Source organism: Gallinula chloropus (assembly GCF_964237585.1).
Source record: "Gallinula chloropus genome assembly, chromosome: 9".
NCBI classification, from domain to species: Eukaryota; Metazoa; Chordata; class Aves; order Gruiformes; family Rallidae; genus Gallinula; species Gallinula chloropus.
In genome coordinates this window covers 8,777,596-8,888,966 of record NC_140094.1, presented here as the reverse complement: position 1 = coordinate 8,888,966, position 111,371 = coordinate 8,777,596, and the positions used below count along the sequence as shown (strand labels likewise).

Here is a 111,371-nt window from a genome sequence, read left to right as displayed (position 1 = left end):
TTTGTTGTCGTGACCTTCTGTACTACTTGAATTTGCTGCTTGCACTGAAAGTAAAAGATCTGTGAGAAAAGGTGCGTGAATAAGTCTTTGTACTCAATTACAAACATACAAAGTTACATTATGATACTGAAAAGCACTATACATAAATGTATGACATGCTAAGCTGATTTTTTTAGAAATGTGCAAATGTATATACAACAGAGATCTCTCTCACAACTTTTTACATAAGCAGACATTTAAACTGACTGTAAACATAGTTCTGTCTTCAGTTTTAAGTCCCTCCAAAAATCCCCTACTGATTCAGATGACTACTTTCTCATGCATGGTAAAATGCTGTTGATCACTTCATACATATATATTCACTATTAGTACAATCTATCAGATAGCTTTTCTTGTTAAAATTTCAAAACAGACCTCATAGTCTTAGGTCTGCATTTTCATTGCTACCCTTTTCAGTTTACTAATAGAAATAGTTTTCTTAATGCTGTTTTTTAGTACCTAGCATATATAAATGAAAACAAATGTTATTAGCTATTAGAAACTGTTGAATATTCTCATAAAGGACAGTTAACTTACTTGTTTCTGTTGATAAGAGCTGGATACCCAAGTATTCCATTTCTGTTGCCTGCTTTTTGCAACATGAGACACCCTACTGCAGCGACAAACTTTCTCAGCTCAGGAAGACTCCACCAGAATTATAATTGTTTCCATAAATCAACACGCTGGAGAGATGGTGTGTATGTGCTTATGCGTGCGCGTGCATGTGTGTCTTGAGCCTGTTGTTCAGTCCTTTTCGATAAATACCTTTGCTGACCTCACTTGGAAGCAATTAGAATTTAACCAGTCAGCTGTCAGTTGAATGCACGAACAAAAATAAAAGGAGACTTGCATTGTATCGTGTCCAATGGTCATCAGAGGGAGCTATGTACATAGTTTATACTTTAAATCTCCAAGAATCTACTTTCTAAAAACATACTCCATGGTGTGGGGATAGAATTGCTTCACATGCTAGCTGGTGTTTGTGCTTTGATTTAGGTCAATATTTTTCTGTCCTTAAATTCCTCCTCCTTCCTTTTGCACTCGCATCCTTATCTCAGTTTGCAGTTTGGTGGATTCATAGTCTGTTTTGTGCCTTTCTGATGGATATGTGAAACACGTGGGTCCATTATGTATTGTGGGGAAGGGTATGCTGTGGCCGTTACAGATCAAGCAGTATAGTTTTATCTCCTGGACTTGAAAAGAGAAACAACGGCACAGAAATACACTGAGATTATTTTTTTTTGATCTGCCACTAGGTGAAAATGAGAATGTGTATTTGGATGTTTCAAAGTCTGACACTCAAACACAACCTTTATCAGTATGAAGGAAAAACTACTAAAAAGGAACAGCCTTCCTTAGCATATGTAATTCTTAGTTCTTGAAACTCACAACATAAGAATGAAGTCTCAGCAATGCAAAAAACCCCAAACCCTTTATGCTGCATGCTAAGCAAAGGGTGACCAGCAGGCTTAAAATACAGAGAATCAAAATCTGGGCAGATGTGTCTGGTTTTCTGCTTCTGTATTTCCATCTTTGGCATCAGTCTGCTGTCTAAAGTCCATGTTCCATTTCACCCTTACATTCTGTTGAGTTTTGATGAATGTGTTTGTAAAAACATACTGAAACTAAGTTTATGATAGCTCCTTATTTGTCCTGTTTAATTTCGCACTGTTGAGGTGAATATACCTCAGACCTTTTAGTAAATCATACTAACAAGGAAAGTTTGGAATTAACCCACATATTAAAAATAGTTTACTTACCTTTAGTTGTCTATACTTGATAATATGATGCAGTTTATCATTCCCTGCTTTTATCCCATCCCCACTCCTTTCCGTAGAAATGGGTAACAGTTACTTCTTAATAATGCAGTGAAATGTGGAGGCAGCTGAAAATCCTAGGGAGTACATATGTGCCACCTTGTGGTGAGGGGGACACGAGTAAATTGGGGTTTTCCACGGCAGCGATCCAAAATGAACATAAAGGTGTGTAACAGCAGGCAACCTTGTATTACTCAGCCTTTCCTATGCACAAACACAGAGGATGAGTAATTTCCTTCCTTAAAATCCTCAACTTCCTTCTCAGTCTTCTCTTGGATTAATCTTGTTTGTCGCTTGCCTTGCATACTTTAAAAACTGTTTTTCATTTAAAGTCCAAAGCTGATCCATCTTTTTCATGTCATTATCTCAATTTTCAGCGTATTGGGCTGTTCCTCATATTCCCTGGCTCAGCCTAATTTTTGCAGTTCAGCTCAATATACACACCTTTACGATATGAGAAGTTCAGTGACTTTTCAATGACTGGATGCTTGCAGGACATACACAAAGAAGTGTCTTTCATTAAGTTAACGCTTGTAAACTGTGATTACAGCTATTTCCAGTTTGACTTGTGTCTTGTCAAACCATGACCACTGTTCTGACAAGAAAGGGGGACTGATGTGATCCCAGTTGTGGATTTTGCCAGTACATTTATAACAGTATGCTCTCTGATCCGTTCCATGGTCTGAATTCAGAATGATAGCAATGAAAAAAATTTGTGGTATTCAAAAGGCTTATCTGCTGTCTATAATAAAGAAAGCAATCAAGGATGAAATGTAATCTGTGTTTTACTCAGCAAAGTAGGATGCAACTAGAAATGTTTTTGTAAATATTCAGAATCTTTTATGTGCCATACCAACTTTCACTTTCAGATCCATACTGGTTTTAATTTTTCTTTTTCCTTGCTAACTTATTGTTTCTGACAGTTAGTAACAGGAGAAGAAATACATACCTGAGGTTTTAGTTCCAGAAAGCTGGAGCTAGTCATGGTCCAGGCATCAGCGTGTGTTTCTCTTGGCTCTGAAAAAATAAATCACTTGCTCTAAGTGTGTTTTTAAGTGGTGCTTCAGTTCAGATCTTTATGAAGTTTTGTATTTAGAATAAATGAAAGGCAGCTTAAATAAGGCACTAGCTGTAAGTTTAGTCAGTGAACAATGCAACTACTCTTTAATTACTGATGATAGCATCCATATCCTCGCGTTTTCTAATTGTAGAATAACTTTTTTCCCTCAATGCTTTAACTGGAGTTTTATATAATCACACAGTTTTATGTCTTGCTGTGCAACAAGTGCAACTTCGTATTTTTCAATGAAAAGATTCCATCTTGATCTGCATATGCAAGTCAGGATTACTTGCCTAAATCTTTGATCTATTGAATGATCCAGCCCACTTCTATCGAAACCATGCATAACTAATATATCTCCGAAATTGAACTGGTTTAGTTTTATGAAAGATTTAGCTTGACTGGTATTTCCTCCTTTATCTTCTTAGAAATATGTATGACTAGGGCTTTGCAAATCCTTTTGCAAGTTCTTAATGATACATAGAAATTGTTCACCTAAAATGAACAATTTTGCATTTCTTTGGCAGGATTGTATTTGAAGAAATGCAGTAAGGTGTCAGGAACCGCATGAAAATGTGTAAATACACATGCTGTAAGCCATCCTTTAGAATTTAAACCTGTCAGCTTCACCTTTACCATGCATTGGTTCTTGCTTCCTAGTTGATAGGTGGTTGTTCACAGCATTGCTACAGCGCACGTGCTGGAAAGAAAAAAAGTGGAAATTAATTGCAAGTGTTTTTCTTCCAATTATAAGGATTGTGCATAGGCCTTCAGTTCAAAGAGAAACAGCTTAATAAAGTCTATTCACTTTTCCCTCACATAGGAAATTACTTTTTGTCCTTTTAGATGAAAACATGACCATAGGGATCCTTGCTTTCCTCAACTCCAGGCTGGCTTGTTGTATTATGTACCGCCCAGGTTTGGCATTGGGTCATGAATGCAACTTTTTAAAAAAGCCCTCTGTTTGGTCCAGCTTGCCCTTAGGGCAGCACATACCTGCTAAGAAAGTATCATTCTGCTGCTCCTTGTTCCCTGGTCCATTTCAAATTTGCTCTAGGCACATCTTCCAGAACTTTCAGAATTTAAGATAGTAGAAATATAAAAATCTCTATCAAACTTTAAAATGGAAGATGTTGGATTTCAATGCCCTACAGGAACAGCTAAAATAGATCAAAAGGTCCTATGAAAAAAATTCTGCAGATGTGAAGGTGCTAAATGCTGTTGTGGTTAAATCCTTATCCTCAGAAAATGGGATCGGATCAAGGTGGACTTCTGCTGCGTGCAAAGGTACTGGTAAAGAGTGCTACTGTTGGTACAAACCTTCCATCAATATTGATGTTTGAAAAACACTACAATATGCATGCAAAATAAACTAGTTTGACAAGGCAGTAAAAACAAGAGAGATGAGGAATAAAAAACCATAATTATGAATCCTTTCTCTGCCTGACTATAAGAATGTCTTTTTGGAATTGGTAACTGGTATGGGTTATTAAAATCATATTGAAAAGATGACAATAAACCCTTCATGTAAGCCCATATGTAGCATAACTATTTGCTTGGTGGTTAGATGTTTTATGGACCATCTAAAAATAATTTGAATAACATCTAAAGCAAGAATAAAGCTTTGTTGTGATTATAATATATATTTATTATTATTATTACTATATATATATCTTATTACCCTGTCTATCTGCTGCTCTTTTAGTCTTAGAAAACAATTTTAGTTCCTTCTAATTGGAGCCCACTTGAAGATACATTTTGGAGGCCAGTTTTCAGCCTAGTTTTTCTTTGTAATAGTTTTGGACTTGTGGTTTCATTGATCTGCTAATACTACCTATATACCTCATTGAACAAAGGCTGATTGAGAATGGAAAATTATCATCTTATTCAAATACTTCTTTATATTTCTAATGAAAATGTAGTCATGAAAAGAATAGATTGTGCACAGTATACGGTTCTCTCTGATTTACACCACAAGTTGTGCTCCTTGATTAAACCACAAAAAAGCTGAGATTATTAGTAGACTTCCAGTAACTGCCTGTTGGCATCTAGATAGATAAGTGTGCTAAGCACTGCGTTTTCTGATGTAAAGATGCTACCAAAGTCATGAAGAAAAGACTTTTGAAAGGATTACTGAAAATGTACTGTAGGTATAATGGCACATGACTTAACATCTTGCTTATATACCTATATGTAATGAAACTTAGAGGTAACCCATATATGTGTAAACTAGTCATAACTCACCTGAAAGTGAGCTGGCTGGGAAAAGAGAAGAGGTAGTGATTGGTCAGAATTTGGGAAAAATGCTTTGGGTGGGAGAGTACTAGGATTTAATTAGAAGATTGGGATTGGGCACTCCCAGGAATGTGCAGGGGAGGAAAGGCCAGCACTGAAGAGGCAAAGTTCAGAAAGGGAACTGGGGAGGGACAGGGACCTAAGTAAGGAGGTTGTGAGTCAGTAGACAAGGAAAATAGGAACATTTCCAAAATCCTGAAGTTAAATGAAGCTTTACAGAGAAGCAATTTCTTCAGCTGCCTATGGGCCTACCCAAAATATTATGTGCTGCTCTGTCCTTACAACCATCTTCTACAGTTTTGAGTTTCTTCAATTAAATAGGCAGGATGAATCCAATACATACAAACTGTATCTATTGCATAGTGTAGACGTACAATTCTCCTGTGATGGAATTTTAAAAATAGGCTCACACGTGTACACACTGTGCATTGAAATATGATTAATACCATGAAGTAAAATACTTGAAAGGTGCAAAATGCTAGTTCCCAATCTCGTGCATTAAATCAGGAAGGGAACTTATGAAGAAAAGAATGATTGTAAAAATTAACGTCTGTATCTGTATTATAGCACATACCCCAAGATACAGCCAAACCAATGTTATCAAAGTAAGCTCTTGGCATCTCCATATACTTCAGCAAGTCCAGCATTTCACCAGAGGTTTAATGTGGATTCCTTCTTTATGGTTCTGTGTTATTTGTGTCTGAAGCCTAGAGATTTAACTGGATGTTTTTCAGTGGCTTACACTTCTCTATACAAAGTAGGCAATAAAGCATGTTGGTCTCAGTACAAATACAAAATAATAAAATGTGAGACTGTATATGGCAGAAATGCTAATGGATTACTACTGTGTATTTAATAGTTGATTTTGGGAAACAGCTGCAGTAAGACCTTTCCTAACCTTCAGCTAATTATATGGCCTAATATGGCATGTATACTAAAAGCAAAATAATGTAGGGGAAAGGTTCTGTGTTCCCCTGCAAAGTTGTCCTGCTTGCAGAGAGTTAAAAATTTACCAGCAGATTCAGAACAAGAGCAATTCTCTGTAATGATTGAATTATTTATTACCCGTTTGTCAGAGACAGGGACACCACTTAGTCACAAAAATGTAAGGTTTTCCAGCTGTTTACCATTTGAATGGTAGATAACCATGTGCTGAACTGAGGGAATCCAATAAAACAGTGTCTTTACTAGAGAATCTGTGTTAGTAATTGGTTTACAGAATGAGCTCCACCACATTTCCTCACTTTTTCCATTCCCTCACTTACTGATAATGAGGTCCGTGATATCCTACTAAATCTCTGCAATTCAGGCCAGAATAGTCATTTGATAATCCAGTAAGAGTGTGAAAGGAGGATGTAAAATGATAGGGATCTGAGTGCAATTCACCATATCAAGTGCAGGGCTGGAATGAGCATGTCAGTGTAATTCCTGAGGCATCTATTATGGGCATGGACTGGTGAGCCAGTTTTTCTAATTATAAAAAGAAGAAAAGTGTCAAAATACCCTTGTGTTCAAAGTAGCAGGGCAAATTGAGTCTGTCAAAACTTCAGAGTTTCTTTCAGAGCTGCTGCCAGAGAGTTAGGCAAGATGGGACACTATTGATTTCAAAGTGGCTGTAATTTAAAGGTGCCTAGATTGAGAACTAACAGATTAGTTTATACTGCAAGTAACTATCTGCGGATTGAAGGAGTGATCCCTTCTGTCTGTGAACAGCTGTACTTCCAAGAGTTTAAACATCTCCTGTTGCAGCTGTTGCTCTGTTAGATGGTTATTTGCCTGGCTTGTGGCATCAGCAAGGCTTGAATTTTGTCAGCAACTGATGAAGGTCAGGCTTTGAAACAGATCTTAATCAGAATTTATGTTGTTCTGATCTACTTCTTTACTCCTGGCTTACTTTGCTTATCATAACTGTCACATTATTAAAATGGTTTCTACTCTTGTAACATTAATTCCAGTTGCCACTTTTTCACACTTCTAACAAAGACTAAAATATTCTTCAACCAAACTTAAATGTTACTGTTATGTGAAGCTGGAATGCAGAACATTTAGGAGGTGACAGAGAGAGGGGAAAATAGCTAGGACTGAGGGATCTGTCTATTCCTTTCTCCCCTGTGGCAGACAACTTTTTAATCCTATAAAAGACAAAGGAAAAATTGATGCCCTGATAGGAAGCAGTGTAGTGGTAACTTCTCCCTACCAGCTTTTTATGATACTGGGTTGATTCCATCTGCAACATCTGTCTAGATTGTACCTCTTGCATTTCTGTTGGTTCCACTGTATTTGACTGCATTATTGCAACAAAACAACTTCTTTGACCTGGCTTATCAGACCATATGAACACAGCCATTTTCCTTCAAGGACTTAAATGGTATAGCATGTCGTGTCCTGTAAGTCATGGGTGAAAAAACCGTGGCAGTGAGTGTAAAACAAGATATCTAATAGCTGTTCCTAAGAGTACTCATTACTTAGGCAGTAGAAATAATGTGATTTTGGAGGCTATTTGCCACAAATATGAACCCCATAAACCAATTCATAGATAATCAATACCCTAAAAATTGCTTTTCGTATCTATTCCATAAATATATATATACATGAAATTGATTTTTCCAGATACTTTCTAAATTGAAAAACAAAACCCCAATCACCTTTTTTCACTGGAAACGAAAGGTTTTGTGAAAACTCTTCAAAGCGAGTAGGTGTATTGTCTCCACTGCTGAAGTTACTGTGCTGAATTTACAGAACATAGCAATGACATGGCAGTCAACTGAACAAGTTGGGTTTTTTCAATCTAGTTGACTGAAATCCACAGAATAGGAAGATATCAATGTAAGAAAAGTTACTAAAAAGTTTTTTTAATCAAGAATTTTGACAAGCAGTTTTTTACTAGTTAACCACATTTCAATGAAATTCCTCTCTGAAGATTATGCTGTTGTTTATTTATTTGCTTTGTAGCATTGTTAGACACGAACAATACATTGGCAGTGTCTGGTATGAATTCTTGGTCTCTAAGAAGTCTCTGGTGAATAGTTTATCAAATTTAACATGTATTCTATACTCCTGGGTTACAGATTAGTTTTTCTGCTTGAGTAAATGAGCTGTGTCCTTCCTGATTGTGTTGCTGTTGGTGACTAAAACTTTTTGTATCTTTTCTTTATTGAGAAGCCTGTGAAAGAAAAGGAAGCTGTCTTTTAAGTATCCTAAATCTGGGGTTTGTAATAATTCTTAGACTCTTCTATGAGTATTGTGGGGTTTTGTCTGTAATCCTGATACCAATGTGATTTTGATAGCTATTGCTTCAACAGCAATAGGAAGATATCTCTGGTGTACAACTGTGGGGAAAAAACATGTCATAATTCAAAGATGAACTCTGTAGACACTAAGGTTACATGAGCAACATTAATTCTGGTATTTCCCACATTCAGAGAGAATGACTTTGTGATCTTAGGTTTCTTCTGATATTGGTGTAGTTGATGGTTCTAACTGTTAATGTACACAGTTTGTAGCATGGGGACAAAGTGTAGGATCACAAAACTTTTACAAAAATCCCAAAGCCAGCATTTATTCCATTACAAATATGTTGCTCTGTGGAAATATTGTTTTGTATGTGTCCAGAGGGGTGTTTGCAATGACAGGTCAAGGTACTTTGCCCCTTGCATTGAAGAAAGAGGCAGACTAAGTTTACTTAATACACTTCTTACCATCTCTGTAATAGTTATAGGGACCAGTGTCTCAAACATAGCAGAAGATGTCTCAAAGAATGTAACTTTGGTCCAATACCAGTCTTTCAACATCCACAAATACTGTTTTCCATGCAGGCTGTTTTCTTAGTATACAAGCTCTGCAAACTTTTGCACAAGTGCAGTGATGGGTGTCCTCAAGCATCCAAAGGGTCGGGTCAGTGTACAAGCAGGTGCTGGAGTGTGGAAGGGAATGAAGTACCAGCTATGGGAAGAGAAAAATAGGAGCATTTAAAAACAGTGCAAGAGAAGAGGTAATGGAAGCGTTTGGGGAAGAGGAAGAGACATGAGGCCTGGGGAGAAGCAGGGGAAAGTAATGAGGTCCTAATGTGTAAAGTATGTCAGAAGAAATAGGAGCTGGAAAAGAGAGGACCTCCAGAGGTAAACTCTAGTATCCTGAGGCCTTTTTAAGAAGATGCAGGGAGGGATCAAGGAATTTCTCATTGAAGGAACTTCTTCTGTGTGATGTTTTTAAAAAAGCATATCTAAAAGAAATAACATCATTAGACAAATCAAATGTGCACCAAACTGTACTGCATAGAATCTTTCATTTCGAAATTTTATGTGGATAAACGTAATATTAAATTTGTTTTGGTAATCTGCAGTTCAAGGACTTCTAGGGATTGAGTAATTACTGTTCAACATGGTGAAAAAGCCATGCTCACACAAAAAATAAGATGCTGATGCCCAAAAGTGTGTGTGAAAACCAGAAATAACGTAGCTGTTCTGCCTTTATATAGTGTTCTTTTTCAAGCCAAGGTTTGCAAGTCTAATTGTGTGGCCTATGCTTTTCCCACTGAAAGTGACTCTCACCTACAGCAAAATAACTTGGTGCAACTGGAATGGTAGTCATTAGTTATTGCTGAGCCAAATAATATTTTTAAAAATTCTTATTAATTTTCCTACCTAAGTGAAGAAATTCATTCTTCTCCATGCTTGTGAAAGGAAACTGCCACCCTCTTCAGTGGCCTCTGGTTTCTAGCCTAGATGTAAAGGTGCAGGGAGAAAAAAATAGGGCCTTGGTAGGGGACACTGATATCTGCAGTAGAAGCGGTGGCTTCTGAGGATTGGTCCTGAAACTTCCTTTGTGATATGTGATCCCTGCTCCATTGTGAATGGAAATGTCACTCCTACATGAAATAACAGCTGGGCTACTCTGTTAAGTCATACTGAGTCTTCAAGATTACAGATACTGGCCTTCTCCTGCTAGGGTTGGCATGGAGGCTTCCACTTAGTGGCTCTCTGGAGTTGAAGATTGATACGAAGGTTTCTTACAGGCCAGTAAACTAAATGGTGCTATTGTAAAACAGTGACATCTAAATGCTAATTACTTTTGTTGGGGGTTTTGGCTTTTTTATCTTTGAGCTTTGTGTATTCTGGATTTATGAGCAAAACTGAAAATTCAAGTTTTTCTTTGCTTTGAGTTGGCTGGTGCACCCAATAATAAACAGTGGTGCATTGATGTGTAATCAAAATAGGTGTCTGAAGAATTAGGTTGTTTCATGTTTCTTAAGGAATTTTTTCTTTTTGTGGAAAAGGAGAGCTCTGGTTTTGAGTGTTTTCCAGTTCCTGCCCCACCCTTCTAAAAGATACATATGCTCTCCCTCTTCAGTTTTGAGAAACACCCCCAGGGCATCCTTTTTATTTGAATTGATTTTCTGGTTGTTTATCTTTTTCAATCTGGTCATGAAAAGCACATCTGGTTCCTATTTTAATCAGTATTCCAGTGGGAGCAACATCATATTATAGAAGGCTAACAATGCTAAAATAATAATCCATAATGATGCAACTTCTGGTAATTTAAAACTGTTTTATCCACTGTTTGTAGAAGTGTGTTAATGATGTAGGCCAACTGATCTCTATGTAGATTAAACTCACCCTGGGTCCTAAAAACAGAGAAATATCTGACAGCCACATAGCAAACGCTTCGAACTCTCAGGAGGTCCTGTTTTTCCTGAAGAGTTGGGAGCATTTTAGTACTTATGGAAAGTGCCAAACTGGCAGTTGTGGGAACTAAAGCAATCAGTTGACAAAGACATTGGGTAAAGCAGCCACAGTGCTACTATGTATGCAGACTTGTTCAGAATTTTATGTGATGCACTTCTGCATCTAGTGGTGACAAAGTTAGAGGTCTTGTTTTATTTCAGTTCATTTCTTGATTACTTGGCCTATATGGGAAGACTGCCAGAAAGTGACAGTGGTTATTATTTTGTTACAAAACTGCATACTAGCAGCTAAACTGAGACCTGTGTTTCAAATAGGTTGTCAAACAGCCTTCAAGTGGGAGGACTTGTTTTCTGTACTTCTTGTCTTGGTTTGAAGCAGCAACCAAGAGGAGAGACTGCTATCGTTTCTGTGACTAATGCATACACATGCACTTCAGCAACTTTGTAAAACTGAAACATGATATCTCTGCAATTTTTCACGTGAGTTTGCAATAGTCCAGCAAGGCAGCAGACTCCAGTATGTTCTGTAACAATGGGAGGCTTTGTTGAAGTGTGGACCTATCTCAGTTACATTAATATTTGCATTGCTGCTTACCTTAAAGTATATCCATTCTGATACCATCTCCTAGACTAGGCTTCCACAGTGTTGCAGAACAGTGTGAAGAAGCTGTTCTTTAGAAATAACTTTGGGAGGTGGGGAGAACGTAATCTTTACTGAGAAAGCTCTGGTAACAGAGTACTCTATCAAAACCTTTCATTCATCCTTCAAATAGTTTTTGGAACTGTCCCTTTAATATATACCTGCTTCTTCCTTGACTCCAGTTCAGCGAAGTTTCTCACTGAAGCAGGATGTGGCATATTTTAAATTGGAAGGTCAAATTTAATACCAGTATGATCAAATCAGGAATGATGTTCTTGGCAGAATGACAGTTATGCGTTAATTATTTTAGAGACTAAAACTCCACGTAAAAGTTTGAGTTCATGACCTGTACTTCTTTTATTCTAACCTGATTTTAGGGAAAACTAAAGTCTGAAATAAAAATGAGAAATTAAAATTTTGCAAATTCAGATTTTAGACAGAAATAGTTATGTTACAGAGTGCTGTAATTGCAGTCACCATTAGGGGAATTCTCCGAAAGGATAATGCTCTTAGTAAGAGAGCATGAAGGAGGTGGAGAAATCTAGTTCTCTAGGCACTGCTCTTAATCTGTTTTGTCAACTCTCTTTCCTATCTAGAGACCACTGATTAATGGCTGAATATTTTAGCACTTCCATGATTTCATTCTATGAAGCGGAAGAAACTCTTTTTCTCCCAGTTCTGAAAGAGTGAATTATTTCTATAAAATTGTCAGAGCAAAGCAATGCAAATTTTAGAGGAGCTAAGCTTTTGAAATGCTGTGTCTCAACTTCAGTAAATTATCTGTGCCTGAGGTCAGAATATCAGGTCAGGGATATCCAATGACTGAACATTAAAGCAGGGGAGCCACGATATCTCTCATCACTGAAGTCTTTGGTTTGCATTTTTAAATAAACCAGGAACAAGTGCAGGGTATATATAGTATTGGAGCCTTATGTTGGCAGAGGAAATGTCTTGAATAGCTTTAGTCCATCGTCTTGAAACACAGTGCTAGTTACACTGGCAAAATGTTATATTTTCAACTACCCATTTACAAAAGAGAATCTCCGTAGGATTGCCAAGTGCAAGGATTACTTGCTTTCATTTGAACTGATGCTACATTCCTGATAGACTTGGATGCATTTCAGTGGTAAATAAATGGCAGTATTACTACCTTCTACATGCTAAAGTACTTTGGAATGTGAACTGTATCATGGAGCTATTATATTTCTCTGCCAGATATGATAAAAACCTTTAAGAAATACTTAGATTAGGGGAGAATTATAGAGTTGAGCAGAATGGAAATATAGAAGATTCTCTTAAATGTTATTTTGGTGAGCTGGATCTTTTCGTTTGTTTGACTTTTAGTCCTATTATGACACTATATAATTTCAGAATTTCAGCTGTATTTTATAAACCATTCTCATCTTTACAGTGTTTCATTTTGAAAAGACTTTAATGAGTCAAAAATATTTTTGTTTCCACTGAAGAAGGGGGTATAGAATCACTCTTCTCTCTGTTTGACACCTTTAGAATTCCCTAGAAGCCAATTTCAAGCTGTGGGTACTGAAACAAGTTTCTAGCCTGAGATGTTGTTCTCATCATAGATGGTGTGCAGTGGCTGTTGATTCTGGTGTTGAAATTATACCCTGATTACAAACCAGATTTGTCTTTCAAGATCCTTGATTTAATTTCTTAGATCCTTGTGGTCTAAGTTCAAGTCCTTTCCTCTAGTATTTCCTTCATATGTATCAAAATTCAAATTCCATGTGAGTTGTATAAATCCTTTCAGGATACTTGGGCATAACCATGTAAATAAAAAATTAAAAGGAAAAAACCTTCCCAACAGGTGAATGTATGGTTTCTGAAACCTTGCTGTTTTCATCAGGAAAAAAGTTTATGAACTCCATACCAGACATGCAAGAAGCATTCATTTTGAAGAAATAACAGAGAAGGTCCTTGTAACTTGAGGTCATAGCTGGAGAAAGTAAGATATAAAGAAAAGATGTGTATTTTCCAAGTCTAGGAAGTGAGGTAGACATAGATCTTGGAGTTAAGCTGAGGTGGCCTCACTGCAGGAGCTTTCAGAATGAGCAGCCACTTAGGCTCTATCTTGAAGTTTGCATTTGCTATCTGGTTTTCCCCTCTTGTCATCATATTTCTCCTTTTTTTGCAATATTTAAAAAAGAGTGTACATGTTCACAGTTTTCTGTGTGCCTGTATTTAGGAACAGTATATTTATTGTCAAATAAAACACATTCCCAGAATGGGATAAAGGCTCAGCAATGACAAGTCACAAAATTTCCATGGCTTTTGACAACTACTTTTCCACTCCACCAATGCAACATATTACTCTGCTGTTTTCAGCTCGAGCATGTAGTTTTTCACAGCTCTCTCCTTGATTTCAGTTCCAGAACAGATATTTTCTTGCCAAATTGTGTCAGAACACTTCCTTCCCTCTCTCTCCACTAAGAATCATTAGCTCCACCTTCTATTTTGGAAGATGCTACTGTCTTGTTTACGGATGTTTTCCCTTTGGCTCAAGAAATGACTGGCTTGCTAAAATTGTCCTTTCTGTGTGTATATTTCTAGTTGGGAATTTTGCTGAATAAATGTGTAAATAAGATGCAGGGTGGGTAGGAAAGAAATCTTTGACATGAACTGTCTCCAAGTAGTTAGTCAAACAAGTTAATAATTTATAATCTATGATAGAATTGTTAATAAAGAAAAATTTAGATTTTTTTCAATGGGCAAACTTTTTATAAATTAGTGGCATAATGTAGCCTTTTCTGTTTCATTTTGTACAGTTATACATCATTAGTTTTCTTTTGCTTTCTCACCACAAGTAAGATGATACTGGATCATATCATTCCTCAGTTCTGGAACAAAAAACCCACCTGACTTCAATGATTTTGCTTTAAAACTGATGGCATGATAAAGTCACTCTATTTAACATCCAATATTATAAGATAAGAATATTAAGAGCAGCTTTATTGTACAAAATGAAAGCAGATAAATTATCTCTGCTTTATCAAAGCTTTACACATTCTAGAAACAGATGCCTTTTCAAACCAATACAAAATTCCTAGATATTAACTTTTCAAACAATAACAGCTGTCAGAAATCAATCCCTTTTGATTAACTACTCTTGAAGTAGGCCAGATTTGTTTTAAAATTAAACACTATCACAAAATGAGTTTCTAAAATTCAGTATATTGTTTTCATGCTTAGTCCAAGGAAATTCAAGTTAATTCAGAATTCATTGCATATTCCATCCCATATTTCATAATATGGGAAATCTTCTGTAACCTAAGTTAAAATGCTAGCTTTCTCTTTGCTCATAGTTAGAAGGCTATGTAATGCAGCTTTTCTATTTAATTTTTTATGTTTTTTTTTTTTTAATTTAGTCACAAGAGTGACAAATTAATTGGTGCTGGTATGGATTCAGTCAGTTGTAGTGCTTGCCAGGATAAATTATTTTGGCACCTTCTTGAGGAGATTAGTCAGTTTGGGAGTTTGACCTAGTCTCTCTCTCTCTCTCATTTTTGGTTTGTTTTTTTTTTTTTTTTAATTGCAAACAGATAAATGTGTAAATCTAAATATTTGGAGATATGATTTAAATTGTAGGAGAGTGCCTGATGTCATAGAGCTGAACTCCTGCTAGATCCTCTGCCACATGCCTGTGTTGGCATGCAGTTCCCTGCCCAACTGCACCTGTTCCAGCTTTCTGCTATTCTGAGAATACACTTGTGTGTAGCAACTAGTCTGCCTTTTAAATGGTGGTGCATTTCTAGTGCCTTCTGGGCAATATTAACTAGTGTATTCAGAGATTGGGATGGTGTGGTGCTTTCCCAGATGTGATTAAATTTGAGAAGAGAAAAGAAAAAAAAAATCACTCATTCTTTCCTTTGTTACTCTTACTGCAATGTTAAGCTAAAAAGGGCTTGGAATTCAGATCTTATAATCTATAAATTGAGTTTAGTGAGCAGTATTAGAGATAAGGAGCAAAGCTCAAATGACTTCTCTTTTATAATTCTCATTTTAGACAATTTTTTTGTTAACCAAAAGCAGTTTTCTGTACTTCAGGAGATTCAAAGCAAGGTGAAGAGGGTGATCTGTGGTTTATTGTCCATCTGTGGAAGGATTTCAGTTCTACCTCTACCCTTAACTAAGGAGCAACAACTGCATAGCTGCACTAATGAAGCTGCTAATTGTCACAGACAGAGGTACTACCATTTGCAGGAATGCAAATCGTTGCTATTAACTTTGTAACAATGCTTTCCCTTTGACACTGAAAACAAGTAAAATCAATATTTAACACCTAATACTGTTTTCAAGCATTAGACCAGTAATATAGGTACAGAAGTACATTATCTTTGCTCAAATGTTGATGTCAGTATTCAAAAATTAATGAAATATGAACTTAAGTGTGACACCCTCAAGATAAGGGGAATAAAGTTATAGTGTTCAACCCAGATGCATCCTAAGAGTGCATATTCTTAATAAACTCTTTCTCTGGTGATCTTTGAAAATCATAGATTGCTGTGTAAGTGATAATATGTATTTATTAAAGGATGAGGAATTATAAGCTGTCTTGTATTTGAGCAGACAGGGACAAAAAAAAAAAAAAAAAAAGCAGGCTTTCCATTCCTCTAAAGAAAGATGATATACAAGACCAAACTTTCCAGACTTACATAAACACCCTCAGGAAACAAACAGTTCTAGGTAGTTTCAGGTATCTACACTAAGAAAAATAGACCTCAGAAAGATCTGAGTTCCACCTCCAGCACCAGTTCTTCTGTGCTTCCATCTTTGAAAACCAGGGAATAGACTAAAGTGCTACCAGGTCCTCATCACTTGATAGTTGTTCATTCAAAATTACCGTAATAATTAGAACCAGAATATTCCTATTGCTAAGCCTCAAATAGCCTTGGAGAATAGCAATGCCTAGGACTGTTTCATCATTTATTGAAAAATAGAAGCAAGATGAATTCCTAAAATCGCTTGGAAGTTGCTCTTTCATTCCAATTTCAAGATAATGGGGAAGAGAAATTCTATACCTGCTGTTTGGGGTGGGGGTTTTGGCATGCATGCATGTTTGAATGACCGTGATATTTTTCAAGATTTGAGAGTAAAAAAATTCTGCTATCATTAAAAATGCTTTTTCTTGCCAATATGATTTCTCCTGCTGGTCACAGGGTTACATGGAATATTTAATCATAAAGACAGAATATACATATTTTCTCCTTCTCTTACACTTCTATCACACAAAATATGCAAAATATATAGATTAGTTGTTGGCCAGTAAGAAAAGAGAGCAAATTTATTGTCACTGTGCTCTGAGTCCACTTCTAGGTCCAGAAATCTGCTGCTCTTGATTGTTGAAATATTTTGCTAGTGTTTCCCTAGCTGAGAATAAAGAGAAAATTTTCCCTTCCAGCATGCAAACACTGCTCAGAAAGTTTCTGGAAGCGTTCATCCACCATGTAATCTCTCTGACAGTGCACAAACTACTAGGGGAATTTCCTAGATAAGTGTGCAACGGTCATTTGCCTCACCTCATAAAAGGGGGGGGAGGCAGACGGGACCCATCAAAATTTTGTCATGCTTTTCTGACTAAATAATTCTAAATAAAACCTCACTTTCAGTTGTTAATAATTCTTTATTTCTTACTTTCATTTGCAGCATTTCATGGTATGCTACAATAACTAATGGCAGTCTAGATACATTATTTTTTAAAATCAAAATAATAAAAAAACATTGCTAAGGAGTTAAATGCTTTTATTTAAGCTGGAAAAAACCCAGCAGAGTAAGAACTTATGTAGTACAATTTGTGCATGATGCTAGAGCTCAGAGTTCATTCTAAGTTTCTGCATGCTAAGCATCTACTGAAATCAATGGCAGCTGCACGTGAAGTATTGCAGAACCCGTTCACAGCTTAATTATTAAATAGGAGATGATCAGACTGTACTTCACTTTAACTGAGAAAATATGGATTTAGAGTTTGGGGGAAAAGCATGCCTAGACATCAATATGACTTTGTAAGGTGTTGGTTTACTTATGAGTATGTCCTGTATGACCTGATCAGTTACTTATCTTGAGCACTTTGCTCGTGTGTCCTTTTCTCTGCACACCTTCAATTTATAAATCTATTTTCTAAATCAGCTCTTCATAGAGATGAGATATTTTCAACAAATTCCTCTGAAAATTTATCGTAGTAAATGTGATATTGTTTCCAGCTGTTTCCACCCAGAACTGATATTAAATACTGGAAGATAGTGCAACCAGATCACTTTCTCTATCACACTTTGACACTAGGTCATGGGAATTAATAATGTTCAAAATGTATCTCAGATTGAAGCTGGAAAAGCCAGTCAGAGATCCCAACCAGCAGCAGATGTTAAAGCCAAACTCTGATCCAATTATTACCTTGCACTGCAAAAGAGGAAAAATATTCTTGAGGCCAGTCATGACATTTGGTCTTTCTGGGTGGCCTACTTGTCTTCTCTTCAACTGCTTTATTCTGAATATTACTCAAGACACTTTCAGGTCATTCAGCTAACACCACAATTTCATTCCTTACCACTGCACATTAAGATACTGGTGAGATAAGATGTGGGCGAGATAGCGAGTGAGATGGTATCTCAGCTAATGTAGTCAGTTTGGTGTTTTAAGTTCTTACAGTTACTGCTGTATGTTTGTAGGGCATGATGTAGCCACTTAGCAAGTTTCTGTAGGATTTCCTACTTGTGTGCGGGAAGGAACATGAAAGGTGATATAAAAGTAATAATATTGAAAGCACATGAATTCCCAATCACTTATTCCCCAGAAATGGCTGATTTAAAGTTCTGGATGGCAAATATGCAAGTATGCACTTCTAAGTATTGCTGATATTTCTGGTGTGATGAAAGGCCACTAACCTGGATACTTAGACATTAATTTATGAGGCAAGGAATATATATTGGTCATGTGATCTAATTTGCTTGTATACAGTGTGTATTTTGCAGTGGTCTCTGAAGATTTTAGACCTATAGAACCCTGTTCTGAAACCACCCTCCACTTGGGAGCAGTGCAGCAGGTGTGGCACTATGATGTGGGATGTCTGAAATAACCCGGTGTAAGAGATTTCCCATACTTATCGGGAGGCAGAATTTTTTCCAAGGATCAAGGTGATCACAATTCAAAATGTTTTTATGATTTCATTATCTCCTGTACAGTAAAATTTGGCTTCAAAGAAACAAAATAATTGACAGGTGGGGGGGGGGGGGGGGGGGGGGGAGGAGGGGGCAAGAAAAAAGGAATAAATCTTTTTAATGATAGCAACAATATTGGTTCTGTTGAAGCAGAAGTCTGGGCAGCGGTGCCAGCAGCCAGAAGATATTATATTGTGGTAGTTGGCTTGCACCAGAATATTCTGGCATTATTTGATTACTAGTTGATTGATCCTACCTGCATGCCAGGTGACACATTGATTACGTCAGTACACCTTAGGTAACAAACTAGTTTTGTGACTTGCTCCATCAAGTGGCCTTTGATTTCAGGATGACGCATTTCTGCAGAATTTATTCTCTAGTTTCCCTAGACAGAACTGGGAATATCCCAATGTTTTGTTGAAAGAACATCTGCATGAAGTGAACAAACCCAATAAGGGAAAGGTTATGCTAGAAACGGGTCTAGGTGAATCCTGAAAAATGGCTGTGGATCAGAGCTGCTCTGCTCTTTTGATCCAGTTTATTTGTTCTTTCTGCCTCTTTTCTTCCCATTAGGGCTAGTGAGAAGAGTAGATTTTAAGTTACTGTACACTGACAGTGCCTCAGAGTGAATCACTGGTGGGAACAGCTGTTTTCTTTAACCTCTAAGCTATTTGTTCTGAGAGTCAAGTGAGGTGTGATTGTTTTATTTAAGGAGTGAGATAAGTGCACTGTAACAATTGTGCATCTTGGTATCTTGGTCTGCAGACAAACTCATTTTTATGGAGATTTATAAAAAAGTTGGGAGAATGGCGGATCTTCATGTGCCTAAACTGTGGTAAAATCTCTTCAGAAATATAGTATAACATTAAAATATTCAACAAAACAACTATTTAAAGTTTTGGTTATAGTATAAGAACTTGAAAATATTGAATCCAGAAAATAGAAATTCTTATCCAGTAGCTGAGGAATATTAAATAAGCAGAATCGGGAAAGGGAGCCCCATTTCGTTCTGTCAAAGGGCATTTTTGGGGGAACAGCTTTTGGTTTGCAAGATGTCTTAATATACAAAAGTCTTAAGCTCTCTATTGTAAGATTGGTATACAAAGTGCTCTCATTATTTCCTAATTTTAAAGCAAATGAGACTAGCAGAATATCAAATTAAACTAAAATAGAAATGGCTCTTCATATAGTATTGCAAAGCACCAAAGGACATTGTAGGTACTAAATTTTAAAGTTTATATAATTTAAGTTTCCAAGATTACAGAACTAGTTAGAAAAAACTTGCATGGAGGAATTACATGGAGTGACTACCTCTGGTTCCTGAGCCACAAAATGCTTGTGGCCAAGAGAGATTTCTGTGGAAATACCGCTATGTGCTTGCCACGTTCTTAGCCATCCTTAGGCATCTGAAGTTGGTCAGAACTGGAAATCGGATACTGCCCTCTCTGTACCTCTGGTTTAACAGAGTACAGCTATTCTTGTATTCCTCTGTTATAGCAGGAAACAATCCAGAAATCTCTTTTTTTTTTTTTCTAATGAGGAAAGTGAAATTCTTAAGTATAGTACAGCAGATGCAGCATTTAGCGCTCTGGTGACTTTTAGTCATACAAGCGCTCAGTATGTTACTTTAGGGTTTGTAAAGTTCTCTCATCCAGTGATGAGCAGAAAACCTATAGATTCTATATTAAGTAACAGGAAACCAACAGAAAGTCTTGATTTTTTTAAATTCTCTAATTCCACTCTTACTCAGAGCCTGTGCAACTTCACTTCACAAGCTTGTTTAGAAAGTCATCTTTTCTCAATTTTCTTCTTCAAGATTTTGAGAAGATTCGGGGCTACTGAGTGGTATCTGGTGGTTGTCAGAGTTGTTCTTTTGCATTAGTGTTAGAATGAGGTCTTGGTCACAATTTGAAATGTCCTCTTCTTGAACATACAGTTGAATGTCCAGCCTCTGTCTGACATCTTTTGTGGTTTACTTATCCTGTACTTAATCTCTTCAGTATTGAATGTCTTTCTCTTTAATTTTCCTTGGGTCACTGATCCTTACTTCTTTTATCAAAGCCATTTTCCTCTGAGGCTCATAGTGCCCATGATGTAGATCATGTCACCTGCTTCTCCAGGATGGACCAGGATGGCAATAGCCCTCCTCCTATAAAAATCTCCTGTTTCTTTCCTCTTAAATTTGGGTCATGTTTTAAAAAGCATTTTCATAATTCTTTTATATCTCTAAAGGGAAAAAATGAGAAGTTGGAAGTTTCAGGACTTTAAACAGCAATGCTCAGATAATGAGGCAGTGTTTCTCGTTATAATCAAAGGCTGGTCTAGTTCTCCCCGTGCTGTCGTGGCCGTAAAGAACTCGCACAAGTGAGAGACACTAAATTTGATTTCTTTCAGACACTAACAGAATAGTTATTTTTAATTATGTATTTTAAAATTGTATTTCTAGAATATATTTAGTTAGACCAGTAATGCTACTGTTTTCAAGTTAGTTACTTTTATATGTGGAAAGCAAGGAGTGAAAAAAGGTGCATGTCCAAGCTTAGTCTGATGATATTAGAGTGTGGGTCACAAAAGCTGTCGCCAGTCGTGATCCAGAAAAACATATCGCAACTTAGTTCACAAGGCTGTTATGCAAAATAAACCAGTTGCTTTTGAACACCAAAAAAATACAGATGCATCTTCAAGGGGTGGCTGATCTCTTTGCTTAGCATTGTGCCTTTAGATAAGGGGCTGGCTGTATTGGGTATCTGAGGCTGATTGTTGCAGCCCACTTTTAAGCTGACCTGCTGTTATTTGTTGTTTCCTTTTTAGAATGGCTTTTGTCATCCTGAAGAGAATTTAGTAGCACACTTCTCTAAGGAAACCAACTTTTCTTTCTCCTTTCACTCCACTTCTTTTTCCTTGCTAGGAACTGAGTCCTGTTGGAGAGAAGGTACTAATTCCTTAGCAATAAGGGAGAAATCAGATCAAATGAAAGCCTGTGAGGCTCATCTCTGCAGTGTGACATGTAAAAATAGTACTGTATTCTGAAAAGGGACTGTAGAGATGGCATCTTGGGAGTGAGTGGGGGAAGGTTATGTTTATCATCTGTTAATGACTTCCAGATCAAGTTTGCTCAGTTTGTAAGTAAAAAACCTCCAATGCTTTTTTAACTGCCATCTCTGCAGACTCAATTTAGGATTTAAAAATCATGCTGTGCTAATTCTAATCCAAGTATTACTGTCAGCAGTAAAATGGTTCTTCGGGGTATATTGTGTCTTTAGCTAAACTGTCCATCAGTGGCCTGTAAATGAGTGTTAATGATGTTGATGAGAAACTTGTCAAAATCAGGATTTGTCTAGTCCTGTTTATTCTTGATTAAGCTTTCCTTAATTAATTCTTATTAACTCATAAACACTTATGTCTGTTTAAATGGTTTCTGGACTTACCTAGTGTGGAGGAATGTAGAGAAGAGGAGTAACCCTCAGAGCTAATATTTTTGCATTGCTCATAAGGATTGATGGGTGAGGTCATAGCCCTTATAAAAGTCCTGTTGACATCCTGACCATATTGTTAAGTTTAAATTTCTCAAGGATTTGAGTGTCTAGTGTTCATGTGTAACACAAATGAGAGACGTTTGTGGGAAGAAGCAGTATTTTAATTAAACCAAATGATGTAATTTGGAAAACATCAGCTTTCAGACATGCAGATGCTTTTTAGATCCAGTTGTGATCATAATGTTATCAGAGACAGAGCCAGTGACTCAGAAAATGTTGAGATGTGTTGAACTGTGGACTCTGACATTGCTGAGCTTGGAGGTTACAGTAAAGGGAAAGGGGTACCAGTGGTAACCCTGAACTCCTTCCTCTTTCTAACTGATATTCAGTGATTCAAGTTGTACTCAAATGTTATCAACAATGACCTTGTTATTGAGTTGTCAGACTGCAGAGCTCAGCCGTGTTCTGAGAGGTGACTTCTCCATAGCTGTTCTTACTAGACTGGCAAAGGGTGCTAGATCCTACCTCTCTCATCTTGCTCAGCCTGGGACACTGGGGTGCAAGGTAGGAGGAGAAAATATTCACGTTCTTTGGAATCCTTTTCACCTGGGTTTTTTTTTTTCTTTCTTTCTTTTTTTCTTTCTTTTTTTTTTTCCCCTCCTCTCTGATTATCTGGCATTGCCTTTGATGACAGCAGCTTTACTTTAGCCTCATCTTGTTAGTTATTGGTTCTGTTCCACTCTGTCCACTTCCTTCTTTCCAGGGAGCACTACTGCACAGCAGGAGAGCACTGCAAAGATTTGAGATCATTTTTGGTTTTAGTAAGCAGTGTAACTTCTGCCCTCAGTACCCCATCTGAGGAGCTCTCCATCTTCCCTGTTCCTGGTGTGAGGTGTTTTGTCCTCAGAGGTACCCTGTACCAGTGATGTCTAGACTTATTAGTCCTGTTGATCAGCCTTTTGGGCTCTTGTCCACCTGCTTGCTGCTGCACCTTTCCACTGAAGTGGATTTCTTTGTGCTTATTGCTTCTGTAAGCAGTGGGAGATCTTCATAGAGCACACAGATGTTATTCCCAGATAGCACGTCTCTGAACACCATGTTGTGAACTAAGTTAGATTATAATTCAGTTAAATTCAGGAACCATTTTCTTTCTTACACTCACTTCCTACTGCTGAAGAGTTTCTATGGTCACTGGTTTCAAAAAGTATCAGAAAAATCAAGCCTTTTCCATCACATCCTCATTTGGTTTTATTGCCAAGACATGCCACTGCGTACGTCTTGGCAGGGGGAATGATCACTGAAATGATGGGTGATGGAAAGAATTCCTCTGAGGCAATCAAGATTCTCTTTGTTGGTGATTAGACCTGTTTGTGGAAGAGTTTGCTACGATGCTTGATCAAAGAATTGTTCCACCTCACATCTCTGTAGTGCAGCTATCTGGAGCCTCATTTGTGATTTTCTGAAGCTCTGTGCTTGAAATACAGTTGCCTCATTCACACTCTCTGAAGCACTGCTTTGTTAAGAGAATGCTTGGACACACTTTGAAACTGTTATTTGGTTTCAGAAGGTAAGTACATGCTACCCAGTTACAGTGTAGGAAAGGACAAGAGAAAGGGAAGACTACTTTCCAGTAACTGGAGATTTTATATATGTTGCCCCAATATACCATCACTGTTGTAGATCTTTCTTTTTCTATGAGTTTTTTTTGAAATGCTTCTTAAACTGTGGAGAACAGAGTATCCCTGTGACTGAGCATGTTGCAGGGCTTGAAAAAGGTGGGTGACTCTCCATCATCTCTGTGTACTGCTAAAGGTAAAAAGAAATCATGTGAGATGAAGGGTCCATGGACCAGCTCGTCTCAGTATTAAGTAACGTTTCTTCCCATTTGTATCCTAACATCTTTCTAAGAATTGAAATTCACTGATCTGGAAGTGCTTGGTGCCTCCTTCCCCCTTTCGCTAATTTTCAGCAGCCTGGAACATTATTCTCACACGTATTCCTCTTGTGACTATATAAACTGTTTTGAAGCTCTATGGGATAATTGTCATTGCTGGAAAACTTTTTTTTTGAATGGTGTTTGTCTGCCAGCATCAGAACTTGAGGAGGCTATTTCATCTTGGCTTTCATTTCAGTTCTATTTTAGCAGTTCTTTGTCTTCAGCTCCATCATGGTCTCTGTGCACTGAGCTGCTGTGTTCAAAGACATTTTTTTCAAATAAAATTCTTCACTTTGTGGTTCTTATTCACTGATGTTATTTCTCATTTTAGGAGCTTTTGTATTTCTTTATGGCAAATGAGGCATGTTAGTGGTTATTTGTGATTCTTTTTTGTTCAGTGGATTTCCTGTTATGCAAAAATGTAAAGCTTTTCTCACTGTTCTTCCAAATTTTTGTTTTCCTGTCTTGATAGTTTTGTACATCTGTGTCTGCTTTATAACCTGTGGCTAAGATGTACTTGCCCAGTTAAGATCTGGCTTTGTCGTCGTGGCTGCCTGACAATGTACTGTAAAACTGCAAGTTAGAACTCTCCTGCTTGTTGTTTCAAGACTTTCAAAAAGTGAACAACTTTCTTGACAGCTTTTCTCAATGGGCATGTGAGTACCCAAGATCTGTCGAAAAAATTCAGCATGTCATGCTTCTGTACTCCATTTGTCCAGTAATAATTATACTCCTTTGTTACTGGAGCAAAAAATTACAGGAGGAGTTTTGTAGAACATGAGGCTTGCACTTGGACAACACGTGTGCATATGTGCGCGCCACACTAAGTGCAGAAGCTTCGCTTCTATATGGGGCACGGGCAGAACCCCATCAGCCTGCTTCCTGTTCACACCCCACAAAGCTGAGTACTCGCATCCCTGTGTGTTACAGCTTATTTTTCACTGCAGTAGGCAGGCAGGGATGGGCGGGCAGAAGGATGTTACTCTTGTGAAACTGGATATTTACACTCTCTTTTCTAGCACCCGTGGAATCTAGGATTATTAATAGTGTTTTAAAAACATCTGAGGTAGGCAGAGCTAAGGATCTGTGGTTTATTGCTATTACTAGTAAGATCTCTAGTTTCCAATGCATTGACAGATCAATATGTTCCCAATAACGTAGCTTAATCTTTTAAGGTACAGAAAATGGATTAAATAACCTCATTGGCACCATTTTTCATTAACTGATTCATTGTCAGTAGGGAAAACTCTTTACATAGAATTTGTCTGGAAAAGTTGTGGAAAATGTACTAAGGGGAGATTTGGTTTGCTAATGATTCACTGAAACTGTGATGTGTATCACACAGTACCAAGAAAATGCTACATGATTAAAAGGAATGTCAGACAAATAGGAAGACAGCAATATTTATGTATTGCCAGCAAATGAAACTGAGACCTTTGTATTTTTGTTAACAGAATGCATAATTTGCAAAGATCTGTTTGAACAGAGGAAATATATCACAGATGAAGAAATAAGTGAAGACTGTGAACATATAGGCAACATACCAAAGGAATCCAAAGCCATAACAGAAGTTTGCCTTATATGCTTCTGATATTAAATGGAGCATAGTATGGGTAGCTCACTAACAAAAGCCATGTTGGTCTTAATATTTCTAGACTATGCTATTAAAATACAGACCGAAGTTGTCCACATAGTGACAATATCAGAATATAGAGGATTCTGGAGAGAAAACAATACATGTAACTGGAGAAAATAAACTGAGAAACAAGGGGACTTTTCTCTAGTGATTCGGAGTTGCAGTAACTTTAGGTGTGATTTGTTCTTAAAGAAAAGTAGACAAAAATCCAATGTTTAACTTTGTACTAATTTTACTCACTGGTTTTGAATAGTGCTGTATTTATTGTTGGACTTCTTAGAACCTGTGTTTTTGGTGGGTTATTTTTACATGGTTTATGTGATTAATAGTTTTGAAAAAAAATGCTTTCAATGTTCATAAAAGGAAAACACTTGAACCTTAGGTAAAAATTAACTGGATTAAAGTAAGAGTGTGATTGTAATAAACTGCAGTTTAAAATGGTATTCACTAGATTTTTTCTTGATAAATTTCTAATTTATCATGCACCTTGATTTTTAAAAAAAATAATTACTGTGCATAAAATATTGCATTGATTTTTAAAGTAACTGATGTTTACTTGCAGGTGTTTATAATCTGTGCCAAGGACTTGCTCTTAAGTCTATTGTAGCCTGTAGTTTTCCTACTTGAAGTGCAGAAGGATGTCCCACAGCATTAGACCATTGCCAGCAGTCTTTGCCAGAAACTCTGGTCCCTTCTTATACTGATATCACCATTACGTAGTATAGGTAGTAGTACGTACCCTGTTTGGTGCTTTTTACTAAGGTGTTTTTCACCAAAACATTCTCGGCATAAATATTTGCTAATATGATCTGTAGAGGTTCCTATTCTGTAATTATTTTCAGACAGCTGTACATTTTAGACATTGGTGGCCAAAGCCCTTTGGTCTCCTATTGTCGTAAGACATGTGAAATAGATAATACTGTGTCATATTCCTTGACTTGCAGGACTAATTGCCCTGAAGTTTACAAACAACCGTGTCCTTTTTGACTCCCAACCTGTACTGCTTTTAAAAACCTTTCTTCAAAACTTTTTGCCTAGATGGTTTAAACCAGCTGGGGCAGGGAGGAGAAGAAGAATGCATTACTTAAGTCTCAACCATTTATTTTGTTTCCTTTTTCTGCTATGGTCCACAATAGCTGGGCCGGTTTTCTCTTTTCTAGACTGAGACAGACCACAGTAATGCAGACAATCTCAGCAAGTGGTTTGCCTAAAAGACAAAAACTTAGAAATACAGGAAAAAGATTTGATTTTCTCTTCATCTTGTTATCCTTTAACCTAACCTATGATTTAAAATGTCTTAAGTGCAACTGTACTTCAGCTTGGATACTGTATTTCTTTAGGTTTTGGGGACTAAGGCTGAGTGAGAAACGTAAATCAAACCTCACACAAAGTAATGAAACGCCTATCATATCCGGATTCTAGCTGTACATATTGACTTGGTTCTATTATGGCCCTGAACTATGCTCTTTGGATCCAAACATCTATAAATCTTTTCTGAATTTGGGCATAGTTCTGTCTGACATGTATCTTTCCAAAAGTAGAGAGGATTTTCTGTTGTGTAGTACAGATATTCAGAGCTCTTTCTGCTTATGTCTTAAACTGAAGGGTTTCAGAAAGCAGATTTATTAATCCTGTTCTTTTCCTGAGGTATATAAAATTGCTCTAATTAGACTGATTTTGGAGGATTTAAGGAAGGCTTACTTGAGTTCCCCTGAAACATTTTCAGATGGGGACACTTAGAATTTTAATCTTCTGTATACTGAAGTGTTTGCACATTAGAGAAAAACTAGTTTACTGTGGCTTTTCAGTGTATTCCAGACAGGGAATTCACAGCTCCTGATAAAGAATAGCGAATTCTCTGCAGCTTTTATTGCAACAGGGTAAGTCTTACTCAGTGTATTTAGGTGTCAGATTCTGTGTTATAGTACTTCAACTTCACTGGCTTCCACAAATTTTGCAACATCATATAGAAGTGTGGAAAACTTCCTTTCCCCCAGCCCCTACTTTCAATGTGGTATTTTTATATTTGTCATATTGCTTTTATGAAATGTGCAAGGAAAAACGGTAAAACTTGTTTTTATGTAGGCTAATGGGATAAAAAGAAAATTTTAGACTCTTTGTGAAACCAATTATGTTTTTCTTAGCAGATTTTAGGTGACTTGTTCACATTATGAGCAGATTTCTGTCTAAAAATAAGTTGTGTCCACTTCTTTATGGGTTTATTGAGAACAGAAATTTCCACACCATTGTCCCTTTAATGTGACCACAATGGGCACTTGTAATTTGTCCATTTATATAAAAAGAACAAATTAGCAAATTAGCCACCATAAACTGTTAGTATATCCACTTTCGCTGACATGTTTATTGTAATTTGCAGTATGCATGATGTTGATTTTCAAAAATGTTCCATTTTCTTTTTTGAGAGTATGAATTATAAATTCATGAATCACAGAAAGCTAGACTGCAATAAAACTTAAAAGTTGGAAACACTACATAGCACTCATCTATGTCATCCTCAAAAAAACAGGATGTTGAAATTTTTCATAGTTTGATTAAAAGCCTAACATGTTCTGTTCGCTTTTTACAGCTAAAACAGAGCAAGACTGCATTTGTTGTATGCGTTTATTTAATGAGCAAAAGGCAGCTAATGAATGCAGTGGGTGATGTCTAGAGAAAACCTAAAAATAATGGACAAAGATGTAAATTTCGGTGCACCATTCAGAACATCACACAGCACAGACTCTCATAAAATAAGCGCGTAACTTTGTCTAAGGGCTATTTTTAATGCCTTGTTTTACTGGTAAAAGGAGGTAAGAGGAAAGGCACTTTCCCTCAAAGAACACATCTAGGAGTTAAAGATAGGCCCTAATGAACAGGGAAGGGAAGTGAAAAAGGAGAAGCGTCTGTAGCCATAAAAGCAGAGTTCAAAATACCATCCCTCTTACAAAATGTTTTCTGAAAATAGGCGTGTGGAGCACAACAGTCAATTCTGGAAACTCTAGAACAATGAAAACAAGTCCGCTAGTCGGCACTTTCAAAATAAATAAAACCATCAGGCAACAACTGTATGCTAATTGCATTTAAGAAATTAAAGACCACCTACATAGAAGTAAAATAAATCTCAGTAGTGGAGCTCAAGCAGGTAGTTGGGATTCAGACTCTGTTAACCCAACCCCTTCAGCTGGCTTGGAAGAGCTGAGGAAGTTTCTGCCTTTTCCGTAGTGGTGGAACTGAAGTATTAAATGTGCCCCAACATCCTGAGGCCCTAACTCAAGCGTGCTGCCACAGTTGATGTGCATTTCTGGGCACAGTTGTGCCCTCGCTTTCCGAGGAACCATCTGATTTTTCTTGCTGTGAATGAGCACAGCTAAGACAGGAAGAAAGAAGGTCACCAAGAGCAGGTTGTGTGCAAGAGGCTGCTAGTTTAGTATAATACTAAGAAATCCCCCAAATCCATACATTTTTCTGTCAATAACTTTTTATTCATTTTACCATTTGATTTGTTATAGCAAAAATCAGCTTTGTGAAGGCAAACACTATAAATCTCATAATCAAGAAAGTTAAATATTTTCTGAATTTCAGACAATAAATTCTGCAGTTTTTCAACAACAACAGTGAGAGGCCTGTAAGCCCGTTTGCTGAAGCAGCTCACACTAGCCATCCTATTCCCTCTAGAGGAAGTATTGAAAATAATTTGCAACAGGGCCCCTGTCTCCCCGTTGGCCATCATCAGGTTATAGATCTTCAGCAACAAAAGCTGCCCAGGCCTCCTCTCACTCGTCTCAAATGGTCTTCTGGAAAGTAGGGCAAAAAATATTTAGAGTCGAACTTAATGGGAGCCGTATACAACTGTGCAGCTTTAACTTCATCCAACAGAAGTTCTGTAAATACTTGCTTGAGTCTTTTAGTTCTGATTTTAGCTCCTGTTTTCTGTTAAATATTTTAATTCCGCTATGAAAGTTAGAGTTTTATGTTTCTAACATAAAATTAGGTTCAGACCTTCATAAAAATTATTATGCATGCAGCTGCTCTTGCTGCTTAAAAGTGGCTCACTGAATTCTTTCTCAAGGATGGGGTCTGTGGTACAACTGTTGTCTTAATTCTTCTGTAAACAGAAGGAAGGGGTTGCAAGAAAGGATGTTCGCTGGGAGGAAGCCAATAGAAAGCTCTTCAGCTTCAGCATCTAATCAGAACAATTCAATTCTGTTGGTAATTGGTCACTAGAAACACAACTAAAACAATCTTGCTCAAAGTCAGAACAGCTTAGCCAACAAAAATAAATATGTGTATCTGTCACATGAGGGAGAGATAAGAAACCAGAAAACATAGAACAACATGAATATAGCCCTCTGTTATAAGCAGTCTGGCAAAAAAAAAGGGCATTTAATAATAATCTGTAAGCTGCTGTAAGAGTTTCATACAAACCTGCTACAGTGTCCCTTGAAAAATTAATTTGGATTTAAAAATAAAATATAAAATACCAGGCATCTGGCTTGATCATTGGCTAATAGAACATAGTTTTATTCCCACCCCAAATCACACACAGCTTGGCTGGAAAGAAGACAGCTGCTTGGGCACCAGTGTGTTTCAGTTCAAAGTACATCTAATCTTTATTGAGTTATTTGAGCCTCGTGTGCCAAGTGCGGAAAGGCATGCTTTTGTGGGGAGAGGGTTGGGTTTTTTTTCCTTTTAATATTAATGTGTAATTTTGGCCAACAAAGTAGTGCTTAGGAAACAATAGCAATCCTCAAAAGGCATTAGACTTAAAATCCAATAAATATACCAAATGCTTTTGTATATGTCCTCATCCAGCTGCTTGTTTCCACAGGAACCGCTGCTATTGGAAATCAATTTTAAATGTTTTCCTCTTCAATTACTTCTGAAAGCTCCTTAGTGTCTTCTCAGCTGATTAGCTTCAATGGTTTTTTTATTCTGCAGATTTTCCATTAGAAAGTCTTACACATATGATGAGTGTGGCACGAGTGCCTTAATTACATGTGAGGTTCCAAGCCTGTTGGTTTTATGTGCAAACTCACTGCATGTTGTCCTACTGAGTGAACTCTTAGCTTAACCCACTGACCCAATCTGCAGAAACTTCAGGGGCTCCAGAAAGTGTTCATCTACAGGTTTTCTTGGTAAAACAATTGTAGCTGACCTGCTGGAAAAAAATCTGCCCAGAAATCAGTGGTTCCAGATGCATCAGTTACAGCTTGGTCCCACTACCTGAGTACTGGAGCCCCACAGAGACATGGGAGAGGACAGAGAAGGTTAGGTACTGTCTGCCATCAGCACTGTGGTGGTCCATCTCCTAGTAAACACGGTCCTGTTATGATGTGGTGTCTTGCAGAATCTCTCAGTTCATCGCTTATGGCACAAGTCCAAAAGCAGAGGGTGGGATGTAAGAGATCAGTAACAGAATCGATCTTTTGTCTCCATTTTCTGGGATATTGAATCTCAGAAGTGTTCAATGAAAAAGATGGCTAAAGGAGAAGAGCCAAGGTAGGACAGAGGTGACAGTGACAGTTCTTGGCAGCTCTTTCTCTGCCAATCCTGTGTGTGCTAGGAAAATCTGTCAGACGAGGCTGTTTCCCAGGGAGCCGTGTTCCGTTACAGTTTTAATTCCCCATTATACTCCTTTCTGCCCTGTGAAGTAGTCTCATGCATACCTAGCCTTCCATCTCAAAATTAGCGTTTAAAATAGAATTTAATTCACTGCATGGTTCACAGGTTTTGGGACACGAAGCCTTACCAGCCTGGTTTTCATGCTGTTGTTACTTTGCAGTATAAGTCCTTTTATAGACTTCATTTTTCTTCATGAAGCATATAATGACAAGAATCAGGAAGCACTACTTCAGCCCGGGCCAAACCAGCTGTGATTTGCAAAGTACCTTTTTTAGAACAATATAGCTCTTGTGAACGTTGTTCTGGGTCTATCTTTGTTTAATTGTATCTGCTTGAGATTTAACACACAAATGAACTTTACAGTTAGCTGCAAGTCCGAATCTTAGACTGTAGCTCAGCAGTTGCTCCAGCATATCACACCCTTATGAAAGGGACACATGGACTGAGAGAGGAATTTCAGAAGGATTACACTGAGTAAGTACGCATCAACTACTAAAATAAAGGCTGGCATTCAGATCACACTAACTAGAAACCAGTATTCCCAAAGATGTTATGGAAGTAATTACTAATACAGGGTTGCCATCTATACCTGTCGGTGTGCGCACGTGTGCTGTGTCCGAGAGAGCAGGTGTCAAACCGGCAGCGACGATCCCCTCCCATCGAGCACACAGTAAATTTGCTCTCATTCTATTTTGGAGCATGAGCGTGTTCGTACACACAATATACACAAGTCAGCAAGTAGAGTGGTGAAGATGTACATGTCAGTGGGATTAAGGTAATGCAGAGTATTAATATGGCACCAGGCAGTGTTGCTGCACTGAGATGTCTAGCGCTGTCACCATTCCAAATCCCTTCTGGAAAGGCTCGGAACCCGCTTACTGCACAGTAACATTAAACTCATCATTGAATGAATTGCAGCCAGACATTATAATAAGGTAACATCACACTCCACTGATAATCATAGCTCCTGCTAACAGGATGCATCATCTCTGCATGTCCTGTGAGATTGGATTTTTTTTTAAGCTTTCCAAGTGTGTGTGTGTGTGTGTGTGTGTGTGTGTGTGTGTACTGGTTATCATTGTTTCAGCTACAAGAGATTTTAAAAGCAGTCAGAAAAAGCTATTAAAAATGCAGACCTGGAAAGACTTGCCAAGGAAATATGCTTAGGAGTTCCTGCTTTATACACGGAAATTTTCATCCAATTAAAAATCCTCTTGCTGTATTGTTAAAGTGCCAATTAACACCCTTGCTGCTTACTTTACCTGCTGTTGGTGTATCATTCTTGTGCTCTGATTACCAATTGTGCTCATTTTACCAATGTCTTCAAAGTTTTAAAAAGTAAATGCCTCCCCTCCCCCAATATAGATTCATTCCACTTTTTGTTGTTTAAAAAGAAACATTTACTTCCTATTGGTAGTTAGTTAAAAGAAAATGCCACTGTCATTTTTATGTATGTAGTTTGAACATGGGAGGTCTTTCAGTGAAACTTATGTTCCAATTTTATTTGCATATTTCAGCAAAAGTATGGGGAAGACACTGAGGCAGTAAAAAAGGAAAGAAATTAATCAGAAGTTTAGAACGTTTGGTTTTATTCTTTTATACAGGGCCAGTTTCCTGTTTTCCTTTTCTTTGTTTATGAGAATATAATTTATAAGATTCATTGACAGAGAGATTTTGAAATGTACTGCAGCCTGCATGTTTTTGGGAAGATTCCATGACTTTGTGTGTCATATTCAACTTAAGAAGAATAGAAGCCCCTGATACATCTTTATTTTGTTCCCTCCCTGATTAGTGCTTCCATGAATCCAGATGAACTTAAAAGTTCAATGCAAATATATTAATGAAAGGACTGGCTGTGGTGTTCTCCATATTTATCACAGGATACCAACCAGGAACTAGCTGAACTAAGCTGAGGCAGTTGGTAACAAACCATGACGTTATTTTCTATGCAATCCCTAAGGTTATCTTGGAGATTCTTACCTACAAGGTAAGAACATTCAAGGACAAGGGGGGTGGATTAAAGCTAAAGGAAGGAAGGTTTAAATTAGATATTAGGGGGAAGGTTTTTTTACAGAGTGCTGAGTTGCTGGAACAGGCTGCCCAGAGAGATGGTGGGTGCCCCATCCCTGGAAGTGTTCAAGGCCAGGTTGGATGGGGCCCTGAGCAACCTTGTGTAGATCCAGGCCTGGAGGTTGGTGGCCCTGCCTGTGGCAGGGGGGTTGGAACTCTATGATCCTTGAGGTCCCTTCCAACCCAGACCATTCTATTGTTTAATTGTTGGGGTCCTGTGTTTACAGGTATAGTTGAATGTACAACATACCTACTGTACATTGCAAATGGGTTACAAGATACTCAGTTTCCATAGATAGTGACTGTCTTGAGAGTAAACCTTTCTGTAACTCTAGCTCTTGTTATTAGCTGTCTCCTTTACTCCTTGCTTCCCCTTCTCAAATCTGTCCTCCCTCCAAATCCCATCTTTTCAACTCTCCACATCATGCCCAGCCCCATCCTTTTCCTCTCTGGAGCTCTTAATTTGCTTGATCTCTCTGTTCCCCCTTTCCTGGCTGTCAGGAAACAGAAATCTTCTCTAGTAATAGCATTACCGTTGTTGTAGGGGACCTCTCAGGTTCCTGAAAAGATCTGGCAGCTTGTGTTGGCCCTTGCTCATCCTGCTGTGTTGAGATTTGGCAGAGTCCTCTCACAGAGTTAGTAGCCTCTAAGAATTTGGTTTTGGCCTGAATTAGCATGGGTAATGTACAGAGGATGTCTCCTGAGAGATCTCTAATTTGATGCAGGCTTCTGGACCGTAACTTGCGCTGAGCATCACAAAAATGCGCTCTGGGACAAACCTTCCTACGTCTCAAGGCTCCAAGGGTTACAACACTAGAAAAACTTGCGTTTTCATGGTAGGTACCACAGAAGTGGAAGTTTGTCCACTGTGAGAGTGAGGGCAGGGGAACCTAAATCTCCACATGGAAACTGGGTTAGGACATCTTTGAGGTGTCTTGATGTAGAGTCCCCTCCTCCTGCTGAGGAGATGGGTAACGAACTGTGGATGCTCTACGTCCAGGGCTTTGCAGTTACAGCCTTGAGGCTGTCAGAGTGTAAAGTGGCAGTGAGTCAGGAGTTTATCAGTGACGTTTCTCTGGATCTTACCTGTTTGTTTTCATCAGCACAACTTAATCTTTTATCTTCTTAATTATCCCTCACAAATTTTAATTGCCCTTTACAAAGTCAATCCCTTGTCGCAGCTGAGGGTAGGACCCAACAATTAGAACATGGTGTTTGGATTCCTCAAAACCAAACCTTGCTTCATGCTTTGACCATTCACTTAGAGGAACACATATTGTACAGCACTCAGACAGCATTCAATTTTGTTGAGACTTTCGTAACAAGTCCCCTTGCACAAGGATACACAGGAGACGCAGCCTGAAGTAAAGTTTTCCCACTTAACACGTTCCTAATGTTTTACTTGGCCTGCAGGTGCTCCTCCAATGTTATCTTTAGCTACAGTGGTAATAATCCAATCTGAGGAGAGTATATAATGTTCATCAAGGTCCTTCCAATTCTTGAATGCTTCAGTTTAATCCTCCATTTTTATAGAGGACTCTAAAACCAAAGAGTATGCAACACCCGCAGAGAGGAAGTACCGTACACCCTGCAAACACCCTGAGGTTCCTGCCCTCCGTTGCAGTAGCCCATTGCCCCACCTGGCCTGGCTTTGGTGGCAGTGAAGGAACAGAAGAGAGATCCGCTGTAACCAAGTATCTGCTTTATTTCCCTTTTTTCCTAGTTTCCTTGTCAACAGGTTTTGTAAATTGAAGTTTATATGGAAAGATATTTTTAGTATGAAAAAAAGAACCTTTATAATCAAAGAGTTTTCTTTTAATTGCTTCTTCAGAAATGTATTTTGATAATAGCAACTGCTCGTTACAATAAAACCCAGGAAAGAAATTCATTTGCTGTGGCATGGGAAGTACTGCCAGTTCCAAATGCCCTACATAGTTTCTTTAAAATTTTTACGTTCTTCAAGCCTCAACAAAAACCAAAGCTCCTCTCCCAGGTTTGGTAGCAAACAGACTGTTCTCCAGTGCCAACCTTTGCATGTCTGTTTGGTAATAGGCTTTTTCTACGTTTTTTAGGAAAGTATTCAGCTTGTCAGTAGGCACCATTGACACAGTGCAGCCACCCCATCCAGCTCCAGTCAGGCGTGACCCGATGGCCCCAAATTGCCTGAAACAAAATAAGAGAAAAAAATCACGTCAGATAAACCAAAAAGGGGAAATTTGTCTCACACATTAAATGCCTATAGGAAATCAGTAATGCTTTGCTCAGAACACATCTACATCCTCTGATTTTTCTGAATTCATTTGGTTGTATGTGAGATTACAGCTATTACTGTGTATGTGATACACAGTTACCACTGTGGAGCAAAACCAACGAGCTGGTGCTTTAAACCGCAATATAGTCATTTCAGTCGATCCCCAAAGTCACCCTTTATTATAATGCTTCAGTATCAGCTGTTCAAGGATCACAGCACAGCTGAGATGAAGAAAGGAATTCATCAGACATCAGAAGTGAAAACAGAAATACATGACACAAATAACAAGAGAGGGTTCCTAAACTAACTGCCCAGGATGTAGGCATGCAAGTCTTTTTCTAACGTGGCAAAGACAAATAGCTGTATTCTGCCAGGACACATCTAAAACATGCTGAAGATTCACAGGCTTCTGCAGAGCTGCTGAGGGTGCCAGTCAAGAAAAAGGGAGTCCAGACACTCCTACAAAGTCATAGTCACTTCCCTCAAACATCCGGCTATGTTGAATGGACAGTGTTAGATGTATGTCTTTGGAGGAGCCTCGTGACCTTACCAGATTCACAGCAGCAGAGGTAAAATAAGAACCTAGCTCCCAAAGAAAAAAATGCTCTTAAGGGTGAAGAGAAAGAACAATGCCAAATAAATGACATCCAAAATGCAAACCATTCCCAGCCTCAAGACACAGGCCTGCTAGAAATGTCCTACAGCAAATCCCACGCCATTTCTCTGCACGGTTTGGATGCCATCTCATTAGCATTCAGTCAAATTATTTAATTACTTTGCTTACCTGTGTTCCTGATTTTTACTTAGATTCAGACAGTAGGAAAATTCCATTTAATAAATTTCTTTGGGGCTTTTTGTAACCTAGTCAGAACAGTGTGATTTAGAAAACTTTACTTGCAATCTTATTCTCACGAGAGATCTAATCTGATTTGCAAACAAATACTTGTGATGTGTTTCCAATTGCCATGCACGGAGAGATTTACTGGTCCTAGAATGTGTTTGAAGGAGAAATGGCGTCATGTGAGTAACGTATTGGAAAATGACAGCTCATTCTGAGTAGGCTGTGGAAATTTTTCATATGTGCATTTTATGTTAAATGAATCTGGTATACTGCTGGGTTAGTAGGGGTTTAGGTCATACTTCAAGCAAGTACTTGCATATGTGTTTGATTCTAAACGTGCTTACATCTCTTCTTGAACAGAAACACTTTCCTCAGTGTGTCTGTGTGGTGCCACACTTCGGACTGACTCGATTTTGTGTTCATTCTTTATTTCCTGTCGGTGGTTTGGGTTTTTTTACATATTCTTATTCCTGTAAGCCACTCATTCTCTGATGCAATTTTTGTCATTTCTGGTCCGTGGAGCAACCTTGTAAAAGGGGCAGGATCCAATCCAGTCTCAACTGCAATCAATAGGGAAATTCCCATAGACTTTATAAGGCCCAATCCAGTTTTCAGAGTTTGCTAAATCAACTGTCTGTACTCGTCTGGTTTGTTACCTCAGTCAGAACTTCGTATTTCAGATGGTGTCTGGCTTTTATTTTGGTAGGCAACTGAAATCCCTTCAGAATTGTTCTGAACCTTTTATTGATTTCAAAATTCTCTGTGGTCATGCTCATGTCTCATTTTTACTGAGTCATTTAAAAATACTTAAGTTGAAATAAAGCATCATGTAGACAGAAAATATGCTTGTTTCAGAGCTGAAGTCACTGTGTTTCAAAATACTGTGGCTAACAGTTCCAAATGTGGTGCTGATGATGTGGACTTAATGCTGAGGGACTTGGTATTTTGATGGGCAGTGCTGTAACACCTGGAAAGGAGGTACCTGGTACACAATTCGGAAGTGCCTAATTCTGCATCTGCTGGAGATGTGGTGTATGGGGGGTGTCTAGATCAAACACAGGAAGGCTTACTTTTGGAACAGGTCTGAAACTGTCATTTTTGAGTCTTCATCAGTTCAGTCCTACACTGGACTCCTGGTACAGCAGCTTTCAGAGCCAGACACTCTTGTGCATTTAGGAAAAGGGGGATGAGCAGACAGCAATCTTGAGGATGGAGTGCTCAGCCACATGTGGGCAGTGTGGATTTTAGGGGAGGGAAGGCACCCTACACCCTTGTTCCTGTATTCACTGGATAAAAAGAATTACTTATGAGGAAGGGGGTGTTTGCACATGAGAGTAAACCCATGAGTACTGCAGCAAAGGAAAGAAGAGTGCAAATGGAAGTCCTGTAGTTTGGTATATGGAAGAGACAGGTTCTGCAGTACCTCATTTTAAAAATAATTTTGCTGTAAGAGCAATGCTGTTTATTCCATATATTCAAAATTATGAACCAGCTATTCAGAAAGCATGAAGTGAACAAGATGAGATTTAAATGCATAAAATGGGGGGCGGTTTATTATGCTTAATCTGTTTTGTAGCTTAGTGTACAGAGCCTTTCTGGCTCTGAAAGAACTGCACTTCTCTTTTTGTAGGGTGGGGTTTTGTTGAAGTTTCAAATTTTGCCATGACTCCAGGCCTTGCAACTTTACGAAAATCACCAGTGATAAGAGTCTTGATAAAATGCAGATTTATCTTGGCCACTGCATCTCCACCTGGATGCAATGTAAAAACCGCATCTTTTAAGGGCGACCAGAGAGGATTCAGCTATCTTCAGCTCTCAGGAACATGGCTGGTAACACAGAAGTTATCAGGATTTATACCACCAAAGATGGAGAATACTGGAATGAATGTTATTTGCAACACTCAAGGATTCTGAGAGATTTCCAAAGGTGCCTAAGAAATTCAGAAGCTCAGATCCGAGTTTTGTTCCTTAATTGTTTAGTAAACCTTTTGTATTACACACTTGAAAAGACTAACAGGTAAAACAGCTCTTAACAGTGTGAGTGAGGCTATGGAAAGTGCAAGTCTTCTGTCTTTGCAAAAAGGGAAAAAACAACTGACCAAGTAGTGGTTACAGTTTTCAGCACTACAAACCACAGCGAGTATGGATCCCTTTCTTACTTGGCAGAGGTTGTACACTAAAACATAAAGATCTAGGCAAAACAGAAAACATCTGGATATGCAGATTATTCTTCACAGTTTAAACCTTGTAAGGAGAGAGCAGCAGTAGACTCGGGCAATGCTGTGGAATGTATTTTTGGAAAGGCGTTTTAAAGTTACAGGGCAGCTGTATATCATCCTAAGTAAAGAATGTAATTTCTGGAGGTCCTGGCCATTTCTATAATCACATCAGCCAAGTTTTCCTAGAGTGACTAGTGATTTTATATCTGCTAGTGTTTTCACGTACAACTTAAGAAAAGGTTTTTTACCAATAGTGTCCAAAAATTAGATTCTGGCTTAAGCTGTGTTCATCTAGAACACCTATGCCTCTAGAAACCTCATCACTGAATCGGGAACACTGAACATCAAACTTCTAGGAAATCTATTCTTCTTTAGGAAATACTCTTAATGGGACAAGACTGAAGAATAACGAACAAATAACATACTTGTTTCTGTGCTGTGAATATAATAACCCCCCCTCAGATAAAGTAATTGTAATAGAAAAGTTAGAAACCATTTCACATGGATGACACTTCCCTGTGGTGCTCAGCTACGCTCCACACTCATCATACTAGCTGCGGGCTCGTCTGCCAGTGAGTCATCTGATGTTACATGGGCACACACATCACTGTTTTCCTTCACTATTTATGTTTTGGTCCCTGGAACTGAAATGCTCTGATTAATTTTAATTTAATTCAGTAAAATCCTAACTGCATGCTCCTTTCCTTTGGGGCCTGTGGCTGTGTTTATGCTACTGCCGGTAAGTTGGTGTCACGATACCCAAGCCAGCTCGGAGAGCAGCAGCTGTCTAGCTGTGAAAGCACAGAGTTCAGTGTAAATGAGAACCAGAGACTTTCCATCCTGGTGCTGAGCATCCTGCTGCAATAGGCTGGTGCTAACATCCACACCAGCTTATTTAAACATAGCACAGGTAACAACACGATGCAGTGCAGGTCACAGTGGTTTATACCTGCTGGTTTCCTCCCAGCATTGCTGAGAAAATGCCCTGTGGGTATGCCTCAAGACACTGAAAATGGCTCAGCACTTTGGTGAAGTTCAGTCTTGATATGAGACAGCAACAGTGGGCAGTTAGTGCACCTAAGAATAGCGCAGATGTTCAGTTTCAAGGCTTTTCCTCTGTCAGTGGGGGTCACAGAACAGGCAGTGCTGATACCTTGTGCTGGTTCACACCTTTATAGCCCAAGGCTTTTGATAATTCTGTCAAACATAGTTTCTGCCTTCAGCTGACTCGAGACAGTTCTCTCCTCTCACACACAGAGCAGCAGCTCCCTTTGCGTAGCTGGGATAACCGTGGTGGAACCGCCCCGCTGGGTGACTGTCGCAGCTTGTTCTGTTATGTGATCGTTATGTGATACAATAAGCTAACACAGCCTGTGAGCTGCGTACCAGATTGGTTCCCAAGAGAAGGAACTAAGATTGTATTGCTAAATTACTATCAGACTGTCCAATGGCTAGCAGGGCTTCTCTGTGTTTTATCACAAAGCAGCATGTGTATCCCATATGCAAAATAATCTCTGAATGCCCAGAAGTCTTCTGTTCAGTTTTTAAATTTGTAGTTTTCTGGATCACAGGATGTTCCATCTTGTCTGCAAAAGGAATCAGACTAACCTAAATAATCTGTATCATACTCTAACCATTTACAAACCTGGTAAATGGGTATTACAACTTAGAAAATCTGCATGAGTATAGATGTCAGAAAACATATGGTAGGTTGCATGGCATAATGAAATTTCTTAATTAAAAAAAAATTTCTTAGTTAAAAAGCCAGTTGCAGGTAAAGAACTACTTTTGCGGTTTGGTAACTTTCACTTTCGGTGGTAAGGGAGTCACACTTTTTAGCTCCACATTGAAACAGTTTCTGTTTTCTTTAAGATACAGACAGGATGGGATACTTTTTATAGAGTATCTGCTTCTAAAAGACAGTGAAACAACATTTGACCTCAGGCCTGCAAATACTTAAAAGCCTGACATTTCCCTTCTGGCAGGGTAGTAACACTCTGGCTTAGGCCAGCTTCCCAAACTATGCACACCCTTCTCCAAAGAGAAGTAGGAACTATTATGGTTAGGCAGAAGTATGGTGGTGGCATCACCAGGAGCCAGAATGAAGTGAACGAAGGGAAGCAGCTGGGACAAGGTGGCTGGGGCAAGGCCAGAAAGGAGCAGTGGTGGGAAAGCTTAGGGGGCAGCTGTTTATTCCCCCAAGCCACTGTTGAAGTTATCCCCAACCACTGGGTTCTTTCTGTAGGCACTGAACTTTGATCTAAGTTCTGTCTGCCCCATGATCAGGTGTACCAGAAAAATTGAAATTAGGAGGGACTGAAACGTGTATGTCCTGTCATGCTGGTCCTGTGGGCGAAGTGCTGTGCAGAATGTGAGTGCTAAGAATTCATTTTTACTTTCTGGATCAGCACGTGGTTATACCAGCCTCATCACTGCAGCAGGGTTATGAAAGTGACAGGCTGCTGCACACAACAACCTCTGGTTTCCAAATCAGTCAGTGCCATTTCTCAAACCCTGTTTATTCTGGCTAGAGGACGTGAAACTAGGGAGGCACAGAGGGAGAGAAGAAGGGACACTGGCACTCAGCAGTGTGTTTGGGGGTTAAGAGGGCTTGTTTTATTGCAGACAAACAAAGTTAGGGAACCCAGCTAAAAGAAAGAGCTTGAAGCAGGGACGGAGACTAAGCAACATGGGGAGGGCTCAGAGACAAGGCACTGGGAGCAGCAGAGTGTTAGCCACTGTAACAGCGAACACACTCATCCTGTAAACTGTTCAACCTCTCTGATACCCTAGACAACATATTTTTTTAATTGAAAAAAAATGCAATAGCATTTCACAATATACCAGTATGATTCCAAGGCAACCTAAGAACGGAGAACAGCTTGGTTACACTCTGGAATTCTGGGGATAGCAGTTCTTGAAATGGTTAAGAAATACACAAAAAGTGACAGAGTTCAGAGAGAACCACTGAGAAAGTGGTTTAAGAAAAGCAGTTGTGACTTCTTCTAGAACTTAGAAAAAGAATAGCCAGCAGTCTAACGTAATGCTTGTGATGATGAGTCAGTCCAAAAGCTAAGTCTGTAATAAAGCCATAAACTGCAGCTTTCATCTAAAAGTATTACACAGATGTCAGGAGGGAAACAATTGACCATGTAATGTCCCTGCAGGAGATTAATTCTGTAATAAGAGACAAGAATACTTTCATTTTAAAACTGCAATAGCCAACGATGTCATATTTTCTCATCAATTCAAACAATATTCTCAACAGGCGATTACTCTTCCTTGTGGTCAAAACTTACAGGCAGATGTCTACCAGGCGATCCAGCTCAGGACAGCTGCATTCATACATTTCTTTGCAGCTGATATAGCTCTCGTTCATGAGCTCCCCCAGCAGCTGGAGTGCGTTGGCAGGTGCTTCATTGCATATCTTCTTGAATTCCAGCACTCTGGCAGCTTCACTGTACACGTGCTTCGCACGCTGGTATAACTTAAAGGTGGAAACTAAACAAAATGAAAATGTTAAGTACTGCAGTTATCCATTAATATTCACTACAAAAGGAACACACAGAAACATAATAGATTTGTATTGTTTTAGTAAATCATTTTATATAAGAACTTGCTAGGCTAAAAGTCTTCTGCAAAAGCTCACCTGCATGTTCTTTAAACCCCTAATAAAACAGCATTTAGCGTTCATCAAAACACAGCGTATGGATGTCGTAACATCCTGCACGTGCTCTGGTTATTTGCTCTGTCACTGAGCAGACGCAGCCTCTCTTTTGCTTTGCAGAGGCAAACCACAAGTTCAGGACTCAGGTTCAACATGCATTAGGGCTTTAATTTAAAGCTTCAGCTTTTCAAATACCAGCAAAACTGAGCCGTGGGCAGAGCAGAAAGGTGCCCAGTGCCCTGCAGGCAGCCGTTGGCTGGTGCCTGCTGGCCCAGGGCATTGTGTGACCACATTGTGTGACTGCTCCAGGCCAAACCTGCATCCAGGATGTAACTGTGTGGGTGGGCCTTTTCTGGGAAAAAATGCCACAAAACCCAACCAACCACTTTTCTCTCTCTTTCTTTCTAAGTTGAGATTAACAAAAATGCTGTTATCGCTGTTTCCTGGCATGCAGGTAAGGAAGCCCCTGAAAGACTTTCCCAGTGGTGGGTGTGGGCTCACCCTAACTGTAAGTAATACCAGGGTAGAGGTACAGTGAAGAGCACAGGTGCTGTCAGTTTGGTTTTTAGGGTTTATTTTTGGTGTGTGTTATCAGCCAGAGCGTGGTTCTGAAGAGATGTCAAGCCCACACAGGTACTGCCTAGAATTGACCTACTAGGATCAACAGTTGGTGCAAGATTTGGGATGATCGTTTTTCATTTGTTCCTTGAAAAAGCAGTTCCTCTGGCAAGGGAGGGTGTGGCCATCAGGGTAGAGACCTCCACCGAGCCTGACCAGTGGGGCGTAAAAAGGAATGGGATGGCTGTGGGTAAAGACTCCTCAAGCTACTCCTGTTTACAGGAAGAGTTTGCTTTGCAGCTAATATCTGAAAACTAGTATCTGCCTGTCCCAGGCTCGTGCTGTCATTCGTTGTTCTTCTCTCCCAATATAGCTGTTTGCTTTAATACCGTGGCTGCTGTTAGGGAATTACTGGTCACCCAAAGCAGGCATGGCATAAATTAAATCATGATTAAGTTTGTTTACTTGAGCTGTTTGGGTGATAAATATTAGATAAGTGGACTTTATTCTCAATGTGGAGCACCTACTGCAATGCTTCCTCATTTCATCACAACTCAAGCACACTCTTGTTAAAGCACCTCCAAACATCCCTCATTTTCTTTCCAGATATAAATTCTCCTTTAGAGACAGGTCTCTCCATTTCAGCTTCTAGTCTCTTTTTCTTCTCAAAATGGCTGATTTAACAAATAGAGGTGAAAAGAGAAGAGAGACAAGTCCTGTATTGAAAGCAGAACTTGCTCACTGACCCAGACACATGGAATTTCTACTTGGCTGTTCTGTGGAAACAGTGAGGTTCTAGAACCACTTCTCATGCTTTCAGCAATCTACCTCTGCAAGTATATGTAGAAATTTTCCCTGAAAATAAAGTCCCAGAAATAAAATTATGTTCAGTATTAAGTCTCTCGTACATACACACCAGATTGTAACCCTTACAGACTAAAATTTCATCAGTGCCTCTATAAGCCCTTTTTATTTCTCAAGAGTAAGTGTAAATCACAACTGTAAATACTGAAAATCCAGTGCTGAAACAGACACAAGTAGCCTCAAATGATAGCGAGATGATAGCAGTGTTCTGCTACTGGTGACATGGCTTCTGGTGGTATTTATTTTGTAATTCAATACAGCCTGCAGCTGAGAAGCCCTGCGTTGCTGTCTTTTGAACAGGCCTTCTGAACACATTTCAAACTGGGGCAGAAGTAAGAAAATTGAATGCCCCCCAGAAACATCCCCTTGGGAGTATCATACAGGAAGAGCATATTTGGGTTTCCCATTTATAGGTGTGTTTTACCCCACTGGATTTTGTTGCTGCCAGGGTTACTGTGTTTTGCAGAGAGATGCCTCAGTGTTTTTGAATGTTGAAGAAAGGCATCTTGGCCCATTTTTAAGGATGGTTTCTCTTTAAATGTTCTTTTCTTATAAGCCATTGTTTTAGAGCAAGGAGATTTCTAAATGTGCATTCGTTTAGGGAATATCTAAAGTTGCGTGAGAGATTGCCATAGCTCACACTCTCTTGTAAATCACCATTGAACAGTAGTAACCCAAAGAATGAACTGAAAACATGTCTGGTTTCAATTGTAAGGCATCAGCCTTGCCAAAGGCTGTGATTGATTTGGAGACCACCCTTTGGTAGAGCGATGCTCTACTGGCCAGATTACCTTAAAAATCGCTGGGGTTGTGTAGTGCTGCTCGTGTTATGGATTGGCAACCAGGATGGGTGCTCTGGCTACTGGCTGCCAGCCAAAAGATCTGAGCAGTGTCCTTGGCAGTGCTCGCTCCCAGTGCTCGCCTGTGCAGGGGAGAACTTGCTACCTTGACACTGGCTTTCCCTCCATGCCCAAGCAATCCTTTCAGCAGGAGGAAAGAGCGGCCACACGTTATTTTCAGGCTCCTCTGGGGACATTTGCCGAGTTAGCATCGGCTAGAGGCTGGTATCACCGCAGCTGTCGGTTGGTTTGGGGCAGCATTTTATTTCAGAAGTTACATCTACATTTAATTTTCTTTTTTCTAATAGTTTGCTTTTCCTCTCTGGCAGTGTAATGTTCAGGTACATTTATCCTCAGGACAGCAAACACCTCTGTACTCTCTATAAGTCTTACTCTACAATAATGAAATGAGTCACTCTCAGCTTTCAACACCAAATGCCTCTGGTAATAGAGAAACACTCTTGTGTCTCTTCTGTTTGGATGGGTAGTCCCACCTAACTATCTCTGTATTGTACAAGACAGCAGAGCACACGAGATATTTCCAAAAATTGCATCAATACTGGAATTCCCTTGCTGCATCACACCTTGTATATTAGCACCACATAAACAAAACCCGAATTAACAGGACATGGCATAGAGCCGTGGAGGCTGTGACTTTAGAAGAGTGCAGGAACTGATCAGAATTTGCATGCTTCGTGCAGGCACAGTTTTTACAATTAAAAAGGACTGATTTCCTAAGCCATATTCTGTCATGGTTAAAAGAAACAAAACCAAATTGTGCACAACTGATCCGTGTATCTGAGCTAAAGGTGGAGTGTTCTGAAACAGGAAAAACTGAAGGCCTAAAATGAAACCTTCCAGTGCTGCACAGGACTGGGTTATGTGGTGTTGCCTCTGTGGGGCTCCAAGGAAAGCAAAAAAGTGGTAGTTAGGGAACGAATACCAGGTTATAAAAAGCATGGGAACCGTGACATCTATGAGAGAGGATGGAAATTAGGTACTTGATCTGACTGAAAATGTAAACATTATTTCCTCATCCAGTAAACCATAAAGGTCCGAGTTCTCCCACTAAACTTTGCTTCTAAATTAGAGGTACAGGTACCCTCAGCTCTATGTTCTGTCAGTGAAAAGGGCTGGTTCAGGAACCATTTATCCCAGCCAAGACCCAGATTGCCCCGTCGTGACTAGAGAAAAACATAAAACCTCTGGTGCAATGAACTAGCTGGCTGCCATGCTGACTTGACAGCAATTGTTTAGGGCATGTCTAAAGTAATGTTTCTTCTGTAAGGGGATCTCTGCTATACCCAGTTCAGGTGCTTTGCTTGTTTAAAATGATGTAGTGCCATTTGCTGAGGATCTACTCTCTGAACAGAAACATGGTCTCAACATCTGTTCCTTGACAATCACTGTGGTTTCCTCTCTGCAGTGTTCTGTGTCACTCACTGTGGTGCCAGAATGAACAGTTTGATTTTAGTCTGAGACCCACTCACACAGTTGGAGTCACAGGGTCCCTTTTGTCACTTTCTGAAAAGACAGGGTGTGGGGATTGTCTTTTGGCTTGTATGGCATAAGCTGCACGCAGAAAAAGTTTCCTGGGGGTAAGTGATACCTTTTACAGGCAGGTCAGAAGGAATAAAAGTAAACCAGAAAAGTCAAAATGAGACCTAAGAAAACTTTAACAACAAGGGCTCTTATCTGCTCTTAGTGACATTTTGGCACTAAGTTTGTAACACATTTCACCCACATTCAGCCTGCTGTGGCAGCAGCTAACCCACCTTCAGGTCATAGCCTTGCTAACTGTGTTTCTATTGTTTTAAGAGGACACACTGTATCTTCTACAAGGAATCTGCTCCCTGTTAACCACTTTGTATTACTAGTCCTTAGCAATTTCTCAGAGAATGTTAGCAACTCCTGCCCACCCTTCGTAGATCCTCTGCACCAGGGCTTTGCTCCTCTGCAGAGGATTTTATAGTGTCATCTGCCAACAGGTAGATTCAATTCACTTACAAACCCCCAAAATGCCCTTGAAAGAAATGGTGGCGTTTTCCAGTGCACCAACAGCCTGCACTGCAGCAAGGACCTTCCAAGTTGTTAAGACACAGCAGACTAACAAGTTTGTCCAAAATCCATATAAAATCTCTTAAAAACAAACAGAAATCCTGGGATCTTAGTCCCAAACAACTGTGTGTTATTTAAATATAACGGAACAGTTTACTGTGGGGTTTCAAGTGCATGGTCATATTTTTAATTTTAGCTTTACAAAAATTGTGCAAACCCACCCCCTCCATTTACAGGGATTTTTTCTTTATAATTAAACATTGTGGCTTCTCAGCAACTCATATTATTTGCTATAACTTTAACTTCAGCAGATTCCTTTCTTTAGAGGCTTCCTGTACAATTCTATCTGACCTTTAGCTGAAGACCAACCTCTTCAGGCTATATATTTTTTTCTAGTTGCTTTGGCAGCTGCTTAAGATATGTTTCACTGTAGATTAATGAGCTACACATGGCTGATGGGACTGTTCAAAATTTACAACAGGAAAAACTCACCGACGCGAAATCATGTAGGGGACAGTTTCTACCACCATTACTCATGTGGAATAGTACCCTTCTCTGTTAGGCATCCTGCTGATTGAACATGATGAGGGTGAAGGTTTCTGGCTCATAATGTATATAAGAAAATGCTGCCAGATGGCCTTAATTTGAGCCAGATTGTGAACCCCCTACTCAAAGTGGGGAACAGTTACTCTACAGGGACTGCTCAAGTAACTGCAATCTGGTTTTCTGAAAATAAACCATGGGACGAGTCATCGCTAGATTCAGTGACCCATTTAGCAGACACCTGCTTTGAGATTATGGTATCTGCTGGCTTAAAGTGATTCTTCCTCCAGAGGAATGCTAGCTTTGAGAAGGCTTTTGCAGCTCACCTAGGCTGCTCAGTGCCCGTGCCTCAGCCTGTGGCACACCCCAAGGGCCTGCATCCGCCCAGCAGCTGTATGGGATCTGCCTGGAGCAGCCACCTCTCCGGGGATCACCCCAAGGAACCCATGTTTTTGTGGCACAGGTTGGTATGTTGCCAAATCTCTCTATGACACAGATCAGGCTGAGTCTGGAGCAGGCACATGGGCCCTCAAGCTGGGAAGCGCTCTGAGATCTACCGCTTTGGAGGTAGCTTGTAGGAGAAGGGCACTCTGCTAATGCCCACAGCAAAGCTTTGTGTGTCCCAGAGCAGCCTGACAGAACCTCTCAGAGTCCATCTTCACGTAGGCCGGTCAGTGCACAGAAGTTAGAGCTGTTCTTGTGCTGAGATCGCCCTTAACACGCGTTACTTGGCAGCAGGAATGAAAGGCTATTCAAGCACCACTCACTGAAGCTACAGCACGGATTTAGAATTCTCTTTCCAGGGGACAAACAGGAGGGCAGTTAAACAGCCAAATCCACATAGCAAATGGATGCTGGCTCCTCCCATGGTGACTTCATTCCCAGGTTTAAATGTCAAAATTGGATTACAATTTTATCCATGAAAACTGGATTTTAAAATACTTCATGTAAGAAGGAAAAAACCATTTTGTATTCAAAGGAATACACTGTTTTACAGGAGAATATCCTTTTGTGGTGAAGCTTATAAATACTTAATGTCCCACAATCACCACACACTAAATGTTCTGTGAAGCACTGAAGGCCAAGCCAAAATTATGGCATAGGGCACCTTAGAAAGTAATAAATATTATTTTTCTAGAGATGTTCAGAAGCCACAAGTGCAATCCATGTGTAAACATTTGCAAGGGGGATTTAAACTCAGGATTTTGAGTTGGCCAAGGAACAACTGCAAGAGGTTTAGAAAGGCACCATCTGTACTTCTCCAAACCTGGGAAAAGTGGGCTGTGCAGTGGGGACCTGCAAAAATACTTGAGTACCTTCCTACAAAAGGGGTACAAAGATGCTGTGTGCTTTCAGACCTGGCCTGGGACTTGCCCATACCATTTGTCTTTGGTTGTGAGGTTTTTCTGTGGTCAGCTTTATACACTTGTCAAACTTTACATAAGTATACAGTACCATCCCTGGAGGAGTAGAGGACAGGAAGCCAGACTTAAGGCTAGAATAATATTTACATAGCACTTTCAGATCCTTAAACACCAGATACAATGTCAGTACCAGACATTATTTGTAACTATCACTGGGATTTGAATAATAAAAAAATTAAAACTACTGACAATTTATATTCAGTCACAGAAAAAATCAAAATCGAGGAGATTAACTAGTAATTCTCATGCAAATAATTATCCCTTAACATTACAGTATTTTATCAGAAAAGTTGATAAAATGTGCACAAATGAAGAAAGATGTCCTAAATGTTATGGCCCTTTCTTTATGTTGAACAAAGAAGTAACGATCTGAAATTCTCTGCAGAGATTACTTATTTATCAGTATGTTTTCCCTCACGTGAAGAAGCCAGACATTGTCATTAAAGTACAGTGGGGAAAGCCCAGGGGAAAGAAGAAAAAAACAGCCTCTGGTTTTCCAAAGCCAACATAAAATGTAACTTGTTTAGTGTGTAACAAAAACAAACAGTGGACTTGGATTCCTCCTTTCTGTGTCTGTCTTGTTTCTACTTTGCATATAGTTTTACAGAAATCTGTTATTTAATTTTATACTGTACACGCAAAGAGGCCTTCAGCATAACCCACTTTAACTTGCCTTATCAAGGGAAATCGTGCTCATTTAGTTCAGCACACATCTGCAAACTCTATTCAGAGCCACAGTATAAAATCTCCTTTGAGTTTCTTCTGTAGCTTTTTTGTTTAATTTTTTTATCCAGACTTTGATTTTTGAAAAAGATCAACATAACCTGTAGTAACAGTTCTGTTCTAGCAAACTGTACAATTCTAAACCAGGTATACAGAGTACCAACACCTGTAATTTAGTAGCCTTGTATTGCTTTGGGAAGGGGAAAGTCAGGGGACAGTATCAAAGATTTACAACCCTCTAGTTTCTCATGAAAACGCTGCAGAGGGCAGGTACATGGTTCAGGATGCTTCTCATGTACCCACAGCACAGCATTATCAGAACCCTTTCTATGGAGATAAAGAGCTGGATTAAGATGCCATATTCTATGCTGGCACCTCTGGCAGCGTAATTAGACAATAAGAGAGTTTCATACTCTCTTCTCTGATGGCACCGGGCTGCAAAACAGGTTCTTGATTAGGGCCCTGGTCCTTGGTCAATATATAAAGTTTACAATCGTTCCAGATAGGCAGATTATCTAAATATAAGCATCAGCATACACAGACATGTCACTGATTATATACATCAAATATATACATGCCTGAAAGCAGTCTTGGGAGGCACTGGCAAGGGTAAAATTCATCTACAAAACAGTGGCAGTACTAAGGCCGCAGGATGGAAACAAGGAATTAAGGATTATTTTCAATTCTTAAAGGAAGATTCTGATCTCAATTGGAAACTTGTAATGCATGCAAATTAATTATTTCACAAATATTCTATTATTCAGTATTATTAGCAACTCTATGCATGCAGCATCCATTCCATGTCTGCCAATGCTTATGACTACACGGTATAATGAGCAATAACACATGGGAAACACTTTAAATGGTAAATGGTTCACCTACACCAACATTTTCCTAGAAGAAAAACAGTAAATCGACAGTAACAAACTTCTTTCTCACGGGAAACCTGCATGACTTGCTGCCCAGAGCATGTTTTAGGAAGTGATCACGTATTTATCCATTCAAAACAGAAGCACAAAGAACCATCTATGCTGGTCTTTAAGACCACTAAAGGGAGAGCAAAGAGGATTCATTTCAGTGATGCTACAACCATCCCAAATGTTTGGTTTCATTAGTGCTACTGCCAAAAAAGGAAGCCTAGTTTGGACTTTTCCCTACAATAAAAGCTGCGTTATTTAGAATTCTCAAACAGCACAGGTCAATCTAAAATAGCAAGTCATCAGGTACTTCTACCATTTTAGAAACACTTCAATCAAAATCAAAGTTTTGCTCCATTTTAAGTTAGAAGTTAAAATGAAAATTGTGGTATCACCTCTCTGACTTGCTACCCAAGATTCTGGGGAAGTATTCTGGCAAGACTTCCACTTGCACTACTTATTAAAACATAAATTTTTATGTAATAGAAACATTGTACACTAAACCCCACTGTTTGGTATATGCTTACCATCTTGCGTGTTTTGACTAAGGATCTGAGACTGCAGCTCCTCCAGGCTAATTCCCAGGCATTTACAAATTTCCTCTGTGCTGTAAGGCTCAGGATGTAATACCTCCTCAACAATGGTCAGCATTTCCGCCAGGCTAACTCCTAGCTTGGTTTGCACATCATGGAGTCTCAACATTTTTTTCCAGTCCAAACCTTTTGAGTTTGAGAGAAGCTGAAATTAAAAAAATAAAATATATTGTGTTTTCCTGGTTAAAACTATTTAATTGTCTATTTTAGGACAATTTTAAGATCCATTTACTCTTTTTTACTTAATTTGGAACCATCAGAAGCTACTTTTTATCATCACAAAGCAGATAATCATTATATTTATTCATTTACATATAAAAGGCCTGCAAAAGATAGATACTCTTCCTTTAAATCAGATACTAGCTGTAAAATCCCTACTGGCATTATTTCTGCGGTATCAAATCGGTGATTTATCCTTTTCCATGGAAGTTGTTAGTTCAAGCACTTACTAACCTTCACAATCACATCCAAACAATTGCTTATACAAATGTTACCATACTGTAACACCAGAAGTGCCTAAGAATTTGTTTTAACATTTAAAACTCAGTTTGACCTTTCCAGTATGCTCCTGGAGTCTTCTGAGGAATATTTGAGGTTGTCATTAAAACCCTTTCTTGTAATAGTTTAAAAAATATAAGAGTAGGCATAAGATTTGTGTGGGAGAATTAGCTGTGACCTTTCCAAATCTCTAAAGGAACTTTTAAGTATGTTATTTTAACATCCCACTTACAGGAACTTTTGTGCCTTACAGGAAGGTTGCAATGTGTTAGTCAGAATCTGCTCCCTTTCTACATGATTGCTATGAAGCTAATTAGTTATAGATATATCTGTTTTTCCAGCTCCAGACAATGACATCATGCTGTATATACCTTTTTGATATTTTGGCAATTGCTTCAAGGCACCAGAATCCTAAAAAGAAGTATGTCAAAGAGGCTTTTCTCTGGAAGGTTTCTAGGCCTGTAGCATGTGCCTGATAAAAATGGTTGAGTAAAACAGCTTTCCTTGTGAGGCAGAATATTTCTGGTATTATGAATTACAGAAGAATATTAAGTGGTCATTGTGGGACCCTACTGATGCACCACCTTTAATTTCAACAGATTACTGCAGAGTCAGACATACATCAGCAGGTACATGCCAGGATTGGTTTTACTGTATTTGTAAGCTCACAACATGCTTCCAATTCCACACTATTTAAATTGAGATTAAAGCTTCCACATAAACTTTACTCAGGCTGTATATTTGTGGAGTTTAAAGCGGTGCAGCAAGACCAAGGAATGAAAACCTTCTCCTACGTAGAACAGCGTTAAAGCTTCTCATCAACAGGACCAAGATTTGACCCAGTGTGTTTTATTGTTCTTTTCAATAAAGTCTGGTTTTGAGTGAGATAGGTTGAAATAACTTCCACCTCAATTCAGCAAGGCCATTTAATTTCCTGGGTTAAAAAAATTATCAGATTTTATATACATGTTTCAGAAGTGCTTCCTTTCTATTGTGCAGTTACAGCACGAAATTTAAGCAGATCTGCAGCCTGACTATCTGCTATAGATTCTCACTCTCCTGCCCTACTGCAACAGTACTTTTGCAGGGGGTCTTCCAGTTTTGCTTTACTACAGTATCTAAAAATTAACTACTTTTGGTGCCATCTAGTGACTTGTTAAGATTTATGAGAAGCTCAGTAGAGCAGAACAAACAAAATCCAATCAAAATCCTAATCATATGACTCTTGCCATCTAAAATGCAGTTTTGTGTGTTCAGTGGCAGAGAAAGAAGCAGCACTGTCTAGTGGCTAATCAGAAATCAGGGCTTTTCAAAGGCTCTGAGTACCTAGGACTCCACATCCTGGATGTAATTGTGTTTTAGCTTACTTATTAAAAAGTTAGAGTAACAATTATTGCTTCATTTGTTTTAATTAGTCAGTATCTCTTATGTTGGTGTTTATTTATAACCAATTTATGATCTTAAATCTGCTTGAAGGTGCTAAATGAATGGAAATTATTTTCCTCATACTTTAATCCTAATGTTCAGCATCCCCTAGACTCTACTACCAGAAGTTATACAGAACTAAGGATTGACAAAAAAATTATCTTCTGTAAAGCAACACATTTTTTTCTGCTTCCTTTTTAAATAAATAATTGCCTGTAGAAATATGTCATGTGTATTGTCACATCTGTTCCTGTTTCTACACTTCAAGGGAGAGATGCTGTATTTTAGATGACCTAACTACACTAGTGTTTTACAGGTCAAATGTTCCAAATGGAAACTGACCGGGTCAGGCCAGCGGGCAGGGCTTTGTTGGAAAGTTCCCTACTGCTTATAGCAAAGTCCCAATTCTAATAACAACAGGAAAATGTTATGGGCAAAGAGAAATGGGTTTTGAAAATAATCTAGCTGCAGCAGCTCAAACTGTAGTGGATGTGGAACAGAAATGGAGAAGAAAATCCCATCTATTAAATGTACAAAAGCAATCCCAATACTGATCCCACAGTTGGCTATTTTCTTGATGATATCTGACTAGATGGATTAAAGATGTGGACATCATCCAGCTGGCTCTTAACTGCCAGAATATAGCATCTGTAGCCTTTATGGTCCCTCATTGTTCAGTGCAGGCACACTGGAGAACTGTAAGTAACACACAGTAAATGATGGGACAAATACAATTAGTATAGGAACAATTCGCTCTTATACAGCAACACTGCTTTCTTACACTTTACATTTCTAGTGTCATCTGAGCATCTTTCCATGTTTAACAAGCCTGAGTTGATTAACTATATAGTATTCCAGCTGCAGACATTCTTGGCACTGCTGCATAGCTGACAGTGAAGCAAACCACACATGGTGAAGCAGGGGAGAACACAGGATTCACTAATGCTCGTATTCATCCTGCAGCACCTACTGTGTGAGTTTTCTGAAGTACAAAGTACAATTTAATTTCCTCTGGAATCACAAGCATTCTGCAGAACATACATGTCTTTAAACGTGCTGTTTAATGGAGTACAGGAAAGCACTCATAGGCTACAAGAAGAATAACACAAGAAAAAAAAAAAAGAGCAACAAGCAAAAGAATGACTGTCCAGAAGGAAAGGGAAAGGAGCAGAACCTCGGAAAGTTAATTTTGTGTGTATGGTCAAGAGCTCACTTGCTGTCGGACAGACTGACATCAGAATGTTCTACACTAACTCCAGCAGGGATATGTTGTGTTGGCACCTTTACTTAAATACTGCTTTCTGCAAACATGAAATTCTGGAATGACCTAAAGCAGATGGAGGGGGGGATGAAGCCTGTCCTAAGGAACTTACCAATGAGAATTTCTTTCAAAGCGTTATTGTGAGGCGCCGTGTGTTGTTTCATAGTTCCATTAGCTTAATGGTGCTTAAAAGACTTCCCTGCTTCCACTTACATACCTGCCCTCCTTCACCCCACTGTGACCTGTTCCTAAAGACAGTCTTTTCCTGGCTCAATGTATTTTTATAGCATGTGCAACTTTCCATCTGGGTAGCATATGTTTAAAAACAGACAGGTGTATGTTGTTAGTCTCCTTAAAATCAAGCATCTGCTAAAGGTACCTTTTTAGAAATTCCATCATAACTAACAGGAATGTTAAAAAAAATCATTTTTCCTGATGACCTTTTCAGTGTGCTGCACAGGACCCCAATCATTTCAAGTAATTTAGAAAACTGTGATTCATTTCACAAAATCTGCTTCCTAGCCAAACCCAGACAACACTTCAATGTATCTTAGGACTTAATGCACTCTTCTTAGTTTGCCTTTTAGATTGTTTGTGAAAGCTCTCTGTTTCTTATGCAAAAAAAAAATCCCAAAAGAAGCTCTTCCTAAAATACGTACTTAAATTAACTGTCATAAATTAGAGGTTTATCATTTATGCCAGAACCAAAGAATACAGAGGTCCTTACCTTGATTTTCTTAATGGTGTAAGAATCTTTTTATTAACTTCAGCGACAGCAGCTTCAGCTATGGTCACTGATGTTGTTATCTTAACCGTAACTTATCTAGACCTAGAAGGCAGCTATGCTCTTCATACGTGAGTTTAAAGCCCATTTTAAGTCATATGAATTTAAGCCTCCCTACTAGAAAAATATCTCAATACAGTATTTTATATTACATTATGTCAGTACCTGATCATCTTTTCAACTCTTTTTTTCTCTCTCTCATTAACTATGACAATTTCTCATAGAATTATGATACCAACAGATGCTCACAGTACTTTTGAGTATTGCTTAGATTTTAGCCAAGTGTTTTGTGGCAAGGAGTTCCACACTGCAGATTTTAAAACTTTCATCTAGACTTTGTGACCCAAATTCTATCTTTCTGAAAGCATTGGATATAATTGCAGTGACTCTTTATGCTTCCTCCTCCATCTAACGAAAGAAAAAGCCACTGTATTCTTATAACAATTTCAAGTCAAATCCTACATCTACATATTCCCAAACATATGGTCTACAAGATCCAGATTAAAGCAGAACTTGGATTTGTCATGTTTGAATTCCATACACTGTGGAGGTAATTGCAAGCTGTAAACTGGCCACACAACCTAAATGTTGGGTTTTGATTCAATCCTGGGTTTAAATATTATACTGACATAAATGCTGCTATTCAGCATTTCCAGTATTACTTCCAGGCCTCCAACTAGTAGCTTTGATGTCCTCTAAATCCTAGAAAATACACATCTATTGCCATATATACATATAAACATGTGACCACACTGGTTGCTTTCCATTATTTGTCATTATTCAGCTTTAATTAGAAACAGTCTTATTAACTGAGAATATTTTTTGCTGAAAATAAGACTTATTTTCTCTATTGGAATAAATTGACTAGAACTAAATCGCATAATCTTCTATATAAGGGCACAGTCCTTCCACTTCCATTAAACTCGACAGGAGTTCTGTATCTACTGAGATAGAGGTGTCTGGTTCTTGAAAGAAAAATGCTACTTAAAGTAGCACCTAGCCAGGTGTTAGAGACACGATTGGTCAGCAGTGGAAGAAAGCACATATTTAGATGAAGGTTTCATTAGAGTTTGACATAAGCCATACGTTACCTTTGTAGCCAGACGACACTCCATTACCCTAATATTGTAATGAGAAGTTGCTGCTTTATTCATTTCAACACAACTGTTAGCAATAACAAACACTGCTCCACTTGGAAGTCTAACATCAGTTGCCTTCAGAGGACTGAACTCTATCAACTTGGCCTATTGAAAGAAAAATGAATGGTTAGTTTTAATTTACTACTAGCTAACAGTGCACTTAGTTCTATAAATCAAATGCAAATTTGCATGTTTTTTCTCTTGAAAATCCAGGGACAGTTAAGGAAAGAAAACTGACATGAAACAGTGAGAAGAGAGGTTTAACCTCATTGGCCAAGTTACACATACATTTCAAACCTTTCCCTTGTAGCTTGATTTTAAAATGTTTCCATTAAGTCTTTGGGTTTTTTCAGCAGTTCACAGAACCCCACCCAACCTATTTTTCTTGCCTGTTTAAGCCAACAGTTTTTCTTTGATCTACAGAAAAGTAACAGGCCTGGCTGAAGCTAATGTGCGTGCCACTAGAAACAAGGGGCTTCACATTCCCTTCCCTTTCACCAATGTCCATCTCTCCTTTGATTTATTGGAAAAGTAGAAAACTAAGCTTAGTTCACTAAGGTACAGAATAGTACCAGAATTTTAGAACTGACTGGAGGCAGCGATCCTGTTACTTATGGACAATCAGAGAAATTAAATCAGACAGAGAAATGAAATAAAGCTATATATAAAATTGTAGTTACTGTGTCCTTCCTGCTAACATAAGAGACTGCCTTGCCTCACAGATGCCTTGCACAGGCTGTGTAAGATGTTCCCAAGATTTTGTGACCTTTTAATGGAATCAGCTAGGCATCCATTAATTAAATAATTCAGGATGTAATGTAATCAAGAGATTAAATTCACATCTGGTTTTTCACTGGAATAAGTTGTAAATCATGTGCCCTGCTTTGGCTTCTCAGAATAGACTGTAACTCTGCAAGCAGGGACGTCTTACTGGTTTTGGCATTGTTCACCCCAGAGAGTTCCTTGAGCAGCTAGAGTGCTAAATAAACAATGACAAATCTGCTTGTACATTATGTACAGCATGTGTGTTACTCACTGCCATTGAGATTCTGGACCACGTCACAAAATTACTATCAAGACAGACAAGCTTGCTTACATTTAAATATACCCTCTTAGAACCCCTACATTAGATCAGAATGTACCACTAAGCTGGTCCAGTGTCCTGTTGCTGAGAGAAGCCATAAATGGATATTTGAGGTGGGTATAAAAATAGGACATATACAAAGCAATCTCTTTTTGGGGAGTATTTTTCCAGCTTCCCAAAAGCAAAGATTACGGTGGTTATACTTCCACCGGAAGAAACATCAGACTGTTATGTTTAATAGCTGAAAGTAGGTTAATACTCTCTTGGTGTTTCCAAAAAGGTCTTCTTTGGAACCATTTTTAAACTTCTGCCTTCCACAATGTACGGTATTTCTCAATTTAACAATGAATGTTTTGGAAAAAAACCCAACAAACTTCCTTGTTTGTTTCTAACAAGCTGCTTGCTAATGTCATTGTGTTTCCATTAGTTCTTTGGTTATGAAAAACACTGAATTCTCAATTTACCTTCTCTTACCCGTTCAGAGGTTTTACAGGGCTTCAAAATATCCCTCTCAAAGATATTTGTTTTTCAAGCTGAAAAGTTTTATATTAGTCAATGTTCATACAAACACCTTTGAGCAACCTCAGTGCCCTTTACTGTACTGGTGTACTTTTTTTGAGATGAGAGGCCAGAACTGCATTCAGTTGCAAGTACACTGAATCAAGGATATCTTCTAGCTTTTTCATAATTTTTTTCCTAATCTTTTCTGTGATTTTCTTTTCCCTTTTGATCACCACCTCTATATATCAGAAAAGCCTCTGCTTATATGACCATCTGTGTGTATGCCAGGAAAAGATGGTGCTTCATTCAGCGTTCGTGTAGCTGTGCTTACACTACGAACAGTATAAAGTATGAAGGAAAGGTGCAGAGGAAGTATAGGTGAAGTGAAATTGAAAATACAGGTGTCTCATGATGGAATTAAAGTTTTGGTGTAATTCTAGGAAATAGCTGATTTTCTGTATAAGCTCATCCAAGATACAGCATTTAGGAACAAAAGCTGTAGAGATAGAATAGCACAATTATAAAGAAAGTAAAGGTTTTCCAAAAATGCTACATTAATTTCAGTAAAATGTATTTTGACAGGTTTTAGGTTTGAACTGTTGCAGTCCTGTGCACCTTCAGGTTAATGACCTCTGCTGTAAATTCCAGTGCAAGTACTCATGCATAACTTGGCAGGTTCTGTTCATCATTGCTAGTCTACCTTCTGTCACCACGTTTAAGACCGCTAAATGCCTTCTACATCAGAATCCAGCCACAGAATTGTTTGGAATTAGTAAAAATGGGGAAAAACGTCTCCATTGTCTTTGTAACTGGACCTGGCAAAGCTTCCTAGAACTGTTTGGTTATAAGAAGTTTCAAGAAAGCATTTTTGTGATTTTGCACTGAATACGAGGCATACCGACCATTCAGATTTCATTATATGGGAAGCATTCTAAGTTCATCGATGAATTAGCTAAGCAGTGTGGGACTGGGTGCTCTTCTAGGGTATATCTTTCCCCACATCTTTTCTTTCTTCCTTCTTGTCATTTCTCATTTTCATTATCTTATTCCTTCAAACTTGTCATATTCAATTGTACACAAGTTCATACATGTAATTTCTCTTTGCATACCAATGGTGCTTATAGGGCTTACTAAGGTATTCCAGTTTCTTGTCTTTCTGCTAGATACATATGAAGATATTATTTATTTACATGAATTAATATTACATTTTTAGTTTAGATTACAAAGATCCACATACAGTTCCTTCTTCTGCCAGAAAAGAGATCGACTGGTCCATCCCTCCACCCTCTGTGCCAACATAACGTTCGCTTTTTGTGCAAATTTCTGCAAGTTCTACCTGAAAAAAAATTAACATGTGAACATTCAGCCAAGGTGAAAGATGATACTTTTATACTGCTTATGTATGAACTAAGGAGAAAACAAAGGTGATAATGATAGAGTTCTGAAACCGTTGTCTCTCACACGCCAAGTACTGAAGGTTGGTATCTTCCAGGATACCACATGGCCCCTTTCTACTTTTGTTCTGAAGTGAGAGAGAATCAACTATTCAGCCTCCACTGCACCCACCATATCCAGACACTTTTCAGGGTAAACTTGTTTAGATGCTTAACTCTTGTAGCGGTCCTCCCCTCAGCTTCCTCGTTCACCTCAGACCCCTCCATCTCAACAGCCAATATTTTGTTGATTTATTAGTGAATCCATCTATATATGCATCCTGGTGGCTTACAGAAAAATGGCAAGCTGTTACTTTATACTATTTTAATGAACTGACTACATCATCAGAAATTACGTATTGAATCTAACCCAGAAACCCTTTCTTACTGTAAATACTCTAATCAGTAGTGCTTGTCATTTCTCCTGAGATATTGTACTATGCTTACGTTGTTTATCTGAACTAATTTGTAACTATATGTGATTTGCATTCTTTTGTGACATTCTAGGCATATCTTTGTGCGTTCTGATACCTGCAGGTCAGAGGATAATATGGGAGGGTGGAATATCACTATCGCTAACTGTCAAAAATAATAATCTACAGTAAAGCTTTCAGCCATCAGACCAAGTCAAAACAAAACATGAGCAGCCTTGGAGAATGGTCAAAGAATATAGACTAGCCAAAAAGAAGTAGGTCAGAAGGAAAGCATCTGTGTCCACCCACTATGATCCCTGCCAGTTTGTTTGTCTAAGCACAAGGTAACCACAGGGAAGATGGGAAAAGAAGTTTATAAAAGCCGCTGACTGTGCTGTCGGACTGAAAGAAAGTCAGATTCTGATTCACTGAGGATGGAGCATCGCAGGATTGAAAGTAGCTAACCAGCAAGGGAGGGACATTAGCCAGCACACAGCTGTAAAAGGCAGCAGACCGAGGCAGTAAATCACCACGCTAAGAGAGAGGTACGTGCAGGATGCCTGCCTGCTTCCTCGCTCAGTTTCTGTAATGGCACCACTGACAAAGTTGTAAAATTGGTGCTTAGATCAATGTAATCACACTGCGCTGTTTGCAAATGCACCAACAGCCAATTTACTCTGCTCACAATGCGGTTATGGCCAATAAGCTTTAGGTTGATAAGCAGAATTTATCAAAAGAATACTAACAAAATTACACTAAAACTATGCAGAGTGGATCTCTTTGAATCAAACATGGTACATGACCACTCACAAGAAAAAGGCAATTAGTACACAGCAAGTTAAATCAGCAAAAATGCTCTCAGTTTCGGCACTGCCCTTCCTTTGTGCAGTTTAAAGATGAGCTGAAATTGAGATAATGCTTCTTGTATTTTTCTTGAGCAAGTACAGGAAAATCACACGTTTCGGTGTTCTTTCTAACAAAAGACATCTTTTGGTGCCACCTCCCTTGTCCCACATCCACTCCAAGCAGTCCCATTTCCAGTTTAAGCCTTAGACCTCTTTATCCCATCAGTGAGAGTTTAACATCCAGTCACCATGTGTCCGTGCTCCACTATAAGTTGGAAATAATACTGAATGAAATGCTAATGAATGTTATAACACTTCTCCACCCACCCTTTAATGCTAAAATACTCAGTGACATCTCAACAAAAAAGAAAGGACAGAGCTCCACACACAGCAGTCCCTAGATGCTCGCTCCTTTCTACATGTGAAGGCGTGCCTATTTACAAACATCTGTTGCTGGGATGTGGAAATGCTGGCATGTTTCAGCCAGTTCTGCTGAACCTGCCTTTCACCCCTCTGAGAACAGAGCAATACCACATCCCTGATTTTTGTAGCCACTGGCAGGAGACATCAGACTGGATGGAGTTCATGAATGTTACTCACTGACAGCAACACAAACTTCTCCACACTGGCTGAAAAAGACCAGCACACTGGTCATGCACATGTAAATAGGAGCTCTGGCTGTGCAAACCTGGCCTCAGTACAGCTTCCGAGGTACTTGTATGTATGTTCCACTCTTGGGCACAGCTGCCTGAGGTATTACTTCATCTGCAATGCCAGATAAAGCTTTGCAAAGTCAAAAATTAAGCATTTCACCCTTCACTTAGTCTGGCTGCATGTTGTCTCCATATACACATCAGCTACCACTTGATTGCTTAAATCGTTTAGTCTTTATGAGCCTGGGCTTATTAAATAAATATCAGGAGAAGTCTTGCAGAGGAGGAATGTTAATAATTAAGACAGTGCCACTCCCCTGTCCCTTTACATGGTCTGGTGAATTGTGCTTGGTTAAGCATTGGGCCTTGCTCCGTCCCAGCTCACCAGCTGTCCAGCTGCGTATGCTGGGCTAACAGCGTTGCTCGAGCTTGAGCAACTTTTGTTTTGAAATTCAGCGAGGATTGGCAGGACCACCAAGTAGTAACTGGCAGGGGTTGAGAAGAACCCTCTCCACAAGACAGCCCAAGGCATCCCTGAAACATTATTTGGTTTCTAATTTAAACAGGCCCTTGCTGACACAGGCTGGCCTTCTAATACTAGGATGAGAAGCATGTGAATGGAGAGGAAATCGTCATGTGTATAGAAAACAGTTCCTACTTACTGTTGAGACAAATGGGCAAACATTTGCCTTTTTGCTAGAACGAGAGAAAGGCCAAAGTTCAGAGGAACTGCACTGTAGCATTGCAAGCTAATGTGAAGACTAAACCATAGAGCCTTGTGTACATATTTGATACTTGGAAAAGGATGGTCATATGACTGAAACAGAGAACCGAACATCAGGAGGTCTGGGCTCAATTTTTAGCTCCACATTTAAGTTTCATGTGATTCAGGGAAAGTCCCTCTAACTCATCATGGCTCTATTTCCTCAATAAAATGAAGAGTATCTTCCCTGTCTTCGACATTAGTAATTGCTACTTGGGATTCCTAGATGATAATGCTATAAATAGGTGTGACTTCATTACTAGAAATTGAAAAAACCACATTTTTTCTACAGAAGTTCTCAGACTTTAGGCTTCCACAGAAAATATCTCTAATGAAAAAGATTTCTAAAACCACATAATAAAAGGAATTCACTTTCGCTTATCTCAGAGTAATGCCTTGTTTCCATTCAACTTGTAAAAGTCAGAGGCTCTTTAGGGTGGGGAATCATCTGTTATTTATATCTTTCTGTGTATGTCTCACCTGTAAAAATATAGAGCTTCTCAGATCCCAGATTTCACTCCTCAATTTGGCAAGGTCTCAAATGTATGTCTGAATGATACACAGGCATGCCTCTCTCCCTCCTGGCTGCACTGCAGTTCCTGCTGAAAAGTGACTGAGAGCATTCTCACAGCCACTTTTAGGGGAAGTACACCCCACACTAGACCTGCTAGACAGGTAGGTCAGAGGGAACCAGCCACTCTTTGGTAGGGCTCAAAGTACAACTGTTATGCACATAAAATAGATGTTGTTGCCTCCTTCTGCAGGAGTGCTCAACAGGTGTTCCTGTAGACCTAGGTGAAAGCTGACATTTGTTCTTCATGAAGCACGGTGAGAAATACGCAGAAAGAATAAACCCCATCTGCAGCAGACTAGGCTTCCATCCCACGTATTCTGATCCCTACGAGAGATCACTTCAAGCCAACCACAAATCTAGTTCTATGCACCCAAGACTCATTAGCATGTTTTTTCCATCCCTAAAGCAGTATTTCAAAAACACTAGTAAATCATAATTTGAGTCTTCATAGAATTTTACATACTTTACTTTAAAAGCATTCCTATAAGGCTGCTGTTATCTTCAATTTAGAGACAGCACAGATATTTACATGATTTGTTCAAAGTCATGTGAATCAGTCACAAAGCTGAAATGCGAATTCAAAACCCTCATTTCCAGTCTTGTGGCTTCTTTCTCTAAAGAATATGGTCTCAGGGAAACCTTTGTAGGGTGGGGTTAAAATCTTTTGAAGACGGTGGTAATGAAAAGCGGAAAAAATAGATACTAAAAAGCAAAGTAAAAATGGGTCTGAACAGTAGCATTACGACTGTACAAAAAAATTACTTCATCATATCAATAAAAAATTTCCTTCTCCCAGCAGTTCTGTGAACACATATGCTATTGCTATTCTTCCAGGAAGTTGTTCCAACAGGAGTGGCTAGACCAGGTCATCAGGTCATAATTTGTCCGTAACAACTACCATGCAGACAGTAAGTTCTGAGGTGTTGTCTACACTATTAAACAAGCAAAGTGATACAGTTGACATAGTAATTAAAAAAAGTAAAGCTCAAACATCAGGAGATACTTCCTTTGACCTCCCTCTCCCCCCCAAAAACCCAACCAAAACCCAAGTGCCTATAATGCCCTGAGTAAGGGAGTGTTAGCTAGCTAAATTCCATTTAAAGACTTAGGTCAGAATAGAAGTACAGAATATATTAATATAAAAGCAGCCTTTGTGGGTCAAACCAATGCCACTTCTAGTTCTGAAAATGGACTCTTAGTATGGACCAAAGGCCAAGCATAGACACTATTTCCCCAGAATGTTATTTTTTGATAAGCTTTCCTGAGCTCAATGTGAACCAACAATTGATTTCTTATATATCTGAACTTTTTCAGACTCCCTTTTAACTTACTTGCGATTTTAGCACGAGGAACATAGAACATCCAGCAAAAAGGACTGTCACACATTGTCAGGGGAAGAACCATTTCCTTTGTTATTACCATGCACCTCACCAACTTCATTTAATACTTTCTGGCTCATATAATGTGAGGGGCAGTGAACAATTGATTCCTATCCTCTCCATCAATTAATTGTATTCATCATTTTATGACCCTCTATCATTTCCTCCTTTTTCCAAAGAATCCTACCTTAATTTTATGGAGGCAACTCTGTACCTTTGATCATCTAAGTGGCTTTCTCCTGAATTTTTTCCAGTGTAACTTGGTAAGTAAGGAAAGAGGTAGACTTACTGCTTTTCTTAGACTACTTTAGAGAAGAAATTACTGTATGTTTCGCTATTATTTGTGGCAAATGAGGCACAACAAATGTGTGTTTAATTAGCACTGACATAGCCATTTGGTAATGCGACCTCAACCAGTTCCAGCAGTACTACTCCACCACTTTCACTGAGGTTACCACCCTGGCACAATAATCAACAGGAGAGATGATGTGACCACATCAGCCACTCCTGTGCAAAGTCCTTTTGTTTAAACCTGCTTTGCAGTGGCATGGCTGAAGCAAACTGTTCCCTTCTGCTGACTGTGGTGAGGTCTGAAAGATGAGTGATAGTCAGCAGGGAAGCTGGAATGGAAACAGCTATCTAAAGTTAGTCCTGCAATACCCTGAGCTATTTCATACGATTGGTCTGTTCAGCCTCTGAAACAGGGGAGAGGGATGAGTGTAATGTGACAGTGGTATTAGTAGTTGGTAGGTGTAGTCCCCCTGGTCATCAGTCAGGAAACACCAAATATTGCAGCTTTTGAATGCCAGACCCCATATGCTACATACAAGCACAAACAGTGCTTTTACATTTGTTGGCAAGTACATGTGCCAGGTTGGCTGTGCTTCCATGAGAGATGTTTAGTATCAATGTGTTCTGTGATATATTAAGTTTAACATTTTTGTTGTTTATTCAACAAAAAAGATACAACACATTAAATGAGACTATCCATAACTAAAACAACGCAAACCAGCATCATTAGGAGTAGAATCTCAGTGCATAGAGTTCATTCACTTGCCTGATAAGCAATTAAGCATTAAGTAACATATGTGAAGTAATCACTCATTTAAGGAAACTGCTTTCTCTCAAGGATTTCAATACTGAACTCTTAGTTTTTAGACAACTTTAGTTGGAGCATTTGGAAAAATGAAAACAATGAATGTACAAAATGGTTTTTTTTTCAGGCTGTTCCTTTTCTGAAGCTTAATTCTGAAGTCTGCTCAGAATGTATTGCAGGAGGCCACACTTAACCAGTTTGTCCACCAGGCAACTGGCAGACCTAGGCTAGCCTTTGATCTAGGAGCTCTACTAACTACCTCTGGTTTTTGTTTGAAACAATTTAAGGTTCTCCCTGATAAGGAGTGAGTCAATCTTGGGTTACACAGAAAGAAATTACTACCACTTAAAACAGTTTTATCTTTGAGCCACAAGATTTCCTATCGGGCATGCAGAAAGTCTAATCTGGGAAATTGTATTAGTGGAGATAGAATTTAGTTTGACAAAGAAGGGTTGTGATTTTTTATTATTAGTTGTCTTATGTGTAGTTACTCTAGATGGGACAGATTTCTTGTAATGAGTACTCATCAATAGCTCTGGATCATGTTACCTTGTTTTTCATTTTTAATGGAAAAATGGGTTTTCAGTAAAATGATACTTTTCAACATTACGTATTTTTTCTCTGTTTGTTTACTTTTCAATATGAAACACCTAAAATTCAGGGGTTAATTTTCAATTGAGTATTTTTGGTCCTTCAAAAATGCTGAAGAACTGATTAAAGAATATTTTTCTGTTTCCAGGCACAGTCCAACATTGTATTACATTTGGCCATGTGTATATCCTGACACTTCAGTAGCATGATAAATTATGAACCACCCAATACAGATCGTTTGATTCTCTGTTGCTCATCATTTATTTTAGTTTCTCTCAGTTTGATGTTACTGATGACTGTGAAGGCCTAAATGTACAAAGGTGTTTAGGTATCTGGTGAATAATGAAAGTGAACAGATAATTACTTGCTTGTAAAAGAATTCCTAAAAATAGAAACCTAAAGAATTATCTGAGTGAGAAGAGATAAGGGAGCTTCACCTTTAATAGTCCCCTTGCTCACAAAGAGGCCAAGGGCTAACTGCTCTCATTTTCCCTCATGCAGTGGGTCTGGACAGTATGTAAACTGTGACAGAATTTGTCCCTATATAACTGTCACTGTCAATATGTTCTCTAGCAGTGATCAATCCCTTTCAATCTCACATAGACCTTTAAAGAAGTAAACTTCTGTAAGATTAAACCCCTTAAAAGAGTAAGACAATTAGCGAGTAGGAGACAGGCAAATATTTGTTAGTAAAACAGAGTTAGTGTTGCTTAGTATTTTTTTGGAACAGCTCACCCTACATTATGCAGAAACTTGATATATACAAATCCAGAATGACAGGAACCAAAATAAGGCAACCTTCTCTATAAAATGATAGTATTAAATTACATCTGCCTCAGTGGTTTTATGTAAGTCCATTTTAGCCAAAGTGAAACGTGCTAGGTTTACTGTATCTAACAATACAGGAGTAGTGATACCTAATCTTTAACATCCAAACCCAATTTTCTTCCTGTTAATATGAGTTATTTTTAGACTGACATTTTCAGTGCTTGAAATGTCTCTTCAGCATGCAAATTTAAGTAACTGGAGTAATTAAATGTTTATTGAGTCACAAGTCCTGTGCGTACATTTACTCTCTCTATTGCAATATAGTAATAGTTCCCCAGTGCACATTCATTAACATTTTAGCCAGCTTAATCTGCAAAGTCAGACTCAGTCTGCTGCTTCCCTTTACAACAAATAATGTTGGTCATTTTATGGCAAATTTAGTGTAGACTTTCTATGAAATTCTACAGGGTTTGGTTCAGAGCACAGAGGACTGGCAATGCAGAAGAAACATGTTAGATAAAGAGATTTTACAGCAAGAAGGAATCATTCTCCATCACTTAAGGCATATTTAAAGTCTGGCTAGATGGTGATTTTTTAATTCGCTGCATGTTTTATACATATGTATAAATGTATAAAAATAACTTATATTTCATAAGGCACTATGTTTCATTTATTAAGGTATAAAATGATGCTTGAATTTTGAGGTTATTTTTACCACTAGGAACGTTCTTATTTTTAATATCTGATCTTGACTAGGAATAGACTGCTGAAAGTTACCATCTGCTTCCAGTTTGCATACAAAATCCCAATTAGCTTAAACTTCGTATATGTTTTGCAAAGTAATTATGCTTACTTTTTTCTCAAGATGGGAAAATACTATTTGTCAGATAGTATCTGGATGTCCTCATGAGCACAGTAATCTTAGCTTGACTTCGTCTGCCCTCTAACATGCTCAAATAGAAGGTTATCAATTTGGTTGATGAGAGAGAGATTATGGCCTGTGATTACCACTGCTCTAAAGTACTCTGTTTCCCCTTGATTACTAACACACGTAGCCAAACTTAATAAGTTAAAGGACCCTGTTTTTTAATTCCACATGGAGAAAGAAACTTCATAATTTCTCAGTATTAACAGTACATTAAAATACACTATCTATGTACCATCTTTTGTGTAAGCAATTCGAGTTTCTGATATAATGTCATCTTATCAAACATTTTTGATGCTGCAATATTATAAAATAATCCTGATCAGTATTATCAGTACTCATTATTAATTTTGAAATCACACTATCAATATGAATGCTCACAGATTTCCTTGCCAGATGGCTAGATATCGAAGCGCTATTGCAAATCAGAAAAAATTATTAGGAAGTGTGAAGCATTCAATTACAGCCCTTTCCTTATTCTGTACAGGCTTCGGAAATCAACAGGATTCAGGTTGGCCTGTCTGTCCTCCCACTGAAATGAACAGCATGGCCAGGTATTGTAACTGTTTACATACAGGACCATGTTGAATGTTCTGAAAATCCCACACTCAAATTCATGGGAGCCATAGTTTGAGGAAATTGAAGGCAATGGACACCGTGCCATTACAGATTCAATTTAGGTCCTTATCATTCTGTCTGGCTTAGATTTTTGGCAGGTTAGATCCAAATATAATTCAACTTCCTATGCTCAAAAATTCACATTAAATTAAATAAACCCTATTCGCTTTTGATCTATTTTTCCCAGTGAGTATGTGCACAGCCACCCAGCCTTGAGCAAGAGAAAAAATGTTAGTGTGGCTGAACAGAACTTAGTACCACAAGATTTAACATTTGGACAGCAACACTATCATCACATCTTTCAAGTAAATCTAGTTATTCAAAAGTACTAAGTGATTTTCTGTACTCATTAATTCCTACCATGAAACACAAAGCTTGGACAATTTAGAGCATTATTCTATTTCCTTTACAAAAAGTATCTTCTCCCGATGAAAAGCTGTACAAAAGATTGATTTTGTAACAGTAAAATTAAAATCCCTTTAAAATCAAAAGCTAATACTGGGCATTGCTGTTCTTTGAGTGATGCCAGCACAGTCTTAGACTGGTATCCTCTTTGGTGAGAAAAATGGATTCTTTATAAATATCGCATTCTAAATTTTCCATCTTGTTATTTGAATGGTATTGCACTGCTGCAACTGGTTAGCACTGCACATCTGGCTGAATTGTCTTGGACTGGTATTTTCTCTAACTATTGTGTATGTGTGTGATGGGTTTTTAAAAAAAAATACTGTATGCACACTGAAACAATGCCCTTTTGCAGGCTGCTACACACAATAATTAGTGTGAGCGGGTTTGTTTTTTTTAATTTTGTTTTCAACGTCAAAAAATTCCTATTTTTAAAGTAAGCCACCATGAAATTCTGGCCATGCTTTTACAATATCTTTCATTTCAAGGGCTGTTTGGGTTTTTTTTGGCTCTTAATCTCATAGCCCCAAACTTCACACTGGAAGTATTATCTCATAAAAGCTCAATGACTTTTACTCTACAGCTACTATTTTAAACTTACATTTATCAGGGAAAAAGAACATATAACTCAAATATTCTCATTAAAATAGTTTCACAGAAACAAACCAGATAAATGTTCCATTCAGTAAAAGGTCAATTTTTCATAACTTTGGCTACAGAAGCCCTATAATTCAGCCAAATTTGATTCCAAAGCCAAAAGTTGCTATGTCCTGCTGCTACAGACCATCATATTAAGATTTTGCAAAGTCCATCAGACTGATGAGGGGCAAAAAGTCAATCTTTTCTAATAAAATCACCACCATGACCAAACATTGTTACTTATAAATACCACTATTTACAACTTTTGCAACTCTCAGGCTTTTGGAAAAAAAAAAAACAAACAGAAGAGAGGTAGTGTTTTTTCTTCCTTAAAAATAAATAAACAAATAAATACCCAGAGACCTAAAAGCGCAAGGTCCTGCTTTGCTTTCTAGTAGAAAGGATCTGGAAAGCCCCTATTTCTGGTCAGCTAAGAATTCCCTGCCAAGGGGGGAGCTCCCAGCTGACACACCGCCAGCATTACTGGATCCTGCACAGATAGCATTTGACACCAGCACAGGATGCATTAGGAGCTGCAAAGAAGTGGCCAGAGCACGTTTTATACTTCTAAGGGCTCACATGCCTAGATTGCTCTAATTTATACTCAGACTAGCTCTGCCTTATACAAGGCAGTTCTGCAAGGCCAAGCATAAATTCAGTGCAACAGAGAATCTGGATTTAGCTAAATATAAGAGGTCTCTAATGCTAAATCGTAAATTAGACAAGAACACTGAACTTGGTTTTACTGTACTGTAAGATCTGGGAAAACTTAGAGCCTGGACAAAAGCAATCAGTCTTCAGAGCTGTCATCTTCTGTCTTAACCACCACAACCAGGTGTCTTCGTCTATGTAAGCACACCAAACCTTGGATATGTTCTTAACTGCTCCTATGTTGGCTATTGGGAATTCTCATCTGTACATTAATTGTTCATTTTTCATCACAAGTACAAAATATTTGGCTGCAGGCAGCAGGATTTCCTGACAAAAATGTGCAATTGTGTCTCTTGTGTTTGTCCAACTGTATTTGAGACACAAGATTAACTTTCAGCACATTTTCCAAATAGTAAGCAGAGCAAATTTTGGGTTGATTGAACAGGACACATGAGGAGAAGGAAAGACATTTAGTGAAGTCTCTGTCTTCCTTCTGTTCCTCCACAAGTTTCTATGAAAATGCCAAAAAGAGTTTTGCACCTTTAAAATAGGTCTGGCGTAAGGCCGGCCAGCACTCCCAAGCCATGTGTAAATTCAGCTCAAGATACATACTGTATCATTTGTTCTCTGAAGAAAGCTATGTAGTATTTCTTGGAATAATGAGAATCTGGCTTCTTGTTTTCCAGATAGAGATTTCTACAAACTAGTAAAATTCGGGCTTTCTGACCTCTGTCAGTTTTATGGCACTGGGTATGGATACCCAATTTCTGAACACATGTACTCCAGTGATTTTGATCAGTAGTTCCCAAGCTGAGCTCATTTGGTTTCTACCTTCAGAGATGATGCTAACCTGTGAAAAGACCACCTATGTAAAATCAGAAGCTTCTTGCCAGGCCAGGGACATTGGGAAACTCAATTCCACGTTTTTACCTATCATTGCACTACATGTCTCACCTCCCAAACTAGAGCCTCAGTTAAGTGTCCCATGCTTTACCTACCTTTTGACCACACATCACACCAACACAAAGCAGGGTCAGTGACTGTAGCCACAACCTCCTATGCAAAAATGCTACCCTGCCTCACCAACCCTGCTTCCTTCTGCCCAAACATTCCTGATAGCTTCCTGAAGCAAGTACAGCAAGGTGTGTGTGCAACGTGTGATGGAGCACTTAGTGCTAAGTGGATGGTTGCAGCTGTGGCTACATAGAGAAGCAAGTCACAACTGATCAGCAAAAACCTTCCATAGCTCAGAGAAGTGCTTATATACAAGCACAGTTAGCAGCTGCCACCATGTACTGCTTTAAGTTGGCTTTGGACCTCAATTTGGGAATGTCTGCCTTAGACAATAGGCACAAATATGCAAAACAGTCACATTCAGATCTGTTCTTTTCCTGACAATGTTCTAATTTAAGATCCTAGTTTCACTTAACCAGACATTTTTACTGGAGAGAACTTTATTCCCATATGGCACCTTCAAGGACCATGACTCCTCCAGAAATTTGTATTACATGAGCCAAATTCTACTAACAGTTGTACTGCTAGCAGGTCACATACTTGGGGTTTGTTTTTAGACTATTGTTTGTTTAAAAAAGTGAGGAATACATTTTGGATTGTAAATATGTTAATTCCAAAAAAACTGTGAAGAGAATAAGGAGAGTCAGATGGAAGAATTTTACCTCTACTTTGTGCTGATTATATAATTTATCAAGAAATTGTTCCACAGGCCTCCAACAGATGCTCTGCTATTAAAGCCATGAAAAGTCATTCAGGGAGAGGGTAAAGGCCTTGGGGGTGTGGTCCACAAGCTTCAGCACATATATCCTCAGTCCTGGCTTGCGATAGCACATCTGGTCCAGGCATGGACCTGATGGTTGGCCAAAATACAGGCTTACAATAATGCTCCTTTTTTCAGCTTTAATGTAAGCCTGTTTTCTTGCCAAATTCAAATCCTGCCAAAATTTGGCCAAAGATGTTTGCTCAATTGTGCAATATCTTAAGTTTATATCCAACAACTCTTTGCAAAAACAATTGTATCGTGTTTTTAATGTTTACAGGCATTAACAATATTTAATTTTAAGTAGACTTTTACTGCTGACACTCTTGTGTTTTACAGTAAATTACCTTAGAGAGGGTTTTTCCATTAGCCCTTAGTGTCACGAGTCCTGCGCAGCACACCAAAGCACTGGAGCTAGAGAGACCAGAACTTGGAGGGATGGTTCCATCTAGCAGACAATTCATTCCAGTTGGGTTATTAAGACCAAAATGTTCCTAACAATGAAAAAATAAACAATCTCAGTTTCAAGTACAGACAGGCTCAGGCTTGCAATTATCTCATGCTTAGAAAGAGAATCTTTTTGCTGAATTGCTGGAACCAAAGACCTGCTTCTGGTATCTCCAAAATAAAGCAAAATTTTCATTCTATTCCTTAAGAACAAAGCCAATGGTAGGGCTTCAGCCAAAGGTATGTCTGCAATTCCTGTACACAAACGTATATGAGCTGACAGAACTGTACCCCAAGCAGAATTTATTATGGGCTAAATGCCTAAGAATTTACTAAGCTTCGTGGGTGGGTTTTGCAGCAACTGCCTCTGCTCTGAGCTGCTGTGGTGACAGTACCAGAGGTTACCAGTCCTTTTATACCCTACTTTTGTCCTTTGCTCCACAGCTCATCACTTACAGCATGAAGGTCCACTTTATGCTTCACTTCTAATGCTAGCGTGTTGTCTTAGGGATCCACATTGCGCTGAGGGGGAACCAGTAGCCATGCAGCTGTATTCAAAGCCAGACACTCCTGTCTCCTGAAGCACCCACAGGACTCACACTAAGAAAATCACAATGGTACTGGAAGGACACTATGCTTCAGGAGGCACAAAGACATGCCTACCAGTAGTGATGGTCTTGGTCATGCTTCTTTACATGATAATCACAGATATCCTCATGTACTCTTTCAAGTGCTCATTAGTTGCTCTGTCTTTTTATGTATAATCACTTTAATATAAATCTCTCCCTGTTGTTAGTTTAAAATAAACATGTAGTACTTATTAAAAAATCATTGCTTATATATGGGGGGGGATTTGAATAGCTACATTCTAATACGTATTTATCAATAAACTACATTCCAATATCAGTAAACAGACAAAACAGTAGTGTTTCCATAAAGAAATGCCCACCTTCAAATAATTTCTACTACTTTTCCTAAAGCAACTTCAACCATAAATACCAATGGTATAGATCAGCAAGCACAAAGAGTCGTCTCTAATGTCTTCTACTGTCACTTCAGATTATTTAAATTTTCCTATCTACAAATATAAGGGAATTCATACCTAAAATACTATTGCTGCCCATGTCCCTTCATGAAGAACACTAGACAGGCTTGTTCAAAACCATAAAATGCTTGAGTAACCAGAAACTGATCCACAGTTTCTGGATTGTCTTGAATGTGAATCAGGCTTGCAAACTTATCACGCGATGTTTAAATAGAAAACGTACTTGTTTCAAAAATGAAAATGGACTTTGCCAAGCTCTGCAATAGTTCTGTCCCAAAAGGATAGCATGTTCAACTCAATATAAACAGACTATCCCGCTGGACCCTCTGAATACTTGTATTTCAGTATTTCTTAAGTCTGTAACATTTATGCTTATTTTCTGCCAGTGCTAGAGTCTGCAAACCTGCTTTGCAAATTAACCTTCAAGTATGAAAGCTTGTCCTTAGGAAACAAATCTCAGTAGCAGACTGCAAAATAAATAAAGTCAATTGGTCATGCCAGCTGTAATATAAGAAAGGATACATTGTAAAGAAACCTAATCTATATCTCTACAGTCAATGCAATTTAAATGCCTGTGTTACTGAGCAATACAAAACTGAAAATACTCATGTTACTGCAAACACAAGTAATTTATTGGGTTCTAAACATAGGGGTGGTAGTCTGCTCAGGAACTGGAGATTGTAATAAAGTGATTTGTGGCACTGATTGTTCCAAATACTGTATTTTGAAGACTCGGGTGGGAGGTTTGAGTCAGGCCCTGTCGGCTGCCTGCAGTCCTTATCTATTGGATTGTCCTGTGGGCTAATCTAGATGGCCTATCCTGAGGCAAACTTCAGGTGCTTTAAAAAGCACACTTACCCGTAATTGAGGATGGCTGTGGTGACCTCTTCCTGACCTAGACGTCATTGTTTATGCCATCTACCCTTCTAGAAATATCACTGAAGCTGAGTAGTCACTACCTTTTTCCTCAAAGGGCCATTAATCACCTGCAAACAGCAGGTGAGATTTATAGGAAGCTTCAATTTTAAGTTCAGGCTGCCTCTCAGGACAACACCAATGATCCGCATTTGGTTTCAGGAGCAGTTCAGTCCTCAAGTCTGTCTGGGGACAGGTTAGCTCACAAAGGAGAAGATAAAGCTCAAATGAGCAGACAGGAAAAGGTCTGTCTGTTTAGTGTTCCTGCCTTTACCGTAAGTGTGCTGTTTCCTGTATAGCTGCACTCAGGAAATTTTGAAAATCCCGTTCAAATTCCACACACTGAAAAATGTGGAGAAGTGATGTTTTTTACTGGAATATTTCTTTTGTATGCTGTTTACTTACTTTTCACATTTTGTTTTGCCTGCTGCGTGAGTCAGCTTCACCCAGTTGCTGCACACAAGTCTTAAGTTTCCAATATTAAAGGAAATTAGTATTTTTTTAAAAACGTATCCATAAGAAGAAAAGGTCTAGAATACAATCTTTGTGTTCTGACAGACAAGCCTTTGAACCTTCTTAAAAGCAAGTTTTAATTACATTATTCATTTGGAAAGCATTAACTTTGAAATACAGAAATGTCATCGTGATAATGAGTTTGAATATGACTTTTATGCAATACATAATTATTTGCTAATGTAATTTATGTAATAAAACTGCCATAGTGCTTTTCAAACCACTGTCTCTCCTCTCCAAATTTTAACATATTTAACTGTATGTCAAGAAAAGCTATGGAATGCAGGGAGAAAGAATACATAGGACTGTCAGGTTTCATTTAATTTTGTAGGTTAAATGTGTTTGGCTTACCTGAATGCCCTTCAGTCCACACAGGAAGTAGTTATGCCATTGAGGGTTGGTTTTGTTAATCTGAATGTTATTAACACTAGTACTGAAATCCCTGCAAAAACAGAAAAACCTCGAATCTTTAACTTGTCAGTAAATTTAGTTTGGAAAAGCGTGGCTTATTACTGCCACCTGCTGATGAACAAAAACATTTTGATGTTAACTTTTTCAGTGCAATGTTTTTCATGTTTGTACGTATCTCCTTTATTAATAAATTTTTTGCTTAGGTTATAGAATGTATTAAATACAAGCAGAAATTAAACTGCTTTTGGCATGCTTAATTAAGGCAGCATGCCTTCCACCCATAAGCATGAATGTTCTATTCACCTCTTAGAGAAGTGAAAAATCTAAATAATCATGTCTGTCAAACCAAGAATAGAGATAAATACACTTCAGGCTCTCTGGCAATCCCTTGAGTTGTGCAAACCCTAAACCTAACAAGCAGTGTAAATACAGACCCACGATTCTGCCTTCTCTTCATACTGCTCTAATGCTAGCTACGCTGTAGTGAGTTACTCCACTTGTATTACCAGTCTACAACTTGTTCCTACCTCAGTGTTACATGTCAGCTCTTGCACTGTAATTATCAATATAGAACTAGGATTTTGTCAGTTACACGTTCAATACACAGAAATATCAGAGACTGATGTATAGTTTAATATACACTTTGTAGAGTACAAAAGATCTGAAAGGAATTATTGATATTATAATACAAGGAAAATACCTGTAAATTTTTCCAATTTGAGATTCATGTGTATTTAGAACAATTTCCCAGACAATAAAACAAATTTTGATTATAGCTTTTCAATGTAATAAAAAAGAGAAGTACTCAGAAAATAGAAAATGCTTGTCAAGAGTCATAGAGTAAAAAAAAAAAACAAACCTTGTGATTGCTTATGCTTGTTTTCTACAATAATCCCAAATTGTTATTGTAAAAAAGGTTGACTGAAATCAATGCTAAAAGTGATTAAGAGAAAACAAATTTAAAGTCCTCTTTCCACGAAAAAAGAGTTCTAAGATATTTTATCTCCATGATTCTTTTTATACAATCAAAGTAAAACTTCAATAAAGGAGAAGACATATACTATGTATGATTATACATAAATTAAAGCAATGACTTCTGAAAACACATCTTGGTCATTTCTGTAATATTCTTGCACAGAAAATGAAGGGAAATTGATTTTGGCAGGTTTCATATGGACATAATTCACACAAACACAGAATGTGGGACTGTCAGGATCCCTAGAGCCTTAAGTCTATTTTTTTGTTACTTGGTTCAGTTTATTATAAAATCCAATTCCTAAATGCCCAAGATGTATTTTAAATTAGTAAATCTTGGGCCTGGTTTGATCCTCCTACTGGAAGGTAGGCAGTTCGATATAAGAATTTCAGAACTTTTTTAAAGGGGGAAAAGCACATCCATAGAGTAATAATATTCTGGTATTGTCTGTTCCAGCCTTTCTCTTTTAAAGGATTCTGTGGATGAGGTGGTTTTTACTGCTTGAATAGTAATTAATTCTTATTTTTGGAAGACCAGTATTGCTCTTTCTTACAGACCTCATTGTTTTATCAATTTGTTAGCTTATCTGTTTGAGTCTTCTGGGGGAAAAAAAAAAAGCCTGTGTTTGTTTTTTTTAAAAAAAAAAGATTTCCAGGTTTTTCCGTGAGATGGAAATGGGTAGCTATCATCTTCTGGAAGTTCTGATGGCATTTTGAGAAGTATCATGTCAGATATTCTCTGTAAACATACTTCTCAATTACAAAGATGTTATGTGAAGGGTTGGAGGTGTCAGGAACTTCAAAAGACTTTAACTTTTGAATACTGTTTTTAGTCCAAATAACACAAAAGGCATCTGATCAGTTGGGATGATTTATGATGAACATACAGGTGGTTTTTTCTTGCCTGTTTTTATTAAAAGTTACCATGAACTTACAGGGTGGAAAAGGGCTACAGAAGTGTTACACATTTTACCAATTCACAGAACAAGAATGAAATAGGAAATAGTGATTCTACAGAGGCTTATGGTTAGTCCTTGTTCGCCAAAGGCCTATACATATGCATTCACCACAGGCATAAATCTACCAATGTAACAGGCTGGGAAAAAAAGATATACTGTCAACAGCTTTGCTATGTGGTGTAACATTCAAAGTGTTGAAAAATATTTCTTTGTTATGAAATTATGGGCATGTTTTAGCTTTGTTTTTAAGCAACAGTGTCTCAACAAAACAGAGATGCTTAATGCTGTATTCTGAGATGTCTTCTTAGTTTATGGTTTAAAACATATGATTTCAAACTGAAACCAGGGCAGATACAAAAATATAAGGACTGTGTATGCAATTTGAATTAAAAGGGTGTAATTCTAGGTTTGGTAGGAACTGAATGTACCTTTGGAGAAGACAGTGTAATGTGCCAAAGCTTACAGACCAATGTTTACCTTTTGGTTACCACTTTATTTAGTATCCATTGTAACTTCTCCTAATCAAAGCTATTACAACTCTGGAACTATTGCCTCTTGCAGAAGGGTTGTAAAATACAGCTTAAGCCTTGCTAGAGGCTGCTATTTGAGAAAGGAAGGGTCCCACTCATGTCTTCATTTCCTTTCCCCATGCTCCCCACTGCATGTTCCCACTGTTTACCTCAAGTCAGCTTTAGTGCCAAGTGTGTGCCAGTTCAGTTCACTAAAATGACTGAAAATTCACCAGGGAACAAAACGGCAGAACAGCACACTTTACCAGGTGTAGTACTTGTTTAAAGGTGAAAGGCAGAAGGCGGATCAATGTTAGAAGACTAGGGGGAAAAGAAGCAAGTCATCACCTTTTGGTGGTGGCAACTCTTAATTCAGCACAACTGTAATGTGAAAACATACTCCACAAAGTGAGTGAAAAATTTTTGAGTATTTATACTTACCACAGAAGTAAAAATCCTTTCAATTGCCTTAGTTGCAGGTAGCAGCTCAGAACATATTTTTATAACAAACAGTTTCAAGCAGGAGTATGTGCTTAAATAGTTCCTGCTTTTGGCAATATGTGCCTGTCCCTGTACTGCCATACACTGTACTTTCAGGGAGCAATTTGCCATTGGCTTAAACCAAAGGCTTAATAAAAATAGTTTAAAGTAAGCCTGTGCTATTCTGATTTTTGCAAAATGCCCACAGAAGTTCATGTGGATGAGTGACCTGATCTCAACTGCTATGAAACCATACAAATATTGGTGTGTTACAAAGAAGGAGGCAGAAAAATGTGGCTGAAGTTGAAAAGAATAGCAGGATTATTTCCCTGTGTCTATTACTTATGAGACCATAGCTGGAATACTCTGTCCCGTTTTGGGGGTTCCCAGTACAAGACAGGCACTGGCAAACTGCAGGAGTCCAGCAGAAGGCCATCAAGATGGTTACAGGGGATCTCTAAAGATCCCTTCAAACCTAAATTAATTGATGATTCTGCAAACAAGCAGCTGTGGAGGAAGTGAAAGAGAGGGAAGACAGATTCTCTGAGCCAGGATTGTTGCTAAAGCCATTGTGTTGTGAAAATACAGCCCCAGGTTCTCCAGAGCAAAGGAGTGTTAGCTTACACATGCAGTCATTGATTACAAAACATTTCACTCTCTTCCACAGGAGAAATTGAGCTGTTGCCAATTATGGGGATTACATCAAGAAAGATGAGCTAAAAGAAGGGAAGGCAGGATTGCATTTTTGCAAAGATAGAAAAATCAGAGGTCTCCTAAGAGAAATCTGCACAAACAGGTGGGAGACAGAAGCAGCAAACCTGTGCACAGCATAGTCAGTGCAATTCCATCTGCTGATATAATTAATTTTACACAATTAAGCTCTACATTGCAATGGAAATTTGTCAGATCTCTGAAAAGTTAACCTATATTGCAATTACAGAAAGAGGTTAATAAAATTTAGTAAATAAAAGTAATTACTTACAAGTACAAAGAATTGGTGTTTGCCAGTTGCACAGCCTGAGTTTTTACAGGTTCTACTGCAATCAGTATATCCTGTTCTATAGCCATAGGGAGCACAGCATAACCACAGTAGTCTATATGTTCTCCTACCAAAGAAACAGACCATTAAAATACTTTTTAATAATTCTTTTGAGAATATCAGTAAGTGCTTCTGCAGAGGTTCAGTGTTGTTTACTGTACGAGACAATTTCTGACTATAGTCAGTTGTTATTATTTAAAGTTTGGAGTGCATTTCTCCATTTTATATTACTGAAAAAAAGATTTGTTCTTTCCTCAAATGTTATCTATTGCATCTGTTTATAAATCTTTATGCTTTAACACTGATTTATAAACATTAAAAAAAACCCACCACTATGTTGATTATTGTCCAACAATGAGAACAGCCTGATTTGTACACTGTTGTGACAGTACAAAAAATTAAGTCAAATCAATTACATTTCACTGATGCACAGGAAAGATAAAGGCACCATATGAATCCTCATTATGTGATCTTCTCTGCCCATGTGGGTGGGTGATTCATTAGCCACTAGATGAGGCTTGAGGTGGAAATTTTTTTTCCCGCATAAAATTTTTGGACCTTTTTCCAAGAAGATAATTTTATTTAAATAACAATTAATACATTTACACACAACACATAAAATAACATCCAAATAGTAATAGTAATTCAAATTCAAATAGTAAACACCCTCTCTCTTGGGAATGATTCCCAGTAAGCGTATGCTATTTAATCTATACGATATGTTCACACAACACTGAGATAAAAATTATCATTAATTGCAGAGTGAAGCAATTAATTTTTACAGCTCTGTTTTGCAGGACGTTTTACTTACAGTGTCTTGAAATGCATAGAGGTACTTTGTGAATATACAAGAAATTGAGCTCTAGGGAGAGCTAGATTTCTCATGGATAGAGAAATCTCAAAAATAAGGCTGCCACAGAAATACAAGTGAATACTAATTATAAAATAATTGTCTATCCAGTCTGCCAGCAAATTACAACCAACTGTTTTAAGTTCTGGGAATACATCTCTACGGAAGAATAAAGAAGAGGAGATAATGGTAGAATCAGTTCATGCTTTATCACATGTATTACTGTGTGGCTGGTTATATTTAGTAACTTAACTTTTAATGGAAGAGGAAAGAAATACTTTAAATGAGATTTCCAAAGCCTTTCCAAAAAAATGGTATCTAACCATAAGATGGCAAGTTACTTCAATTTTCAAAGCCATCACTACTGTGTCTACAGAGCATGTAGTTGTTTAAAACATGGTGTAATAAAAGCTAGTAAGGTATTATATATTATTTTCTATTTATCACAAGGAACTTCTCTGAAAAAAATAAAATGGTGTTAACTGCTAGGCTTCCATGATGACAGATAAAATAACAGAAGATTGTTTTTTCTCTTTTACCTATTAAGTTGACTCGCCCTGGCGCGCGAACGTAAAACTTGGGAGCTGATCCAAATTTTGATACAAACATCTCCTTCAGTTTCTGCAATCTGAAAGGCAGGTTAGAAACAGTTACAGGGACTATATTGGCATAAAAGGCAGAAGTTTCAATGTTCCTTGAAGTAAATTTGATTCAGATTTTTGCAGTATGCGGAGTTTTCTGTATTGCAGCAGGGGTGACATTAAGTTGCCTATTTTTGATCTTCATATAGCATTGATGGTGACAGAGAAGACTGTATTTAGAATATTCTAATTAATAAGAAATGTGTCTGTTCACTTGAAAAGAAGTGTCCTTAAATACAATGTCTTCTGTCTAGATTCTAGAGAGAAGCAGGGAAGGCAGCTGCCTGGGGTAACAAAATACCATGGCCCCCATCTACCTCTCCTGTGCCACAGGTCTGTAAAACTGTTTTTCACTGAGGAAGAATCCAGCAGTGTGGACCAATGGCTTGTTTGTGGCACTGGGATTTGTCACATACACACAGAGATACTCACTTCAAAATCAGCTCTGACCACACCAGGCCTTTTATCAATTTCTGTATTAGACACTACTCCATTTCTTTACAAATGCATATAGAGAGAACTAAAATTCCAAACCTCACATTATCCTTGTGGCTTACTTAGTATTTACTCTACAGGTTTACAACAAAAGTTCCCAGTTATTCATGTTGCCTATTTGGAAGTGCTAGACGTGCCACTGAAACTTTTAACACAAAGAAAAATTTTGCCCATTGCTTTATTTCTCAAGACTGTAAAGTTATCTAGCTTCCACCCTGTGTTTGCCAATTTGGGATGCTTTAGTGTATCATGTACAAACAGTGGACAAAGACTGAGAAGAGATTAAGCTATTATCTTAGTGAAGCATAAGAAAATTGATAGTGATTCACTTAAAAACTACCTTAAAGTAATTTTGGTTGCACACTAACCCATTAACTTTCATTAATGTAAACAACAGTTTAAAATGATGAAAACGCAGTAAGAATACAAGAAAAATCATCTTTAAAATGGTACTTAAAATATTTTACCGACATGCCTTGATGGCTTCAAAGTATGTAGCCAGTTATTTTTTTTTGTCTGTTTTAGTCTACTAATGAAAATCCAGTAATAGGAACTCTGCTAAGGTTTCTACATTTAGTTTAAAACTAGAACTGGAAGCCTAGTTAATACAAAGTGTAAGAAAACAGCAATGAGAAACAGATGTTATGAAAATTCACAGTCAATTATTTACTTTGTATTTCTTTGTAAAAGCTGTGTTACTGTCCAACTACATATATTAAAATGTTTTGTAAGATTTCTTTAGATGGAAAGCTACAAAATATTATTTGTTGTGGTTTTTAACAGATCTTTCAGTACTTTTCCACTTTGGAGCCCAGTATCAAAGCTGTTACTAGGTACGTTCTTGTAATTTCTGCTAGTATTGACTAGTTTATCACTCTTCCCATTAGCAGAAGCAATTTCTGCCATTTCATTGTACAACCTCTTTTCTAGATTGCATTAATAATAATACAGTCCATGGGGGGGATCTGTTGGCAGAATTTTAGGTGTTAACTTTATGCCCTTTTGTGTATTTGGAATGTTTCTTTGTTTCACAGATATTTTTATAGTGGTGTTGGTACCAACAGACTAAGAACAAACAGAGCAGTCATGGGGGCATGTTTATCTAAGTGCTGACTGATCTCTTTTTTAATGTGGGTTTTACAAGCAAGACTGATGAAAGGCTATTTACAGGCTTTGGCCTTGATGTTGCAACATGCATGCTGCATTTTAAGCACCTACATCAAAGATGACTGTCAGAAGTGTTAGGCAAAGGCATCCCTCAAAACTTTACGTGTCCAAGTCTGGAAATGCCGGACTTGCTCTTTCCACATGACTTAAATTGAAACACTGTGCAATCGTACACAAGTAACAAAAGTTTTAAAATATGACCAGTGATAACACCGGTAAAAAGGTTTGTTTGAACTGCTTGTGCATTCTACCTTACACATCTAGTGCAAGCCCGTGGGGAAAAGAGCACGCGTTGCAAAGAGCCAGACCTATGCTGCTCAGGGAATCGCATGGACATGTCTCTCATAGACAAAAGGATCAAAGGACAATCAACATCCTCAGAAAAACAAAAAAGTGTTAGGAGGAATGATGAATTATTCCTTCTTCTGCCACAGTGGCACTGTGCAAGCAGCTGCCGAGAACTACATTTTGAGGAAGGGGCAGGAGTCCAGCGTGCAGCCCTGCAGCAGGAGGAGAAGGGGGCTGCAGGGCTCTCTGGGAGCCCAGGCCCATCTGCCGGCTAGCAAATACAGGTATGCCCAGGCCACGCGGCTGCAGCAAGGGTGCTCCTGGAGCCCTACAAAAAGCAACTGTCGTGCTATCTGCGTTGAGACGATTTAAAATATCTCAAGTCAAAACTTCCACCTCACATTGGGGGCATGGAGACACACAGCCCTACCTGTTCTCCCACCTCCCCGCCCCTCAGACCGCCCGCACTCCCCCACACGGGATAAACGACGGCGGGTTTCCGCGTCCGGGCTGTGGACGTGGCTTCCCGCACCGGAGCTGGGGCCGGGGCTGGGGCCGCGGGGAGTGACCCACCCACCTGGGCTGCTCCACCAGCTGAACAGGGAAAGTGCCGGGGGCGTCCGCCGCCATAGCGACTCCCCCCCGCTAGCCCCTGGGTGAAGCGGGCAGCAGCGGGATGCGGCGGCTCCGGCTGGACCGCGGTCACGGGACAGGCAGACACGGCTCTTCCGGGCGACAGAGCCGGCAGCTCGGCCTCCTCCCCGCCCCGGCGGCAGGGCACCGCTGAGGCGAAGGGGTTGAGGCCCCAGGGCTGTCTCGCAGGCACAGCGCCACCCCGCAGGCTGGCAGGCTGTGGGGCCGCTCTGCCCGCAGCTCCTAGCCCACAGCTCAGACGTGACAGGACTGCTCCTGCAACGTGTGAAGGAAATGCTTTTTTCCATCATTCCTGTCAGAATTTAGCTGACAACGGAGAAACTTTTAACAACTGCCCCAGCAAGGTGCACAGTGCCTGGCGCAGGCTGCATCTAGCGAGTCCTGTGGGGATGGAGTCAGGCCAGTGCCTGTACAGTTTGGTAAAATGCACACACAATGAAAATAATAAATAAATTAACACAGCTTTCCTCTACAGCATTATTTTTCCTCTGCTTTTGGGGATTTTTTAGTTGGTTTTTTTTTTCCCGGTATGTGGTTCTGGTAGTTTCCTTCAAACAAGCACTCACAGCTCCTGTTTACCTCTCAAGACTAATGGCTGCAGTTACTTTGAGGGACTGAGCTTTTCCAAGGCATTACAAGCTCACTTGCGCATTTTTACTATTCTGGTATGTATATTGAAGCCCCAATATCCTGCTCACAAAGGGTTAAGTGCTTGGACGGAGAGCTGCATAGTAACATTGACATTTCATTGTGTTTTCCTGAGGTACTATTTTTCCCCTCACGATTCCTATGGCTGGCAGAATAGGCAAAACATTTTTTAAAAGCCTAGCAGGAGCCACAGAAAACAAAAGACGAGCAGAAACTGTAACAACATAAGATGACCAACCCAAAAACATGGAGACCCGATAAATACTGCAAATGCATCTAAGGAGTCTCTGAGAACCACTGGCCTTGAGGAGACTGTGGCGGCAAAGCTCGCCTGGGCCTTTTGCCTTACTCTGTTGAAAGCGTCGGCAGCGCTTAGTGTGTAGAACTCTCCAACAAGGCAGTGCTTTTTGAGGCCCATATTTCTACTCTTCACGCCTTTTAAAACTGCTGCTACAGTATTAAGTGCTTACGGTAAAAGCAGCGCGCATAAACTGTTCAGCAGCAGCAAGTGAGGCAAATAAACTGCGCTACGGCCTGCGCGACGCCGGCGGGATCAGCGAGAGGCCGGGCTTTTTGAATTTGCCATCCAGAGACGCGCAGTCACAAGACTCACAGCCGCGCTGTGAGTGCCTGGCTCGCAGCCTCCCACCCGGATACACGACAACCGGCGCCACCACGGCGTGCTCCGGGCTCCGGCCCGTGCGGGCGGAGGCAGAGCCGTGTGGCCCGGCGTCCCGCCGAGGTGCGGCGCCATCGGGAAGACCCCTCAGGCATCAGGGCGCGAGGCGGTGCCTCAGCGCCCCGCCACTAGCTGGTGGGGCGGGAGGCGGGCCCCGTCCGATGGCCGCGGTTGCTAGGGGCCCGTTGCTAGCAGAGAGAGGAAGCCGGCGGTGGTGCAGCGCGAATTAGGCTCCGTGTGCCCCAGACCGAGGGCGGGAGGAGAGCGGGCGGCAGTGGGTTCCGGGCGGAGCGGAGCCACATTGGGCAGCGCCGCGCGGGGTTGTGGGAGAAGGGGCCGTCCTCGCTGCCTCCTCCTTCTCCCGTCCCCCTTCCCCTCCCCCCGCGCGTCCTCCGGCCAAGATGTCTGACATGGAGGATGATTTCATGTGCGATGATGAGGAGGACTACGATCTGGTAGGGTGCGGGGTGTTGTACGGGGGGTCAGCGGCGCGGCGCGGGGAGGGGGCCTAGCGGGAGCAGTGCCGCCTTGGACGGTGCCGGCGCGGCGCGTCCTTCGCAGCAGCAGCCTCGCCGGGTGCTGCCCCGTGAGGGAGCACTGACAGGATGAGTTTCCCTCCCGGGGAGGAGGGGTGGCCGCAGCGGGCAGCGGCTGCGAGGGACCGGTGCTGCTTTCGGAGCAGGCCCCGCCGGGTGCCTTGCCACCTCTCCGCGGAAAAACGGGCCAACTTCGGCCCCGGGAAGTTAACTAGGCCCCGGGCTGGCCCCTTCGGGCCCAGCGAGTCTGGGCCCCCCTTTTGCCTTCCACGGGGGTCAGGGTGCGAGGAGGGCCCCGCCGCGCTGCCTCCCACCCCCCTCCTGCGTCTGGCCGAAGTGAAGTCGTAAAGTTGTTCTACCCTCCTCCTAGCCCCTGGCTGCGGGAGGTCATCGGGGCAGGTGTTCGTGTGCTTGCCTGAGCATCAAACAGGAAAAAGTGGGGGAAGAGAAGGGGGAGTGAGGAGCAGTGACCACACAGCCGGTTTCTGATGCAACATACCGAAGGTGTCCTGATTTTTAACTTCTTTTGCTTATTTGTCTTCACGAGCTTCTTATCCTTTATTTTTGTTTGGGTTTGGTTTTTTAATTGCAGGATTTGGGGTTTTCCCTGTTAAATGTAGCTATATTTTGACATCAGGGTTTGTTGTAAGCTTTTACAGTAAAAAAAAAAGGCTGCCAGCAGTTAGCAACAGACTAATTTATCGGGGAGAAATTGGTAATATAATGGAATTGTTTTAATGTAACAAATCGCCTTTAAATTAGTAAAAGCAATTGTTTTACACCTGGTAAATCTATTTTTGGGTATGTTGGTAGAATAAGATAGCAGCTACATTAAAAAATGTTTTCTGTGGTGCCTGATTTATTTAAAATCTGTTGTAGTTATATAGGAACATGATATTTATTTGGTTGGAGTTTTTTATTTTTCTGAACTTTGCTTAGTTTTTTATAACAGGCTTCTTTTTTGAAACAGCTGTATATGATTGAGGCTTGAGAGCCTGTATTTCATTCATTTCAGCTAAGGCTGTATTTACAGTACTGCAGTTTCATTGCAAAACACTTGATACTTTCTTCTGGAAGACTTGATTTCTAAAAAATTAATCAATAATCATTGTTATTTATGAATGTACATTACAAAACTTCCCTGATTTTATTTGAAACAGTTTCTGGACAGTTATTGTTAAGAGTTGCTCAGGAAGTCTGGATGGTATTTGGTATAGAATAAAAGCATCTCGTTTTGGTTTTGAATTTTTAAAATTCACCTAAGAGTGCTGGTTTGACATGCATTGTCTTTTTAACCTTATGAGCTGCTTGCATCAGTATGCCAAGATCTGTTAGTCTTCCACTTAAGTTCATGTGTGAATTAACAAACTTTTAGAAACAAGCTTTCTCAAGGAAGTAGACTTATACTACTACTAAAAATACCCTTTTTTATCCAAGCAGTTTCAAAATCTATTTAATTCATTTTCACTATTGCTGAAATCTGTCTCCTGATTCAAAATGCTGCGATTATTTTTCCACATGATATAACCAAATGAATAACAAACACAGTAGAAATCATGTTGAATATCCATAACATGAGGATTGGACCTGTAGAGAAACCATTGAAATTACATTTTTCAATCTCTAAACACAGCTGTCTGCATATAAATTTGAGTAAGAGTGCAGCTCTAAGCTCACAGTGTGGTATGTCAGTTTTCACCAAGAATAATTGCTGGTCTAACACTTCTTCCTGAAGTACTCCCATCCTCATTGGAAAAACCTTCCTGAAACTTCTTGCTTGTGGCAAATTTCAGCCCCTGACTGTTGTTTTTTATTTTTCCTGGGATGTTTTTGTCATCGTTAATTGCCACTAGCCCAGACCTTTCCAAAATTTAAAAATAATGCTCGTAATAATTAGGAGCATGTTATTTTCTTTTTTTCTATGCAATTCTGATGTATCTTAATATTATTTGATTCTTTACATCTTTAAATAAAACACATTTTTAAAATCTAATTTGGATTTGTTACTGATGAAACCCTCTCAGAGTTAAAGAATAAAGGTAGCCCAGCTAGACTAGTTTTAGCATTTCTGGACTAACAAACCATGATTGGATGTTGTTTTAAGATGTGCCTGAAACTGGAATTACAGGGTTTGGCAGAACTGTTTTGGAAAATAGTTAAGGGCCCTGAAGACAGGACCTGATTTCTGCCTTTCATGTTGATATAAATCTAGTTAAATTGAGGGAAGACTACAAGGATGCATGGTTTTCAAGTTCTGCTGCAGAAGGGTTTGGAACAAAAAAATGAGTGCAAGACACAATAGTCAGATAAGTAGAGAATTAAAGATAAAAGTACATGGGAGTGTTGGGGGATGTATTTTTAAGGAATAGGAGGCAGAAATTCCAGAAAGTAAATGAAAGAAGAAATAGCTATTTTGTCAAAATACAGTATGGTGAAACTAGATTCAGGTCTCCCAGGATATCTACTAACACAAATGTAGTCGTAAAAAAACCAACAAACCCTCCTCAAAAAGTTTTCATTTTGTCAGATTTTATTGGAAGTGTTTATGGCTGTTTCTTTTCAAACGTGCTCTTGACCTGCTGACTATGTAGAACCAGCTGGTTACATTTCCTTAAGTATGCAAATGTTTTGTGCTTATTGGGAAATGTGAACAGACATTCTGAAGGCCCAGCTCTTTCCCAGCTTCATCATGGAATTTTATATGATTAGAATAATTACTGCACTGTTAATCAACTGAATGCTACTCTCTTTGCAAGTCTTTGTTAACTCTTTCTGTGTAGTTTTTCATTGGGTTAAAAGTCAAGATGTTGCACGTAAATGACCTCCACCACTCCTGTAGAAGTTAACTTTATCTGTTGGAGGTCTCGATATCAGGAAAAATTCCATTTATATTTCTGGGTGAATAGACCTAGATTCACAATTTGTTAGTAATGTACAGTGACAGCCTTGATTGTAACACGGATTATTACACTTTATGCTTCAGTGAACAGAATAATGTTTACTGGTCATTATGAAAACCGCTCAATTGTAGTTTCTAGTTGGGTGCTAGATTTTGTGATTTCAGTACAGTTTCTTTTTACTAGTTTCAGCTTAAGGGTGGAGAAGGAGGAAGAGGGAAGGACAACTGTAAATTCCATTTTTGTTTTCAGTCTCAGACAAAAAGCTGTGTTTAGAATTGACTTTGAGACTAAATTCAGCCTTTCTTCTGAAATTGATTCTTCCAGGCACACTGACAACACATTGACACTTGCTGTAATACATTTACTTGATTCTTTTTGTTTTAAGTAAATAAAGAATTTGTCTGTGGTGTTCTTAATGAGACATCTTATTGCGGTCTGAAATTCAGCTTTAAAATTCATCTGGGGGAAGGCTAGACAAATCTGTTTGCTGAAAAACTTGTCTTTTAAAGTTACGGAATATTATTTCAGTGATGTCAGTAGAAGAGCTGTATACGACTTGAACAGCCAGCGATTTGCACCCCAGTGACATGGCCACAGGCTCATGAGGATTGTCGTGGTTCAAATATGGGAAGCATACCTTCAGATTACTGAGGGTTTCCCTTTTCAGGCTCTGTTGATATAAGGAAATAAGCAGTCCTTTTATTTCAGCCTGTCAGTAAGACAGCTTTGTAAGTGATTGGTTTGCTCTTTCTTTCCTACAGGAAGAAATATACTCCCATTTCAAATGGAAGTTATGTTACCATATTTGCTAAGCAATCTCATCAGCAGACAGGGAGACTTTCCTACCTTATATTGATGCATTTTTTAATTGAAATTTCATGTAGATATTGTTGACTCTTCTTCTAAAGAGCTGACTTTAGTTCTGGGTCATGGTGGGGGAGGAGGGTTGTTTTTTTTGGTGCTTTTCTTCTTTATTTTGGTTTTTGTTTTGGGTTGCTTTTGAGAGAGTTACTTGGCACTCTTCAGAACAGAGCTCCCCAGGATCTCATAGGCAGTTGGGTGTTAAATTATGCTAAAAACTGGACTTTCAGAAATGGATTCCCTTAACTATATGAGAGCTGTGTGATAAGAGGTAGAAAGTAAACGCACACTTTTGGTACTCTTTACATGTCATAACAACAGGATTTTTCTATCTGCAGTCTCCGGTCTCATTTGTGCATCTTCCAACTTCTGCTTAAACAAACAAACAAAACAAAACAAAACAAACAAACAAAAAAAGACAAAGCACTGTCTTTCCATAGATTTGTACTGTCCCCATTGCAGATAGCTGGCTTCACAGACTTGTTATTCCTGGTGTCAGTCCCGGTGTGAGCCAGCAGGCAGTAGATGACTTGCAGAGCTACTGAGTAGGAGCAGAAGAGGGAGACCTGGAATGTGGAAAAGAAAACCAGGACTCCCTATGCATGCTTGAGTTGTTGCAGGCTTCTTAGACAAATCACACTCTTGTTTTCATTCTCACGGTTTGTCTCAGTTCTTTTCCTTCTTACTCTTTTGCATTCCTGTCTGATGCTTTCTTTATATTTGTGTGCCTGGATACCAGTGGTAAATGCACATAGAAACTATTATTTGCTTTTTGTCCTGGTGCCTGGAGGCCAGTGGTCCAGGAAGAGCAAATCCAAAGTTGTCACTTTTATGGCCGGTACATTTCGGCTATGTGAAAACAATGCATCTTCATCGTGGGTGAAATGTTAAAAAAAAACACCTGGCAAGCTAATATACTCATATATTGAAGAGTTATGACCAGGTGGGGGGGGGGGGGTTGTTTTTTTTTTTGTTTTTAAATTTGGCCTCATCTAGGCATTTTTGTATTGTTTCTCTAAAAGCAACCACCAACAATAATACCCCCCCCCCCCCCAAATCCACATCAATGGTGCTTTTGCAAAATGTCAGGTCTTCACTCCAAATCCTAGAGTTAGCAGACCTCCTAAATGCCATGGTTATGAAACGAAGTAAGCTGAAATAAAATAAAACCAAATTTATAGCAGACTTATTCTCAGAAACAATTGCATGTCATAAAAAAAGAATGGTTTGAGTCAGCCCAATGGTTGAAATTTGGTAAAATTACCAGCAATTGAAAATCGACAATAATAAGCATTGTTAACAATGTCCTTGAAGGATAAATTTTTACAGAAATAGAACTCTTTGTATTGTGTCTTTTTTCTGGAAAGTTATCCTCTGTATAGCTACTTTCTCTTTTTTTCTTTCTTTTTTTTAAAAAAAAAGGTTTGCAAAGTAGGAGTTTGGATAGTGAATGATACACAGAGAGGCAGAAGTTTAGATTGTAAGTTCACTTTTTATGTAGCAGTTAGGGAAGTGCTTTAAGCACAAAATATTTATATCTTTGGTTTTGTACGTGTTTAACTTAATACAACAAATCTGCTGTTAAATGTCACTGATACAGTGCTACAGGCTCCAAGTTCGGCTGATTTGTTCTGGCTCTGAGGAGAGGTGCCATGCTTCAAGATCTCTGTACCATCTTTTGAGACCACACTAAGGCTCCTGCTACAGTTGTCTGAAACCACAGCTGTTTTTCTTATGCTGCTCCTCTGCCATAGCTCCCCAGCCTCAAGACTGTATCTGAGCGCTGGCAAGCCTGTTTGCTCAGCCCAAGCAGCGTCTGCCATCATCAGGGACTCAGACAACGTGAAATGTTGAATTGCTGCAGTGAAGGGGAAAGAAAGAGGATGCTGGGACCAGAAATGAACGTAGATGCTGGGGAGTGCTTGGATGTTGCTTATCCACCTTTGCTGTTAGAGAAACTGTGAATGCATCCATGCCCTAGAAAGGCTGATTAAAGCTGATTGGGGTGAATTTTCTGTGTGTTCATTTTAGAAACTGAGGCTTAATGTTTTAAAGCTGTTTACTAGATGAAATGGATTTTTGTGAAAAGTTAATACGTAATGTAATAGAGACTTGTAAATTAAATCGGTTCCTTGGTACTAATTTAACTTTTATTAAAATTATTTGAAAGAGTTGTGTTGCAGGCAGAGAAAGTTACATCAGAGGTTTTAACTCCATTACAGTTGAGCTAGTGTGGTAATTTTTCTTCCTCCCTCACCCCCCAGTATTGTGATGGGACCAGATTGTTTAACTACATTTAGAGTGTGCAGATTTTCAATGGAGTAATGCTTAATTAATGTTTTATTTTTTTTTTAAACTACATTTTTTAAAGCTGTGTCAGGGCTTTTTCATCTCATGAGTAATAATAATAAAAACCTCACTTGTTTGTTTCGTTTCTCTCTGGAGGGAGAACTAAATGGATTTCAAAGATCAGTTCTGCGTACTCAAACTTCTGTTCTCATTTGTACCTACCAGAGTTCAAGTCCATTGAAAAAATATACCCAAGATCTTTATTAAAAAAATTCTTAGGCCTGTTACTTTTTTATGTCAGCTGGAGCTAAAGTATATCACAGGTGGTTTCATATCTTGAAGTTACAATTAAGGATGCTCTTCGCTGTGCAGAATTTTGGGTCTAGATAGTGTAGTAGAGATTTCTAGTTCTGTAGAAATCCTTTTTGTAAACTTGATTCTGCATAATTTTCTGCACTTTTATTTTGGTACTGCATTATTTGATGCAGCAAACTTTATACATAAAGGGTTGAGTTGGGGAAGTTGTTCAGTCTGGAAGCAATGGTGTTAAGATTGAGGGTGAGGAGAGGATAGGTGTTTAGTATCTGAACTTATTGTTAAAAGAACTTTTCTGTGTTCAGTACAGGAAAGGAAATGCCTCTTTTTCAGAGTTTGAATTTTGAGGATAGAGTTTCTCACTTTTCTTCCTTCTGCTTTTGGCAAAAGCGGAGTGTTCTCATGTTTCTGTTGTACTGGACTAAGTCATCTCTACATCAAAAGAAGATAAGAGTATTGGTCCTGCTGAACTGATCAGCACTGGCATTAACTTACCATTGATGCTTAAGTTAAGATGTAGCATTCACATGGCTTATTTTAGTTTATTTTTTAATGTCTACAGACTTACAGCATCATCTCATACTTAGTTCATGGTTTTAAAGTTTTCTTTACATCCATGAAGTCTAAATATATCTTTTAAAGTAAGCAACTTACATTTTCTGGAAGTAGGAATGCCCTATCTCCCTTAGACCATATCCACATCCTAAATTTGATGTGAGGCGATTAGATATCAAGTGAAGGAAAAATTGCCATGAGAACATGAAACATGACCTTTGATGAATTTTAAAGCATTTCCATTAGAAAAAAAAATCACTACACTTAACACTCTATGTTATGTATTAGTATTATTATGAAAATAGCTTTATGGGCTACTTAAGTAGCATTGAGAAAAATTATCTGAAGAAAGGTTTCCTGTGTTAGTCCACATCCAGAATTGCTGCCAGAGCTAAGATGAACATTCAGATGTTTCTGGCTTTAGGCTAACAGAGCACATTGCTTCCTAAAAAGAATTAATTAAGTTTGCTTTCCTTTTATCTTTACAAATAGATACTTCTGCCAAAAATATTCCCCATTGTTCAAGTTTAGTATAAACAAGACATCAGCTGATTACACATACCTTAAATGCTGTGTTGTTTAAACTTTGGCAGCCTGTATGTTCCTAAGGTGCTGGATAGGGGTATAGCTGTTGACATCGTGTACACGTTGTAGCAGCTGCTCTGTCAGTGTTGGATCAATAAGGAAGAGAGTTAACAAGAATAAACTAACCAAAAGGAAAGTCTCCCCAATGAAAGAAGACACGTGCTTCTTGGTTTCTTTGCAGTTTTTAGTATCAAGTTTTATAGTTCTCTGAGAATTCAGAAGGCAGGTTTATGGAATTCAAGTTGGCTTTTAAATACATTCATTCTCACTAGATAGTAATACTTTGTGAGTATAAATAAATAGGTAAGTGAAGAACTTTACTATGTGTAACAAACAGGACCAGTAGCAGATAAAGGAAAAATGCCTCGCAGACCATGTTTCATAAAATTTGGGCCAACTGAACTTCTGTCATGAATTTTTCCATTAGAACTTGAGAAAATTTAAAACTTGGAAAGATTTGCTTGCGCTGTAGGGAACAGAGAGATAATGTAAAACTTCTCTTTTGCCTCATCCTTTTTCATTCCTTCCCATGGTTTTGAAAGAGTCCATTAATATTAGCAGTATACAACTGAACATGAGATAATTGTGTCTGAGGAAGAAGTACTGTGAAAGAGGAAACTCCAGTGTAAAGAAGGGCACTTGACTATGCACTGTATACATTGTTGCAAGGGAAGATTACTCTGATTACTCTCTTTGAAGTTTAAACATTTTGTTAAACAGTTCATCTCCTAATAGCTGTATGCTCTACTGTTGACTTGAAGAGCAGAAGTGTGAAATATTTTTGACTTGTGTAAACCTCAAATGAAATGATTATTTGAGTTTTGTTAGTGTTTTATTATTAAGACATGCAACATTGGTCAGTAAAAGATAAAATACTTAAGATTTGGGGTTTTTTTTTAAATCAGAAAGAGCCTTAATAGTACTCAGGGTTTTTTTAATGAAATAATAGTTGGTAGAAGTAAATTCTTCAATGAGTTTGGCCCTAGTGTACATGATGGGTAATTATTTGATTAAATTATTGTGCCTGTGCCCCACCCTCTTTGGCAGGATCGACAGTATTTTCTCAATCATCTCCTGCTTCTCAGCACAGAGCAGCTGGTGTTATCGTCATTCTTTTTTTTTTTTTAATTTCCTTAGACAAGTATGAATCATTATGACATAAAAAGGCAGATTAGCAAGAGATTCATGGAAGTGTTTTATATATTTCATTGCTGAGTCATTACTTGTGTGGCAGCACAGCCAGTGTTTTCTGTGGATAGAAAGGGTCATATGATAGTGCTTTTTAGACTAGTAACTAGCATGTTCTCTCTCTCCCATACAGAAATGACATATGCAATTAGGCATCTGTCCTTAAACACCAAAATTGGCAGAATTTTAATAATACAGTCTGTACTTGTCATAAAGGCGAAGTTGGTAGAGCTGAGTTCATTAGCCCAGAAAGAGATCTGTTGATGAGCAAGTGTTGGTGGATGGTGAGGCTGTCCTAGTAATGGGGGAGAGATGAAATCATTGTAAGAGTCCATACCTGTTACATGCTCTAAAACTGAAGATTTTTCTCTTAATACACAATGATTCCATGACATTTTGAGCAAGATGTCTTACTGCATTTTATCAACTTTTAGCAGAAAGTTAGATGTTCTGAACCTTTCTTTTTTTTTTCTCTGATTTTTATTTGTTCTATTCTTTTTCCTTAAAATGTAGGAATATTCTGAGGACAGCAATTCTGAACCAAATGTGGATCTGGAAAATCAATACTACAATTCCAAAGCTTTGAAGGAAGATGATCCCAAAGCGGCATTAAGCAGTTTTCAGAAGGTTTTCTGTCTTTATTTTCTATCTCATCTTTTCATTTTCACTCCTGTTTTAAAATACTTGATTACCATTTGAGTTATTTTCTGGAAATTTGAGAGTAGCATTTATATTTTAACTTACTAATGTGCAACCAATGGACAGCTTAGACTCCCAGCTGACTCCCTTTCAGGATCATTCTTAGGGAGTGTAAATAAGACATGTAATAGTCCTATTGTCACATGACTGAGTTTTTAATCTTCAGGATTGACTAAGTTAACTAGAAAGTCCTAAGTGTGTTTTCATATGTCAACTCTAGAAGCTAGATCCATTTGTTTTTAAAATTCAATGGCGTTTCCTTCAGTGTATTATGTTTTGGTTTGCTCTGTGATTCCAGAGCTTTAAATGTGTATGTACTAAGTGAAACAGAGATTCTTTCCTTCCTGACTGTTTTAAATTTTTGGTGTTTGCATGCCACCAGTATAAAGTGATATTTTTTAAAGAAAAATTAGGGTTTTGACTTATTTATAGTGTACAACAATATTATATACCTGACAAAAAATAATCAAAACTTTCTGAATTTTTAACGTAGAAAGCATTCCTTTACTATGTTACATTAAAGCCTAGGAGCCTCTCTTACATGTGAAGACACTATAGTAATTCCACAGTGTATACTTTTGACTAATCTGATCAAGGGGTGGGATGAGTCAACTTTGCAGGGAGTGTTACAACTTGTTATGGAGTGGCATTAAAGTTTTTGGTGTTAGAAAACAACAGAAAACCTGTAACAATTCACCTTCCCTACATTAGCTGTGAGGTGAAAACCAGTAAGATATATATATAGCTTTCTCAGTAGTATCAAGGAAGAGTAAAAAATCGAAGAACAGGGCAGAGTGAAATATTACTTTGTAAGCAAAAAAAAGGGGGGCGGAAAGGCATGTATGGGAGATGTATATTTTAAACAAGGTGCAAATCAATTTTCAGTTTGATTAAAGCTTTTATAAATGCTGTTTAAAAAAATTCTTCTATTTCAGGTTTTGGAGCTCGAAGGTGAAAAAGGAGAATGGGGATTCAAAGCTTTGAAACAGATGATTAAAATAAACTTTAAATTGGTAGGAATTACCACTATTACTTCAGAGTAAATGTCAGAAATATGTATTTGCTCTAAAGATCTTAAGTTATTATTTGGATTTATGGCTGTGATAACTAAATCTGCCAGAAATTGTCTTTTCTGGTCTTTAATGGCTACTACAGATATGGTAGAAGAATTATTTGGTGGTTGCAAGTCAAATGTAAAATAGGTACAAAATAGCTGCTAGAATCAGCTGATAGTCTGAAAGTTTGAGGCTCAGTCCTTGCTATCCTGAGGTATCATAGCATTGAAATCAGTAATGTTTCTGTATGTGTGCTTTGCCAGAACAAATTGAAAAACGTATATGCTACATACGCAACCATTCCAAACAGTTGTATAGCCAACTCTCTTCTGTGTGCTGAGATAAATATTTTACATGTCTATTCCATGCTGAAGTTGTTCCTTTTTCTGCGGTTTATTAATAAAGTGGTGATGTCAAAGTTCCAAATAACAACCGCTACTGTATAGGTTTTCCATAACACTTGCTTCTCTGTATGTATATTTGCAAGATATAACTTAATTTTTAATTATTAAAATTTATAAAGCCATTTTGTTTTTCTTTCAGACTAACTTTCCTGAAATGATGAACAGATATAAACAGCTATTGACCTACATACGGAGTGCAGTCACAAGGAATTACTCTGAAAAATCTATCAATTCTATTCTTGATTATATCTCTACTTCCAAGCAGGTTAGATCATCAGTTCTTTCATCTTCATGGTTTTCCTTTCTGTATTTTTAAGTATAGGCTTTTTCATGTGTGGTAGTCTTGGGTTTGGGTTTTTTGATCTTAATAGAGAATATTTGCAGTATTAATTTGTTGTCCTACATATATTTCCTACATATAATGGATTCTATCAGTACACAACATTTTATAAATTTATCTTAACTTGATATATCATCTGTTGTCCCCAAAGAACAATGGCCATAAACAATATTAATGTGTTCTCTGTAGAACCTTTGTTAAAGGTCACGCTCAGCTCTGATTTCCATTTTGGCTGTGGTATTTTTGGGATTTTTGCAAAAAAACAGTTCAACATGCTCATGAGCTTTCTTTCACGCAGCATTGGTAGCATAAAAACCAAAATGCATGTCTTCCTTCTTTCTCTGTAAATCATACTTTTTTGATATGCAAATTATTTTTGGTTTTCTCCTTTTAAGTAGGAGCAATGTTGCCTGTTAGTGTTTGTCTTTTGTTACACAATGTAAGGATTTTATTACTTGGTTATGTAAGATGGGCTTGTGTAAGGTGGCTTTCACTTTTCACTGGCATGATTGATGGTTGCAAATCTTAACGTGAGTACTTTTTAACTATATCAATTTCATATAAGAGAAACAAGTATATTTAGTTTTGCTACGTTAGAAGCTCTGACGATTTCAAAGCAGACATTCAATAATATACAGATACCTTTCTTATTTTGAAGTTCAAGCATGCACTTATAGTATGTTCAGATTGAGTTTATTAACAGGTATAAATTTGCTGTTTACAATTATAGAATTCTGATTTTTTATGTCAGATGGATTTGCTTCAGGAATTCTATGAAACAACACTTGAAGCTCTGAAAGATGCTAAGAATGATAGATTGTGGTTTAAGACAAACACAAAGGTAAAATACATAACTTACTGTTTTTTGCTTCTGTTTGTGACACCTGTGGCTAACTTATGAATGGTAATTGTGGAATCTTAGTAGACCTTAGTACTTCAACTTTTTTTTCATTACAGCTTGGCAAATTATATTTAGAACGTGAAGAATATGGAAAGTTACAAAAGATTTTGCGTCAGCTGCATCAGTCATGCCAGGTACTGTTATATTCTAAATCACTGTAGCTTAGTAAACAATGTTTTGGGAGGGTTTTTTGTTTGGTTTTTTATTTTTTACATCTGGTATTGGCCTTTGAGGCACATTGCTGAGCTTTAGTACAGAGGGAAGAAATAACTGTGCTTGCTTTTCATTTGTTAGCCATTTCATAGTGTGAACAAATATCAGTAACTGTTTTACTCCTTGCTTAAAGATGATTTAAAAAAATATTCACAACTGCTGATTAAGTTTCCTTTTAGTCAGGTGCAAGAATGAGAAGCACACATGAATCATCTATAATGGATAGACATTTATTTTAAAACATAGTGAAGACTCCAAGTGAGCTTTACTCAAAACTGAAAATACAGTTGTTACTTTCCCATTTGGAAGGTGGCAAAAAAGAAATTAGCCATGCAGCCTTCTGTGCTTGCTTCTGTCCCTGTTTCTTCCTCCAACATAGAAAGTGGTATAAAAATATCTGGGAAATGGTTCTGTTATAGGCTAACAGAAGAGTGTTATGTATATATTATATGTGTGTGTGTGAGTCATTGCATTTATATACTGAGTGTGTGGTTTAAGGAAAGTGGGAAAGAGTAAGGGGCAAAGTTCCGAGGAAAAGATTTAAACAGAGGTACTGATTTTTTAAATGAAGAGCTTCAAAATTTGGCCTGTTATATGTTCTTTGAATATTATGTTTTGTGGTAATAGTTATATCAAAATTTTAAAGTTTTTGGAATACCCTTATTTCTGACAGGAAATTACTGAGAGTATTTGGTAATAATTTTTTTTTCCTAGTGTAAAACTGAAATCACTGTTCTTTTAAAATTTCACAGTATTTATTACTTAATCTATCCTAGACTGATGATGGAGAAGATGATCTAAAAAAAGGTACTCAACTATTGGAAATCTATGCTTTGGAAATTCAGATGTATACAGCACAGAAAAATAACAAAAAACTTAAAGCATTATATGAACAGTCATTGCACATCAAGTCAGCCATTCCTCATCCACTGATCATGGGAGTTATCAGAGGCAAGTTCATCTTGAATTTTTCCTTCAGCTTCTATTGCATAGACCAGTTTCATGAAAAATCTGATAATGAATGTTTTTTCCAGTTCCAGTTATAAAGACAGAGGATGCTATAGATTCAGAGGCACACAAACCATACATGAATGAAGAACTGCAAATGTAGTGGCTATGTTTAATGTTTGCCTCCTGTAAGGCTTCAGCTCTGCTATTCTGGTGCCTACTGGTCAGAAGGGCAGGACAGTTGGCTACATATACTGTAGGAGAGAAGCAATAGAACAAGAGGAATATTTGTTCTGTTTGACACTATGTCAGGCAACAAAGGATAAATGCAAGGGCATTTGCAAAGAATAAAACCAAAGCCTTGGGAGGACTGCTAGTGGAAGGGACTACTTTTCTACAATCCTCTTTTGTAAATTTGTGCATGGTATCTCAGTAAAATTTACCAGGAACTGAAGGGCTTGAAGATAGATATATTTGAAAATATTTATTATCTGTAATAAGGAATTATGGTGGAAATATGCCATGTGTCTTGGAACAAATGTTCTCTAAAACAGTGTTGTGCCTTCCCTCTTCCCCTGGTATAAACACTTGCACTAGACAATCAGGCAGCAGTGGCTACTTCAGAAATAAAAGGAGATACAGAGTAGTTTTCAATTTTTGTGTATGGTTTTACTCACAGCAAGAATTCCATAAATTCAGGAAGTCCATTGCCTTCAAAATGAAGATAAATTTCATTTCAGTTTTTACAGTATTAACCACATAAGGTTAAAACAATTATTGGCTGTGAGGTTTAGTGTTCTTTTAGATTTATGGTGTGGGTAGGGTTTTCTTTCATCATTTTTGGAATGGGTTTATTCAAACAGCAGTGCTGTATGTGAAGGCCGTAATGCTTTGCCCTTTTTTTTCCCCTTGCGATTTCAGAGAATGAAAAGACTCCTGAAAATATTTCAGTAATCTATTTAGAAATAGCATGGAACTTCTGAGTACAATTATTGTAGTCAGCAACAAGCACGCAGTGTTCCTTTTCTCTTCATCTGTGGGGTTTTTTTTTTCAGAATGTGGAGGCAAAATGCACTTAAGAGAAGGAGAGTTTGAAAAGGCACATACTGATTTTTTTGAAGCATTCAAGAATTATGATGAATCAGGGAGCCCCAGAAGAACCACTTGCTTAAAATACTTGGTCTTAGCAAACATGCTCATGAAATCCGGAATAAATCCATTTGACTCTCAGGAGGTATTTTTTCTTTTTCCTTCCTCCCCCTTCCTGAATGGATAAGAGAAATTACCCAAAAGACAAAAATGGAGAAAAAATCTTTAAAATCTAAACATGCATACTGTGCTTTCTGTTCCGTGTAGGCTAAACCATACAAAAATGATCCAGAGATTCTTGCAATGACGAATTTAGTAAGGTAAGATTTTAATTTTTCTGGAGAAAACGTGTCATGTCCAAACCAGAAATTAAGTATTAATAGAAGTGCCTTTTCTCTGCACACCTAGCACAGTTATTTCATAAATACTGGGTAAATATTTGTAGACTGTCACAATAAATAAGTTTCTTAAGAAAAACATACCAAAGTATCTATAACACACCAGGCAGTGGTGCAAAAGCATGCAGTTAGTTCTAATTTTTGCCACTATATAAAATATTCAACAATGTTCTTCCCTGAAATAAAGTTCTTATAGTGGGGTGGGTTTGGCTGATTATATATGAGAAACTGAGGTGACTTACCGCTTATATGAAAGCCAGTGGAATAACTGGAAGCAAGGATATATGATGATTACTAAAGGACTCATTCCATAATTTAGGAATACAAAACTGAGTTCTCAAGTGATCCCCCCTAGCCTTCAAACGTGCAAATCAAAAGAAGGCTTCATTGCCTCTTAGAAGGAACTGTGATGTGAGATCTTCTAGTATATTAAGATCATCAGGCAAAATCAATGGAACTGAAGTGGGTTTGGTACACTGTGCTTTGAAGCTAACTTAGTCCACCCAGTCTGTCCTGTCTTTGTTTTATCAAGTTTAAAAAAAATCAACAAACAGAACGCATAGGAAAACTTTTCCCACCTTTTCATTGCATAAGAAATAATGCCTGCTTACATTTTGAAATACACAGTTGATCTCATGTTGGAATAAACCTGCCCCAATACTGCTATGGTGCTGTACCATTGTATGCATACAAATTGTTTCTGAAGGTGAGAATGTTCATCCATTATTGACATAATGATGAGTAAATGATTTGATAGTTCATTAAGGGGCTATTTCAAATAATTCCACTTTAGACATGTCTTTTCTACTTGACTGTACTACTTTCATGTGAATTTGAGGCAGAAGGAACTCCAGATGGCCTTACCCAATCTGATTTTACTCATATTCCTACATTATATCTTTTATCTTGACATTTAAGTATAACTGCTTCTTTAAAATTAATAACGCAATTAAAGTAGTGTAGATAAGAAGTACACAAAAGATAATTGTAATCTTTGGAGTTGATTTTATGTTTTAATTCTTCCTGTACATGGGGAATTTGAATGTTTTATGTATCATACAAAGAGATTTTTGGAATAAACAGTGAAATATGCTTAACTGAAATTGGTTTTAATTCTGAAGTAAGATGTAATGGTTTCATATGATACAGTCCATGCCATTTATAAAATCCTCAAGGTTCTTCTTAAATTTAACAGGTCTTTTTTCCTTGCCCATTTTATTGATGAAAATGGGTATTTTTTTAAGCCAGTTTAAAAACAATTAGAAAATATACAGAGACTATGAAGGAAAGATGGATGTTGTTTTTAAAATGCTTGATAGTAGTATTAAACAGAAGTTAAAAGAATGTATGGAACACTATGTCTTTCAGGTTAAATATTGATAGCCTGTAGCTTAATATAACTAAATTACTCTGTAAGTTTGATTAGTTGATAGTTTCTGTTACAGTTCACTGTTCCTATAAGAAAAGACGGTTAAATCTGAATTGTAAAACCATTATATTTCAAGAAAAAGGTCTTGTTTCAGTGGGTACAGCTCTGACCCTTGAATGATGCTGTGTCCAGTAGTAGCTGTGGTGCTACTACTGGACAATAGGTGTCTAAATCCACCTTTTTGTAATCCTTTCTCACATAACAAGATTGTATAGTTAAACAATATCCATACTAAATATAAGCTATAAATAAAAATCTAAAATATATTATACCAGAAATACTGATGGTTAATCCTGGAAGTAAAAATTTCTTCCATCTTCCAGTATTTTTAGAATTCTGCTTAAGACAGACTTTCTAGAAACTGCAACAGTCCTCTAGACTGTTTTTAGTTCTTACTTGTTCCATAAAGTATGGCTTCATGAACCAAAACTCAAGTAATGATACTTCACAAAATTGTGTTTTTTTCATGTCTAGGCTGTTTTAAAGAATAACCTCTTGAAATTAGAGTGCACATGTGGATTAAATAAATGTCCATGCTAAACTTTTGTAAATGCTTCTAAAATTGAAGTAGAAGAAAGGTTGTATCTCAATTTGAAATTATTTTTCCTTATAAAGGTCCTGAATGTAATTATTTGCTACGAATACTTATATAGGGGTTTTTTTAGAAGATATGGAACAAAGTCTTATAAGCCTGTTTAATTTGTAAAAATAATAATCCAGTTTCTTGTTTTTTCTCTGAAGTGCCTATCAGAATAATGACATCACTGAATTTGAGAAGATTCTGAAAACAAATCACAGCAACATCATGGACGATCCCTTCATAAGGGAGCACATTGAAGGTATTTCTGCAGGCTGTTTTAATCTCCTTTTTTCCCCCTAGTACTTGTTCAGCTGCTTTTCCACCCCTCAGTTTATTTTTCTTCTTCACAAAATGAGTGTGTTTTGTAATTACTCGTGGATCATTTCTGTAGTGTTACCAAGTTCTAAAGAAGTTGGTCAAGGCTAATATCCATCAATCCAAGCATGTAGAATCACTGATAAATTGCAGGAATAACAAAGAAAGTTCTAGCAAGAGTGAATATTTGAAGATATCTATGGTGGTGTTAGGCACTGAATATTTTGAGGTTTGGGTTTTGGTTTTTCTTTTCCATTGGGAGGATTAAATGAGGGCAACTCTTACTTACAAAGGTTGTTTGTGTCAGCCTCAACAGTTAGATGTTTGCTGCTTTCTAAGGTTGATGTCCTGCTTCAGATTAAATACGAAATATGTAGACAATGTAACTAAGGTTGCATTAATAAATGTTTAATAATAAAACATGTAACAAGTTCTGTGATTCTAATGTATATGTTGAAAACAACCTTTGGGTTTATAGTACCTATAATTAATAACAGGAAACACACTACCCCATGCCCTTCCATTCCATTAACAACAACATAAAGTTACTCCTGCATTTGTCACGTTTCTGAGAATTAAAAATCTCTTGTTGTGTCCAGTTTTTCAGCTAACTACTGTTTTCATCAAGAGTAGGGCTTACTGTGGCATTGCAAGATCCTTTATCTGGATAGTTCATGAAAGAAAAGAGTTAAATCCAGAGACCTGTTTTTTTTACGCTTCTTGTTTGTAAAAGAGATCATGACAAACAGCAGGGGAAACTAAATATAACCCTTCTACTGCTGTTACGTGTCGACTAAGCTTCAAAGCTTAGAGAAGTAAGATTAGAGAAATGGGTGCTAAGGAAGAAAGTATGACAGAACTGGCAAGGAAGAGGAGGAGGACAGTTGAATCAAAGGATTGAAGAGAATTTGAGTTTTATCCCTTATACGATAATAGCCTGCTAGTGATTCCCAGGGAAAAAAAGACATTCTTATATTTTTCACTCTGTAGTGATACAGAATGAGTGTTTGTGGTTATAATGTTTACATACCTTGCCTCATTGTTATTATCTCCTTAGTTTTATTGAGCTACACGATCTGGTTTTCAGTATTGTTTTTCATTATATGAACATTCCTTGTGTAACTAGTTGGGTAAAAATGGATCTGGCTCTTTTTCTCTTAATGTACAGTTGTAATTTATACTTTCTTTTTATCTAAATATTCTTTGGTAATGTACACATTTCTAAAACAATGGCTGCACTATCTTATCTAGGAAAAATCAACCATTTCATGCAGACTCTGTATTATGCTTCCTCAGTTCCTCACCATAGTTATACCTTATGGCCCTGATCTTTTGACTTAAAAAGTGAATATTCCCTGTGAAGTTAAATGCACACAGATCAAGTTTCAGAGCCTTAGGAATACCTCTTTCACTTTTGTACAAAACTGTTCTAGCCATAAATCAGAGGGGTACACATACCATGCAATAATCTGTATGATTTATCCAGTTAATCTGAATAATTTAAAATTTTATCAGAGAATACTTTGTTCCATCTTTAAACAGTTTTCAACTCTATCTGTCCATCTTCAGAGTTACATGTTGCTTGGATCCCTGGAAAAAGAGGGGCCCTTTATTTTAGCGTGTGTCCCTACCTCACTGAATTACTACCTTAAAATATCACAGTATTTTGGATGTCGTTGTATATGGAAATCTTTATTGCAACTTTATTTCAGTACTGTTGTTTTTACAGTATTTGTTTTTTCTTCTCTTGCAGAGCTTTTGCGAAACATCAGAACACAAGTGCTTATAAAATTAATTAAGCCTTACACAAGAATACATATTCCTTTTATTTCTAAGGTATTGTCAGTGGAGCCTTACATTAGCATAAGTAAACAATTAATTGTGAATAAAAGCTCTTAAATGACGCCTGTGCTTCCAGAAATAGAACAGCTAAAATATAATCTAAACCATGAAGTAGTACTGATGCACTGCTGGCAGCTTTGCAGTGCGAAAATGTAAATTTCATGTGTCGTCTCAATGCTTTTTATAATATGTACTATGATAACATCTAAAGTGTTCAATCACCATCTCCTACTTAGTATAGAAAAGCACTTTTCTGAAGAGAAATATAAAATGTGAATTTTTTATAACTCAAAATGTAATTATGAACATAAATTTTAAGAAGATAAAGTCCACATTTTAATTCCTTTTGTTCAAAAGACATCCTCTAATGTCTATGTTGTACAAGTTACAGAATGGTGGTGATAGAACAAACCAACTATTATACTAGAATTGCTTATTTCATTCCCTAATCTGGAAAGAACAAAATCAAAACCCAGTGACAATAGATGACTATTTCCCTCTCCTGTGACTCTGTGATTATTTTTTTTCAAGAAAAATCACAGCATTCCAAAATATACCGTGAAGTATTAGAGATACCTTTTTTTTTTTTTATGCTTACGTTCTCTTTGGAACTCTGTATGTTTTTTTGAAAAGTTCACATTTGTAGAAATTGCTTGATACAGAGGATGCAATTAGCCCTTTAGGTGGTTTTGAGTACAGACAAAAAGACAGATAATTATTGGCTTCTTTCGTAGATCTTGGGTGTGTTTTCTTCAGTAAGTCAGCAAAGGAGCTGATTTCTGAATCTTCCAAAGATTTTGCTTTAGCATCCCTCTTCAGTCTTTTCTGAGAGGTTACTGATCCCTTGGATCGTTGGCCATACCTACTTTGGGTGGAGTTATTTTGCTTGGTAGAACACTATTGAGTCGACACTTTTGAACAGTAAGAAATAGAAATGAAAGGGAATTCTGTATATGAAAATAAACATTGGGAGGATTTAATGTTGCAAAACAGAGTAGCAGCATAATGAATTTTCTTTCTCTCTTAGGAGTTAAACATAGATGTAGCTGATGTGGAAAGCTTGCTTGTGCAGTGCATATTGGATAAGTATGTCCTTTATTCTTAATTACTGATCTTTGATTACTTTAAAATAATTAAAATATTAAAGAAGCACAAACCATTTTCTACGTTGTGGCAATGCTAGTTGATTCTAGAGCCGAAAGGTAGCCATGCTGACTTTGGGTTTGCTTAGCTTATTGAGCAGTGAAGTAGATTTGTAAGATGTGAACCAAGAAAATAATACAGAGAGGCTGAGTGTCATGTTTTCAATTTTTAATTACGTAATAAGTTACTTGGATTATTAGGAAATTATGAAGTGTATTGTTCTGAATAATTGCTGCTTATACCTATGTATATTTGTAAGTATATTTTATATATATGAGTATGTATTATACCCACATATATTTTCAAGTCAACCAGTTAGTAGCCTGCTCTCCTTGACTGGAAAAACTTAACTACAGTTTGTAAAAATCTGGGTTTGGAGGGTAACTTGAAATATGTAATAGGAAAATATAATCCATACATGGGTTTATATTTTAATTTCTTTTTACACAAATCTAAAGTTTTCATGATTCCTTGACTTTCAAGAACTGTTTATTGCATATTGCTTCAGACTTGGTATGTGTATCATAGTTAGGCAGATAAAATGTGCATTGCCCAATGAATTTGTTTATTTGATTTCTTATCATGATGACAACTAAACAGGCAGTAATACCCAGGGCAATGTCTTATAGAAGGGCTGCATTCTGAAATGGACTTTGTCTCTCTTGTGTAGAACGACCTCATATTTTATCTCTGATTTATTTTTAGATCCTATTTCCACGTGCATGAGAAATTTATAGATATGTATTTGTTTACTTCTAGCACTATACATGGCCGAATTGATCAAGTCAACCAGCTCCTAGAACTGGATCATCAGAAGAGAGGTGGCGCACGGTATACTGCATTAGATAAATGGACCAACCAACTAAATTCTCTCAACCAGGCTGTAGTCAGCAAGCTGGCCTAACAGAAAACAAGCTTTTACAAACGTACTTAAGGCAACAGTGCAGTGATGTAAACCTTAAAAGAACTGGGAATGGCAAAACTACTGTCGGTTGGTGTGCCCTGAAATTATTGGAGTTATGGCAGAAGTGCTTTTTTGATCAGCTGGTTTGTGTTTTGCTGCTGCATTTATCCCAAGAAAAAAACAGCTTTAATCTCCAGAAGAAAACCAAAATGCCACGGGATTTATGCTGTATTGACATCTTGCCCTAAACATAAAACATCCTAGTAATTTGTCAAAGGGCAATTAATGACCAGAGAGAAGATTTTTGTCATGATTTTAAATACACTGACACGTTACTGTTGGTTAAATTTAAACATGTTTTACCTGCAGAAATTCTCTCACAGAAATAACCTGCAATAACTTGAAATGCATACCCTTTTGAACACTTCCTTTTCTCATGTATAAATTGAAATGTTTGCTGCATTTTGCAAAATGTCAATTCTCCAAAAATGTGTCCGTATATTTCTGTACCTGCAGTGTAGTAAAGGTTTAGAAGAAACCCCATAATTATAGTGGCATACTGTCACTTAGGTTTCAAGCAGCAAAATAAACAGTGCAGTTCAGAAATTGTACAGTTTGTTTCTTTATGTGCTTTCATTACACTTGGTTTTTACTTTAAAAATAGCAAAAGAAAATAGGTATTACTTCATCCTCACCTCATTTGTGGAGGACAATATGGAGATTTTTAAGTAAAAACATTTGTATGTGTGCTGTGGATTAATTTTTTTTTTGTTTTGAAATAGTTAAATGCCAGTACTGAACAGTTGAAAAGCTGACATTTAGCACTCTTGCTAACTGATTTTTATCTTGCAAGACACCAAACTATTTATTACCAGTCCTGCCTAGTGGATGTTGGGTAGTTGGCACGTCTCAGGAGTATGCTTGCTTTCTATTTTGGTATTTCAAGAATACTCCAAGCATAGAATACTCTGGGACTAGAAATGCAGACCCTGATTGTTATCTCCCTGCCTAATCCATGGTTGTTTTGACTGAATTCACCATATATAAATAGACACTCTGTGTGTCCTCACAGAGTGTGAGGACCAAGTACAGTGACCTCAGTAATAGTAGAATCTGTTCTCTTTCAAATGTTTGATTGAATTGTAGTCCCGTCAGAGCTTCTATTAGAGTCCTGAAGTCCTACCACATAGTAAGCACATGCCTTTCATGTCCTAAGATTTTGGGATTATCATGTCTGTTTAAAATACAAACCTGTTGTGTCAACTGCAGCAACTTCACTTCCTGTAGCAGTGTGTCTGGAGCTGACAGAAAAATTCTCTTGTAGGTCTGAGAAATGTAGAAGAAATTTTGTGGGGTCACTTCTTCCATAACTGCGAGTACTCCATTTTAAAGCAGAGGATATGGTGTTAACAGTGCACAGAGCAGCACCACACACACTCATTGTTATAGTAGAAGGAAAAATACTTGTGTAGAGCAACTAACACCACCCCCAGAATCATGTAAAAGCCTAATAAATGACACATGTCCATCACATCCATACAAGGCAGTGTGGTAAACTCAATGTTTTGGGACAGGATTTAAATTGGTAACAATGTATAATTAAATAGGATAAAACTAACTTTAATCTCAAGCATAGCTATGTCCCTTAGAAAATTATTTTGCTCTGCAGTTGTCAAAGCAAGTGATTTTTTTTTTTCCTAGTGTTTAAACTTAAAAACGAAATGTTGCATGAGTAGCACGATGCTGAATCTTGGGTGAGCATTTCTCCTTCACTGATGCATCCACTGATTTGTCCACTTACTTAACATACTAGTAAAATATGAATATAAACTTAGTTTTTAAGCAAAGACAAAGCTTCTTTCCTTCATAAAATTTGTCACTAATACTAAAGCACATTGTTTGTACTTGTTTCCTTACAGTGCTGTGATGTATAACATAGCTTTTACTTGGAAAATTCCACTTTAGATCTGGTGAAGCTGAACTGAATAATACTGCACAGTAATTGGGACCCTTATCCACAGATCCAGAGACTTTAATTTGGATAGCCAATCTTGCAAGGCTCTTGTTCCCATAGGGACAGGGGACGGTGACAGCTATTTCAAGGTTCTCCTTTCCATGGGGACAAGGGACAGTGACAGCTATTTCAGCATGTTTCCTTTCTCTGCCATTTCCTGCCACCCTTGCCGTGGGAAGGAGTAACTACTCTTCTCTAAAGGAAGGGGGAAAATAACTCAATTCTGTGTAAACTTGGTCTTGATTAAAAAAAAAAAAAGTCATCTTGACTTTTGTCTGTTGTAACTGATGTAACCCTTCCTATCCCAGCTATATCTGGGGATGCATGTTTGGATTCTGCAAGAAGGAAATGGGAATACTGCGGTACATCTTGTCCTAGCCATCTCGTTCCCTTCCTTTATCTTTTCATTGTGAAATACTAATTATAGTAGCACTAGTGCAACTACTGAAGGACTATGAGTTTGAATAGTGAGGGCTAGCAATGTGTTTTTAGACTGAAAAAGTGTCAGACTACCTCTAATAAATTGTCATGTATTTTGGCATACTTTAGTTCTTACTCATGCATACAGTGCCTTAGCATCTGTGCTCAAGGCACATAACAAAGATTTATATAATCCCTGAGGGATTCTACCCCTTTTCTAAGTTCTCATTGTTCTTCTTAAGCTGGAATATGAGAATTTTCTGTGGGGAAATATGGAGAAGCTGCAGTTTCACACAACTGCAGCAGAAATTGTTAATAGTTGCTGTAACCCATTTAGCCCCTGGTAGATCTGGCTCTGATGTTGCTTCTTGAGTGTGTTGTTTGAAGAGTGTGAGTGTGACTTCCCCCCTCCCCTCTTTACTCCCAAATAGCATTATTGCACTGTAGGTTGTTCAAGGCTGGGCAGCCTCACTGCATTCTCCAGCCTCAGTTCCAATCATTAAATCAATTGTCATTAATTGTCAGAGCCACGCTTTTCACAGCTTTGCATGTTTTTATGCACTAGTTGTTGGTATATGACAAACCAGCACCTTAGCTTGTATCCATAATACTGATTTAAAGGAACATTTTAATGGCTGTTGTAATCTTACACAAGATTACAATAGTGATTAAACTGTGTATATATAAATCCCTCTTAAGTTGCAGCATTAAAACTGAAGATGATGCAAATGAAATCTGGGAGGATGTAGGTACTATGTCTGCATGCATTTTGTATTTTTTTTTTAAATTCTTATTTATCAAACATACCTTGGAGGAGTGCATTCTTTTCTCATCTCAAAGTGAGGATTTAATTTTTCTTTCATTTTAAATAGGCTTAGAAATACACTGAACAACAAAAAAATAAAGGCAATGCAAGGAAACGCACCTGAGAGAGTAATATAATGAAGGTATTTGAATTGTAGTCTGTTAATAAACACTGTGATTTCTGTAATTACTCAGTTGTCAGCTGTAAAACATTATATCTGTATTTGAAGATTGTATTTTCACATTTACTTTTTTTTTTGAGGAGTGATGAATTAATTTACCTGACTAGAACTGTGTATGTGTGGATTAAGAGTAAAATTACATCACTCTGGACAGTACCCCTGGCTTTCTAAAAAATACAGCAGTTATTTGAACTAAATTTATATGTATAGGTGTTAGTACAGCCTTTAAAAATAAAAGCTTAGCTCTTATTTTATTATTTTCGAAGTGCTAATAAATATGTTTTAGAACCAGATTAGAAAACTAGATAAACCACTACATTGTAAGTAGTCATAATTAAGTGTTAATTAAGATACTGACAGGATTGTTGCTGCCTTACATACTTCTAAATATGTTGAAAGATAGATTGCAAACTACATCAACATTATAATAGAATATTTAGCCCTAAATTTTAGTTGTAATAACTGTAAGCATTACAGCAAGAGTAAAGGCTAATCCCTTCCTGGCTGTATTACAAAGAGTTGCAAGGCAGGATCTGTCCTGATTGGTTCTACTGCCTCTTTGCAGCTGCTCTCAGTGGGAGTGCTGGGCTCCTTCTGGCTTCTGCCAGGTAGTAATCGCATGTTGCTATCAGAATCATGACTCTCAGATTTGTGGACTAGTTCCCAGCTCACCTTCCCACTTCAGTTGCACTATGTTCCCTGTTGCATCTGCCCTTAGCAGCCTGTGCAGGATGCTACATGTTATATCTCCCCACATCAGATACAAGTGTTTATTTGCCAAGGTATACTTGCTTTCTGTACTTGTCATCTTCTATAATTAGGCTGAAGATTTTAGCTCCAGTCCAGTAAAACTGTTGTTCCACTTGCAGCAGCCTCCAAATCCCATAGTGGTGTTGTGGTTCACACGGCGGTGCTGCCTTGTAGCTCAGTCTCAGCCTGCTTAGACCTCAGGGCTGGAGGGGGGTATTATTGAGCAACCCTTATTTCATACTTCCATGGTAGTGTGATTAAGCTTTCATGTATGTTTGGCTTTCAATATAAGAAACTGCTGATTTCAGTGAGGCATGCTTAATCCCATCTTTATGTGTTTTGTAGGAATTTTTACCCACTCAAAGTAAATAGAGCCTATGTCAGTAGAGTGTGAGCAGCCAGACATATGTTGTTAGATTTCCTTGTAATCCTGTGATGTTAACTCTGAATACAGTCATTACCAAGTGCCTTTTCATACTGCTGAGATATTTTGGTTTATTCTTGTGTTGACCTAGATTTTGTTCTTCATTTGGTCAGTGTCCTCCATTGTATTCAGGAAGGATATCTCTGCTTTCCAGCAGATGTAGCAATAAACCAAACAATTTACAAGCAAAAGTGCAGTCAGTATCTGCTAGGTTCAAGCATCATTTTTGCTTCCAAACTAATAATTTATTTATTTAATGTTGCAATAAAAAAGTAACAATAATTGTTTACAAGCTGCTAGATTGGAGATCTGGACCCTTAGGGCTGCATCTTCAAAACCAGCTACTACAATAACCAGTGAGTTTAAATTGAGCAGGGTTCAAAAATATGGTGGGGGTTTTTTAATGGCTTCCTTAAGAATTAGAGCACTGTTGAGTTCTCTTGCACAATACTCGTTGGAGATGACGGTGGTGTAACCAGATACCTTGACATAGTTGTGATAGCTGTGGATAGAGGATCTAACATAACTGGTTTTGAGTGCTTTGGTATCTCTTTAGTGATAATATTTTTAGTTAAATTTTATGGGAGACTTGAGTTCTTTTCACCAGAGTGACCACTCAGGTCACCCAGCATGACTTTCTGTATTATGTATATTGTATAGATCTGTGTAGATCTGATGTCTATTTAATCACTGCCCAATTTAGATCTTAGCAGTTCTTGTTACTGTTGTTTAAGTATGCATAACAGCCCTTTCAAGTGTGACCTTTCTGTTGGTATGTAACTTGGGAACAAAAGAAGGATTTCATAATGAACAGCCTTGCCATAATGAGTCATTATTTTTTAAAAATACAGCAACTATCTTAAGCAAATGTCATAATATATATTCCATGGTCAGCACCAATTTGGACAAATTAAGCTGCATTCCACACGAAAATGCTGGTGTGCTAATACAAGACAACAATTGTTCTAGTTTCAGTGGGATTTTTTTCACTGTTTTCTGTCCAGTCAGGCAAGTTCTCCCACATTACTTGGGAGATGAAAAGTGACTAAGTTTTAAGTAAAATCTAATTTTGCACAAATAAGCAAAACACACTCAACAATTGGGAATAAAATACATTTCACTCAGTAGAAATTTGTTGTTTGATTTACAGAGGTTAAATTCAGGTGGTTTATTTTATATTTCATAATTACTTATGTGTAGGTTTACATCTCATTTAAGTTCATCAATGACTGATGAAATGCTGATACGTTGCATCAGCTGAAAGCTCTTGATATAACCAGCTTAATCCTCAATTCTACTTTCTGACTTCTTGTGTTGAAATAACAAATACCGTTGTGTAAAAGCTGCTGGGAATGTAACATCATAACCTCAGATTAATCTGTGTTACTACCTTGAAATGGCTACCTATGGTTAC

At 38.1% G+C, this 111,371-nt stretch overlaps 2 protein-coding genes across 3 annotated transcripts; one reads left to right on the top strand and one right to left on the bottom strand.

Annotated features, from left to right (window-relative positions):
- Window positions 1-35,146: 35,146 nt before the first annotated feature.
- On the bottom strand, window positions 35,147-82,549 carry GALK2 (galactokinase 2). The gene is made up of 10 exons (XM_084267836.1): window positions 82,471-82,549; window positions 79,842-79,930; window positions 78,396-78,519; window positions 74,431-74,521; window positions 71,507-71,653; window positions 58,870-58,968; window positions 56,000-56,152; window positions 50,875-51,085; window positions 42,054-42,255; window positions 35,147-35,606 (listed from the first exon to the last, which is right to left on the bottom strand). Exons 1-10 carry the CDS (start codon window positions 82,521-82,523, stop codon window positions 35,402-35,404), a joined length of 1,374 nt encoding a protein of 457 aa, XP_084123962.1. The 5' UTR covers window positions 82,524-82,549; the 3' UTR covers window positions 35,147-35,401.
- A 1,699-nt stretch (window positions 82,550-84,248) lies between these two features.
- On the top strand, window positions 84,249-106,091 carry COPS2 (COP9 signalosome subunit 2). 2 transcript variants are annotated; one of them, XM_084268331.1, is made up of 13 exons: window positions 84,249-84,329; window positions 93,617-93,730; window positions 94,738-94,815; window positions 95,401-95,526; window positions 96,353-96,442; window positions 96,559-96,636; window positions 97,492-97,666; window positions 98,719-98,897; window positions 99,020-99,072; window positions 101,321-101,418; window positions 103,228-103,310; window positions 104,344-104,402; window positions 105,219-106,091. In XM_084268331.1, the coding sequence occupies exons 1-13, from the start codon at window positions 84,276-84,278 to the stop codon at window positions 105,361-105,363; spliced, it is 1,332 nt and encodes a 443-aa protein (XP_084124457.1). In that variant the 5' UTR covers window positions 84,249-84,275; the 3' UTR covers window positions 105,364-106,091. The 2 variants fall into 2 exon arrangements, with proteins under 2 accessions (XP_084124457.1, XP_084124456.1); XM_084268330.1 differs by having other exon boundaries at window positions 96,332-96,442.
- Window positions 106,092-111,371: the final 5,280 nt, after the last annotated feature.

Coding starts and splice junctions, on each gene's coding strand:
- GALK2 (XM_084267836.1), bottom strand. CDS start 82,523: ATGGCGGCGGACGCCCCCGGCACTTTCCCTGTTCAGCTGGTGGAGCAG. Junction 79,931..82,470: donor CAGCTGGTGGAGCAGCCCAG/GTGGGTGGGTCA, acceptor CCTGCCTTTCAG/ATTGCAGAAACTGAAGGAGA. Junction 58,969..71,506: donor ATGGAAAAACCCTCTCTAAG/GTAATTTACTGT, acceptor ATTTTTTTTCAG/GTAGAACTTGCAGAAATTTG.
- COPS2 (XM_084268330.1), top strand. CDS start 84,276: ATGTCTGACATGGAGGATGATTTCATGTGCGATGATGAGGAGGACTAC. Junction 97,667..98,718: donor GATCATGGGAGTTATCAGAG/GCAAGTTCATCT, acceptor TTTTTTTTTCAG/AATGTGGAGGCAAAATGCAC. Junction 98,898..99,019: donor ATCCATTTGACTCTCAGGAG/GTATTTTTTCTT, acceptor TGTTCCGTGTAG/GCTAAACCATACAAAAATGA.